Here is a 144,179-nt window from a genome sequence, read left to right as displayed (position 1 = left end):
GCCTTGAAACCAAATGCCTCTTAGGATTTTTCTTCCTTTCCCAGCTTGCTCCTTCACAATGCTTGCAAGTTCGTCATACCACAAGATCTTATTTACACAAAGGGCTTTTATCCAAGTTTTGGTGCTGGGAAGGCCCTTGGAATGTGAGAATGAGCTACACCCATGTGAGTGTCCTTCACATTGACAGTAGAGCCAGGTAACTACAGGGCAGAGTTTGGAAAAGCATGAGAAAGTAAGTGCTCTGGAGAATACTTCAAGTAGGGAAAAATTAGGCCTCTCAGCAGTGCTAGGCTTGTGGAAGAAGGTCACGATCCTCATCCCCTGCATTATGAGAAGAGAATCACAGAGTCATCGAATATCCTCAGTTGGAAGAAACCTGCAAGGGTCATTGAGTCCAAACACTGGCTCCACACAGTGCCACCCAAAATTCAAACCCTATGTGTGAGAGCAGTGTCCAAACACTCCTTGATCTCTAGCAGCCCAGGGCTGTGCCCACTGCCCTGGGGAGCCTGTACCATGCCCACCACTCTCTGGGAAAGAACCTTTTTCTAACCCCTCCAGCCCTCCCGTGACACAGCTTCATGCCCTTCCCCAGCCACGCATATGCCCATGCATCAGTGGGGATTGAGCTGCATGGAGAATGTGACAGTTTTATTTCTCTGTAGCTTTTTAGTGCTAAGGTATTAAACAGACCTGTCCTACATAACGTAAATGTATTCTGCAACATGGCACATTATTCCTGATGAAGTCATGTGGATGCTAGGCTGAAAATTTACCTCTAATTTACTCTGTGCATGCAGCCTGCATACATTCAGACATAAGGTGAATGACTTATTGTAACCCCAGATTGGTTTCAACACTAAGTGATTAAACCATGACATCTAGACAAAGTAAATTAAGGAAGTGGTTTCACAGAACAGGCTGACACAAGCCATGCACAGTACTAATTCTGTAGCAAAAACCGGATGAGTCATGCATCTGCCACATGTGCTTTGGATAAGCTCTTGCAGGTCTGCAGCTCCTGTACACGCAGCAAACATGAGGAAAGGGCTGTAATCTCTCACCATCCTCAGAAGTAACAACACAGCTATCGTAGCAAAAATCCTCCTCACGCTGTTGGATGAAGCTGAGCATGGCTCTTACCCTGGGGGAACCACATCCCTCTCTTCCATATCTGTGTTCTCACACAGTCCCTCTTTTATGTATGAAGCAGTATCTTTGTGTTGTGACAACACTGCAGCATGTTACCACTTTTAGTAATGGTTGTCTACCATTAAAGGAACTCATTGTCTTGTGTGATATCAAAATGGGTGAACCAGATTCCAGAACCACACCTGGGTCAGCTCAGCAGAGTGGAACCACCCTCATTAGTTTCCAAATTTAATATACATCCTTACAAACTGCTCATAAGATTGATTCTGGAGAGCTGTAAAATTTTCATCTCATTTTGCTATGAAAATTTGAGGCCTGACAGGTATGAGCCTGGAGAGAACCTGCACTGGGTTTTCTGCAGCCTACCCCGGTCCAGGATGCAGCGCTTGAGGAGACCATCAACCCATCTCAAGTGAGCACAGTATAGAAAGGGCTTACAATGACCATTGATTACAAGTTCTCCTGGAGGCATCTGCTGCTTCTTTTTTCTAGTCCTGCGTCTGCAGGGACATCTCCCTTAGCACTCAATAGGAGAAATCTGGAAGAGAACCAAATTGAAATGAATGGCAGAGGAGATGTAAAGGAACTAGTCATGTTGCTGTGACTTTGCTTGCCCCAGGTGCCCATTCACTTCAGCATTATCCGGGAAGCAAGAGAAGGAAGCAAGACTCTCTTTTGCCTCAAGTACCTTAACTACAGTTGCTCTGCCACATTATCTTCAGCTCTTACCAAAGGCCTTCAAGACAGTCACAAAATGTGTCACATTAAGGATCAGTGCACAATGGGAACTTGCTGGTTCCCTGACCTTTATGTGCCTGCTAATTTAGAGGCAGCCATGCTTCCATTTTCCTATTCATTCATGTAGCATGTAGATGTCTGCTCCTGAGCTACATCTCTGATCTCTTCAGACCTTCCCAGAGGACAGGGAGCTCTCATTTGCATGGACAGTACTTATTTTTATTGAACTGGCTTGGCCTTTCCTGATCCTTCTCAAGGCAGCCCCCTGGATGCCATCTGCTTGTGAATAAATTGACATAGCAATGCTATCAGTTCTGAGACTACCGCTGCTCCTGCTATCCTCCCATGCTTGGACTGTTTATCTATTTTATATACGTTATCTTCTGTTCTTGGGTACTCTCGTGTGCTCTGCTACAGAAGCACTTCCTCCATGTCAGGAGAGCAGCATCTGCACTGGAGATGGAGCAGCACTGCTTGGCGGGTGGCTCTGAACTGTAGTAACCCCAACAAAGAGCTCTTTCATTATGACATGTGCTGCAAGAGGCCGCACGGCAAAACCAGATCTTCCTGCCGTGACTCACAGAAATAGGGAAATGCAAAATTCCTCTTTCTGCAATATATATCAACTAAAGAAAGCATCTGGTTTGCAAGGCAATATATGCCAAAGTAGGCAAGAGACAGCTGGGTTCTGAAACGTGCTGGCTTTTCTTTGGAACCAGGACCTTGTAATGTGCAAACATAAGCAATCTGCCAAGTAAGGAAGGGACAAGTTATAAAGCTGTTTCAGTGTTACTGAAAATCTTACTCGGAGCTTATTGGCCTACTCAGTCACTGCAGCACTCTGTGCTGTTTCCCAGAGGTATGCATGGCTGCCTAGCCTGGGTATGGACGTGCTCTGTAATTCTCTTCAGTCTATATGCAGGACCACTTCACAGTGTCCACGCTAGAAGTGCTGTCAGCAGCTGGTGGGCCAAGATGTTACCAATGCTGGTAATTCTTTGTCTGCATCAAAGGCTCTGTTCTGTTGTGAAATCCATAACTAGTTCAGTATCCTAGAGCTTTTAAAGCACCTCCTTCGCAGTAGCAGCACATGAGGCAGTGTGAAAACAGAGTGGCTTTTAAATCACCATGTTTGCTACATCCAGATCTATGGCAAGATTTTGACCCTAATTTTCCTGGGGACATTTTCCAATAGCGTCTCTGATGCAGAGACTTACCAAACCAAGATAACAGCTGTAGTTTCTACAGCTTTTCCTCACCATGTGATCTTCCATGCCAACTGGAAGGATTGCCTTTTGAAACACAAACAAGACTGACAGATCAACTGAAAGAACTGTCTGGGGGAGGCTCAACTGCTTCGCCTGGCAGAGCAGTGCCAGATACTGAGGAAACCTCTCAGCAAGCCCTGCAGCCAGTGGCTGGGTCCCGCTCTGGGAACTGAGAGCTGCTTGCCTACTGCAGTGCCACAAGCACCACACTCCAACATTGTAAGCTTGAGGCTAAGCCTTAGTCCAAAGACTAAACTCAGAGGGGAAAGAAGAGCTGAATCCAAACAGGATGAGAGGTTGAGACTGGTTATACCCGCTTTATTCAGCCATGGCATCCCATGGTCCTGTGACCTAAATCCTAATCTTCACCTCAGCCAAACATTGAGCTCTGTGCCCTTGAGCTTGCTAGTGCATTTGCACTGAGGACTGCTGCTGATTTTTAAACTTAGATGAGCAGCCTGGTCACTTGTGGGGAATTAGGAACATGGAAAGTAGTGCAGACACCACTGCACTACCCTGATGCTGAGACTGGAAATTTTTACTGTAATTAATAATAATAATAATAAAGAACTACTACAAAAGATAATGGGGTTCAGATCTGACCTACCTGACCTTACTACGGCCTCTCTACACCTTTCTGTTTCACACACATTCATTCTGGGATTGCCTGTACAGTCCACAACTTTCTCTTTTCCAGCACAGCCTTTCACAGCTGCCAGGACAGAGGAATGCCAGAACAGGGCCAGTGCCTTTCTGTGCATTTCAAGGTGAGTGGAAGAAGAGGTGCTTTACCATGAACTCCAGAGTTCCTATGAGCAGCAAGCCTAAGTCCCTGTGCATTTGTTTATTTCTTTTCTGCCCCAGCATGTACTTGGACTATTTCACAAGACTCGGGCATGTGATTAGGTTTGCCCTACATGCAGGTAAGTCTCAAAACGCCTATGGATACTAAAATGAAATAGATTATTATCATTTTCTTCACCTGAATGAACGAGTCAATACCCTCAAGCAAATTCCTGTCACTCTCTATGTCCACTTGCATTTAGCTAAATGTAATCCTTTTTGCAGCACTCGCAGTAAACAAGGCATTATTCAGAGTTCGGTTAAAACAATCTCCATCTGCCGGTGTTAGCATCACCGACCTGATGTGTGTCTGCCATGGTTCATTAGTCCTACATGGAGGACATGTGTGGGTGTGGTTAAGTTTAGTTTTGCCACAGGTCCTGCTTAGGTAGGTTTGACTGTCACTTTCCATTGGGATCATCCAAGCAGCTTTTATTTCCTCAGGAAATAAAGCACCACGAGTTGTTCTCTAGTGCTCCCTCTGGCTGATACCAGGAACCATAGCTTTGGGGGAGACAGGTTTGTGATTCGAAGAGGATGAATGACTGATACTTTTAGGATATTATATTCTCTCTCACATTCTGCGCTGCACTTCGGCAAAGGTATGGCTGCTGGTATCAGCCAGAGGGAGCACTAGAGGACAACTCAGGATGCTTTTTTCAGTTTCATACTGTTGCTACTGGGGGGGGGGGAAAGAAGACTTGTGAGCTATTTCTGCCCATTTTCTGCCACTGGACCTCAGAAACTGCTTTCATATTTCAAGGTTTTATTCAGTCTCCTGAATATGTGGGGTGCAGGTGGCACCAGTGCCAAGGACTGACTGACAAACACTTTGTAGGGCTTTTTTTGTTTTGGTTTGGGTTGGTTTTCTTTGCTTTTGCTGGAGTTGCTTGTTTTGTTTGTAATGGAGAAGTTTTGTAGCTAAGCAACAAGAATTTATGTCTCAGATTTTGCATTTGAGTCTAAAACATGATCTGGCTAGCACAGATTTGTAGTTCATGATGTTGTAAGAGGGCTCTAGTTATGCATACATAATAGAGCACTGCAGTCTATCCACATCAGGAGTTAACACTCTGTGAGAGCTGCCTGGACTACTTGTACAACCAAGCTTTTAATTTCCTTCTGTGGGAAATAAGGGTTTTATAAGTATCTGTGCTACAAAATCCACGTGTGAGAGCATTTCTGGCAAGCATTACGTGGGTAATGTTGTATAAGTGCTTTCCTTATACTTTGAAGATAGATTCATGGAGATCTTTGCCACAGCTATCTATATCCAAGTGCAGAACTCCATGTCCCAGGAACCAGGAGACTGTGGATTTCACTTTGGAGCTCAATTTCCCTTACACATACATTTCCTACTCAATTCATCCCCTCTCATCCAGACCAGGACTGTCTTATTCCACACAGCAGCTGGCACTGCGAGGACTTATTTAATGGGTACTACATGAATACAAATAATTGTACAGGTGGTTATTTCTCAAGTACTGCAGAAATGCTTTTCTTGTTGCTGTTTTGTTGTTGTTTAATCTCATCAGACTGGAAGTAGCATTTAAACCCTTTTTATTATTATTATTATTATTATTATTATTATTATTTAATGGATATTCCACAGAAAAACCTACCACTGGAGACAGACCACAATTATTAAGCCTTTGTATGTTGGAAAATCCATAGAAGAAACAGTGCTACTCATTTCCTAGCTGTGTATAACCACATTTTACACAAATAATAAATAAAAAATAAATGGAATGTTCATGATGACGGATATCTTTTATTTCTTGACTAGTAGCCCAGTACAGCCTCTGGCCCACAGTTGGTCTGTTAAAGATAGGGCTGACCTCCCTGCCTACAGGTTAACTACGCATGTGGATTAGCTGCATGTTTTTCTCAAGATGTTCCTATCTTCAAAGACAAATTTAGTCATTGTATTGTGACAAGAGTTCCTCTACTTAATCACTTCAGCAGTTTTAAGGATGATCATCCCGACTTAGATAAAAGTGTATATTTGTTGTATCTAAGGGTACATGAGCAAAGATTTGTACAAAGGTTAGTTCTTACTGACAATTTCCCCTTTGCCACTTATCTAAGGCAGTTTAGATCACTCACACTTTCTCTGGAATTTTGTTTTAACACCAAGCAGTGCTTAGATATATACATTGTGACATAACACACAAGCAGACAAAAGCTGACATTACCTGAAATGCAGTTACTGTGATTTTCTTATTCCATAAGCTTAAATCAGGAAACCATGAAGCCAAGCGTCGTATTGTCCTTTTGAACCTCATACAATGTTTTTATTTGCCTTCATATTTCTTTCAAATCTGTAGACACTCTATCACTTTTGATCTATATACAACTAGTGCTGATTACTGTACAGACTCCACATTTTAATTCCAAACTCCCTGTTTGCATGTTCTTGAAGGTGAGCACAAACCCAGACATTGGCCATATTAGCAATCTGGACTGTCTTTTGGATTATTTTATGAAACAGATTCCAGTCCCTCAAGTTCCCTGGTTCCCATAAGCTTTCCTCATTTTTTGTAATCATCCAAAGGCAACGGAAGAGTGACACCCCCTTTCTTCATTATTTTTTTTTCTTTAAATACATGAATACATAAAATATAGAATGAATAAAATTGAAGTTACAAGCACAGTATTCCCTGAGTACAATCCAATCCTAAATAGGTATTCAAATTGCTCCAAGGGTAGCTCATGTATTTCTTTTGACTTTTAGCTTCTGAGAATGGATTTCATCAGCTCCATGCTTCTCCTGTGGATGCTCTTTCATTCCAGTGTAATGAATCCAGGAGTTAATTCCATTTACTTTTACTACAATATTTATTGTTAGGGGCACCAGCTAAGGACCTTTCAACTTCTCCAAGAAAGGTTTCTCATCCTAAGTGCAGACATACACGTGGTCTCTGGGTTTAAAGAAATGTACCAAAGCATCCAGGGGCACAGGAGTTCTTAAGTGCACATATCACACAGAATCACAGAATCACAGAATGACCCGGGTTGGAAGGGACCTCAAGGATCATGTAGTTCCAAACCCCTGCCTAGCAGGGCCACCAAACATAAGCCTTTACTAGATCAATATCTATAGTGAGACAAAAGAACTCTTGCCAAAGACAAGAGATATTAAGTAAATATTTGATAACTGGCTACATGCATCTGATCACCTGTCACAGTCAGATGTTTAGTATGTGGCTTTCCATACAAGATCTCAGAAGGACTAACTCCTTCTGTGACTCTGGGGGTTATTAAAATTCTCAGCAATGCCAACAGGAGAACTTCTACACATTTCAAATGTGTTTCTTGACATCGTTTTTCAGTCTGTCTTTTCAATATTTGATTCATTCTCTCTTCTGATCACTTGACTGTGCTCTCCATGGGGTACGTTAAGTCCCATTTCATTTGCAGGAACCTGGACAGTCCTTAGGTTACTTCTGCTACAAAATGAAGTCCTCTTTCTGATGAGAGTCCTCCTGGAAACACAGATCTTGGGGTTATTTCTTTTAGTATAAATTTGACTACTTCTCTTGCACTGTTGTTTTGACACTCTGAAGAGGCGTCAATACCAACAAATATTTACACCAATCACACTTTAGTAACTCAGAAAAGTAAATTTGCCAGTGTTTCCCAGCTACAGAACACCTTTTTATGTCTTTTGAGGAGGTGGTTCCTCTGAATTTCAGGATTATTTTTAAGACAAATCCTGTACACCCGGACAATACTTTTGGCAATAAATAACCTTTTAATTCCCACCGTATATCTTCTTACTGCTTCAAGTAGAGCTGCTGAGTACTCTTCTGCGTTCTAATTCTTTCACTGCTGGGGGAGTCACTATACATTGACCATGAGGTGTTACCCACCATCTTACTACAATTCAATAGCTCAGCTAACTTAACCTCTTTTCCTCATGTCAACAGGAGTCTTAATATTTAAGAAATTCTCAGGAGGTAAAGCTTCTACGGTTACTGGCAGTGCTGTTTTCTTGGCATCTTCATCTGCTCTTCTAATCTCCTTGATGTCAGAATGTGGGCTGTCTCAGTAACGATATAGTTAATATAATGATATTGTTACCCAAACAGGTTTTTGTTTCCACATCTTTTCCTGGCATTATGTCTGCTTCTGCTACTCCCCTGAGTATCAATTCTGAAAATTTCCACTCTGATGTAGGGGAAGGGGTAGAATAAATCAGTGGCATCCAGATTTCTTTGCCAGGAGGCATACAATGCTCATCTTTGTTTTTCACTCTTCTTTAATTTTTCACTTACGTGATATTTTCTATAGTGCTTTCCAACTTTGTTCTTTCTTCACTGGCCTGTAACATTACACCTGACATTACCATGTATGATAAGTTTTATATTTGCAAAAACTTTGCACTTTTTATCACTCCCACAAAGAGCTTTGCCCAGCTGCAAGTCTGCATTTCTCTAACTGATCACTGGTTATCTGGGATCAGAACCAGTCTTTACTGTTGTGCCAGGGCTGTTATTCCTGTTACACATTACCTCACTGTGTTAGGATCATATCTTGCTCTAGACAGAATAAGTACTTGTTACTTTAAAAAATAATTAGGAATAGCTGTCTGATTATTAGAATGCATTTACAGCTAAATAAAGTAAACACAATACCTGAAGTGAGTCCCAAGCTCCCAACTCAGCTCAGATGCAACAGTATCGTGTCAGACATGCAGTAGAGTAACATCCAGACCTCCAGAAACATGCAGAATTCTCCAGAGATGTGACATCTGCCTGTGGAAGTTAGAGACTTTTAAGAGATTTCAAATTGGTTGCCCAGAAACAGAAAAATTCTGAGTGATACACATAACGATTCAGTATTTTCAAATCGATTGGCTAGAAATCTGTATTGACATCATAAATGCAAAAGAAGGTTCAAAGTAGTTTTGATGCAAGCATCCATACTCATTGCTGAAGTGGGGCTGACACATGCTTAACCCCAACTATTAAACCTGTAAGGACACAATACATGGGCATTTTGATATTCTTCAGAGCAGCATGCCTCAAATAGTAATCAAGGTTCCTGCTATTTTATAGTTCCTTCAGGAAAAAGGGTAAACAAAAAAGTGTTACAATCATTACAAAATTCAGCACAGTCTGTGCATGGGGCTTAATATTACTGTGTGAATGATTATTCATCATGAACCGGAGGTGGTTTTTTTGATTCACAAAATGGAAAAATATATGAAGAAGATGCATTACAAATAGAGACAAAGCTTAGTTAGGATCCACTATTGCTTTTAGGCTTTGTTTTTGGCTGCTAGTCATTAATATTTCATTGCAATATGTCAACCATTAACTTACTGACTAAGGAGATTTTGGAGAATCTCTACAAAGCAAACTTACAATCTGACTGTATGCCTAACTTTAATAGGTGTCTTCTACTGGACGTGGGTCTGATTGTTATTTTGCATATAATTCTGCTTATCAACTATCCTACTTGTTCAGCTTTGGAAGTACTGAATATTCAAACTGCTTTAACACCTCTAAATTAAAAACTGATCATAAGAACTCCTACAGCAAACAGTAACCTGGGAGCTGTATAAAAGTAAAATTAGCTGAAGATAATGAATAATTTATTCACAAATAACTGGCATTTTGAAATAACTAAAAACATTATGAACCCTGACATATTCTGACAGGAATTCTAGGTTTTGATAAAGGTGTTTTTTTGTTTTGTTTTTTCACCATAGAGCTTACCACTACATTACTTGACCGACTCTTCAAGAGACAACACTGTAATGACAAAAACATGCAGTTATCTTTAATCACCTGACTTGCCCACTTTACTGAGATCATTGAGAGTGGCTCCATGTTCAGTTCTGGTCTACTTGTCAAAGATAAATGATTCAACAAGAAATTCATGAGATAATGGTGGTTACTACATTAAGGAAATTAAAAAGTTGTATCCTTCTTCTCTTTGGAATCATAATATGTTCACTCTTCTTACTGCAGGTTTCTAGCCTGTATGACCCAAAGGATGAGTATGTGTTGAAAGGACCACTTCTTTAAAGCCTGCACATTTTATCATTTCTATACATGCCATTTAAAAAAAATAAAAAATAATAAAAAAATAAATTAAATTAAATTTTACTTTAATTTCTTGATAAAAAGAAAGTGCAGTCCATCCTACCCACAAAGGCATTAAGTTGTGGGTGACCAATGTCCTTGAACAGACTGTGAATTCCAGGTGCTGTTCTTGTGCCAGGCAGTAATATTTTGTACAGGTGGAGACAGCTGGGTAATCCAGACCCTAAATGAAGATGAAATGAGCCAGTAAGTGTCTCAGGGTGTCTCGGGTTGCCCTGAGGTCAATAAGCTAACCGCTCCTAATGCTATGGTGCAATCAGACCATGGTGCTCAATATTACCTCCCATCTGCAAGCAGCACTGGGAATCCCAACCTCTTTGATCCTCCATATTGCGTGGGGTATTGCTTGTGGTTCTCTGCCACATGAGGACTTCGGTATGTGTCTCCTGTTGCCAGGAGGCCTGATTACCCTTTCTTTGAGCCCTACATTAATGTGAGTGATTGCAATGTTTTTCTCTCTAAATCATCGTCTGTTCATCCAGGAACTCTCCCCTTTTTTCCTCATTCTGTAAAAAGATCCGGAGTAACTGTCTGAAGGTACGTATCTACACTGAATTACTTAGCTCCCTTGTTCATTCCTTGTTATTCTTCCCTGATCAAGATCCATTACACAAATAAATGTTTGTTCATGTGATCCTCTGGGTTTTTTGCTTGTTGGTTTGTCAGATTGGTTAGGGGTTTGTTTGGTTTTCTCGATAGCAAGCTAATTCCCTCTCATATAAGGTCTAAATGTGATTTTGGAAGTGGCTCACTGCAGTCGTAAGAGTAGATAAGACAGTGTCTCAGGTCTGCCATATATAAACTGTTAGTCCTATCCCAGAAAGCATGCCCTCAGGCAAAGCCTTTTCAGTTTCTGGTTAAAAATATCATGCTGCCAAGCTGAGAAAAACCATAGGAAACAGTAATTGCATTATGTAAGTGTGGATGTGATTGCCTATGTCTAGAGTCACCAACAACCGCGGTTTGAGCTGAAGACAGGAGCTGAATGCAGTCAGCCATGATATACAGCCACGAACTCTTTCTGTAATCAGTTAACTTGTGACATCATTAAGTGCATTGGTTTTCTTCGCAGAACTTCAGCAGAAACTACAAATGTCTTTGTAACAGTTGATGAAAGGCTGAACTATGTACTATGCTGTAGCATCTCTATCCTGAATAAGACAATAATAGGTATAACTGCATTCTGCACAGGAAAAGAGAAAGGGAGATTGGTCATAATTTTCATGCTGGTGCTTCTTCACTCCAGCAAAGTGAAAGACTCAAAGGGTATTTCTTATTAGTAAATTTTCTCATGGTATGCTATTTCCATGCTTATGAGGGTGCTAAATGCTCAAATGCAGACCATAGCAACAACTGTAAAACACCATGTAGTTTCCTGGGAAAAGAAAAATGCATGGTGCTCTCTAGATCAAGCCAATTTGTATCAAAGCCCCATGAAAAATTAGAACTGCAATCTCTCTGTATTTTACTTCTACTTTTCTTAAGGATTGTTAATGAAGTAGTGAGTAACAATTCTAGCAGTAACACATCCAGAAACACTATAGTCACTTATGTGTTTTGATCACTGTCACTACCAGTGTTTTGATTTCTGGGGTTTTAATTGTATTTTGTTCATAGCTCCAAGAGCTTTTGCATCAGAAGAGTTGGAAATACTTCCAGAAAAAGGTGAGTGAAAACAGTGATTGCCACTCACATGAATCTCACGTGTCTCCTCTCGCACAATCGAGATCTCCTACAGTGATCTTCATCCATACAGTTCTAAACATTTTACAAAAGAGACTGTGAATATCATCTTCATTTTATAAAAGAACTCTTGAATATGGAAGAAAGTGTTCAAGGTCATATTGAGAAGCAATGGTAGATGTAGAAGCTGAATCTATCTCTTCTACGTCAGGATAAACAAATAATGAACTTTTTCTCCAATGATCCCACATAAAGTTGGAGAGATAATCATTCTGGTTCAATCCAAACCAAAACACATGTTGATAAGTCATCAAATTAAGAGTTGAAATGCAAAGTACAAATTACAACATATTTTTCTAGCCATTTTCTTCCCCCTGAACTCAATCTAGACTCAGAACAATTTTACTAGTAAGTGGATGTGATAATTTTTGCCAGTACTACGTGAGAGGTGCAATGATACTTGGCCACAAATATTCCCAGCATAGCACAAGAGTTATCCTAGATAAGAGGCCTGACTGTGCCTCTTTCAAGGAACAACCAGGAAAGAGATGCTTGATATTAAAATAATCTGATGATAAATGTTTAGATAAATAGAACATTATTTTCTTTTTCCTAGATAGTTACTGAGGTACAAAAAACAATATGGATTAAACCTTGCAGCTATCTAAGTTTTCTGGAAGGAGTGAAGGGCCAAAAGGTGACAAAAGAGTGCGATGCATTGAAAAGTGTTGCCTACAGAAATCAGAATGAAAACTAGACCACTGCAAGAGATAGGAACTGTCAACAACAATCCAACTCTGTCAAATATTAATTCGTAGTCTCAGCAACAAATCTGAGATGTATCAGAGAAGGTATCCATTGATCCACCAGCTTCCCTCAGAAAATGGACAAAGGCTTAGAGAAAAATGCTCCTCAAGATACTCTGCTATCTTTCAATTGTTTGAGTTTTAAGGACTTCCGGAGGCATAAACCAACTACTCACTCTGTACTTATTAGCTTTCCATTAATTAATCTAATTAAATTCATCCAAATTGACATCAGTACTTTCAGGTGATACAGCATGACTAAAGTGTGATAAAAGAACACACACTGCTCTGGCAGGCCTTCATATGGACAAGTGCAAACACTTTATAACATCCCATGTAAAACTGGACTGAAAAGTTGTGCTACACACAACTTTACAAATAAGGACATCAGCCATTTTCTGTAAATGTTCCCAAGCTGAGTTTTTGCTAGTTGTTATGGTCTTCAAAGCAACTATGTTTTGAGTAACACCTGAAGACTATTGAAAGAGTGTTGTCACTAAAGGCATTGGAAGCTGCAGCATCTTCCTGTGAACTCCCTCTTCCCTCTCCATCTCCCAGCCCCAACCATTCAGAATATGGAAGACTGAGTTATCACTGCAGCTTGATATAGTCATCCTTAGTCATCCTTGGTGTTTTTACACTGCCCACATACCCTTTGGTTTTGTGCATGTTCTTGGATGTCACTCACTGATACAATTATTGCTCCTATTTTGTTCACGGCAAGGCTGTAGACGATCTCTGCTCATAGAAGAATGCTGTTGAACAAATGGTGGTGGTGTGATTCGAGGCAATCAGGATTATCACAGTATTTACATCCCAGGGAGTTTCTGTCTGTCCAGCCTGGCAGACAATACCAGTTCTTTATTTTTGCATATCCTTCAGCTTTCAAATAATGCCTCTGTTTGTAACAAGGTCTCTAGTGGAGATACTTTGAAAATGTTAATAAACTGTCTGCAAAAAGGGGGGGGAGGGGGGGGGAGGGAAGGAGAATGAAAAGAGGAAAAATAAAAAGAAAGAAGAGAAAATAGGAAGGAAAAAAAAAAAAAAAAAGGAAAAGAAGAAAAAGAAGAAGTCTAGAGCAATCAAAATGGAACAAATACCATCTCAGTAATTCCCTTTCATTCTTTCAGCTATCTGTCCTTCAGTGGGGAACATTATCTACAATTAGGTGACACTCACCTGTCCTTGGGCTATGCAAATGTTGGAGGAAAGTCTTAATCCAATCTCATGTACACAAGACTCTTGTCTAATCCAGGATGTGGGTGATCTAATTCACTTGGAATTTACACAGTGCTGGTAACAAAAGGTGAGCAAACCTGGCTGCCATGCCTTCTTTGTCTTGTACATAAACAAACCATCACATGAGATGTGTGACTGATAGAATTTGTGAAATATTTGGAAGGCTTCAGTGCTTGATACTGTTATCATTAAAACTCTGAAGTATAAGCAATGTAAAACAGCAAACATTTTCACACACATTGCCAGTGTTTCTGACGCACCACCTGCAGACAGTATTTTCTTGGAGGTGGGGAAGAGGAGGATAAGGACTTCAGCCACTGACACCATTAAGTTCAGATGCTACTGAACAAATTACTGTGCTCAAAGACACTTAAGGTTGCATTAATAAATCTAATCTGCGTGTTTCAATAGAACAACATAAATACAGTGTGAGTATGAAGTAGTTTTTAAAAACTCTGAATGTAGGACAGGCTTCCAGAGTTGCTGATCACATGTAGCTGTCAGTACCCTCTCTGGTAACAGTATATATGTTCTTAGTGTCTGGAAATTAGACTAGCTTTGTGAATTCTTTCAGCTTCAGGTCCCAGACACTAGAGTTCTGACTACTGTTCTGTGAGTATGAGAAATACAGAATAGCAAATCCAAAGGAATAAAAAGGGGAGAGAGAGAAAGGACAAAAGACAAACCATTGCTATAGTTGCTTCTGTGTAAACTTGTACAGCTTTTGGTGAACCATGAAGTCTCTTTTCTTTTGTTCAACTCTTATCTGTCCAGGAAAATAAGGATTCTGTGCTCAGTTAAATATTACCCCAATAATTTTACTCCCTGTAGTTGGGGAGTACTTAATTAAAGTGAGAAAAAAGGTTTTAACAACACATTAGTTACAATGAAAGGGCTTGAGGTGGTGAAAGGGCACCACTGCACACCACAGGGAAGGCATCTCTTTGGACTGTCAATTATTTTGTTCTAAACAGGATGACTCGGGGCACAAGCCACAAGAAAAACTGATGAGGCAGATAATTGTGTTCTACCCTGTTGGCCAGCAGGCCAATCTTCCAGAGCCCAGGAAATGCTGGAGCTTTCATCCTGTGCCACTTGTTGTTTTTGTGGATGTTGTCTTTGGAGAATGACTTAGCGCTGTTACTGCTTAAGCGCCTGTAAAATTTCTCTTCCACGAATGAAAACACCAGCTTCAGTATTTGCTTCTTGTGTGCCTGCTGATAAGCAAGCAGGTTTAGGTCAGCATTACTTTGAACATAAACATCCATTTCTGATTCAATTATCTGTGCCAAAAATCAGTGTCATGGGTTCCGTGCAAACTTGCTGAAGCTCCTTTATGAAGTCTGTTTATTAGAATAAAAGTGTGCCTTTACCCAACAGCACATGAGGTTTTGGAGTTTCACTGTGTTAGCTCTGTACTACTGATGGTTCCTGCTTACCATGAATAGACAGGGCTAGTGTCTTGCTGGGGTAAAAAGTAATTCTGAAGCAATTTTCAACACAAACCAGAAGGGAAATCCTGGCTCTTCTGAAGCAAAGGAGAGGAAAGGAATTCCACTGACAGTGAAGACAGGATTCTGCCTCTGGTATTCATCCACAGCTGTGTGTTTGTACAAGTGGGCTGCATGACAGTAGACTCACAGAGATAGCTGGTGGAATAATTCATGCTTGCAGACCTGATTCTGAAGGAACAGTTCTCCACATCACTCTGCTCTCACTTTGCACCAGGGTAAGAGGTCCTCATAAGAGTTTCTTTTGAGGACTATCCAGGCAGCTGGAGCTAATAGGAAGGCTGTTCCAAAAGTAATGCCTCCTATGTTATGATGTTGGTCCATGACACCAGAGATGGATGTTGGCAGTAGGACAGTAGAGGCTGAACCTTCCCATCAACACCCCATTACATTTTGTTGCTGTATGACAGATGGCAGCAGAGGTGTGGTCTGTCAGAATGGCATCTAACATGGAAGAGCACATGAAGCAAAGGTGTGTCACTGAATTCCTCCATGCAGAAAAAATGGCACTCACTGACTTTCATCGATACTTGGTGAACATTCATGGAGACCAACCAGTGGATGTGAGCACAGTGAGGTGATGGGTAGTGAATTTCAGCAGTGGTGACAGCGACAGTGGGTTACCTCCACTGGTACAGATTTTATAAGCACAGCATGCAGGCATTTGTTCATCACTGCCAAAAATGCACAGCTAATGGTGGTGATTATGTTGGAAAACAGCATTTTGTGTTTGAGAATTTGCTCTATCAAATGGTCTTTGTGTCTCTTGTGGTTTCCATGGAAACAAATAGGAGGCATTACTTTTGGTGTGACCTACCTATAAAGATCCACTTTCCTTCTAACCTTATTTCCTTCCATTTATATTTGGGTTTTGCTGCTGGAACAGGTTTCTCTTTTTAAAATGTCAGATTCATGGAAGTCTGTGATTCTCAAGATGGGAGGCTTCAGGACTATGTCAGCAGGAGAATGGGGCAAAATGGAGAGGGAAGAAGTGTTACTGCTACATTATTACCTAGTCTTTCTAGAACTCTCCTCCCTTTAGTTGTCTTAAATGATAGTGTTCGCAGCATGTATTTCTGTTTTAATGGGAGAAAGGCTTTTATTTCCTAACTAGTAACCAATTGTTCACCTTTCTCAGAACTTTTTCAGCCTGAGGATTTCAGCCTCACTTAATAGTCTCTAACAAGGCACTTCGAAAAAGCCAATTAGAAATCTTCAGTTCCCTAACATGAATGGTTTGTTTCATCCTCCCTTAGTCTATGTATTTCAGCCATACAGCACAGAAGTTAGGGAGCTCTGCTGTTTTATATTGTTTGGGAACTTCGCAGGAAAAAAAAAAAATCTACTCCATTAGTCTTCCTGAGAAATTTGCTTCAGAAGTATAATTTACAAAGGCAGAACTATTTTATCTTCTCTTACAGTGTTCACATCACAATGCTAACTAATTCCATCTCTAATGATTTACTTTAGAATATTTTCTGCTAACAGCTTTCCCAGAAGAGGAGCATTGCATGGGCCACTCTCCAGCAAACAGCTGTTTTGAATGATAAAGAACATATTTTTTTATCACCAGCGTAGCTATTTTATTCTCTAGTTCCTTATGGGCTCCCATACAAATGTCATCTTGCCCTGGCAAATACTCACCAATTTCTCCAGCTTTGGTACCACATATATATTTAATTCCTCTGCCTGTGGCAATGCTTCATCAGCAGGTAAAATAAAAGTCAGTGTATTTCTTATCTTCTTGTGAGGGCCACAGAAAAGTGTTCATTTTGAAGCCCCCTTTCAAGGCTCTCCCATCACAGAAAATGCGTACTTTGTATGGATTACATTTCCTGTCTCCAGATGGTCTGCAAACAATGCTAAACATTCATATCTTTAAAGTTTTAATTGCTCTCCATAGGAAACCTAGTGAGATGTATGCTATGCTCATTACTCAGATTTATGAGGAGCAGGTGACAGGAATGATTATATATGTATATATGACACGAATGGTATAAAAACTATCAGAAAGAGGAAGTAAGCTCTGGGATAAATATGAGAGTGTTCTTGGCATCTACGAACCTGGTATCTACCTGTACTACATCATCTCTCATTAACATATGCCTTCCTGCATCACGTATTGCATCTGAACTAGGAAATGAATGGAGGATCTAATCACATTATGGAGTATAAATATTTATTTATATTCAGTCTAAAGAGATGCCTTTCACCTAAAAATTATCTAGAATTTCGTTACAACCAAACACTTTGAAGGTGCCCTTCCTTTTTCCTTATACTCTTGTTTCATATCTTTGACAGTGTGTTGGCTACACAGACATAATGACAACTTTGTAAGGAGGCTGCCTGCAGATGGATGTGACTGATCTGCTTCAGGATATCTGACTTATCTGCACATCCTGAGACTCCTAAGTATTTTCCTCCTAGTATCAGCAGAAAAATTGTGAACAAAGTGACTGCAGACAGACAAGGTGAGAAAAGTGTTGGTGAAAGAGGGCTACAATGTCAAAGAGGGCTCTGTTGTCACTGACATCACTGAGGCTTGGTGGGATGACTGGAACATAGGAATAGATGAATACAGCTCTTTAGAAGATGGGCAGGGGAGAAAGGGAGGGGTTCTTGCCATGTACATCAGTGACCACCTGGAGTCCATGGAGCTTCACCTGGGAAAAGACGAGAAGTTGACAGAGAGCTTATGGGTTGGGACTAAAGGGAAGGCAGGGAAAGGAGACATTGTAGTGGAGCTTGCCTTGCTCTGATTGTCAGAGTGAGAGGGGAGATTCTTTGATATAACTGTAGTATAAAAAGTACACAGGTGAGGTCAGATGTCATCTGACATTCTTATTATCAGCTGAAGTGATGGGAAGAGAAAGGCTGATGATTACTTAACTGATAGTGAGTCCAGGAGAAACAGACAAGTCTCAGGCAGTAGGCCCAAAAGAATCAGGCAGCAGGTAAGTATCACACCGTGAGACATCCAATATAGGGCACACCCCTCCTTGGTTGTAGCTGTCTTTTTTTTTTTTTTTTAATCCTTCTCCTCTGCCAGTGAGGCATTCATGGGCGCTTAGGTTAGAGTCACAAGCAGCACCTGTCGGCATGCAGGTTCTCTGGACGGTTATCTCCTTAAGATGTGCTCACAAAAGGCTGTTTATTGGCCATTTAGCAGCTGCTTTTCTCAGGATGCCCCTGGCCTGCAATTCTTCAGACAAAAGATTTCTTGGATTCTGCAAGTCGTCCAACAGCAAGCTTTGAGACAAAGGTGCAGAAATAGTCTCCTACAGGGTCTGCTACTGATTGCCTGATCAGGAAGATGGAGTGGATGAGGCTTCTGTAAACAGGTAGGAGCATTCACAAAGCATGGTTCTTGTGGGGGACTTTGACCACCCCAATATCTGTTGGAGGGATAACATAGTAGTGCACCAGAAAGCAAAAAAGATTCCCAGAATGTGCTGATGATAACTTCCTCCTACAAGTAGTACAGGAATGCACAAGGAAAGGTGCTACGGTGGACCTTGTCCTTCCTCACCAATGAGGAGGGGCTGGTGAGTAATCTGAAGCTCAAGGGCAGCCTTGGCTGTAGTGACCACAAAATTAGGTAGAGTAAAATCCTCAGGGTGTCAAAGAGGGTGTGATGCAAGCTTGCTACTCTGCATTTGAGGAGAGCAGACTTTGAACTCTTCAGGGAACTGCTTGGCAGGGTGACTTGGGAGGAAAGCCCTGGAGGAAAGAGATGACCAAGAAAGCTGGTTGCTTTATAAAGGCCGATTTCCTCCAAGCCCAGAAGCAGTGCATCCTGAGAAAAAAGGAAGGCAGGTAAGAATGCCAGGAGGCCTCTGTGAATCAGCAAGAAGCTCCTGGACTTAAGCTCAAAAAGAGAGTTTATAGGGAGTGAAATCAGGAACAGGTCACCTGGGAAGACCACACAGAGGTTGTCCAAGCAGCCAGGGGTCAGGTTAGGAAAGATAAAACCCAGACAGAATTAATTATAGACATGGACATAGAGGTGAACAAGAAGAAATTCTACAGGTATATTGCTATAAAAAGAAGGTCAGGGAGGATGTAGATCCTCTCCAAAAGGAAACTGAAGGTCTGGGCACAAGAGATACAGAGAAATCTGAGGTGCTTGGTGACTTTTCTCCCTCAGCTTTCACCAACAAGGGCTCTAGCCACACCGCCCAAACTGCAGAAAGCAATGGTGAGAACTTGGAGAAGGTAGATCTGCCTGTGGTAAGAGATAATCAGGTTCAAGACTATCTAAAGAACCTGAAGATGGACCCAATGAGATCCATCCATGGATTCTTAGGGAACTGTTAGATGGAGTTACCAAGCCACTATGTATCATATTTGAGAGATCATGGCAGTCTGGTGAAGTTCCCATGTCACCTGAAATTCAGGAAGAAAACTCTCTAATTCCAGTGAGGTGTTAGAAAGTGGCATTCCTTTATTCCTCATGATGAGCATCAGACAATGTGATAAGCAAGTGCATCCTCTCAAGAGTTCAGGTTCTACATTCATACAGTTAAGAAATACATAGGCAGTACATTGGCATACATATTCATTCTTTTTCAAGGTCACAGATATGTGCTTATGTCCCTTCGGGCATACTTAGTGGTATTTAGGGTAGTCAAGTGCCCACCTACTTCTTTCCCTTTTTTCACCATCAACTTCATCACCGAGACCTTTGACTCACTTTCATTCACTTTTCCCTGGTGTGGAAGATTTTCATAGGTTATTAGGCCATAGTGAGCCGCTTTTTAAAAACAATGTATGTGGAATTTGAGGAAAAGGTCCTTGCACATTTTGGGGCAAAAGATAAAAGTATTCTGTTGTGACTCCAATACTTCTCATGAGGCAAAATCATTGAGGCAGAAGATAAAAGTACTCTGTTATGTACCCAGTGCAAAATTATTGAGGAAAAAAAAGACTGTTACCCACTAAAGATGAAATGGATAGTTACACATTTACAGATTCCTTTTGCTAAATTAACATTGGTTCTTAAATTAATGTACTAATCCCTACTGCTAAGCAAACCAACCTATATCACACAGTGATTTGAACAGGGGAAACATAACCCCCATTTTCAAGAAGGGAAAAAAGAAGGGAACTACAGACCAGTCAGTCTCACCTCTGTGCCTGACAAGATCTTGGAGCATATCCTCCTGAAGGTGCCACTGAGGCAGGTAGAAAATAAAGATGAGGTGGTACCCAACATAGCATCACCCTTCACCAATGGCAAGTCATGCCTGACAAACTTGGTGGCCTTTATGACAGACTTACAGCATTGGTGGAAAAAGGAAGAGTAACTGATGTCATCTACCTGGACTTGCGCAAAGTGTTTGACACCATCCCACGTGACATCCTGGTCACCAAACTGGGGAAAATTGATTTGATGGATGGATCACTCTGTGTATAAGGAATTGGCTGAATGGTTGTACTCAGAGAGTTAAGGTCAACAGTTTATTGTCCAAGTGGAGACTGATGACAAGTGGTGTTCCTCAGGAATCAGTGCTGGGACCAGTGTTACTGAGTATCTTTGTAGGCGGCATGGACAGTGGGACTGAGTGACCTTTCATCAAGTCTGAAGAGAGCACCATGCCGGGTGGTGCAGTTGACGTGCTAGAGGGAAGGGATGCCATCCAGAGGGACCTGTAACTGCTTGAGTTTGGCCCATGCCAACCTCATGAAGTTCAGCAGGGCCAAGCGCAAGGGCCTGCACCTGAGTCAGGGCAATCCCATGCACAGATTCATGTTGGGTGAAGAATGGCTTGAGAGCAGCCCTGAGGAGAAGAATTTGGGAGTGTTGGTTGTTGAAAGACTCAGTATGAGCAGGCTATGTGTGCTTGCAGCCCAGAAGGCCAACTGTATCGTAGGTTGTATCAAGGGAAGTATGATCAGCAGGTCAAGGGTGTTGATTCTGCCCCTCTGCTCTCATGAGACCCCACCTGGAGTATTGAGTTCAGTTCTGAGGCCTCCTGCACAAGAAGGACATGGAATTGTTGGAGTGGGTCGAGAGGAGAGCCAAGAAGATGATCACAGGCCTGAAGCACCTCCTCTACAAGGACAGGCTGGGAAAGCTGGGGCTCTTCAGTCTGGAGAAGACTCCGAGGGGGCCTTATAGTAGTCTTCCAGTACCTGAAGGGAGCTTACAGGAAAGCTGGGGAGGGACTTTTTATAAGGGCAGGTAGCAACAGAACAAGGGGAAATGGTTTTAAACTGGAAGAGGGTAGATTTAGATTAGATAGTAGGAAGGAATTCTTTACTGTGAGGGTGGTGAGACACTGGAACAGGCTACCTAGTGAAGTCATTAATGCCCCCTCCCTGGGAGCATTCAAGGCCTGGCTGAGTGGGACTTTAAGCAACCTGATCTAGAGGGAGGTGTCCTTGCCTGCAGCAGGGGGGTTGGAAAGAGATGATCTTAATGCTCCCTTCCAACCCAAACCATTCTATGATTCTATGGTTCTTTGATTCTATGACTGTGAAAGGACAGGAAAGCTTTAACGGCACTCAGGTCTAGGGCACACTGCTGTGTATCAGGATAGATCAAGTTATAGATATAGTGCTATAGAAAGACAATGAAGCCTTGTGCTGGTGTTGGAAGCAGGACCAAATGCAACACATATTGCTTTAGAGCAGAAACCCGTTTGCTCAACATTTGGCTTTTGTATCCTGGTGGCATCTTACGTGAAACAGATTTTCATCAGTCACATGCTGCAGATATCTATGATTTCCCTTATAATCTCTGAAACCATGCAAAAATAACTCAAATTTTATAGAGACAGCAATTACAAAGTCAGAGAATTCCTTCAAGATTTGTAAAAATAGTTGTATGGGTGACAGGGTGACTGATTCAGGGAAAGGCTGCAGTGGGCACTAAACAGTGATAAGCTGTGAAGGTCACCCATGAGTCAGAAACACTACCAGTTCTGTTACTCAGACTTTTTTAAAGACCTAGGCATTTTAGGAGAAAATGTCCTGGATTTCAGCACTTTTCAAGCTTTTGTTTCTTGACAAAAAATGTTCTGCAGACATTTTTTTAAGCATTTGAGGTTTACATGAATACAACAAAGGCTGTGTTGTGCTTCTTGGATAGAATCTTGGAAATGAAAAGGTTAAGATAAAAGAAAAGTCATCCAAACAAGGTAATGCTGTATCACAGACCCAATGTCTCTAATGAACATTTTGCAAGATAGTTAACAAGACAGTGATGTCCAGCCTTGTAACTCACATTTACATCTAAGAATTTCTCAGGATAACACTGACCTTTATATTCATGCCAGAACTGTGCTGGCTGTTAATTGCTTCCAAGGGTTTTACAAAACTTCTAAATCTAGTCCTGATGTAGAGTGCAGTTTCTCCATCTAGATAGTTGACTCAGTATTTGCTGTGGGTTCTCTGATTTATTACCACTTTAATATCTAACATCTGAAAAACATTTAATATCTTTCACTCTCAATGTTATTATGGTCTGGATTTAATTCTGCCTTTGGCAAAGGTACTCAAGAGGTATCTGCTCTGTTTTTTATTTGCTTTTCCATACTTGAATCTCAAACTGGAGAAAGATACAGAGACAGCATCTCTGACTTCTCGGCTCAATAAGCCAGTGTTTAGTGAGTTATGTTAAAAATCTCTTTCCAGTGCAATACTGAAAATAAATAAATAAATAAATAACAAACCAAACCAAACAAACAAACAAAAAACCCCCACAGATTCAAATACATGCAATAAATATTTTTCAAACCTATGTCTCAAGAGAAACCCAAGCCCCATAGTCTACCATGGCAGATTTGTCCAAGAGAGTCTTATTTCTCTGTACAGTCCACAGCAGATTCCTTCAACTGGTCTTTTTCCAACACTACATTCCCTGTCTCAATGTAAACTGTCTGAGGCAGTCAAGGGAGATGGACTCTACTTGCCTGCATCTTCACAGTGGTATGCAGAAGTGACTATTTGCTGATTGAATGGCCATACCACCAGCTCATACTCCTTCTGAAGATGTTCTTCCTCTGAAGTGCTTCCTCCTGGCCCCAGTCCCTGCTAGTTCTTCTGATAAATGGTACAGCACAGATTTCTGATTGTTATAAATAATGAGAAAAAGTAGTTACTTGGGATTTGCAAGTCAACACATGCTCAACATTTTAACCAAGCTATTTTTGTGATGTTTTTGCCATCCTGCAGCTCTGCAACATGTGATGAGAGAAAAGTGCAAGATAATGCAGGAGTTTATTTTATATCCTGAACTGTGAGCTTGATTTCCTGAGAAAACCCAGCAAACACTAAAGCAGTGGCTACCCATCTCCTTTTCTGGTAGTCTCAATGTAATATCTTCTTAACCCACTGAATATCTTTTCGACTAAGCAGAAAAGTTACTTATATTGTAAATGTAAAGAGTAGAGACATGGCAGAGGAGACAGGCAGATTCTGGTGCTTCCCAACAGAAAACACAGACAGAACCCAACCCTTACATTTTTTGAGCAGTAGTCAGTGGGCTGCTTGGCACAGATCAGGCAATCACCATGCACAGAGCTCAGTGCAATGTACTGTTTGTTGCCAAGAGGTGTTTGAGACCTGAGTGGGAGTAAGGAGCAGCTGGGTTTGTATGATGAGGAGGGGAGGGTCAGGGAAGAGAAGGGCAATATTTTACTCACTATACTCATGTAGTGCTCATCATGGAGCAAGTAATTACCTCTAAATGTAATGAAGACGAGTATTTTAAATACCTTTCCTGTACTGGGATGAAATTCTGAAGATAATGAATATTCTTAGGCTTCTGGTCTAAACATAAATTCACCCGTTGAGCCTGACCCATCAGCAAATTTCTCACCCATTGCATTATTTTTTTTCTCTAGTTGTATGCTGGACATTTGTCCAGAAGGATAGTGGGAGAAGCAGTATTGAAAGGTTTTCTGAAAACCAAAATGTTTACATCTTTTTTTTTGTCTAGCTGGCAAGAAGAATAGTACTATCTATCCACCCATAAAATGTTCACACTGCTTTCCCAAAAAGCAGACTTATTTAGTATGTAAACAGTGACACTGAGAAGGGAGAGGAGGCTGTAGATTCATTCTTTCATAGTATCATATCATAGTATCATAGTATTGTGCGAGTTGGAAGGGACCTTAGAGATCATCGAGTTCAACTCCCGGGATTCGAGCCCTCTGTGTAGCAGAGCGGCACTTCTACCCCCTGCTCCACAGGGGGGGATTCGAACCCGGGCCTCCTGGTGTTGCAAACGGGAATTCTACCGCTGCGCCACCGGAGGCACACGTGTACATCTTTGTGTAGATGCTGACTCTGCCAAGTTAAAAACAGCATGTGATGGGCAAGCCCACTGCACTAGAGATCTGAAGCATCACTGAGGGCTATGTAGCAGGTACACAAGAAAGAGGCAGTGAAGATCACAGTAAGATTCAAAAGCAAGAGCTTGAATAGGTAGCATTTCCAGACCCTCAGACTGACTAACTCAGATAGAGGAAACTGCAACTTCAGTGAATATATTTGACTGCCTTCTGTTACATTTGAAGAAGGCAATCAGAGCTTATAGAATCCCAACTCCCTTGGGTTCAGAGCCCACTCCTCTGAGAGAATTTTACTGTTGGCCTGTAAGACATTTACAATGCTTTCGCATTTTGAAAATTGAGTGCCAAGTAGCTGAATTCTTTCAGCCTCTTACTTTTGCCAGGTTGTGGGTGAGCTTTCCACAAGTCAGTAACATGTCAAGCAGGATGCAGGTATGAGAAAGCTGGAGGAGGAGAGAGCTTCATCAGAAAGCAGACTTCTGTACTGTTTGTATTGCAGTTGAGCAGGGAGTTGCGGATTAATTCAGCACAGTAGTGGTGACACTGCCCAAATGAAAACACCTTGTGATCACTGCTGAGGAAGATTCTGAGCATGATTTCTTCTGAAGGAGGAGAGAAATTACCCTGAAAAATTAGGAGAAAGTTCTTCACCTTTGGTGGTCAGGCAATGGAACAGACTTTCCAGGGCAACAAGCCTTGAGGAGTTCAAGAAGCACTTGAAACTCTCAGACAGGTGGCTTGATTTTTTGGTGGTTCTGTGGGGACTTGGGACTCGATGGTCCTTGAACGTCCCTTCCGAGCATTCAGTGGTTCCACAATTCTTCCAAAACAACCGTAGTTTTTTCATTTCTCAGAGGAGGTGTAAAAGACATAAAAATATAACATGTCCTGTGGACACCTAAGTGCTATAGAAAATCCACAAGGAGATTTTCTGCAATAGCAACCTGAAGGTGAAAATGAGTTCAGCTATAAAATGCCAGCCAAAAGCTCCCTTTGATAGAGCTCCCATGAGACGACTAACTAGTAAGGGATATTCACTGTATGATACCAGACAGCTTACAAGGAGGCTTTCCATCTACCCATAACACTGCAGTGTAGATGCAAAATTTAGTTTTATTTCCTTATTTGACCCCTTAAACTGACTGTCTTTGATAATATCCTCTAGTCAGGATTTTAAAGTCATTGGACTCTTCTTCAGATTCCTTCCTGTGATTTGGACAGATCAGTATGCTGTGCTCACAGAATAGCTTAACTCAGGAGAATTTTTATTCCAAGCCAGAACTGAATTTGATTTGATAGTTGCATTACTTTAATCTTAAATGAAGTCACAGTTCAGCTTGGTTTGGCCTAGCTCCTGACAAGAGGGAAAAGGGACTCATGGACCATGGAAATGGGGAAGGGGGGAAGGGAAAATGTAGGGAGATAAGCCAAGACAAGGAAAACAGCAGCAAGGAGCTAGGGGGAAAAAAATTATTTGCTAAATATGATAGCAGAATGTGAGAGGATACAATATAATGCAGTATGATTGAAATTGAAACTAAGAAGTCAACTAAGATGAGAGAGAGTTTCCGAATCCAAGTCCTTACTCTAATGATGTAGGTGAGACAGCCAGGAGCACAGAGAGCAAGGAGACAGTCTCGTGACTCCCTGTCAGTTTTATCTTTCCCTCTGAATGGAACTACGAAGTCTTCTGGTAACTGTAGTTCATTCTTCAATTCTAAGACCAGGTAACTTGAACTACCAACAGTCTACGGAGCTTCAGTATTAAGTCTTTAAATCCTAGAATGCTACATGATGTTATGATGTGGAATACCAATCAAAAATCATAAAAACCATGACAAATCAGAATTAGCAAAAGCTGAATAACTTTAAGGAAATGTTTTCTTGATGTGGTTGTTAACCATTTGCATAAAATTGGTCCCAAGTTTCCTTTTGTCAGTAAGTAATGTAAGTAAAAGCCCTAAATTTACTTGTAGAGGACGTTAGTGGCTTCATATTAATGCCTCGCCAGTACACTTAATTAGTTGTAGGATCTTAGTCTTTTAAGAAAAGCTAACCATATAACTCATGTCAACAACTAAGGGGGAAATTAAATGCAAAGAAATACTTAGTGTCTAAACATAACAACTATACGATAATATGCATCTCAGCTAAAGGGTGGAGAAAAAGGATATTCTCCCTCAGCAAACACAAAACTTCAAGGGCAATCTAAGCCTGTCAACCTGCTAATCTCAACAGAGCTGTATCTGTCAGGAGGCACTAAGCATGTCCCCAAGAAACATTTTTCCACAGAAGACATAATATCACTGAAAGCAGAGAATATTACTGCACTTAAAACCACTAATGATGCAGAATTATTATTCAGTACTAAAATTCAAACTGAATTCCATGCTTTCAACTCTCTTCTACTTTAATTGGTGATTATATTCCACTGTATAGCAGCAGGATGAGTTTAAAAGGAAGGCTGTTGAAATACAAAGACATCTTTTAGTAAGCATAATTTAATCACAGAGTAACAGAATAATCCAGGTTGGGCATGACCTAACAGCCCTTGAGTCCCACCTCCTACATAAGTAGGGACATCCAAGACAGTAAAACAGTGTATGACAACAGCTGCAGAAGCTGGCCCAAGAATTGAAAAATCTGCCTCCTGAAGTCAATGGAGCAGTATAAATATTGTATCAGAGTAATAGGTAGTAAATAGGCAGAAGGCTCATCCTTAGCCGCAACAATGGCATGCAGCAAGGAAGAGCTGTACAAGTCCTATAGTAGGGGGATACATCAGGAAGGCGTTTGGAAGGGGAAGTGGAAGGAGAAGGAAGTATTCTCCTTCCCTTGATAACAAGAGGCAGTGTTTGCTGGGTTGCACCGTGCAGGCTGTGGAAAACCATGTGGCTTGATAAAACAGGAAGTAATGAAATCTGCTAAACTTTGACTACTGATGTAATCAGATTATTACAGAGAAGGGGCAAAGAAGTTCTGTGCCACTCCTGCCTCAGACCAAGTTAGTAAGAACAGCTCACTGAAGAAAGTCATGCTGCAGTTAGATATCCTAGATGAGAACCTAGCCTGTGAGATACATACTCTTCATTGAACTCAGAAGTTAGATTTAAGAAAATGCTGAATTCTTATTTCCTCATGTGCTCCTCCCAAGGAATGGCTTACAAAAAAGTAACAAGGTATTGACACAGCAAGGTGGAGGGAAAAAAATATAGAACAAGACAGGTATGTTCTAAAGCAGCAAAGTGATATAATAACTGATATACAGACAGGCTGGTGAGTCATATTGAGTCTTTTTGTAGACAACATAATTCATCCTTATCTTCTCTGCCAAATCTGTCATGCTCCACCTCCACAAAATTTAGTAACGAAACAATGGATGACCAGATCCCAGAGGAAATATCCAAGTAGACATTATCTGATCATCTCACAGAATCACAATCATAGAATCACAAAATTGTTAATGTAGAAGATATCTCTGGAAGCCATCTGCTCCAACCCCTGCTCAAGCAGGGCCACGGAAAGCCAGTTGCCCAGGTCTGCTTCCAGGCAGCTCTGTAAGACCTCCAGATGGGGAGACTCCACCACTTCTCTGGGCAGTCTGTGCCAGTACTCAGTCCCTCAGACAGTGGAAGTGCTACCTGATGTTCAGTGGGAACCTTCTGTGTTTCAGCTTGTGTCCACCTCTGAGCAAAAGGTCAAATGTTTGACATTAATTATGTTAAACTGATTCATCTTGTTGGATTGGATTGAGTACTGTTTATTCTCAAGAACACTGATCATAGGCTGTATTAGGGTATGCTCAAAAAGTGGAAAACCATGTCAGATTCTCAACCTCTGTGACTATTATCAACAAAAAATAAAAAAGTTTCAGAGTAGAGAAAGTAACAGGGTAGAGAATAAGAGTTTTGCAAAGTCAGTTTGGCTTGAATCAGAATTTCTTCAGTTTCTTCCAAACAACTTGTATCAGGGAAGATTCTGAGTAAGACCTCTGTGTTCTCCCATCTATAGAGCCAAAGAAATGGTATTTGTGACATTATGTAACCATCCTGTGGCCCCTGTATTGACAGGCCATGTTTTATAACAACCAGAGACTGCCTGTTTCACATGATAGGATGAGCAGCCAGATAATCCAGTAAGGCAGAACACCTTCCATCTCACTTGAAAGGCACCCTCAAAGTGCAGATAACAGTAATTTATCCTGGGGTGTTCTCCTGTTCATTGGCAGCAAGAGCTCCTTGAGAGTTGAGTAATCCATGCTTTCTATAGCCCTCTGGTGAACTCTAGTAACCCTACTGCCTGCTGCTAACTTACTTGGCATGAACTGTACAGGCAGGTTCAAAAAGTCCCTTGTGAGCTGGCACTTCTCAGAGATGCAATTCTGCAAATGGTTGTTAGTCTGGGTGTCTTCCACTGCACTAGAATAACCCCAGGACTGGGACAAAAACACTCATTGATAAACACCCTCCCACAGAGGCCATGCACATAACAATAGCTTATGTTCTGCACTTAATTATAATTTTGCAAGCATGCAAATGTTAACACATCAACTAAGTAATAACTAAGCAATAACTGTATATGCAAGAGCAATCGATACAAGAGTTCCATCAAAGAAAGAAAATCTGCTGAAAATTGTATTTGCTAACTTAGTTACTGCTTGTTTGTAGCTAAGTATCATAATTTCTAGGGTGTGTTGGGGCATCTTAAATCAGTGATTTTATTTTGTGTTTTTTAATTATAATTATTCAAATACAACATGAACTACTATCTATATCTTTTATTTGGTCAAATATGCCATCTGGCCACAGTAAGAAACAACAAGCATTAACAGAATAACTCAGATTTAACTGCAGTGCCCCTAGCAATTAGACAATATAGCATTGATACAATTACAGCAAGAAATGGTTCAGTCAGTACACCAAGTAGCCAAAATGCTTGCATGGCGCTTGCTAAAATATATGTATACGTATATACATATACATATGTGTGTGTGTGTGTGTGTGTGTGTGCATTTTTATCTGTGAGTTTTAACACAGAAACATGGCCAAAACTTTAAAGACAGCCTAGAAGGATTTCCTTATGTAAGTCTGTTCCATTGTCATTGTACATGACAGAAAAGCAGTTGTTTTTATCATGAAGTCACAAACCACACAATATTCCTTTGATTTTCTGATCTAGAAGTATATGTTTGCTCCTGGATTTGTATCAAATATCCTGGTGACCTAAAAATTTCCATTAAATTCTCAGAACACATTATAGACAGTACTGAATGACTCAGAAAGACTTCTCATTTGCAGTCCATGCACAAAGGTTACGTGATCTCTGCTTAATTTGGGTTGTTAAGGGAATATTGGAGGCCTCTAGTGCAACTTATGACCCAAAGCAGTGTCAGCTGTGAGACATCCTAAAAGCCTCCAAGGATGGAGATGGCACAGACTCTCTGATCAATCAGTTCTACTGATTGGCCGTCCTCATAGCAGTACTGTTTATCCTTACATAAATCTGGACCTCTCTTCCCCTGATTGCTGTTTCGTACCCTCCCACCATCCACTGCTGTCTCCTCAAATAAGTTTCAAGTCAAGCAATAAGTCTCTGACATTAAAGCTCCATCAATTTGGGGGAAATATGGAAGCCCATATGGTAAATTTAAGCCTTCTCAACAGGTAGTGGTTTTCTTTGGTTCCTTTACAAGATGTTGAGGACCATCAACAACAACAACAAAAAAAAGTGCTGTCAGGATACATTCACAAGCACAGGAAAGAATGGCATGTCAAGTTTCAGCACTGAAGAAAGAGGAAACAGAAGGGTAGAGCACCACTCTAAGCAGAAAGATGAGTCTCAGCAGCAGACAGCTAACAATGGAGAAACTCGACATAGCAGCCAGAGTAATTTTATTAAGCTGCAGAGGAAAAAGTTTTAATGTGGAGAGCATCATCTCAGGTCACTAATGAGGAAGAGCTGGCACCCAGACTGCTGTAAATCTGTTGAGCTCCATTTCACTCAGTGGAGATATATGCCTCTAACACTGCCTCAGGATCAATCTTGAAGTACCTTATTCCCTCAGGAGTTACTGTTTGTCTCATTCTGTGTATCATCTTTCATGCGTTACACCAGCAGGGAGTTGCTTGTTATGTCTGTGCAATACCACACTGCATAACAATTCATTCCTCACTGACATGTCAGAAATTTTTTTAATGAGGTGCTTCTGCTGCTCCAAAATAGGGTGAATGCTGAATATTAAGTTTTGCTATTTACGTTCAGCATTCATTTGGATCAAGTGGCAAATGATGGTTCTTTATAGCATAGTTTAAACTTCTTTCACTGCATTCCTGCTGTTTAAACAAATAATAATTACTCATTTTTCCTTCACTGTCATGAGGCAAAGGAGGAAAAGTCACTGCAAGGACAGAGAGTCCTTAGTTTGCAGGATGCTAGAAGGATGCTAGACAGTTTACTCACACAACTGTTTGGTGAGATTGAATGAGGTCTATGTAAAATAGAAGGAAAGAATAGAAGGATCTTGTTCAGGTTGAAAACAAAAGCTATCCCAGAGACAAGGTTCTGCATATTTTTCATTCTAAGTGAAGCTGAAACTGCAATCTGATGAAATTCTGATATCAATAATAGAATCACAGAATCATTTGAGTTGGTAGGGACCTTTAAAAGGCATCTAGTCCAGATCCCCTGCAACGACTAGGGATACCTACAGCTTGATCAGGTTCTCAGAGCCCCATCCAGTCTGACCTGTAGGTGTCTCTAGGGATGGGGCATCCGCCACCTCTGTGGGCAACATGTGCGATTGCCTCACCACCCTGATTGTAAAAAACTTCCTTATTCAGTCTAAATCTCCTATTCTTTAGTTTGAAACCATTTCACCTTGTCCTATCACCACAGATCCTGATAAAGAGTATGTCCCCTTCCATCTTCTGGTCCCTCTTTAGATACTGAAAGGCTGCTATCAGGTCACCTTGCAGCCTTCTCTTCTCCAGACTCAACAGCCCCAGCTCTCTCAGCCTGTCCTAACAAGAGAGGTGTTCCATCCCTTGGATCATTCTCATGCCCCTCCTCTGGATGTGCTTCAGTGGGTCCACATCTCTCCTGTGCACACCTGGATGCAGTACTCCAAGTGAGGCCTCACCAGCACAGAGCAGAGGGGCAGCATCACCTTCCTCACCCTTCTGACCACGCTGCTTGTGCTGCAGCTCAGGATATGGTTGGCTTTCTGGGCCAATTGAGGGCACACCTCTGGCTCATGTCCAGCTGCCATCCACCAGTACCCCAAATCCTTTTCCATTGGGGCTGTGCTCCATCATTGTAGTGATAGTGGGGTTTGCCACAGCCAGGCTGCAAGTCGCTGTGGAATTGTTGAATCTTGTGAGGTTCACCTGGGCCCATTGCTTGAGCCTGTCTGGGTATTTCCAGATGGCATCCCACTCCTCAAGCATGTCATCTGGGTGTAATATGCAGACTTGCTAAGGGTGCACTCAGTCCCATGGTTGTTGAGTTATAAGTCATTCTATGATATTGCTCTGGGTATTTAATTATGTCTCCTGTCAAGGAAGGCACTTACGTAAATGCTAAACTCTGACTTCAGTGGGATCATTCACAGGCTTCAAAGTTAAGACATACACTTGATGAAGTGTCTTGCTAAATCACGGGTGAGCTGGATTAATTTCAGAGCCAAACTAAGTAAGAATTGTCACAGACTAAAAGAAGTTAGGCTGGCTCCTAAAATGATATGTAGTATCACATGCCAGGGTAGATAGAACACAAAGGTTAGGAAGAATTGTGGTACAACATGATTCACGTTGTACTGATTTTCAGTGAGTCTGTGAAGTAGACCTTCTAATGATGTAAATCAGAATAACAACCTCACAATTGCCAAAGTTGTGTATTTGCTGAGACTTCCTGGCAAAACAATGGGATGGCAAAGAACTCAGAAGTTCAGCCTCCCAGGACTGTACACCAAGTCTTCGCTATGCCACCTCATGCCTGAGTGGTGCAACTGCAATACAGTCTTCAATCCTACAATACCTGTTCACACTTTGCATAGTTGATGAAGAATCTGAACTACATTTACAGAAGTGCTCCTAGTGTAGCCTTTCTTCATTCATTAGTTAAATACCCTATTCATCTTCAGGACGCCAAATCAGATCCAGGTTTTCCAGTGATGTCTCAGTTAAAAATTATATACAGAATCACAGAATCACAGAATTGTAGGGGTTGGAAGGGACCTCTAGAGATCATCGAGTCCAACCCCCCTGCCAAAGCAGGCTCCCTACAACACGTTGCACAGGTAGGCATCCAGGCGGGTCTTGAATATCTCCAGAGAAGGAGACCCCACCACCTCCCTGGGCAGCCTGTTCCAGTGCTCCGTCACCCTCACTGTAAAGAAGTTCTTGCGCACATTCGTGCAGAACTTCCTATGCTGAAGTTTCAGCCCATTACCCCTAGTCCTGTCCCCACGCACTACTGAAAAGAGACCAGCATCACCACTATGGCCCCCACACCTCAGGTATTTATAAACCGGGATCAAATCCCCTCTCAGCCTTCTTTTCTCAAGGCTAAACAGACCCAGTTCCCTAAGTCTCTCCTCATAGGGGAGATGCTCCAGGCCCTTCACCATCTTTGTGGCCCTCCGCTGGACTCTTTCCAAGAGATCCCTGTCTTTTTTGTACTGGGGAGCCCAGAACTGGACACAGTATTCCAGATGAGGCCTCACCAGGGCAGAGTAGAGGGGGAGGATCACTTCCCTCAACCTGCTGGACACGCTCTTTTTAATGCACCCCAGAATGCCATTGGCCTTTTTGGCTACAAGAAAACACTGCTGGCTCATGGCCAACCTGTCGTCCACCAGGACGCCCAGGTCCCTCTCAGCAGAGCTCCTCTCCAGCAGCAGCACCTATACTGGTGCATGCAATTATTTCTTCCTAGGTGCAAGACTCTACATTTGCTTTTGTTAAACCTCATCCGGTTTCTTACTGCCCAGCTCTCCAGCCTGTCCAGGTCTCTCTGAATGGCCGCACAGCCTTCAGGCGTGTCAGCCAATCCTCCCAACTTCATGTCATCAGCAAACTTGCTGAGGGTGGTCACTATCCCCTCATCAAGGTGATTGATGAAGATGCTGAACATAATAAGAAAGGTGCCAAGGCACACAATTTAAATCTGTTTGATCTGTCTGAACCAAATGAGCTTTATTCCAGATCACTGATCCTGGTGGATTGTCTTCAATCTAGATTTCAGCTTTCCATTTTCTCCTGTTGAGATGCTTTAGTCTACTCATGAAAAACAAACAAACAAAACAAAACACCTTTATTTGTAAGTGTAAAAGCTATAAAGTTGATTGATTGCATCAATTTGTTTCTGCTCAAGCTTCTGAAAATAATTGCCTCTCTTATCGGAGTCCAGATTCAGAAGACTTCAGTTCTAAAAGATAAAGATGAGGCAGTCATCATTTTATTATTATTATTACTTTTAAGAGCTTTAGACCAGAAACAATTAGCCTTAATTCTAACTAATTTTAGGTTTCAGCTGTGTCAACTTAACATACTGTACATCTTAAAGCACTTCAGAAGCATTACAAACCAGTTGATAAAGCGTTATCATTAACTGTTTTCCCATTATCTCATAACTAACCAGAAGAATGCATAATTATTTTACAATCAATAAAAGTAAATCATAAATTAATGCCATTATTAGAGTATTGGCTTTGTCTCAAGTAGTCCAATCCCAATATGGTTAGATTTGGTACGTGGACTAATTGTTTCTGAGGAACTCTGTATTGAACTGAAATTAAATTGTTAGAGAAAGCGCTTTAAGGAAAATATTAGCGTGTTGATATATTTGACAGATTTGTGTAATCTCTTATATACATTAGGACTCCTTAGGTCGCTGGCATGTCACATCCCGAATCCTCACTAACACCTACAACAGGACTCCAACATTAATAAAATTATAAACAAAATACACAGGAAGGAAGGAAGGAAGGAAGGAAGGAAGGAAGGAAGGAAGGAAGGAAGGAAGGAAGGAAGGAAGGAAGGAAGGAAGGAAGGAAGGAAGGAAGGAAGGGAGGAAGGGAGGAAGGGAGGAAGGGAGGAAGGGAGGAAGGGAGGAAGGGAGGAAGGGAGGAAGGGAGGAAGGGAGGAAGGGAGGAAGGGAGGAAGGGAGGAAGGGAGGAAGGGAGGAAGGGAGGAAGGGAGGAAGGAAGGAAGGAAGGAAGGAAGGAAGGAAGGAAGGAAGGAAGGAAGGAAGGAAGGAAGGAAGGAAGGAAGGAAGGAAGGAAGGAAGGAAGGAAGGAAGGAAGGAAGGAAGGAAGGAAGGAACAGGTGCTTGAGATATACTTGAAACTTACCTGTTGAGAGATACAAAAAATATGTTTAACTCAAGAATAAAAAGGAGAAGGCAAAGTTCATGCTGGAGCTATATGGAGTCATGGCACCAATGCAGATAACAAACTTTAACTACCCTGCTCATTTCTCAATTGCTGTTCACAGGAGTCATCGGTGACAGTAAGGGATATAAAGGCAGAAAATGATGAAAATAATACATTTTTAGTATAGCTCATGTTATGAGAATTTGTTTACATTCATGAAACAGTTGTGGTAACAAGAGCTTAACAAAATCTTCCCAAAAGACCATACATCAACAGGAATAACAAACCTGCACAGAGTTGCTAAAATTTCTGTTTAATAGCTGTCATCAACAGGATAGGCTCTGAAAAAGCGCTTAAGCTCCTGGTAGCTAATGGTTGTGATCTTGATATCCATTCTCAACACTAGTAATCAACAGGAGGAGCTGCCCAAAAGAAGTAGCTTCCCAAGAGACTCTGGAGCTCTTAAGCCACATTAAAGAGAGGACAGTCTTTTAACTTGCTCCCCCAGTCCTTCTGCATTTTCATGTTATTTATCTTCTTTCCATCTGTGCAAATTGACACAGAGTTTTAACACAGATTTGACACTAAACACAAAGCTAAACTGTAGTCAATGACTACTTTCAGGAAAGTATAAACACACAGACTTAACCACTAAATAAGAAAAGGACATGTTACTCATCTCCAACAAAGGTGAAAGCAGCCCCATTTTCTCCTTCCTTCCAAACCTTGTCAGAATTGTTGTGCAACAAACATGCAGTCTGTTTTGTGGATTCATCCCAGGTCAGAAGTAGTTTATTTCTGCAGCAACAGGAGAGAGCACAAAGCAGTGGAGGTTTAGCCCTCTATCAGTATGAACTTTGACTTACAGTAAGTTAGTGAGTCATGTGTATAATTACAGCAGATACGAACTGCTCTGTGAAAGTGCCTGATACAGCAGAGAAGCACAGGCATAAGAAAGGAGCTTTGTTCCAACAAATGTGCATGTGTGTTCATGCTGTATCCTTGACAAGCCTTCAGGCATAAGAAGGTCTGTTTCTAGACAATTTGTTACCTGAAACATAGCAATGGTTCATGTGTCAAAAATACTTTTTTTTGCTCCTCCTGTTGCTGACTGGTTTATTAACAGTAATTCAGTCAATTATCTTCTTAGTATGGGGGTATCCAAAGAAACAGAGGCTCTATAGCATTAGAATTTATTGATGGAGCAATGTAGGTTGTTCTTCACTAAGCTGTGCTTTATTCCACTGTCTTTGTGGTTATCCTAGCTATTATCCATCTGACAGGTAATACATATCTCTACAATTGTACAACTATCTGAAAGGAAGTTGCAGAGAGAAAGCTGTCTTTTCTCAAGTGACAAGTGATGGGACATGAAGAAGCAGTCTCAAGTTGCTCCAGAGGAGGTTTAGATTTGATGTTAGGACAAATTTCATCATGGAGATGGGTGAAGTATTGCAAAGAGCTGCCCAGCAAAGTAGAGTTTCCATCTCTGGAGATATTTAATAGGTAATTGGACATGGCACCAAGTGGCATGGTTTAGTGATAAGACCTGATAAGTCAGGTTAAAGATTTGACCTGGGGATATTGAAGGTCTTTTCCAACTTAGCATGCGATTCTATGATCTGCTCTAGAGACAGCTCTCCCCATTACCTGTGTGGCAATTAGGCAAACAGATATCCCAGGCTGATAGTACAATCCTCTTCCTATCTGACAGTAATTCCAGGCATTACCAAAATCTTATCTCTAAACTGTGTTTGTTAAATAACTTGCTACGTTAGTGAATTTAAATCAGAAACACATGATCCTCCAGCATGGCAGTCCAACCACGCTTGAGACCTGCAAACAAAACTCTGTTTTCTAAAAGCAGCTAACAGCTATTAATGTCTTCAGGGCATTAATGATAATTTTGTCTTCTTTTTGTTTAACCAACCATAACAGTACTTTGACCTGCATGTGGCCATTAAGGTACTTAGGGAAACTAGTTAAACTGTAATAACAAACAGCTCTCACACCACATTACATAACCCAAAACATGCAAACAGTACATTAAATGAAGAATTCTGGATTTACCACTTTTTTCCCTCTATTTATAAGGCATACACCAGCTTTTCAGCTTTTAGTTTACCTTTCACTTTACACGTGATAACTTAAACAACTTCAGTCACACTTTATGCCCTTGGGAAAGCTGAGCTCCTTTACAAAACAATGCAAAATAAGCCAGACTCTCCCTTACATGTTGTTTCCAATACAACATGCAAATAGTTAAAATCTTCTGAAATGTGGGTGTATGTATATATGACTTTCAGACCTTTTTTTTCCCTTAACCTTCATCCATGGCAGATCACTGTTGATATGTTTAAAACATTTCTACTGGTGTAGCAAACAGAAATATGGAGGGGAGAATGAATACTACAACTGGGGCTATGGAAGGGAGGAATCTGTGGTTAAATATTTCTGACTTTGTGGAGCCGGTTATCATCTCAGACAAAATTACCATGTTATATTCCCTACAGGACTTTTATTATGCACTATCTTCTGCTTTTCCTAAGAATTATTTAAGTATGTAAAGTTGTAACAGAAGTGTTTGATATACACTGAAACTGGAATGGAAGCATGTTATGCCATGCTCACCCAGGTGTGAATGACATCATAAGTCAAAAGGGACAACTAGCCAGCTGATCTTTCTTATTAGGCACCAGGAAGCAGTATGTTGTTCCAAAGTGCCAGCTATGGAGCAGCCATTAGTCTGTCAACAGTTGAAGTAACAAAGTGGTAGAAAAAAAACCAAAAACATGTTATTAGAATTTGACCCTTGCTTAGCAAGTCTGTTTTTATAGAAGTTCGATGTTTTTGTAATATCTATAGAGGTCCAATTAAGTTGTTAGGAAAGGTGTAGGACATTAGGCTATATTGCACCAATCCATTTTGGCTGACTTCTTAGCTACTATTGGTATTTTACAGCCTTTGACAGCTGAGGGCATATCTACCTCAGCTCTCCAAAAATCTTTGTCCACATGTGGGCTGGACTTATCAAAAGAAGGGAATTCACACTGTCATAGACAAAGCCTGCAATATTACAGAAGTCAAACTGCTTACACAGCAGTCTTGATCTGAGATATGTTATGTGCTTCTTTCATTACCACACTTTTCCAAAATGAATGAGTAATCCAACTTGTAGAACTGAAGTTCAGCTTTAATTGCTCTGTATCTTTTGCCTTACTAGAGACAAACATTGACTGTGTTTCAGCCCTGAATTATTTTAGGCTTCTTTTCATCTGTTGTTAATTCAGAGGCTTTGCTACAATAGTCACTTCCATTCTATTTCTCTTTCATCACCTGTCACATCCACTCTCTCCCAGTGTCAGTCTTTAGCCTATCCCCAACTGCAGGAAAAAAGAAAACCAGCTTCCAAAACAGGGAAGAACATGTTTTGAATGACCTACATATTTCCACCTTATCTTGCAATATCGGTTTCTGCAGTGACTGTAATGAATACATGCACAAATCAAGCAACCTCATTTTTTTTCCACCTTGCTTTTCTACTTTCTTGAGGTGATGAATTTTAATATCTATTGCTCCAGGATATCCTTAACAATGCTAGGTAACAGTATGGGATCAGGAGAGATGAACATCAGTTTACAGTGCATCCGATGCAATGCTCTTCAACAATCTTTGCATGAAGCAATTCCTATAGAGTAGAAATTAAAACAGGCAAGATTGGGACTGCTAATTTTACCGATTTTCTTTACTTATTTGTCCCAGATCCAAGACAGTCAGCATGGCTTCATCAAAGGTAGATCTTGCCTGACCAATCTGGCCTTCTATGATGGAGCAGCTTCGGGGGGTGGGGGAAGGGCGATAGATATCATCTACCTGGACTCCTGGAAAGCCTTTGACATGGTCCCTCACCACATCCTTCTCTCTAAATTGGAGAGGTGTGGATTTGAAGGATGGACTGTTCAGTGGATTAAGAATTGACTGGCTGGATGCAGCCATAGGGTTGTGATCAATGGTTCTGTGTCAGGGTGGAGGCCAGTCACAAGTGGTGTCTGTCAGGAGTCAGTCTTGGAACCGGTGCTTTTCAACACCTTCATCAGTGACACAGATGATGGCATCGAGAGAGACTTGGACAGGCCTCAGAAGTGGGCCCATGAGAACCTAATGAGGTTCAATAAGGCCAAGTGCAGGGTGCTGCACTTGGGTTAGGGCAATCCCAGGTGTTCATACAGACTGGGAGAATCATAGAATCACAGAATTACCCATGTTAGAAAAGACCTTGAAGATCATCAAGTCCAACCGCAGCCTAACCATAGTACTCTAACTTTAACAATCCTCTGCTAAATCATATCCCTGAGCACCACATCCAAATGGCTCTTAAACACATCCAGGGATGGCGATTCAATCACCTCCCTGGGGAGCCTATTCCAGTACTTAACTACCCTTTCTGTAAAGAAGTGTATCCTAAGACCTCCGTGACAGCAGCCCTGCAGAGAAGGACTCGGGGGTCCTGGTGGAAGAGAAGCTGGACATGAGCCAGCAGTGTGCACTTGCAGCCCAGAAGGCCAACTGTGTTCTGGGCTGCATTAAAAGAGGAGTGACCAGCAGGGAGAGGGAGGTGATTGTCCCCCTCTACTCAGCTCTTGTGAGGCCCCATCTGCAGTACTGCATCCACGCCTGGGGACCCCAGTAAGGAAGGATGTGGTGCTCTTGGAGTGGGTTCAGAGGAGGGCCACTAAGATGATCAGAGGGCTGGAGCACCTCTCCTATGAGGAAGGGCTGAATGAACTGGGCTTGTTTAGCTTGGAGAACAGAAGGCTCCGGGGAGACCTCATTGTGGCCTTCTCATACTCAAAGGGAGCATATAAACAGGAGGTTAACAAGGGTGGACAGTGACAGGACAAGGGGGAATGGTTTTAAACTGCCGCTCTGCTACACTAGAGGGCTCGAATCCCGGGAGTTGGACTCGATGATCTCTAAGGTCCCTTCCAACTCGCACGATACTATGATACTATGATACTATGATAAACTGAGACAGGGAAGGTTTTGGTTGGGTATTAGGAGGAAGTTTTTCACTTAGAGCGTGGTGATACACAGGAACAGGTTGCCCAAGGAGGCTGTGGATGCCCAATCCCTGGAGGCATTCAAGGCCAGGCTGGATGTGGCTCTGGGCAGCCTGGTCTGGTGGTTGGCACATAGCAGGGGGGTTGAAACTGGATGATCATTGTGGTGTTTTCCACCCAGGCCATTCCATGATTCTATGATGAATTAAACAGGCTAGGAGTTCTTATGAGAATGGCAGTGTAAATCAATTTAGCAGCTATTCAGCTGAGCATATTTCTCCACTGTAACCCACTGACCAGATGAGAATGTGAGTCTTTCTTAGCCCTGCATTGAGAAGGCAGGCTGTGTAGTGCAGGCTGTAGAGAAAATGAAAGAGCATGAAAGTTGTCTCATGTTTGGGAAAATAAAGGTATCCAGCATAAGGAAGTACTTCGAATTATTCACCACTTATCATTTATTCCCTAGGGGGAATTCATGGTATAACAGAATCCTAGAATGGCTTAGGTTGGAAGGAATCTTAAAGCTCACCCAGCCCCAGCCCCATGCCATGGCAGGGCTGCCCCCCATCAGCTCAGCTGCCCTGGGCCCCATCCAGCCTGGCCTTGAGCACCTCCAGGAATGGGGCACAACAGCTTCTCTGGGCAGCTGTGCCAGGGCCTCACTGCCCTCTGAGTAAAGAATTTCCTCCAAATATCAAAATCTCCCTTCTTTTTTTAAAAAACTATTGCCTGTTGTCCTATTACTAACAGTTTGTGTGAAAAGTTGTTTACCATTTTATTTATAAGTTTCTTTTAACACTGAAAAGCAACAGTAATGTTTTTCTGGAGCCTTCTCCAGGCTGAACAAACCCAGCTCCCTCAGCCTTTCTTTCTAAGAGAGGTGCTTCAGCCCTCTGATCATCCTCATGGTCCTCCTCTGGACTCACTCCAGCAGCTACACGTCTTTCTTGTGCAAGGGACCCAGGCCTAGACACAGTACTGAAGATGGGGCCTCACAAAGGTAAAGCAGAAGGGGAAAATCCCTTCCCTCTTGTAAGAATGGAATGTTGTTTCTGCATTAGAACTAACAAGATAACTGTTTAACTAATAGTTCTTTTCAAGGGGGTCTTTTTACTCTTCTTAAAAATGGGAGAGATGTCTGTGAGCTGCACTTAGTGATCTCTGAAGTTCCTTCCAATCCCTGCAATTCTGTGATTCCTTTTTTCCAGTCACCAAGGACTTCACCTGGCAGTTGTGACTTTTCAAGTATGACAGACAGTGTTTTGTCAGCTACATCAGGAAGTTCCTTCAGGGCCCTGGGATACATATAATCAGGCTCCACGGACTTGTATACATTCAGTCTCATCAGTTGGTCTCAAACTTGCTCTTTGCTTACAATGGGATGGATTTGGCCTCCCCAACCCCTGCCTAGAGGTTCAGGGACATGAGAAAAATGGGAAGCCTGATGGCAAGTGAAGACTAAGAGAAAGAAACTGTTGAGTACCTCAGCCTTCTCCCTGTCGGTTGCTGCCATTTCTCCCTTCTCATTTATCAGAAGTACTTTATCCTTTGCTTGTCTCTTTTGACCTATGTACCAATAGAATTCCTTCTTGTTATTTTTCAGATCTCTTTGCAAGGATGCCCTTGTCCAGCCATACTGGCCTCCTAACTCCTTTTCTTGATTTCATGTACATGAGATGGAGAGCTCTTGTACTCCAAGAAAAGAGCGGCTAGCTGTAGTCAGCTCCTCTGCTCACAAGGACAGTTTCCCAGGGGAATCTTATCTGCTAATTACGGCATGTTTTAGTCAAGCACCATGCACCCTGCCTGCTCTACCCCAGCGAAGCAGTGGTCTGCAGCTTTGCTCAGTTTATCTATCAGCAATCCTGAACATCACACAACATGATTTACCAAAATCACATAACAAAGCTGGTACTTTTCTACAGCTCAGTTGTTGCCAATCCTAACTATTGTAGTGTGTGCCTTTGAGAGCTCTCCCCTTTTGCTGAAAGGGTAAAAGTTGCACTGTTTTTCTTGTTTCTGTCATCCCCTGATGACTAGAAAGAAGCCACACTTATCCTGTGAAAGAAGACTAAGCTATGTTGATCCAGTGTTTTCGACTGCCAAGTCTGAATAGCATCAACTGTAAAGCATAAGTGCAGAGCAGCTGCCCCTTAAAAAAGTCACAGCTGGTTTACTATGCAACCAGCCATCTGCTCAGCTAACACAGATGTCTAAGAACAGATCAGATCTGGTGTTTGCTCTCTTCACTGGCTCCAGGTCAAAATAAGATGATGATTTTGATCTTCACATTATCAGAGAGATGACCTCTTTCTGACTGTTGGAAGGCAACAAGTAGGACAATGTCACGGTGAGTATGGAGAACAGGCAGAACAGTTGCAGGAGGCGGAATGTTCCCAGGGGCTGCAGCACCTACTTGGGACTCGCTTCCAGGGGAGATCGAGGTGTCCACACAGCACACCACACTCCTAAGCACATGCACAGACACAAAAGCAAAGAGCTTCAGAGACCTCTCATGAAAGGATCAAGAAGTCTTTTTATGATTTCTCTTTATGAAACTGTGAAATACTCAGATACCATAGCAGTGTGTAAGAAAGGAAAGAGAATTAAAAATGGAAGAAATGAAGCTGCAGAAAGAGTGGAAAAACAGGGCCTGAAGAAGAAGGTGGACTACCTCTAAGTCCCATGTCTGTGCTTTAACTCAGTATTTTGCTGATGGCGTTACAATGCTTTATTTTCTGAGGCTCCCATTCAGAACAGGCTCTGAGCAAGCTTGAAATCAAGTTCCAAGTGAATAATCCAGATGAAGCAGAAAAAAATTGCTTGTGTGCCTACAGTGCAGTATGTGTCTCTTGTTGAATAGAGATTAAAGTAATCACAGCAATTTCTACAGGTGAAATATTTGCCACTGATATATTCACACAGTGTATCACTGGAAACATCCTGCAATGTGTTAATTTTACTTCCAGCTTTACCAGAAGACAGAAACTGACAATGACACAGAAAATGGATATGTGCAAGTTAAGCTATTCAGTGTCAATAACTAACAGTGATATAAGAGGTGAATCTTCAGGGCTCTTACTCTAAAATAATCTTGGTTTTGCTGTGAGATAGTCACAGACTTCAAGCTGAACTTGCTCAGTTCGCCAAAGATCTCTTTAAAATATACAAGCCCTACTGAGTTCCAGTAAAGATCAAACATTCATGTAGGAAAAAATGAGCTTCTTTTAACAGTCTGGTAGTTAACAGAGCCCCCGTTCTTAAAGAGTTCACTGGAAATCTGGATGGACTGCGATAAAACATTTTGAATGAGAATTTGAAGGGAAAGGAAAGGGCAGGAAAACAGCAAAGAATCAAGCTTTCAATTTCTGCTGTAAATGTGAAGCGCTCTGAGGTTCTACACATCTTCTCATGAATCCCACTCCCTTGTGTTTCACTACCATTTCACTGAAATGGGCAAAGAAACGTAACTTACCAGGAATTAATGACTTTGTCTTATTCTTCAAAACTGGATCCACAAAGTGGAGCTGAATAAATTTGGGATGGAGTTTCTGATAATGGATTTCCTGAGCCTCAGCATAAAGGAGGGGTTTGAGCTGCACACAGAGAGTTTGTCAGTACTGTACAACAGAACATCCTCTCCCATTCTGTTCAGGTGAATTTGGGGGTCTATATTGTTTACTCTCAGCAGCCTCCTTGCTCTGTCCTTCTTACTCTCAATTAATTTTTATTATCTTCAGACCACTATGAGTTTCTGATCTTGGCTGTAGCAAACCAAACACGGTCTCAATTCAAAGCCAAAGCAAAACTAGGGGTAATTGAAATCAGTAGAAATAACTGCAGAACATACTCAGCAAAAGTGTCTTTCTTCCTGTGCACTCTAGAAAAGCCCATCTATAAAAGCCAAAGGTGGGATCTCCCATTGCATTTCACTCTTTCAGTCAGGATGAGAAGATCTTTGAGACATGTCTGACAGAATCTTCAGTATAATCTAGAAGACAACTGCTTCTTTTTAAATTATTTTTATTTTTTATTTTTTAGTGCAGAGTGTTAGCATTTCTTACACTCCAGCACGTGTCCATGCTACTCCCTAGGAGGTAAGCAGGGGGTTCTGGAAATCTAGTTTTGTTTTGTTGTTGTTTTTTTTTTTGTCAGGACACTTCAAAGCTCTCAGGAGATGTATGAAAGTACTTTAGCATTTTCTTTGGCCAAACTCATTTCACATTCCTTTCTCTGTTCCTGAGAAGTCAGCATAAGTTGTTCCACTATCAAGCTATGCTCACAGTATCAAAGCAGCTCATCACAACACAGTGCACTAAGACAGACCAGTAAGTGAACTTCTCTCATGGCCAGAAAAGATTTCATCACCCATTCTGTACTAATCACACACAGCATTCATACTGGTGTCACTTTATTCTGCATCCACATTTTCTAGGAAGAAGAACTGGAATCTGAAACAGGCAAAGACGGAAAAATCCAAATTACAGTTAGAAGTCAAAACAGAGGCAGAAGCCTAAAGATGCTTACTCTTTTGTCATGGAGTTTGTCTGGATTCGCACCTTGAGGCTTCAATGTCTAGACAAACAGGACAATGACTAGAAAAAAAAAATCAAAACCAAATCCTAGCACAAGGAGGTGAAAAAGAATATTACAGCCATGATTCTTAGCATAAGTTTCAAGTGACACAATATAGCTGCTGCCTGAAAACAGACGTAGTGCTACATCCAAATTTACATATTCTGTGAACGTATTCTATGAAAACCCTCTGTGAGATTCTCCAGCCGAACGAGGTTGTCATTGTAACACTGTCCTGGGATCAAGGAGGACAAATCATATTCACAGTTCCCTGGAGTGATATTTAATAACATGACAACAAGTTGATGAGACAGATGTTACTTGAGTAGTAGATCTCTGCCACATGACACTGATCATTCTTTGGGCTGCTAGATTCAGGACATTTCCACTCTGTATTTTGTTACAAAGCCTGCAGCTCAGAAGAACAAGCTCCACATACAAGTTACTGTGCTTTGGAGTATTAACTGTAGCCGTTCATATGTGGTTCTCGAAAGCAAGAACTGGTACAGATATGAATCATTGCTGCCTGTGCTGGTTGATTTTATACATAAGAATTTTGCTAGGCAAACCCTGTTCAGTACATGGAGACCCTGAAGTAGATAAACTGATGGCTTTCAGTAGCATTCCCCAGTTAGCTTAAGAAGAACAGACCATGTGGTATGAATTCTCAGCTTTAAGAATTCACTGTTCATTAAAATACAAATGCCAGGAGGTCTAGGATGATTTTTCATGAAAACCTTTGCTTTTTGTCTTTGAGATAATATAAATTGTTTTGCATAAAAAGTTGGAAAATGAATAGATAGGCTTAATATGGTGAGAAACATTATGAGCCTGTGAGAAATGCAGAGGCAATATCTTCTGACTCCAGACTGGAACTAACTTTGTTTTCAGATCAGTGACCTAAATAGAAAAGCACTGAGAAGTAATGTGTGGTGAGGAGTAATTCTATTTTTCAAAGAGGAACAGTCTGCATCCCTGCTTCTTACCTAGAAATATCTGAATGTTGCTAAGACTAGAGATAGTAGTCTTCACTTGCTGCTTTGCTCTTACATCTTCATTTCTGTAGTCCTAACACAGGGCAGCTCCTACACCGTGAGGGTGTTTTGGAAGGACTAAACCTCAAAGCACTTAAAAAAATTTGCTCCAGCCAAATGCCCCATGCCAATGCTGGATGGGACGTTGGGCAGCCTCATCTAGTGAGTGGCAGTCCTGCCCATGGCAGGGGGTTGGAAACAGTATATGGGCTTTAAGATCCTTTCCAATCTAAGTCATTCTATGATTTATGATTTAAATTTAATCTCAAAGATTTGGACATAAATAAAACTAGTTCACATCCATTTCTAATGTGGTGGGACAAGAAAAAAATACCGACAGATATGCACACAGTATAATTTGACCACTAAACAGCAGGTTTGGCAGAATCCTATAGATTAGGAGGGAGGACACAACTCAAGTACTCATGCTGCCTTCATCTGGAACGGGCAAAGAGCACTGGAGCAACTGTGAGGAATTCATCAGCAGACAGGTGCTTGTGTGATAAACTGGAAAATGCAACTTCAAAAAATGTATGTTATTTGTTTCATCTGAGCAATTTGAACAAAGCTGCCTGCTGAAAATGACCTTCTGCTTTTCCTGCTTTTCATTTTATAGTCAGAAAACAAGAGCTTCCTTTCTGAGCACTTCTACCTCTAAGTGGTGCAAAGAAAGTGGGATTCAGTGCAGCTGACACTTCAAAGGCTGCATTGTTCCTCCGAAGAGGGCAAAAGAGAAACTGTGTGTTATAAAAGCATGTTGACTCAGTGGGCAAGTAGACACACTTCACATTAGAAGGAGCATAAAAGTGCCTGTGAAGTCAATTCTGATTAAAGTCAGTCCTAAGTCTATAGCCAAGATAGGACATAAGTGAAAAGTTGTAGAAGTCAGCATTTTCAGGTTGTAGAGGAGGTTGTGAAGTGTGCTGCCATTAAGTAAAGATCCAGATGCTTGAACTTCATAAGGTAGGATGAGACTTTTCTACTGAATTTGTAATGACAATTTTTAGTATAGCTGAAGGCTGTGGTAGAAATGGGTGGAAACTTTTAGAAATAGCTGGGAAAGGAAAATGTGAAAGCAGCCTTCCCAGGCGTGGACATGTCCCATCTGAAAGAAATTTAAGAAATTGAGAAATTAACTATCCAACTGGAAAGTATCCCCATTAAGATCCTGGCCAATGACAAGCATATATCACTTTTCAAAAGACTGGGAAAGCAGCTGGACATGGATGTTTTATAAATGAAATCCCTAAACTGATGCTTTAATCCAGCATATCTCAATTTATAGCAGTGGCATTCAGTTCCAGATGACCACAGTCTAATGGAAACCTTACAAAAGAGTCATATGTATAATAGCTTCACTTCCATGAAGACACTGGGCAGGATTCAGGAGTTCAGATGTGTTATGCTACCTTGATCTATGCAGAAATTTATGAACAAGAAGAGCAAAGTATGCATGACTCAATGCAAAAAAAAATTAATAGATCTAATTGTTTTTCTTTTGGTGGTACATCATTTCTTCCTACTTTTAAATTAACAGAGCTGATCAACATCTCTGAATACACTCATGTTTTCTGTAGTCTGCTCATCTGATACTGATCAGTCAAACTTAGCTATTAGTTGAGTTCTATCCTTTGACTTCATGGAGCGTAAATAAATAATTTGCCAACATACTGTCATATATGAAAAGTCAAAATTAAACAGTAACAAGTCTGGCTTTAGTTTAGTCTGCAGTCTCTAGATGAGATCAACAAGTCCTCACTTTCTCCCTGGGAATGGCTCACAGTTCTTTGCAGTGTAATGACTAGCTCTTTTTATCTTTCTGTTTATTTCTTCTTTCGTATTTCCACCACCAAAGCACGTCAGACTTCACAGTGCAAGCTATTAAATGCTCTACTGGCCTTCTTGTCTCATTGTTTTTGCCACTGTGCAGCAAGAATGATACACTTCTGTTTCAATAAAGTGAGCGCTCACTCTTAGTCTTTATGACAACAAAGTCAACTAGGTTAAGAACAGTAAGCCAAAACACCCAGAGACAATAAAATTAGAGGTACCTGTATTGCTACATTCAGATCCTTCCATCAAGAACTTTGAATCTTAAGCAGGACTGGCATTATCTTTGTGGTACCGATGCATGAATTCATTCAGGAAGTGTGAGAGCAAACATTGTGATGTTTGGCACTGTATTCTCTTCATAGGTTTGATGTTCTTTGAAAGTTCATGCTGCTTTGAAGCAGGAATAGCTACTTGTACTGTTCAGATTACACAGACCTGCTAACATGGGTGCAGCTCACATAGTGGTCTACCTATGTCCAGAGCAGCACAAAATCTTGCAGCCAAGATTCTGCTTCACTTGTTCTCATGCTCACAGTAACAAGAAAAACTACTAGCATTTTTAAGGGTCTTGTTCACCCAGGAACTGCAAAAAGTTTGCAAAAGGCCAGTAAACATATTGAAATTATATTAATGAGTGATGAATTGATCCCCAGCTTAAAGGATTTTCTCAAAATAATTCAAGGTGTTTGTTGTATACAAAGAGGACTACCGAATCATCATCAGTCAACTCTTATGGTAAGGAAATCACTTTTCCATTGTTATATAAGCTGCATACCTGGAATACTATAAAAATGCCATCTTTCCCAGAAGTAAAGAACGTGTCAACGGAGATGTTGTTTCACTCTCAACAGAGCTCTCCTTCAAATATCATAAAACAACTTCTGCCTCTATTTTAGTATTTTGCAGTCTTCTTAGTTTTCTAGTGGGCAACAACAAAGCCTGTATATTAAGCCATCTATTTGAGTAGGCCTTGACTTGATCAAAGACATATTTACACAGATAAAAACATTGTTTTGGGTTGGACACATCTTTCTGGTCAGACACAGATAATCTACCTAATTTAGGTAGCTCTAAGCAAGTAGCATTCCAGAGAATGGTAAGCAAGCTGATAACATTTTTGTCTTTGATGTACAAATGAGTTTGCATGTTTGTAGGGAAAAGGAAACAAAACAAAACAAAACAAAACAACAACAACAACAAAAAAAGGCTACAAAAACAGGGGAAGTAAGGCCATATTCTGTAATAATAATGGTAACAACAATAACTGCAGGAAACCATGCTTATTCATCTGAAACAAATAGCACTAAACATTGAACACAGCTCTCAGGGACAGCTGTTTAGAGAAAGAGAAAACATTTTTACCATATATTTCATCAGTATGACAGCTATTAAATGTGAAGAACTTTCATAACACCACGCAGTCATTGCTTCAATGAGTTAAACTGATAGATGGCTTTTTGAAATCGGTGTAATAATAGCAAAGCCAAACATGACCCACTGGGCTTGACCTTAAAGAGTGGAAACATGAGAGTAAAGTATGCTAGAAATCTCAAGGTTGGAGTTGTTCAAATATATATCTTTCTGCTGCAAATCATCTGAAGACCTTGCTTGAGCCCCTGGGTACTAAGCAATCATGTAAAAACATTTCCTTTTCTGTACAGTTAATGGTTTTAACTGAGAAAGAAAAAAGACTGGGAAAGAAAAGAGGAGAAGCAAGCTTGAATTTCCAATCTTCTTTGTAGCCACTATGCAGTACTGACTTCCTGTGTCGTGTGATTAGAATAAGATTTATAGGAAGACAGAAAATCTGGTAGCAGATCACCTTCTTCTTGAAGAATACTGTATTAAAAGCCAGAGTACTCTTGAAGAAAGAGTCTTGAGCTCCCACTAAGTAAAAACATAATTAAATATATTACAATTGAGTCAGCTTAAACGATTTCAGTTTGATCACTCTATGTAAAAAACCCCTACATCCTGGTCCACAAAACAAACTCCCCAAATCAGAAGCTAAATGCACTGTTGTGCTAAATAAGTAGCTTACTGACAAGAAAGACCAGTCACAGGTTGATGGATGAAAAGTAGCAAGTAACTAGCACTCTGACAAGCTATACAACTCCTACATTTCCAACCAGCAGCTAAATAAAAGAATGGCAAACACCTTCCCTCTTCTGCAATCAGTTCAACATTACTTCATCTGGGGCTGTCACAGGTGCTCCCACTGCTACAGGAGCTATATCATCTGAAAACCCTACAAACAGTTCTGTGTAGGAATCATACAGAAAACACCACAGAGAAAGATCTAAGGGAGAAAAAATCCAGTGTGCACATGCAGTCTTCTCAGTAGAGTCTGGAAGAGAATATTACTGCATCTGTGCCCTGTTTTTAGACTTCTTGAACATGGTTTTGACTCACATTTGAGAACGAGGTAAGGCAGGCCAAATGTGACTCTTATAAAACAGAATGACGAGGAGAGAAATACTGTAATCTGTCTTTGTGGAAGGGAGAATAATCTCCAGTTTTAAACAGACACTTTTTGACCTGTGTGGTGTACAAATTAAAAGGTGCACATTTTGGTGTAGTCATAAGAGGGCATGCAGTGTGGTTTTCTTCCACCATGTTGGCTTGGAAAGATGGCAAATTGCAGTTTATTTATGTGCTTTGGTCAGTAATTTGCAGTGGCATCACTGCAGATGACAACCTGGAGAACATATGACTTTCTTCATCAGTCAGGTTTCACCAACATAGTGCCAGTCCAGCACTGCTCTGCTTAATTAAACATGTGCAAATAATTTCAATGTGCTAACTTGCAAAAGCATTGCAAAATTCAGGAAGGAGGAGAACGGAAATGATATTTTGCAGGCTGGGCAGAAAAGGAAGAACCATCAGTTCAGAAAATGAGAACTAAACCAACATGCCTGGCAACTAGAAGCTCACTGCAGTAGTGGTGCTGTTAGTGAACTGCACATCTTCACATCCTGTCGTGTGAAGTAGTGTGATTTTCAGATGAGCTAATAGCAGTCGGCAGGAAACTGGAGGCCTAGCAAAGACATAATTGGTTATCTGCAACTGGGTCCTACAGGAGACAAATTCTCTCCTCAGGGAAGGCAAGCTTGAGTTGTATCTTTGCTGGTATTACAGTGTTAATTCCATTTGCCCCACGTTGTTATCAACCGTACTCATGCATTCTAAGACTTTTTGAGTCAGAAACAAATCTTGGGCCCAGAAACATGAATGCCAGCAGCTGATAAGCAAAGTACCAAGTAGGCAGTTAACATTATAGATGCTTAAGAAGCTCAACACCCCTCAGCCAGTCATTTAGGTGTATGGTTGAAGTCAATGGTGTGTGTACAGTGCTTTGCTAGACTATATCCTTTTGTTGGCAAAGTTCTGATACTGAGTTCTGCTACAGTAACACCAGACAGTGGGAAGCTTTTCTGTTAAAGTCATTTAATTATGTTTTAAATAAAGTCACTGCCTGGGGAGAAAAATAAACACAGCAGCCAGTGGGGGCTGATTTTTGACAATAATAATCTCTGAGAAGTCATTCAAGTTTCTAAAGCATTCTACTGTCTGCAAAAAAAGCCAGGAATGAAACTAAAAACAAAGTCTCGTGTCACTGTATGCTAAACAGAAAAAGCTTCTATCTTGCAGGAATAGCCAAAATATTGGGATAAGAAAATGTTGTCACTGCAAGCTATTTTTAATACAGTAGTTAACAGCATTTCTGCTGATATCCAAATGCTGGGTGCTAAAAATATTTTCTGCCTTCATTCTAGTGCAGAATTCTAGCATGCACAAAGAAATAGCTGCTGTCTTCTTTGAACACAGAATAGATCTGTACTTCAGAGGCTAGATGCTTTTTTAAAAAAAAAAAAAAAAAAAAAAAAAAAAAAAAAAAAAGCAGAACCCCAGGGCTGTGAGCTCTTTTATTCTAATTTAGATATGCAGTTACTGCAGCTCTGTGGCAAATCACGTCTTTGAATATAGAAACAGCAAGATGGCTATCTTACTGCACTGTACAAAGAAGGGTAAGCATTGTTTTTACAGACTGTTCGAACACACTGACAAATACATTGCTGTAAGAGACTCTTCCACCTTCTTGAAAATAAAATATCATAACACCTGAATAGTGAAATGAGACTTACCTTTTTTTTTTTTTTTTTTTTTTAATCTTAGGTTAAGCAAAAGTACTTATAGAAGGGGGCAGTTATTTCCATAGAAACAGCAGAAGTTGAACTAGATCCTCTAGTATTTCAGTGAAACAACCTGCCTTCAGCAGCTACCATATATAGAGTGGAGCAAAAAAAGAATAAATAAATAAATAAATAAATAAATAGCTTCAATTTCAAATATACAGGAAGATCACAGAATCATAGAATAGCTTGTGTTGGAAGAGACACCATAGATCATTAAGTTCTAACCCCTTGCCACAGGCAGGGCCACCAACCTCCAGATCTGGTACTGGACAAGTCTGCCCAGAACCTCACCACTCTCTGTAAAGAACTTCCCCCTGACATCCAATGTAAACCTTCCCTCCTTGACCCTAAAATCATTCCCCCTTGTCCTACCACTTGTATATCCTTGTAAAATGTTGACTCCCTTCCTGTCTATAATCCCCTTTTAAATACTGGAAAGCCACGATGAAATCTCACAGCCTTCTCTTTTCCAGGCTTAAAAAGCCCAGCTCCCTCAACCTGTCTTCATGGATGTGAAGACAGTGCTCCAGACATCCGATCATCTTATTGGCACTCCTCCGGACCCTCTCCAACAGCTCCACATCCTTCGTGTACTGGGAGCCCCACGCCTGTACAAAGTACTCCAGACGGGGCCTCATGAGGCCAGAGTAGAGAGGGACAATTACCTCCCAGCTCCTACTGGCCACCCCTCTCCTGACGGAGCCCAGAATACCATTGGCCTTCTGAGATGCAAGAGTACACTTCTGCCTCATGTTCAGTTTTTTATCCACCAAGACCTCCAACTTCTCCATAGAGCTACCCTCAAGGAATTCTTCTCCCAGTCTGTACACCTGGGATTACTCTGACCAAATGCAAAACCTTGCACTTTGCTATGCTGAACCTCATGAGGTTCACAATGGCTCACCTTTTGTCACTGTTTTGTAATTTTGCTATTGGTATTCTACATCATAACATCATGCACAGCACAGGTAATTAAAGAGTTAATACTTCAGTTCCGCAGATTGACAAGAACTACTATATATCCCAGGGGACCTCACGGTCAGAGAAGGGAGATAGGTCACAGAATTCACAGGATCTCTCTCACGGGCTGGCAGTGGATGTAGGTGTGTTTCTAAGCTGTGACTTCATTCAAGTAGGCCTTTCAGTTTTGGAAACTCTCTTATTTTCTTTGATTTATTAGCCTCAATTCCAATTAGATTGTGTTGTGTTATCTTGCATTCCAATATAATAGTATATTATATTCCTTAGATCATTGCTGCAGCTCTGTTTTCCTTGAGTCCAGCTCCCATCTCCCTACTCCTTTCCCTTTTCCCTTCCCATTCTTTTCTGGGGCCAGGGGGTCCACGGGCCTACTGTCCACCTGTCATAGACATAGACTGATCTAGGCAACTCCATGACACCATTAAAATCAGTTGAGGTAGCTTTGGATGGCATCCCTTCCTTCTAATGTCTCAACCACATCACTCATATTGGTGTCATCCGCAAACTTGCTGAGGGCGCACTTGAGCTCATCATCGATGTCACTGATAAAGATGTATAAGAGTACTGGTCCTAAGACAGACTTCTGGGGGACAGTGCTCATCACCAGCCTCCATATAGACATTGTGCTATTCAGCACCACCCTCTGTCTATGGCCTTACAACCAATTCCTCATCCACCAAGTAATCCACCCATCAAATATATATCTCTCCAATGCAGAGATAAGGATGTGATGGATGACCATGTCAAAGGCCTTGCCAAGTTCAGGTACATGACATTGGTCACCTTTTCTTTGTCCATCAACGTCAACACTCCATCATAGAAAGTCACCAGATTGATCAGGTATGACCTTCCTGTGGTAAAGCCATTCTGGTCTCAGATCACCTGCTCATCCCTAATGTTCCTTCACATGTCTTCTAGGAGGATCTGTTCCATGATCTTCCCAGGCAGAGAGGTGAGGTGCACCAACCTGTAGTTCTATGAGTCGTCCTTTCTCCCTTTCTTGTAAACAGGAGTGACATTCCCATTTTTCCAATCCCTGGGGACTCTGCCTGACAGCCATGACTTCTCAAATGTGATGGAGAATGGCTCAGCAGCCACATCAGCCAACTCCTTCAGGAACCTGGGATGCATGTCATCCGGCCCCACAGGCTTGTATACATTTAGTCGCATGAGATAGTCTCATACCTGTGCTGCCCTTACAGTGGTGAGGGGCATTTACTCCCCAGTTTCCACCTAAATGCCTAGGGATGCTATGTGTGTTTTGAATTAGAGGAAGGAACAAATCCAAGCTTTTATTGTGGCTTTTCTTAATGTATACCAGATATTTCACTTTCCTATCAAAAATAATAATAAACAAACAAACAAACAAAAAACACTTTAATTTTTTTGCTAAGAAAAAAGAGGAAAAAAATCTCTCTAGAAAAGAGTGGTAACAACACATTTGTGTACAAAGACACAAGGGAGATGAGGAGAAAATATAAAATCACTTGGATCACCACAGCAAACAAATTTGCTTCATAGACTTCAAAACTCCTAGCCAAGGGGAATACAGCTGATGAAGGTTAAAAGCACTGAATTGTGCATGCAGAATAATTTTCAGAGGGCTCAAGCCACAGAGCAGGATTCAGGTTTCAAGTCTGAAGATGCTGAGATATGAGAGTATGGTAGCTGTGGTTTTAATCTCTCAGGCACCTCAGCACTAAGAAACGGTTCACTCACTCTCCCCACTTTGGGGTAGCGGAGAGAACTGGAAAAAAGTTAAAACTCATAGGCTGAGATAAAGACAGTTTAATACAACAGAAAAGGAAGGGAAAACAATATTAGTGGTAAAAGAACACACAAAATGAGTGATGTACAGTGAAGTTGCTCACCACACACTGATCCATACTAAATTCCCTAGTTTTGTTGTTAATTGTGATATCACAGGGTAAAGAATATCCCTTCAGATCCCTTTGGTCTGCCTGCGTCCCCTCCCAGCTCCTTGTGCACCCCCAGCTCCTCACTGGCAGGTCAGTATGAGAAGCTGAAAAGTCCTTCACTCTGTGTATAACTACAGCTATAATTACAGGATTATCAAAGATGGCAAAAGTGTTTTTCTCTATACTGCATGATTGCTCCAGCAAACAACAGTTGATAACCACGCCTTTCAGTCAGCAGTGCTCCCGGATGTACTGAGACAGAACACTGCAGACGTATCCCAGACTGGGAGATCTTGTTCTCCTCATTTGTTGCTAGGTTGACCCAGCCTTAAGATGGCCAAGCACAGAAGATATAGCAACTTCAAGATTAATGTAACAAAATAGAAGCTGATAGGATCTGGAGCTGCTTCATGCATCGTTTTGTTTACCTACTCTGCCCCATGCCTAGGCTTTGTAACTCTAAAATCTCTCTGTAACATCACATTCCTGTTAAACGCATTTCTTGGGCACTCGCTATTGTCAGAATGTGCTCAGAACAAAAGTCATTTAAATATTCTCCCTAGATTGTGTGGCTTGTGCAGTCAAACCAACATAAAAAGAAAGAACTTCTGCAGAAAGAGTTTAAAATAATTAAAAAACAAACAAACAAACAAAACCAACAACAACAACAACAAAAAAAAAACCTCCCTAAATCTGAATTTTCCAAGTGATTCAGCCTAGCTCAAAAATTTCCCCTGTGATCTAGCATCAGCTTAGATTTCCACTAGTGTTAGCCAAAACCAGTACAGGATTTGTCTTAGAGACAAATTCCTCCTGTTGCAAAGTACAAATACTGTCCACCAAATAGAAAAAAAAATCCCTGGAATCAGGGTTGAGCCGCTGTTGCTAGCAGACCAGCAAAACAAAGCCTGAAGGATTGTTCTACTAGGAGAACCTGTCAAATTTGCCTGTGTCTTGAATCCAACATAATGCAAGTGACTCACTGGCTGCAGGACAGACTGCATCCCTGAGAGGGAGTCCTGCTTTTTCCGTTCACGTGTCATCCTCTTGTCAGAACTTAACAACTCACCTACAGGGACAAAACTAAAATAGTTTGTAAGCTGAGGGAAAAGGAAAAAAAAAAAAAAAAAAGAAAGAAAGAAAAAAATCCACTTGTTTTAATAACGCAAGTTCTGCCACCTAGTGACCAAGAAAGATTAACCTACACTTAACGAACAGGCTGAGGGCAGATTAGCTCAAACAGCTACAACTGTACCATAACATCGTCACTACCCGCATTCTACTCAGGCAGCCTGCCTGCATGCTCAGAGCATGAAAGAATGTACGCTGCTTAGCAAAGCACAGAAAGGACAATCGTGGCAATATGTAGATGTGTAGTCCTAGTGTTCATTCAACTGCACACACTTCACTCTACACCTTCTTGACGGAGCTCAACAAGTGGGCTCAACTATTGCCTACGTAAAAGCACAACAATGGCAGAGTGCAAGAAAGCAGACACTGATTTTCTGTTCCAATCCTTTTGTTTACTGAGCCACGAGCATGGTTTGGAGCCAAAATCTTTTACACACAGCTGGTGATTCCTGTTCAGAATTCACATATGGAACCTTTACAAGCACCTAGTCAGAGTGATGCTTCACAGCACTGCTCTACAGATCAAGTGCCAGCAAGCACCACTGTCTGAAGCATGCTGGCCAGCGAGTGTTTCAATGCAATTTCCTGAACGCCAGGTGGAGTACTCTGAGCAGAGCTGCACATGAAAAGGACATCAATTGCACCCAGTGAAAATGTAGATGTTCGTCTCTGCCGAGGATCTTCTGACTATATTTGTATTGTCCTGTGCCAAAGGCTCTGGAAGGAGATAAGACATTAGGATGGGAGTTTAGCTGTGCTTACCGTTGTAAATGGAAATGGAAAAAGTCATGGTCCTTTGCAGAGAAAATCAGGTGGCTTCTACAGATCTGCCTTTAAAGAACTCCTAGGTCAGACATGTGCAAAATCAGTATTACCTGCTGCGCTTCTCAGTGTCTACGTACAGCAAACCATTCTGTAAGTTTATGTAAAGGGGATAGAAAACTACAATTGCAAAGACAAGCTCCATGGCCACATCTCTTTGAGAGCAGCCCTGTGGAGGACTTGGTGGTCTTGGGGGTCCTGGTGGGAGGGAAGCTGGACATGAGCCAGCAGTGTGCACTTGCAGCCCAGAAGGCCAACTGTGTTCTGGGCTGCATTAAAAGAGGAGTGACCAGCAGGGAGAGGGAGGTGATTGTTCCCCTCTACTCAGCTCTTGTGAGGCCCCATCTGCAGTACTGCATCCACGCCTGGGGACCCCAGTAAGGAAGGATGTGGTGCTCTTGGAGTGGGTTCAGAGGAGGGCCACTAAGATGATCAGAGGGCTGGAGCACCTCTCCTATGAGGAAGGGCTGAGGGAACTGGGCTTGTTTAGCTTGGAGAACAGAAGCCTCCGGGGAGACCTCATTGTGGCCTTCTCATACTCAAAGGGAGCATATAAACAGGAGGGGCACAGGCTGTTAACAAGGGTGGACAGTGACAGGACAAGGGGGAATAGTTTTAAACTGAGACAGGGAAGGTTTTGGTTGGGTATTAGGAGGAAGTTTTTCACTCAGAGGGTGGTGATACACAGGAAGAGGTTGCCCAAGGAGGCTGTGGATGCCCCATCCCTGGAGGCATTCAAGGCCAGGCTGGATGTGGCTCTGGGCAGCCTGGTCTGGTGGTTGGCAACTCTGCACATAGCAGGGGGGTTGAAACTGGATGATCATTGTGGTCCTTTTCCACCCAGGCTACTCCATGATTCTATGTTTCTATGATCTCGATAACTAAAGATGCAAATAGCTGAGCCACTTACGGGTTTTTATTACTTATTAATAAAGCTTGCAATTAATCATTAAAAAGATGCCAGAGCTGGAAACAGAATCCAGGCTTACTTTCTCCCCCTTGCTTGCTAAGACCACTAAAAAAATCCTTTGTCCCTGGGTTTTTGTACATCTGCTTTACATCCTTAGTAACACAGCAATAGATAAAGCTACTAGAAAAAAAACTACAAGGCTTTCATTCCAGTCATACATTTGTTACTCTGTGATTTCCATTAGAACCAATGGAACTAAAACAAAGTTAGAGGAGAGTCTAGTGCAATGTCTACAGAACCATCTGTGTTATACAGCCACTCAGTTTCATCTCAGTAGAAGGCTAATTATTAAGTAAAGCCTTTCCACTGTAGTATTTAAGTAGAGGGATTTTGTAGTGGTTTTGTTTTGTATTTGTTTGTTTTAACCTAAGAACAATATAAAAAGGAAATAACTCCCCCAAAATTTACTCTTTCTGATGAATGGCAGACTTCCTGTCACAAGGCTATTTCTAAAATCTTTGGAAGGCACTCCCTCCTTCTGTACAGTATGTACTTACCATTTGGAATCCAAGGCACTCAGGATTATCACAATATTGCTGTGAAGTACATGTAAATCAGCAGATCACTCAGCCACAAGTTAGACCTTGCACCAGAGCAGTAAAGCACACTGAAACAGACATGAAGGTATAGAGGTACGAATTTACCTCCTTCCAGAATTCCTTTTATTTTTCTGAAAAAAATACTTCATAGCAGATGTCACAATCAGCTCTCAGGAATGTAACATTACATTAATATATCAATACAAATCTACACCTATTCAAAACAATTGTTACAAACAAGTACTAATAACTCATACTTCAAGCCTAGATGTTGAACAGAGAAATGCTTTGCAGTAGGATGATACTCTTATAAAGCCCTTGAGGTTGTGTTGTTTGGCAAACATGCTGGAATGAAAGCTGAAATGGAAGGCAGGTCTTTTGATCATAACTAGACCTTTATTTTGCCATCACTTGCAATTGAATTACCTCCCTGTTTTAAGAAATTTTGACTTAATAGTTTCTCAGTGAAAATTACAAGCTTTTCAAATTGAAACAACTTCTTGCAATGCATGAATTCTGACATAAATCTGAGAAAAAAATTTTGATCGTACAATGTCTAATCTATAACAGAGTCTTCCCTTGGTGATCAGCCCTAACATAACCAATCATTCAATGTGTAAGGCATTCACATGAAAAAATGAGTGAACAGCAGAAGAGCAGTTTCATCAGCAGATGAGTACCTTATTAATTAGCTGATCAACTCATAAAGCAGCTTCTTCTTTTTTTTTTTTTTTTTTAATAAAAATGTGGAGTTAATTATTTTTTTCACACTGCAGAATAAATAGCTAATAAAAGCTGTAATTGTGGGATTTAACCACTGATAAGTAGGTTTCGTTGTGTTAAGTCCGATACCTAACATCAGACTGAGGAATCAGTGAACCAGTGTTTTCTCTGCAAATATACAATTCTTCCTTTTTCTGTTCTCATTTATTCATTGTTACTCTCTCTAAGCACAGCCTTACCATACCCTCAGCCAGCAGTCTGTACAAGCAGCTGCTCACAAGAGAAAGGAGACAGTAATTTTCCTATGGCTGGTGTGAGCAGGGACCTCACCAACAAGGTGTCAAGACACAGATTGCAGGCCCAGGTAATGATCAGGGACAGAGATGGTGGTGAGGCTCAGACACTATCCATTGATGAGGCATCCTGATGCAAAGCCAGGAATCCCAGCCAACAGGCCTGGGTCATGGTGAGGTCTGGCAGCTGACAGTTTTGCTTACACATCTGTGATGTGTAAGCCCTCAGTGCAGGAGGGGAAGGTCCTTGTTTCTGGCTTCCTTTACAGCAGTCCCTAACAGTGAGAGAGCTGACCTTGGGCTCAGACAGCTGTATTCAACTCAGCCAACTAAGCTCACTGCAGGAGGATGCACTCTACACAGTGAAGATCACCCTACACAATGAAGATCTAGAGCAAGCAGGGAGAATATTTGTCATCTACTTCTAAAATTTGGTAGAGGTTTTCTGGTACTTGAATATTACAAGCATCTATCTTGGATAGACTTGGTGGATAAGCTTCATTATTTTACAATAAACAATATTATTGCAGCATTGTTAAAATAATAGTAGAAGCAAGTAACAAAACAAAGAAAGAAGAAAAACAGATCTGCATTTAAATATTTTCTGCCTTTTGGATTGAAAACTGTCTCATGATAACTCTGTAATTTCAAAGTGGCACACTCTTCACTCTGCCCCAACCCTTCTACCAGTTACGTCTAACAAGAATTCCCCTACCAGTCACTTCATCCCACCCTATGGGTTTTCCAGTGTAATGTGAAAATCGGTAAAGCTTCAGTGTTAGTACTCAGCATGTGTTCACGTCTCCATGGACAGTGTCAAACTGGCTGCCTCTGTCAGGTTTCTGGAATCTAATCAGCAAGGGACAGCAACAGAAGGAATAACAAAAACCTCTTCAGAACATTATTAGCACTCCCCCCACCTTCTTCGTACGATCTTATGTCTGCAGCCTTGGTCTATTCACACCAATGTCTCAATTCTGTGTCATTAACTTCAGCAAAAGCTAAGCACTTTTGCTTGTGTCTGCCACAGCTGTTTTGATGTCACAGTAAAAGAACTTTCTCAGTGTCACCTGCTCATCAATAACATATCTTCAAGTAACTTCCACAGCATTTTGCATGTCAGTCCGTTATTTACATGCAAACCACTGCAAACCACTTCTGCTTTTATTTTGGAAGGGTACTCTTACCTGGAAGCTTAAAAAAATTAGGCAAACCTAATGCAGGTGACTAGAAGCCAGCATTTGAATGGTGTCACAAAAAAATCCAAGAGAAATGAGAGCTTTCTGGAGTACTGTTAACTATTTAGGAAGGGCAAAGTGAAAAAAACTTGCAAATAAATCCTGGCTTTCCATGCATTATAAAGCAATTTATTTTGTGGATGTTTTTCTTAAGATTTAATGGAATACTTTGCAAACTGAACCAGATGTAGCTACAACAAGATAAAAAAAAAATAGAAATAAGAAACAAAAACCCCAACCACTGACTGATCGTGTTCCTGTCAAATACTTCTGAGTTCAAATGAGCCATCAGAAGCAACTATATATTCTGCAGGCTGCCCACAGTTTTCAGGTCATCAAAGACCTGGTAATCAAAGATAAAAGTGCTGACATGAGGAAATGTTTGAAGAAATTAGTAGAAATTGCTCTTTTCAAGAACAATGCCAATTGTTATTCAGTGTTTTTTCTTTAGTGCTTATACAACAGTGAGTATTGCAGATGGGCAAGGGTTTTTTTTTCCTGCTCAAGGGTTTTTGTGGCCTTAGACACCACAACTGCTAACAGATGAGGCTGCATCAGCTACAGAAAAGCTGAGAAACACGCCTGCTGATAATATGGCTTATGGCAAGCTCTCTCTGTAGATGTAAAATCCTCTCCTGAGATCCCAAAGCACTCTCCTACAGTTAGTGACATTACTGCCCTACCCTGCTTCTGTTATAGGCACAACAGTAGCACGTTACAGAGGTATGAGCTTGCCAAGTAAGCCATTGGCCAGTTTAGGACTTGCTTGACAGTGATCACAATTATATTTTGTAGCACATTAATGGAGAATGACTACATTTCTGGGCTTGGTGTGGCCTGACTCTTTTTACCCATCTTCCTTTCATTCTTTCCATGACGTATTTTTGTGTAGCAAGGTGGATGTTTGGACAAGATGTTCACAGGGGTCTTTTTCAACCTTAGCAATTCTATAATCTTTTAAAGTGAAGGACAGCTTAGAAGCACATAACAAAACTAGGGTACCACCTTCAACTACTGTCCAGAGTTCTGATATGTGATGTGCAACTTGCAAGAGCCAAGCTTTGCCACACTGTACTGTAGAGAATAAAAGTTGTTGAAGTTATTATCCAGTTTAATAGACATCTGTGTCACAGCAGAGCACAGTAGATGTCAGGAGTTGAAGGTACTCCATTTGTGTTACTATAGCATATTGCCACCCTGACCATAGCTCTGTGAAGGCTAGAATCTGATACAGAAAACAACTTTAAAAGAAATGTAAAGATGCTGGAGTAAGGCAACACGGAATCAGAACTCCAGAAGAGCTTCATCCAAGCATTTGATTGAAGGGATGTGTTTAAGGTTTTCCAAATGTCCTTGACAGGAAGAAAAATTAACATAACATCAGATCAGATTTTTCATCATTCTTAGAAACACTAGCAGGCTTTCACTAAGTAAAGCACTTAGCAATGAGTTTAAAGGTAAACACTGAAATAGCACAGAGAATCTGTGTGGAAATATTATAGTTAAACACTTTTTTGCCAAACTGAGGCCTAGTTCCTAATAATCAGCAAATGACTTCTCAAATGTTAACAAGTATTGTTCTAGAAAAATAAGTGCTGTTTTGCCAGAATAATCACTGAAATGCCACTACCCATTGCTTGAGGAACTGCAGAAGAAACTAGACATGCTATTCCTTCGATATGCACTCTGTCATAACACATTAAATCCATTATTCCCATAGGTAACACAGAGGTGCAGCTAAATTCTTTCATGAAACAACAACAGCAAAATTATCATCCATCAAACTCACAGCAATGCAATTACTTTCTACAGAGATCAGCAGAAGTAATTTAAATTATGAAATACATATTTCACACCTGGTATCATAAAGTACAAGCCTGGTTCAAGGGACATGGGCAGTCCAATACCTAATGCTGCTGAACAAATGCAACAAAAGTCTGCTGGATGCATTTATATTGTCCACAGTATCATACAGCTCTCTAGAACCAGTAAGTATTGAACTCAAATACAAGCTCCATCACTTTCCAAAGTTAAATTATTTTCTAATATAAGCAATGTGATTATTGTTATTATTATTTTTCCCCAAAATGAAAATCAAGTTAAACAGGAGTTGATGTATGCACAGAACTTCTAAAAGTCTCCATATTTTCCATGAGACAGAAAAAATAACCTAACACTCAATATTTAAACATTCTTATAAGCACCTGTGGGCTTCTGCTAAGCAAAGCACTTAATTATAAGCTTAGAGATTAGTATTTCTATGTGTGTAGGAAACACATAAATTGAAAACTTCAATTTCAAATAAATTTTGATTCCTATTTATATATACTTGTACTTGTTTTTAATTGGAGTGTTGGACAGTGTATACAATTAACTTGCTTTTCAAATTTTTTATTTTATCATTTTAAAGATAGACTTGAATGTTACAGAACAACTGAGTTTCTTCAGACAATCAGTCACTACAGACAATGAGACCAGAGCCTTGAAAACCCATTCTACATAAGAAGAAAAAGAAATTCATGCAAAAATCAGTGAGAAGCCCTTTGTATTTTCTTTCAGTGTCACCACCAGCTTCAGTATGTACACTGACAACTGCACTATGGATCTGTATTAGTCTGAGTCCTGTGACAGTTCCATCCCTCTATTCACCTTACTGATGTAACTCATCCCTAAAGTTTCAAAATATCACTTTTAAGGACTCAAGTATAGGCTACCTGTCAGTATTATCATCTTCATCGGTGTCCGTTCACTTATAGTATATGAATAAGCATTTGTGTCAAAGGTGAGACTTAAGGTGAAAGTCTTAAGCTTTCACCTGAGCTGAACACAAATTCTGAACATGATGCAGACATCCTTCAGAGTCAATAATCCAAAACAGTGGCATAGACTCATAGAATGAAGGAATGGTTTGGATTGGAAGGAACCTTAAGGACCACCTAGTTTCAACCTCCTTGCCCACTAGATCAGATTGCCTGAAGCCCCCTCCAACCTGATATTGAACTCGTGCAGAGAGGAGGCATCCACAAACTAGGAACTTCTGTTTGGCCAATGATTTAGCTAACATAAGGGCCATCACAGCTTAAGACAGTCTCTGGACAGTGATTTCTCTGCTTCTCTCCTCTCACGGAAAATACCACTCAGTAATCCAACTGCATGTTAAATATTGTCACATCTCCTTTCTTGTCTTACTTTGAGAAAAAGGTGAATATTCCCTGATGAATGCTTCCTTGCATGGCATTAGTGATTGCAGAGTGGAGCAGTACCTTCCTGAACACCATCTTCTCTAAGAAAACAAAGACGAGTTCTTTTAGCATTGGTTTTGTTTTGTCTGTTTTGTTTGTTTTATGCAATGACTTTTCCCCAGATTTACAGCAGCAGCTTTACACGAGATTTGTAGCAGTCAGTGCTCCATCTGTAGCCTTGCATTCCCAGTGTGAAAGCCATAATTCACCCAGAATGAAATGACAGGAGCTCATAATGGCTAATCATGTATTGTGATTATACTGCCTCTACTGGAAGAATTGCTCTTGGCTTTCTATGTCTCCTTTGGGCAATGCAAAACTTTCTCAGAAAGCTGAGACAAATAATACTCTTCTGGTTGCTAATGTGACATCAGTTGAACACCTCTTCTCTCCCTCAGGCATCAGCACTATCTTGGAACATGAAAAGTGGGTTTCTCAGCGGTTTGGATGCTGGATACAGAACATTCAGTTGCAAATTGCCAGCATGATTCCAGCTCACATTGGTGATGATATAAATGTCTGACAGAAGTTTTGCTTGCATAAAATGATCTGCTCTTATAGTAGATTCTCATGCACAGGTATCCAACATCAGAAAAAAATAAAAGTTTTAAATGATGCAAAAACAATGCAGAATGACAGAACCATACAGAATGACAGAATTGTAGAGGTTAGAAGGGACCTCTGGATATCACCCTCTGATAAAGCAGGTTCCCTATGGTAGGCTGCACAGCAAAGTGTGCATACAGGTCTTGAATATCTCCAGAGAAGGAGACTCTACAGTCTCTCTGAGCAGCCTGTTCTAGTGTTCCATCACTCACACTAAAAGAAGATCCTGAATCCTAGGATACCACTGGCATTCTTGGCCACACTGCTGGCTCATAGCCAACCTGCTGCACATCTGGATCTTGAATCATGAGAACAGCTTTCCCATATTGTGAGAATAGCCTTTTCCTATAATGTGAATGGATACAAGCTAAAGGACAAGATGCCTGCGTATAGGTAAGCTCAAGAAGATAATGCAGAGTCCACAAAAAAATGATAGGAAAGAAAAACAGATACCTCATTGTTGAAGATAGGACAGTGAAATAGATGCCTCAGCTCAACACAGCACCAGTACAAGCTGGTCCGGGCTACCCCCTTCTTCCTGTTAAAAGGTTGAAAGTTCACAGCAAGGTAAACTACAAGTTATTCCAGCCCCTTTCCAGGTATAGAGGTGAGGCTGACTGGCCGGTAGTTGCCCAAATCCTCCTTCTCAACCTCCTTAAAAACACCGGCTATCCTCCAGTCTTCAGGCATCTCTTCCACTCTCCAAGACCTTCCAAAGATGACAGAAAGCAGCTAAGCAGTCACTTCTGCCAGCTCAGCACACGTGGGTATATCCAATCAGGGCCCATGGATTTGTACGTGTTGACTTTGGCTAGATATTGTCTGATCAGATCCTCCTCAACCAGGGGGAAGCCATCCTTCCTTCAGACTCTTTCACTCACCTCCAGGGTCTGGGCTTCCCAAGGAGAAGTCTCAGTAGTGGAGACTGAAGCAAAGAAAACATCTGGTAACTCCACCCTCTTAGCGCTTCCTGCTACCAACACATCTATCTCGTTAAGCAGCAGATCCAGATTTCCCCTAGTCTTCCTTTTGCTGTTGACTTACTTAAAGATGCCTTTCTTGTTATCCTTGACCTCCCCTGCCAGATTTAATTCCAAGCAGGCATATTTAATATATAATTCCTCACTGCATTCTTGTAGTTCCTGACATCATTCCGATATTGTTCTCAAGTAGACAGACATTTTTTCCCTACTTTTCATGGACATTCTTCTTCCTTTTATGTTTATCCACGAGCTCCCTGCTCATCCATGCGTGTGTCCTGCCTCTTTCACTATTTTTTTTACTCTTAGAGATGCACCAATCTTGAGCTTGGAAGAAGTGATGCTTAATTGTCAGTTTCTCATGGGCCCCTTTACTTTCCAAAACTGCAGCCCAAGGGGTACCTCTAAGTAAGTCCTTTGAAAGGTCACAGTTTTAATAAAGGATATATAATCTACTTTAATTACAGTATCAGTGGACTACTACAGACATAAAGCAAATGCTTAAAAGGTACTTTGCCAACACACTCCTTGAACTTTTTACAGGCATCAATGGCCAGGACCTTTGCTGTACACTTCTATCCTCACAAAGGTGTTACTAGACTAGGAAGTTTCAATTCAGAATGGGGGATGGAAGTTTCATCCGGATTCACACAGAAAGTTTTCTCCTTCTCTGTCCTTGGAGTCTCCAGCTCTCAAACAGAAACAAATCTAAGCTGATCAATTTATGGGGCTACAGAAAAAGTAGAATCACAGCAGGTTTTCTAAGTTTACCAGTAACTTCACTGCATAACCTGTTCCTCTGTGGTTAGGAAGTCACCAATAAGAAAATCTTAGCTTTAACTTGAGAACTGTTTCATTGCGCAGTACACAACTTCTCTTGGTAAGAGATGAAAAATTCTGCAAGAATCCTTCCATTCTAACTGCATAGCAGGAATACTCAAATGCTTTTGCCATGATTGAGTAAAACTCTTAACTAACAGTGCCTTCAGTGTAAATACTAGAATTTTTAAGATACAGTTTCAGTTTTGTGCTCTCTAACTGGTATCCCGTGTGACTGATGCAACAGATGCCATAATTCCCCAGCAGTAAGCAACTGTAAAAAAATGTTTAACATTTCAGGAAGACAATCAGGTTATATAAAATAATGCACCCTCAAGATACTGAGTAGATCAACGGGCTTTACCACCACATTGCTCAGAGCCATACCATTTGCAGTGTGTTTACTGGAACACCTTCTCACGTTGCTATCTCATTACTGTTCTGAAATAGCAGAATCAGTCTTACATCCTGCACTGACTGGCACACATGAAGAAATGTTTGTTCACAGAGCAAAATATGAAGGGAATATATAACTCTATATTTAAAAGGACTAAAAAAAGAAAAAGCAGAACAAGAACTACTGAAGCTAGGAGCACACAAGTCACACAGGATAGGATTGTTAAAAATACAGAGCGGTTGCCAAGCATTCATGGGTGCAAAGTTATTAGTGGGTGGAAAAGGTCAGCATAATGGTAACAAGTTGAACTTGTCTTTTAGAAGAGGGAGGGGAGCACAGACTCTAATAACACCCTGTATAGGAGAATTCAATTTTTAGTCTGCATGATGCAACTTTTTATTAACAGCAAGGCTTGATCTGGATTTCCTTTTGATTAAGCAGGCAGCCCAGTACTGGGGCTTGTCTGAAAATTCTGTCTCCACATTCTTATTTAGAGATATACACAAAAAATCTGAATTTTATCTACAGATATTTTAAAGGCATTTTTCCCATTAATTTGGAATAGAAGCTAGAGATGGTTCTTTACCTTTGGCAAGTCCTTAGGTCTTTAAATCTTGCCCAAGGTCAAGATCCTACACCTGGTGAGAAAAGATAAATATCGTCATGGAATATGTGCTTCCTGGAATGTTTCCTTATCTTCTATTTTGTCCCTCCTATATTTCCTAGAGCAGAAGCAGTCTGGATATAAGCTACAATTTACTTAGGTACCAAAGGCATTCTGTCATTTTAAGGCCTTCTTTGTGTTGCTGTCACTCTTTCTCTGTATCAGATGAGACTTCAGAATTTCTAACCTGCCATTCTGAGACAAGACATTAAATAAAAATTCATATGAAGTTCAGCCTTCCTGGCTGAAGGGAGGAGGGCAGATTCAAATCTGTTATATAAGCCTAAATTTTTATTAACTCTAAATCTGGGCAGTTAGATTTAGATTCTAACAGCTTGTGATATAAAGATGCCTTAAAGCAAATTATAATCAGCTTCAAAAATAAATCCATAAAGCATGATTCAAAGTATCTACTTAAGCATATGCTTAAGGTTCAACTTTTGCATTACTAAATTAAGATTCAGCTATTTTGCTTTCTGTCCCCTCAAGTTTGTCCCTGAAATACTAATATGAATGTACATAAAAACAAGTGCAAACAGGAATAAGAAAGAACTTTTAAACTCTTTATCTTCTTTCTGTGACTAGCCCAAAAAAGTGCTGCTCAACTAACAAAGAGCAGACATCTACTGCTGCCTCTATTACTGACTGTCAAAAATGCAACTAATTTCCTCAGGGCTGAGGCACAGATAAGGGCAATTACTCCGAGGATTGCTTTTAGAGCTTACTTTTGACCAATTGCTTTCTGCAGTTGTCACATTCTTATTCTAGATCCCAATTACCTATGAGACAGCTGGTATGTCTTTACAAGCTTTTCCAGAAGTTCTCCTCCACACTGAAGCTCCAGAATTATTTAATCACTTCAAAACTACCCCTCCCTCTACACAGCTGCACAGAGATTTTGACTGTTGGCAAGAAAGAGTCTATAAATGTGGAGATCATGTTTTAACCCACTGCTATCTTCTGATAATTATGCTGAATCTACGAAGTGTCTAATTAAAAAGCAGAGGCAGTATTAAATACTGATGACAACACTTTGATGAAACATGATGACTACTTTTAAAGTCTCCTAAACAAACTAACACCTATAACACAGGTATCACGTTGCTGTTTCTGAAGGAAGAGAGAAAGACAAAGGCTGAGACAAAGGTCAATTTTACAAACAGCAAAAGTGACTAATGTGTCCAAAGTCGTGCAGTCATTGACTAGGAGTTTATTACTGTCTATTCTGTGCTGATCATAAAGGAAACATGCCACCTAAAGCATGAGAGTTCAACCTTTTGGCTTGCATGGGCCACACTGAGTGGATGAAGAGGAACTGTCTTGGGCCACACACATGTAGGTTGCTCCAAAAGTAATGACTCTTGTTTATTTCTTAAGAAATGATAATGAAGAGCACAATAACTGATTGAGCAAATTCTTACCTACAAAACAGTTTCTCCACACAGTCACCACCATTAGCTATGCATTTTCACCAGCAATGAACAAGAGCCCGCATGCCATAGTCATAAACATTCACACCAACAGAAGTGACCCACTGTCACTTCTGCCACTGCTGAGATGCACCCACTGCCTTGTGCTTACATCCACTGTTTGATCTCCATAAATGTTCACCAAGAGTTGATGAATGTCAGCGGGTATGATTTTTTCTACATGGAGGAATTCAGTGACACACCTTTGCTTAATACATCTTAGTACATTCCAGTGTCAGATGCTGTTCTGTCAGACTACCCTTCTGTGCCATCTGTCACATGGAATGGAAGTTGGAGGGAAGGTTCAGCCTCTGCTGCCATAACACCAACATCTAGCTCTGATGTTGTGGGCCAAAGTCATAAAATAGGAGGCACTGATTTCGCAGAAGCCCTTGTTAAATATATAGTTAAAGTATATAAAGCAACAAAACTTTTTTTTTTTTTTGGTCTGTATTTTTTTAATTAAAGTATACGCAAATGATAGTAACAAAAACATAAAACTAGTGGGATACATTACCTTGTTTTTGTGAAACTAAGGCAGCAGGCTGGTTCAGTGGCAGTGGCTGAAGTTCTCAGTGAGCTCTCAGGCTGTACAGTTGAGATTTTTGATTAAATCTCACTTTTCCTGTACGTCATCCTTGACTATTCTTCACAAGTGTGCATGCTACCAAAAAGCAGTGATACAAATAAGGAGTGACTGTGAAGTGAGGGACATTTCTCTCTGTTAGGAGAGGTCTTAAAAAGCCTTGAGATGAAAAATATAAAATGTCCTTGCAAAATAAACTGAAATTTCGGAATTACAAAGGAAGGATAGGTGGTCCCTGCAAAATAAGATAAAGCTGAGAAGAAGAGATTTTGGTCACAAGGATCTGGTTAAACAAGCATATATTGTGAACTCTTACCGGCTTGACAAGATAAAGAGGACAGTTAATTGTGCACCAGTGTTTGATTGGTGCTGAGGGGCCAAGGTGGGCCACTCAGAAGGGAAGAGATGTCACCATGATGGTACAGGGGCAGGGGGCAGCTGCATTCTAAGCTGCGCTGGGCCTCATGAAGGCTGTGGTTAGACATGTCTGTAAGCACTCCTGCAAAATACCTCATTGAAGGTCACACTTTCAAATACTATAGAGATATCTGGATAGAATCAGGTGGAACAATAAAAAATGGTGGCAATGTGTACAAGTGGTAAAAAGACATTTTAACCCACGAGCAAGGAAATATGAAAATTGTGAAGGCAATGTTGTTTGCCATTAAAGTGAGAAGAGCTAAAAATGATGTATGATTCACAATTCACCCACACACCAGTTTTAGTTCTATTTTGGAAATCTGCTTAACTAGTCTCCTTTGCTAGTCACAGGCCCTCCTTTGCTTCATTCTGCCTGTCAAAGGATCACTTTAAACTTGAATCAATATGGCGTTATTTCTAATCGCGTGTATTTCATTATGTCGGTGGGATTGTACTGACCTTCAAATAAAACAGCTGGGCCACACAACCTTACCCCAAAAGGGGCTGTGAGCTTCCAAGAACTCTCCTTTGTTCTGAGAAGAGTTGTTGCCTTTGCTGCTATTAGTGGCTACGAGATGCAGCCTCACCATTAGTGAGCTCAGAGGCTCTGAGGCATCTGTTTCTGATGACTGCTATACCAATGTGGTCCTGCCTACACTTGGAGCCTGAACTTCTACGCTGTGCACACACCAGATACCACCCTGACGTAGCTGATGAGCAACACAAAGCAACTTCTGTGCAGCCACTGAGGCAGACACCTCAAAATAGCAATCCTTGAGTCTGTCTCTGGGAAGGTTGCAAAACTTGCCCAAGCCAGCCACAAAAATATACGGCAATCAACCCCTAATGCAGGGATACGGGCACCTCATCCACAATCACCCCAGGCCACCATGTCACGTGACTGGACACACAGCTGCGACTAAAATAAGAGCTGCCGAACGGGATAAACTGCACTGAAGGCATTTCAAGGCACAGGCCCGCGCGCTTCTCACAGTGCCTCCCAACAGGGAGCAGACACACCGCGGGGCCGCGCAGGGACCTCCCTCGGCTCTCAGAGAGCCTATCTGCAGCTCCCACGCCATCCGGCCTGCCGCGGGGCATCCCGCGCTGCCACCCCGCTTGGGAGCCAGTCAGAGAAGGGAGGGCGCCCTGGACCCGCTCCAACCCTGCCGCCGTCCCGCTGTCGCCTAGGCAACAAGGCGAACGGGCAAAAGAGATTGCGCCAACGGAAGCGACCCGCCGCGCGGGGCGGGGCGGAAGCGGAGGCGGTGCCGGCCGGTGTCGCAGGTACCCCCAGCGCTGCAGTGCCCTGGCCCCGCCCTCGCAGCTCGCCCCGCCCTCAAGCCCCGCCCCGCCGCCAGGCCCCGCCCCTCGACCGCGGCCGCCGCCGCCGGGGAGGCTGCGGGGGAGCCGTGGCGGAGCCGCTGACGGAGCTGAGCTCTCTTGACAGGGCCCGGCACTGCCCCGCGCCGCCTCGCCCGTCGCCGCCGCCACCGCCCCGGGGCGGGCCGTCGCGGCGGGTGGATGCCCAGCGCCTAGCGGGCACCGCCGGGGTGGGGACGCACGGACGCCATGGGCTGCTGCAGCTCCGCCGCGCAGGTGAGCGCCCCGCGCCCTGCTCTGCCCCTCCGCCGCTCCCCCGCGTCTCCGGCCCCGCAGCTCCGCCTTGGTGGCTCCCCGCCGCACGCCGTGTGCCCTTTTCCCCCGGGGCCCCTCCCGTCCTCGCCCAGCCCTTGCCCCCTGCCCTGCCCCGCTCTGGGCCCGGCTGCTCCCGCTGCCCTTCCCGGTGCCTGGGGCTGTCCTCGGCTCGCCTCCCCCACCCCCGAACCGCTCTCCCTCTCCTTTGCCCGGTCCCTCCACTCGTGTGGCCTTGCTCCCCCCGGAACTTCACGCTGTTTGCTCGGCCTCCTTCCCGAGGCTGTGGATCGTGACTAACGCCGCGACAGTGCCGCGCCTGCCCGCCCGTAAATGTTGGCTCCCTTGGGTTGCGGTGGCCGGATCCAGCTTCTAGCAGGCTGCTTCTGTAGGAAAGTCCATCTCTGCCGTCCCGGATGACTCATCACAGAGATGAGTTTTTTTAAGTCAGCCGTTCAGTTAGTGTTCTTTTTTATTACTATTTTTATTTTATTTTATTTTTTTAATAATAAGGATTCTGTCCTTCCCACGCAAAGCGCTGCAGAGAGCTGTCCAGTTGCAGTAGGGAGCAACATCCCTTCCATATGACAAATTTTGCTGCAAAGAGGAAGGCAGCGAGCTTTGTGTGGAACGTGGGGAAATGGTCTGGAGTTGTAGAGAACGTTGTTTTCCACGAATGCTAGAGGAGGTGTTCAGATCATGAGGCTACTGCAGCAGGCTGCTGCCAGGGAGTCTGTGGTTTGAAGTCTGCTGAAACTGTGCTGGATAAACATCTGCCAGGAGTGGCTTAGGCGAGGCTGATACGGACTTTGAGCACTGAGCAAGGCAGATGTTTTGAAGTGATGTTTTGAAGTCCTTTCCAACCTTATTTTCTGTGATCTGTATCAAAATCTGTTTTTATAAGTGTTTCATACCCCACTCCTAGGTGTTCCTTGAGAATTTGAATTGCTTGTTCCATTTATGTTCTCTTAAAAGAAAAAGCAGGCTTGTTTGTGGGTTGTGTTAGACCAACAGCAGGAAGAAACAGAAGATTGGATGTTTTAAGTTCACAGATTCCAAGTAACCAATTTTATTTATTTATTATGAAATTTGCCTTTCCGTGATAGATCTCATGATACAGATGATATGCTGCTGAAACTCTCATTTGCTTTCCTTGTGTGTGGCAAGATGTGGCACGGTAATTGAGCTTAGCATCCCATCTACGTAACTGAGCTACAGAGAATGGTTGATTATTTAATTCCCTAACCAAGAGCAATTGTGCATCTCCTCAGGAAACCCGAATCAAAGGCTAGTTGTTGAATATTTTATCAGCAACAGTTTTGTCTGGCATATTGTTTGCAAAAACCTTTCTACCAACAGTGCAGCTCTGCGTTTACAGCCTATCGTCTGTCATCTCTTTCATTAGCAGTAGATGTTGGCTTCCTCTACCCCTGCCTTTATGCCTTCCCCTCCCTTATTTCCTCCAAAGCTTTCCTTGAGCACGGTTCCATCAGATGTTCCTTCGTGTTGCCTCACATCTTGTTTCTCCCTGTTCAGCTTCATCTTAGGCTTTGACAGTCTTTCTTATCATGACTCCTCATCCTCATTCCTTATGACTTTATCAAGTTCATTTCTCCTTAAGTTTATTCTCTAGCTCCCCAGCTTGTTTGATCCTCATCTGCTAATCCTCATTCTTGCTTTTGAGAGAGGCGATTACTTGTATTTTGGCTTTGCCAGCCATTTTCTTGTCTAGTTCTGCATCTCCAAGTCCCTTCTCACGACTGCCACCTCCTCATCTCATTTATGTTACTGCATCTACCTGTGACTGGCTGTTGAACCAGACACATTTCTTTAGTGACTTTTCCCTACGTCTTATTTCATGTTCTATTGCTTTTTTTTTTTCCCTCCTCAGTGCATTTCCTGGTTCCTTTGCTTTGCAGGCTGTTAGGAGTGCTGCCCTAGGCTTTTTCCTGTTTCTCTTTCCCTACAGAATCTAAAGGTTCTGCCCTATCCCTGCAAAAAATCTGATTCAAATTGACATGTTTACCTTTTCTCTGCACTGAGCCTACTACTTTCAGTGATGGATCCCCATGTTTGTTGTCTGCTTTTCCTGCCTTTCTTTGCTTAGCCTAATCCTAAAGTCCCATACATTCTGTTTTATCTCCAAATGTCTGGGTTTGGTTTCTTTTTTTTTGTTTGTTTGTTTTTTACCTTTTTCTGGGCATCTTATTCCCTCCCAGATCTTACTGAGTTACTTTCCTCCATTTGTAGAACTGACTGTCAGTTTCAGTCTGCATTTCTTCTTTTCCAAACTCCTGGAACAGGAAATCAAAATCTAAATTGTGGGACATTCTCTCCTCTTCCTTCATACCAAGCTCTTCCAGTATTTTTTATGTACTTGGCTGAAATTTGCCTCATTAAGCTCTCTGCACGCTCCTGGCCAAGCGGCAAGGTTTCCCCTGCTTCCTTACCCTCCTGTTGTTACTCTTTTGCCCACTCTCTGGCTGTTATTTCCTTTTCCCTTCCACTGTCTACACTTTTACTTCCTTTTGATAGTTGTTTTTCCCCGTTTCATTAACTTTCTCCTATTTTAACCATTTTTTTTTTTCAAATTTGAACTGTGAAGAGTGACGTCAGCTTAAACTTGGCAGAACCATACCAGGCTTTCTTCCTGGTACAGTCACCGTTTGCTGTTGGTGCAGTGCCATCTTAACTGTTGAGGTGCTTCAATCTGGAAAACTTTGGGCTTTTTTTCCTCTTTAAATCAGTCTTCCGTGCATCAACAATGTTCTTTCACTTCTGATATACAGTCTTTTCTGATCTGCATTTGCTCTTTATTGCCACAGCTGAAGCTCTTGTTGTTCCTTCTCACTGTTATGGCTGTCGTGGTCTCTGGTTCTTTAGGTGCTCATGCTATTCTGTACTTGTGTGTACTTTGCTGTAAATTTTTGTGTTTACTTGGCTCTTTTCATTTTGAACTGTGAGCCTTTTGACCAAACCTTATGTAATGTCAGCTACACTTTCCAACTGTGTACTATTAATTGATTTGGATCCTCTTAATGCTTCAGTTTCTTTGAATTGTGGTTGTAAGGCAGAGGTGCAGTGACTTATTTGAGATAAAAATCGTGTAAAGGGTGGAAAAAAGTCCCACTTTTATGTATCTGTTGCCTTGCAGTGCTGTTGCATTGTCAGTACCTTCATGCTGTTTCAGCTAGGTCCTCCCTCACTGTGTTTTCATCACTAGTTTTCCAAGGTGCTTCTGTCTGAGTGCATCTCTTTCATCATAGATCTGCTGCGCAAGAAACTTTGACAATATTTTAATATTTTTTTTCCCTCATTACATTCTGTTGTTCGTATCCTTTGGAAGCGAGCTTTCTGAATTTTAGTAGTGCTGAAGCTCTGGGTAGATAGAATAGTCAAGTTCCTCATCAAACATTTGGTTTCATATATTTAAAAAAAAAAAAGACTTTGCGGTTGTGTAGCAACACTCTCTGTTCTTTCCATTATTCCTCAGTGATGTTTTCTTTCTCATTGTACTAGTCCATGATAAATTGAATTTGCAGGAGTTACTGTAAGAGTTCATCACTTCTGTCTTATCATAACTGACAGTCTCTGCTGTAGAGCTGTTTGACTGAAGTAATCCATACAGGTGGTGGCGGATTGTTTTGTTTGTTGTTGTTTTTGGTTTTGTGTGTTTTGTTTGTGTAGGCAAGCAAACTTTCATTACAGTTTAATTCTGATTGCTCCAGCAGTCTGGTTTATAGCAAAGTTTGCATTGCTGTATATGGGGATACAGAATTTTGGGGTTTGTGAAAGGGTACAAGCTGTGAGACAAAGTGTATTTTCTTAAACTGCTTTTTCTTGGATTAGCTCCAATATTCTTTCTCCTTTCCTGGTCATCTGCGGATATACTGAAGAGTCTGAGTGTAGTTAATGGGTACGTGGTTTGGCATTCTGTTGTAGGATCAGATCAACTTACTGGGGCCTCAGTGTTTGTGCTTGGCCAGGAAAATAACTCAGTGTGTGTGTATGTATGTATGTATGTATGTATGTGTTAATTCTCACAGACTTAACTTCAGACCTTGCTGGAAACTGTAGGGATGAGTGGGCTAAATAGAGCATGTGTTTTAGTAGTGGACTTGTTTTTTGCAAGACCAGGAGAACATTCCATTATAAAAGGAGAAGACACATCATCCATTAACCTTCACAAAGGTCAAAGCATCAAAGAATAAATTCGGAATTCATAGCTTTTAAAATATTTTCATAGTTCTGGTGAAACGTAAGTCTCTTGTGAGCTCTTATGGTCAACATATGTCATTCATCGCACATCAGCTTCAATTGCTAGAGGTTCTTGGCTGTCAGATTTCTAAATAAAAGGGGCATCAAACCATGCCTGCTTCATTGTGCTAATGAGGATGATTGTGGAAGAAAAAGAACTGGTTAACAGTGTTTATGGTTAAAACTAGAATGAGATGTGAATTCTTCCAGCTGTTACAGCATTTATTTTCTTTCTCAGCACCTTGGCTCTAGATGAAGCCTCTGGCAAGCAGATAAAGAATGAATGATGAAGCATACAAGTAGGATTCAGAAACAGTGCTTTTCAGTCAGGCATCTCATGGAGCTGTTTACTGTTTTGTTTTCTCCTGTATTTCTGGTCTGTGAACTCCATTCTCTCCCCGTGAAGCATTTGGGTATACATTCTACAAATGCTGTCACAAGCAGCTGCACAACCTGTGCAGATGATTCCTTTTGATCTTTTCATAGAAGGAAATACTTTAACTACAGAGCTACTTGTAAATACTCCTTTTCAAATCCATTGAGTTTTTTGCAGAGATCTAGCTGCTTCTGAAGTGTAGACTGTCTTTAAGTTATGTCAGATCTTAAAACTTGTAAGTAGTGCATTATTTCCTTTGTTAGATTGATAACTCTGACTGGCTTTAATTTTTTTAGCACTTTTGAAGCTGAACACTTGGATTAAGAGCAAGTGTAGAATGTTACAACATTACAAGATAATTTTTCCGTAAAGAGAGAACGATTTCAGGAAAGAGTAATTATCTGACTATGTTAATAGTGAATGCTAAGTTAAAAGCTTATGGTAGTTTAACTGGCATCTGGATTGCTGTCAGCTGTCAAACTTTCAGGTTGGTAGTCATAAGGGGTGTATTCAGGATCATGCCACTGAGTACTTGCTTTTCCTGATTGGCAGTGTTTGCGGTTATGTGGGTGAAGTTCTCAATGTCTTGATGCTCTTAGTTCTGAAGGGAGCTTTTCATTAACTTTGCGTGCATTTTTCTCCTTCAGGCTAATTATAATTATTGTTCATTTGAACTTCAGTTGTTTCGCTTGTGAAAATTGGAACTGATGAATCAACTTCACAGAAGCTGTTTAATTTTTGTGTTTGGATCTTTTTCACTTAAAGAATATGGGCAGTTGTGTAAATCCTACAGTTTGCTTCTAAAAGCCAGTGAAGCAAAGTGTTGTCAGATTACTTCTACCCACTGGCTGAACTGATTGCAAATTTGTACCTATATTTGATGAAACTATTTGGAGAGTTTGTTTATGCATAAATTGCAGGGAGCAAGTTTATGTTGGTGAATAGGCTTTCTAGTCACTTTAACAGGTTCAGGAAGTGAATGAATTTCATTGCATTTAATAGCCTCTTATCCTTGGGCCACATCTCTGTCCCTTTTTAAAAACTGGTTTACATAAGTATTTGTAATGGGGAATAAAACTGTACAGTTGTTTAAAAACAGATTGAAGAATGTTTGAAGAAGAAATAAGAGTTTATATTCAGAGTCTTCCACTTTCAAGTCCGTCTTCACCGTTCTTTAATTTATTTTCTCTTGTTTTACTAACACCCACCATGCAATGTTCTGCAAGAATAGGAGATGCCTGCACCAAGTATGAAAGTTGACGTTCTGACATATGTTTAAAATGATAGTTTCTAGCTGTAGCGGTTTGAGCCAGTAATACCACTGGAATGAAGTGGAGCATAATGACAAAGGGAATGTGGTGACTTATGCATGGCATCCTCTCTTAATAAATATGATGTAATTAAGCAGCTGTTTACAGCACATATGAACTCTGGCCTGGATTTTTATTTATTTATTTATTTATTTATTTATGAAGCCACTGTTGCTGCTCTCCGGATGAATTATTTGACTGAGAAAGAGAAGTCCAAATATTATTTTTAGATCTGTAGAAACTAAACAGGAAACTCATTAAAGTGTTTTGCACAAGGCTGGAATTGTTAGAACTTGGGAATTCCTTATCAGGCTCCCCCTAGTTTGCTATGAAAACTGCAAAATAATTGCTTACATACGAGGAAGTGTGTTTATGTGATGAAGAAAATACCTGACGCATTATTTGCCTTTTTATTCTCCTTCCACTCTTTTTTTCCATATATGAAGTAGAGCCTTCTTAATGTTGGTTCTTATTAGTCTAATGCGCTTTAGATGTCCTCAGTCACTGGGGGCAGTCCTCAGGCTGCCCTCTTATTGTAATCCTGTGGGTTTCAATCCTGTTCTGGAACCTGTAAGTCAGGGTTTTTTACTGAAGAATGTATGTAAGCTCAGTGTTTTTCTACAATCTGTGCTGATGATGACCTTTTAAGTATGGTTGAATATTTCTAATGGATTCACAGTTTCTGTTGTAGCTCTCTTTCTGCTTTCGTATGTCATGATACAGAATAATCTAGGTGACTAATGTGTATATGCAAGAGTTAGTTGCTTGTGTTTAGCGTAGAGTCACAATTTTTTGTTACAGGACTATTTGTGTTAGCACATGCCAGTATGACTCTCTAAGCTTGCAGACCTCTTTGTCAAGTAGGTCTTTGCATTCAAAAGGTATGAAGCTACAGGCTTGGGGTGGAGTGGCTGGAAGACTGTGGAGAGGAAATGGACCTGGGGGTATTGATTGGTGCTTGGCTGAACACCTGAACACCAGCCGACAGTGTGCTGGAGTGGCCGGGAAGGCCAACGGCATCCTGGCTTGCATCAGAAACAGTGTTGCCAGCGGGAGCTGAGAGGTGATTGTCCCCCTATACTCGGCACTGGTGAGGCTGCATCTTGAGTACTCTGTCCAGTTTTGGGCTCCTCACTGCAAGAAAGACATTGAGCCCCTGGAGTGTGTTCAAAGCAGGGTAACAAAGCTGGTGAGGGGTCACAGGCCATATGAGGAGAGGCTGAAGGAGCTGGGATTGTTCAGCCTGGAGAAAAGGAGGCTCAGGGGAGACCTCATTGCTCTCTCTATATATATATTCCTGAAGGGAGGTTGTAGTGAGCTGGGGGTCAGCCTCTTCCCTCGAGTCATTAGTGATAGGACCAGAGGGAATGGTTTCAAGCTGCGGCAGGGGAGATTCAGGCTGGTGTTAGGAAGTATTACTTCTGAGAAAGGGTGGTCAGTCACTGGAATGGACTGCCCAGGGAGGTGGTGCAGTCAACGACCCTGGGGGTGTTCATGGAACAACTGGATGTTGTGTTGAGGGACATGGTTTAGTGGGAGCTATTGGTAATAGGTGATCAGTTGGCTGGATGATCTTTTAGGTCTTTTCCAACTTTGGTGATTCTGTGATTCTATAAGCTCTTCTGCAGGGATTGTAAATACTGTAATAATAATTTAAACAACAACAACAAAAAACAGGTCATGAACTCTTAAAAGAGTTGTGTTGAATTTGGTCTTCAATTACAGCTTCAGATGCTTTAGAAAGGAGAAAAAGTTCTTTTAGAGCAAATTGCTTACAACAGAGAGTGAGTTCAGAGAAACAGGGGCAGCATTTTCTTTGGAATGTCCTTACTTTCCCATGGAGACCACACATTTGGAGGTTCTGCTGAGGGTTTCTTCTGCTGATGCCATGCTGTGACAAAGCTAACTTATTTGGAAGCTAAGCACATGCTGTAGTTGTACAATGTTTTACTATTCCAAAGTTTTAAAAAATAGATAACAGTTTGATACTTGCAGTCTCAAGAGTAAAATCTGAGAATCTATTCAATAGGTCAATGGACAAATAAAAAAAAAATGCATGTGGATGAACTAACGCGGTGTGAAATATCTTTAAAATGAACTTTCTCTTTTGGCGTAATTACTTTTTATTGATCATAAAGCCCCATGGAAATACCAAATATGCACTGAAGTGTGTATTTTAATTACCTGAAAAATATTACTGTGATATTTTTGAAATGTCCTGACTTACTGCTGCTTTCAAATATGTACTTCACTATTTTTCTTGAAGAGAAGAAACAAGAACAAAATGCTTTGGGATTTAAAAACTGAGTTTTTGTCTCTAGATGGCCATATTTCTGAAATCTAAAATATCAGCAGGTGTGCAGATTGTGTCAGCTCTTTTTGAAACAGCTGTGTTATATTGCAAGATAAATATTTAAGTTGTAGACTGTGATGGAAGTGATGTCACCAAGGGAGTTTTAGAAGCAGGTTTAAATATGAGTTGGCTGAAAACGAGTGTGATATGAAATACTGTGCAGTGTAAGTCAGATTCATAAATGAAGTCTCAAAGTATGAATTTTCAGTTTAAACATCTTTGTACTACACCATCAGTAATATTCTAAGCACTGTCTCATGTGCTTTTGTTTTCATTTGCATTATGTTGAAAACTTGTAAATATTGTGTGGCATGAGAATATTAATGAAATAGCAGGTGTGGAAGTGCTCAATCAAACAAGTACAGTGTAAGTTCATTACCTTTTAGTGCGTAACTTTGCAGTAGTATTAAACTACCAGAAACCTCTTCCTTTTTCTAGTCAGATCTCTGAACATCTTTTCTGGGGATAAGGCTTTGGATAATGTTTGCTGATCTGGTGCCATTAGGCAAATGTGGGTGCAGGTCCCAGAAGTTCAGCTAGCATTTGCTTCACACTGTCTTGAAAAATGAATAAAATTGTTGTAGACATACCACAGAAATGGACATCAAACACCACCATAACTGGCATATTTTGTAACACAGTTCCTTTTGGAGTAGCCCAGAGGTGTTTGGGTTGGCTTACTATGCAGAGAATGGTATCATTTCGGAGGGCACTGGCAGATAACGGTGCATTCTGTTTTCATTTCTTTTTAGATATGACTACCACTTGTGGTTATGTTTGTAAATATGGGCATTTCCAAGTCTCTGCCTGCCTGGAGAAGCTGTATTGGCAGGCTTTTTGTAATAGGAGCCCAACTGCTCTCCCTCAAGGATAGATCAGACCAAGTCTAGAACCAAAGAAAGATTTAGGCTGGAAGGAAGCACAAAGCTCATCCAGTTCCAACCCTGTGCTGTGGGAAGGGCTGCAACCCCCCAGCTGAGCCTGCTCAGGATCCCAGCCAACAGGGCCTACAGAGTCGCCAGGGATGGGACACACACAGCTTCTCTGGGCAGCTGTGCCAGGGCCTTGCTGCTTGGGTAGAGGATGTCCTCCTAATATCTAACCTATTTGATAACCCTAGCCAGGGGTGCGCCAGCCCTCTCATCAATTTGTGACTCTCTTCTGGACCTACTCCAACAGCTTTGCTTCTTCTTTGTGCTGGGGGCCCCATGCCTGGACACAGTACTCCATCTGAGGCCTTACAAGAAGAGAACAGAGCAGAGAGGGACAATCTCCTCCCTATCCATGGTGCCACCGCTCTATACCCATAGGCCCATACTGTTGGCCTTCCAGACTGCAGGAGCACATTGGTGGCTCATGTCCAGCTTTTTGTATGCCAGGACCACTAAGTCTTGTTCCTTGGGGAACACATCACTGGCTTCCAACTGGTTGTAGAGCCACTGACCACAGTCCACTGGCTGCAGCCATCGAACCAAGTATTTATCTGCTGAATAGTAAGACTGTCAAATCCCTGTCTTTCCAATTTTCAGGCAAGGTTGTGGTGTGAGACTGTATCAAGATTACTACTGAGAATTAATTTGTGTGAGAGTAGAGAAGAGTAGAGTATGGAGGTGTTTTTATTGCAACAGCATCGTTTAGGTGTACTGAGGGACACAGTTTAGTAGGAAATTGTGATGATAGATGGGTGGTTGAACTGGATGATCTTAGAGGTCTTTTCCTACCTTGGTGATTTCTGTGATTCTATGATTCCTCCTTTCAGGAGAACTCATACTGATCACTAGAGTCTGGGTTTTCTGTACCTACTCAAATAATGGAGGAGTAACAGTAAATTGCTGCATAATAAATCAGTTGTAACGTGAACCTGAGGGAATTGTCAGAATCCATGTTTGGCTGTTGCGTGGCCTGCACTTCTCTACTGTTGGGTATTTTATCTGAACAATTTTAAGTCATGCTCAGGAAATCAGCAGGTAATGTTGGACATTTGAACCATATTAATGTTTCTGCAGTTGATGAAGCCATGCGTTGCAGACAAATTTAACACTTCAGGACTTTACTTTGGCAACACTTTTTCATCTACATGAAAATTTTATGTAGAGAGCTAGTTCACTTGAGATAGTCCTTCCTCTCAGATGCTTTATGTGCAAAGAGCTGAGTGTTTTTATTTTTTAGGAACGGAATCATCCAATCTTCTGAGTAATAGAAGAGCCTAAAATAATCAGACTTAATTCTCCCTAGAGATAGCTTGCATCAGCCTTCATATTGTCAGAGGCTCTAGGCTCTGTTTGTAATGTGTGAAGGCTTTAGAAAATGGGCATATCTTTTTACTCCCTCTCAGTAGGAGTCCCTTTGTGCTCTATTTTAACAGGTTACAAGTTGAATAATGCTTTTCTTTGAAAATGTGAAGCAATTTGCTAGATCTTAATTTCATATTCTTATGTTTTACATACTTGCTCAAATCAGTTATTATCTATTAGATTGGCTGTATATGCAGACAAATCCTCTCCTTTTCATGAAGTAATGTCTGACTCATTGATATTTATAAGAGGGATGCACTTTGTCTGCACCTGTAATTGATATCATGTATGTTTTAACCACTTTGCGTTCAAAATGTAAGTCACAGAATCATGAAAGCTGGAAGAGACCTCAAAGATCGTCTAGTCCAACCATTCACCTACCAACAGTGTAGCCCACTAAACCGTCTTCTGTAGTACCACATCCCCATGTTTATTGAATACCTCCAGGGGCAGTGACTGGATGGCCTGCCCCAACCTGAACTTCCCCTGGAACAACTTGGTGCCATTCTTTTTCATGCTTTTGCTGGTTACCATGAGTAGAGTACAACCCCCACCTTGCCAAAGTAAGTGCCATTTGAAAGGCCAACACTCATGGAGTCAAAAGATAAAAGGGGCTGAGCCTCCAAGGTAGAGTAATCTAGAAATATCCTGAGCTATTAATGAGATCAGGACTCATCTCATCCACTTCATTTCAAGGATCAGGATCTGTACAGAGAAGTGAAAAAAATTTTGTCAGGACAATGTACAGTTATTGCTAGTTCTTTCTCTAAGAAGCTGAACAGTGTAGAAAGGTATGCTGTACTTCAGACAGAAAAGTGCTGTTCTGTCTGGTAAGCCAGAGAATTACATTCTTGCAGTAAAAAACATATTTTTTTTGTTTCCCCTTTTTTATAGGTTGCATTCAGAGGCACCAGTGCTTCTGCAAAAGGTTTGCCAGTCCCAAAGAAAGTACACAGAAGCAAGTCAATATTCATAAGTTGAATAGAGAGGTGCTAGAGTTACTGGGGGAAGCTGGTCAGTGGAGTGTCTTCCCTCAGGTTTCCCCTAGCAGTTACCTGTGGCAGCCAGCAAGACGACTACAGGACTCCTTGATAATGTGGCCAGATGTATATAACAGCAGAAGAGAGCAAAGTGTCTGTCATGTATCAGGATAAGCAAGGTAGTTCACAGAAAACAAGGATACTTACAGCTACAGAGCAGTTTCTCACAAACAAGTTCTTTGCATTAGTGTGAAGAAACCAGAGACAGTTTTCTAGTGTTTCCAAGCTGACAGCTGCCCTTTCTCATGGACTGGATGCCTGTTCAGGTTGTGATCTGTATTTTTCCACGCAGCTTGCTTCATGGTAAAGGCCAGCATATGAATAGGCCTGTTATTTAGCTCATAAATAAAATGATACAGATCCAAGAAATGCTCCTTGCCTGGTAGTTAGGAAACACTGACAAATGTTTCAAGAACTTTTATTTATTTATTTATTTATTTATTTCTGGCAGTATGGGCATGTTTGAAAAATAGCTTGCTGGGCAGCTTGTGTACATGATGTGTGTTTGGTAGCAAGCAGTTTGATGTGGTGTTCTGGAAGAGAACTCAGGAGTGGGCTCAGTTTCCTCAGGTGCCATTTTTTGCTGTGTGAGGTATTGCCTGACTCAGATATTCATGAGCACTAAACTTGTACTGTAGGTGTAGAATGACTGTACAAATGCCCATTGTGCAATTCAGATAAACTGAGAAATGGTTGAAATCTTCTTTCATGAGAGAGCTCTACAGGACACAATGGTTGTTTCCCACAAAAGGACCTGGTCAGGATGAGTGTCATTTTCGCCTCCATGTGCTACATATTACTGCTTTGTGCGTGCTGTGGCTGTTTGTGTTCTGTGTAAATAATCTGCTACATAACCATTTCTGAATTCCTTCATTTACAAATACAAGTGCAGCTTCCAGCAGCTCTTATTTCTACTTACTCTCCTGCAGTCTGCTGCAGTTGCGCATACTCTGAATCTAGATGTTAAAGCAAAGTGATAAAAAAAACAGAGAATTCAAAGGGGTTGTGGTTAGATCGATATCGCTCTTGGGTTAGGTTTTGTAACAAGTGATCTTAGACTGCCACATCACTAATAATGTCCCTGAGGATCCATAAATGTACAATGAAAGCTATCCTTTCATTTAGAGTGGAAGAAAAACAACCTGAAATACCTGCAGTCCAAAATTTCAATACCCTCTTAGTATGACTGAAACAAACTGTAAAGGACTGGAAAGTGAATATTCTGTTTTTTGCTACAGTGACTCTGCAATGCAATAAGGAGACTAAATTAATTATAGATATTTGAAAAGTTCATTTATATGATCCTTTTGCAGTGATCTAAACAGATGGTTATTTGTGTTTTAAAAGAAAAGGCTTTAGCACAAATTACCCACATTTAATTCCTTCAGAACAATACTTGTTCTCCCCCAAATAACTCTTGAAATTGTTGACCCAGCTTCAGCCAGCTTGGCACTGATAGCTAATTCAGCATTGCCAGTTAATTCAAAGCTGTTACATTCCTGTGAGTTAATGAAAGACTGAGGTCAAACTGTTTCTGCAGAAAAAAGGGCAGTAGCAAGAGCTGATTTATTCTTAGATACCAGAAAACTTAAGAAGGATAAAAAAAAAAAAAAAAAGTGGGGGACAGAACAAGGAAATGTTTGTACTGCTTGAAGCACAGTAGTTATAACTGCCGCTATTTTAGAGGCAGAAAGATCTGATTGTATCATGTGGGAAGTTGGAGGGAAATAAAAGTTGACCATGCCTTGAAGAGCTAATTATTTTATTTTCCTTATTTTTTTTTTTAATTCTCTTCTCAAAACTGAATAGAAGACTGTCCCTCTGAAATGAGTAGCGAGAGACACTGTTTTGAGTAACAGACTCAAATTCAGATATTTATGAGTGCCAGCATTTGCTTCATCAGCCTAACAACTGTTCTGTGGAAGTAAAATCTCAGATTGTATTAAATTTTCTGATTTGATGTCAACGTGCTCTTAGGGAGGAAATCTTTTTGAAGAGTGTGCTGTTGCTGTGGTAACTGAGATATTCAAAACTTGGAAGGTGGGTTGGATAGACAGGGCAACTAAACATTAGGGGATGAGGCCTAAGAAGTGCAGTGTGTTTGTTAAAGGAAAGTACCGGGATAGGTTTAGTTTGCGATCTTAGACTGACTTTAAGGAAAGGTCAGGTACTGAGTTTAATGGTGAAAGCAGCAGTGAAGCCTTTGTACACGAGTTGTGCATCAGTGTGGCTGGCTTTATGGTGGCTCAGCAAAACTTCCAGCAGAGCAGTGAAACCACTTGGTGGTCTGAAAAGTCATCTTATTAAAGCATAGAAGGAACTCCTAAAAAGTGGATTGGGCCAACTGCTCAAGTCCCCGAGAATGCACCTTTAAATCCTTTTTAAATGTAGACCTGATTGTTCAGAAATATCCCTCTAGAGCCAAAATGCCTTGTCTTTTATTCTGCATGGAATAGAAAAAGAAATGTCAATTTCTAGTCTAGAAAATGTGAAAGCTTATTCTCACTGACTGCAAATGGTTAACCAGGTATTTTGCGGCATGTTCGTGTCTTGTTAGAACTGGTTTGAAGGTAAGAAAAAAATAAAAGAAAATAATTGATTGCCTTCATAAAAGGAATGTCAAAAATTGTGTATCTTAAAAATTATTATATTATTATAAAATATATTATAAAAATATTATTATATTAAAAGTTATTTCAGATTTTTTGTCTAATTTTCCGGTATTTTGGCTTTGAGTAGAACAGAATAAAATGCTGAAGCACAAGGATTTCAGGTCACTGTTTTATCTATCATTATTTACAAATACAGGTAACAGACAGTTTGGCATGATATTGAACAGGAGCTCTGAGAAACCTCGTCTTGGAAGCCTTCTCTTGATTCAGATTGGCTTAGTTCACATAACTGATACCCCTCACTTTGCTGACTATGGGCATTGCTTTAAAATATTGTCTTTGCATGGCTTTCTGATCACTATGTTATTCCTGGAATTCTGGAATTTGGCTAGTAATTTGAAAGACTGCCCTACATCATGACTGCTGTATCTTCCTATGGGATTTTGATGGAGTACTCACTTCATCCTGGATCTTCTCTAAGCTTCGTTTTGGACTGAAATATGTGGTGTCTCTTTCCTTGTTTTGTCCTTACTGACCTGAACTAAGAACAGTGGATGTTTTTCAGAACAGTTAGTCACTGGATTACCTCAGTAATGGCTTCATCATCATCTTCCTGTGACTTGTGGTCTGATCACAACGATATTTTAGAATTTTTCTGCTGCCTTTCTCCCAGGTTGCAACATCCTCTGTTGATGGCAAATTCTGTGATTATCCTGATCTTATTCACATCTTTGCTGCTTAAGCACAGCTTGATTATATGTGCGTTTACATACACAAGCATACATGCATATATATATATATATATATATATGTTTGTTTTATATGTCTACATATGCGTGTAATACTGCGCGTATTCTTTACTTGGTGTCTTACTTCAGTCATATTTCTCCCACTTTTCACATTGCAGGAGATGCTGTGTGTTTAAAGAAAGTCCTTGATACCTGATTTCCATCATCCAGTTATCATTTGTGTTTGTTTGTTTGTTTTACTTCTTTTTTCTTCAGACTGTGTCAGGGCAGTCATTGTCCTGTGGCTTTTATGAGGTTGCTTTCACCGTTCTGTGTGTTCTCTGTAATTTCTTGTATCTTTAATACTTGTCTGACATGCCTCATTTTTTACTTCTTTTGTGCACTTACTTGAAAATATGCTCATAAGCACTCAGCTGCCCAACAAGAGTGATGCCCTGCAGTAAATACATCAGTTATAATGAAAGTAGTAACCACTGTTTTTGTGCTGTGCTGATAACTGTGAAGAATTATATTAACATATGCAGGAGGAATCTATATTCGGATTTCTCCCGCTGCTCAGTCCTGTAAAGGTATTCTTTGGAAATGTCAGGGAAAGAAGAAGCTGGGAGAGGAGTCTGAATATGTTTTGAAGTAATTGAATAGAAGGAATACCAAGAAAATGGTCTCTTTTATTTTGTATTTGCATATGAACACTTGCTTACTTGCAACGATGTAGCTCTGAATTGTAACTGAAAAACTTGAAATTCTTCCCATGCCTCTCCAGCATAAGCCCACCTTAAGGCACGCAGCTTTCTAGGTTTGGAAAAAAGATGTCTTTCTAAAATTGTCTTAAACCCAGCAGTTCTTGTGGGAGAGAATGTATTGTTTTAGTGTAAGTAATAGAATGTTATTCTGGAGGGACATGCCTCAGAACCTCTGATAAAAGACAGATTTTCATCTGCGGTTAAATAACAGAGTATGCGCGCTCTTGAGAGATAAGTGGAGAGTCTGGCTGGCCTGTTAATTTTTGTGTACTCACCTCCCTGGGGGGAAGGTGGGCTACCCAAAGTGAAGGCTAGGAGCCCTATGTCTATGCCCAGAACTGCACAAGAAGAAACCAAGTTATTGAGCATATCTGTGGAGGGGAGATACTAGCTTGGCAACTATCTTGTGGATTCTGTTTGCTTGGAGAAACAGAGAGGTGGACTTTGTCAACTACCCAGAGGATGTGCGTGTGAAGAATATGAACCTGGCAGCAGAGGTGGGACTCAGCATAAAGAACTAGGAGGCTCTTATAAGACCTGGTTTTTTCTTACATCAGGCACTCCTGCTTCCAGAACGCCTGCTGTTGCAATAGTGAAATATAACACTGTTCACTAAAATCCTTGCCTGGGCCTAAGTTGTTGGCTTGTGTTTCTCACATTCTCATTTGTCTTTGGGAACTGTTGAGTTTGATAGCCATTCTTCAGACTGTTTGTGCACTAACCTCTGAACACTTGTTTGGATTCTTAAGCAAATAACTCTTAAACTGTTAAAATCAGGACTGAAGAGCTGTTGAGGACAGGAAAACATTCCCAACCTGATGTTTTTACTTGCAGACCATTCTGTTGCCTGTGGTCCGTTTTGTCTGACAGCACTTCTGGTTCTGTAGTAGTGTGCAGGTAGTCCCGTGCCTTATTAGTCATAGAGGATCCACAGGTAGCATAGTATAAATTATTAAAGCTATATTTAAAGACTATATATATTGTTTTCCTCTCTTTTATTTGAATTTCCTGTCTTGTCAAATGTTGAGGAATTTTAATGTCTTGAGGAAAGGTGGAAATGAGTAGAACTGCTGACTTATGGAAACAAAGTGTGGTTTCCGGGCTGCAGAACAATCAACGCTTGTTAGAGCTTATGTTGAGCACAGGCTCACATAAGAAGAACGGAAGTTGGTATCTGAACAGAAGTTTAAGTGTGCAGTCTGCACAGGGAATAGTGAGTAGGGAGGTGTAGACGCAAAGACAATGATTAAGGGTTGTAAAGTCAAGGAAGATGTTTGAGTGGAAATCATGAGTACGTGGAAGCAGCTGAGAAGAAAACAGCAAACAGATACTGGCAGCCAGCTTGGATTGTAGCAAGCCCTGAATTAGAGAGACATTATCCTAAAGACACATAATTTCATACTGTATTAGTTTACTGAGTGGTTAAATTGCCAGTTGATAAGTAGTGTATTTTTAATTGTTTCCAGAGGCACTTTTTGTTTAAAATACCTTCCCTAACTTTTTTTTTTTTTTTTTTTTTTTTTACTTTTTTTTCCCTCCCTATAATAGCTGTATTTTTGAGCCTAGTTAAAACTATTGATGTAGACTGAATTCTTCTTTATAACTTTCTATATACCTGTTAAGCCATGGCTTTTCAACCTGTCTTTTTGAAACACGAATTGCAGTCCACTTTTGTAAGTGAAATGGGTTGCTTACTGTAACTGTGACTGGTCAGACAAGCTGAATATTTGCTGGAGCTATTTCAGAGGATGTCCCGTGGCTTTTAAAAATCCTATTAGAAGATTTTGTTTGCAGATGGTACAGAGGATAAAAAATAATAATAAAAAAAACCCACGCCACCCTATCCATCTAACTGCTGCCTCTTCTCAAGGGCAGATTACTCTTAAGGTGCAGCTGTAGCTGAAATTTTTCTTTGTTTCATGTAAATAGAAGTAAGACTTTCAAATATCAAGGGTTCTTGGAAGCAGACTTAGGAATGCTAAGCACAAAGCTTTACATATTTTGTGCAGTTCATTTATGTTAATTGAAACAATATAAATGTCACAATCTTACTGCAAATGTTAAGTTTGAATGGTGTGTTAGTTCAAAGTGTGAGCTTGCCAGGATCAGAAGGCAGTTTTGTTGAATGAGTGTAGTCGGATGAATGATGTGACCTTTTAGTGCCTCTCAGAAGTGGTTGTTGAGTAAAATAGCAAGATTTTTGACTGATGAGTGAATGCGTAGAGCACAAATTAAAAACATAAACACATGTATGCCACTGCAGTTTCCTTAATGTGAGGTGGCAAAAATAGGGTGGAATTTCCTGGTGAAAAGCTGAGCTATTCAGAAGGGATGCATTTTGATACATGGCGCGTGCAGGATTTCTTTTACGTTGTAAAGCAGTTTTTGTTTTCAGATGGCATTATCTGCTGTAGGGTGTCCATCCAGATACGTGAATAGCAAAACACATCTTACTAACATTGCAAAGGTTACTTCCTTCCTTCCTTCCTTCCTTCCTTCCTTCCTTCCTTCCTTCCTTCCTTCCTTCCTTCCTTCCTTCCTTCCTTCCTTCCTTCCTTCCTTCCTTCCTTCCTTCCTTCCTTCCTTCCTTCCTTCCTTCCTTCCTTCCTTCCTTCCTTCCTTCCTTCCTTCCTTCCTTCCTTCCTTCCTTCCTTCCTTCCTTCCTTCCTCCCTTCCTCCCTTCCTCCCTTCCTCCCTTCCTCCCTTCCTCCCTTCCTCCCTTCCTCCCTTCCTCCCTTCCTCCCTTCCTCCCTTCCTCCCTTCCTCCCTTCCTTCCTTCCTCCCTCCCTCCCTCCCTCCCTCCCTCCCTCCTCCTCCCTCCCTCTTCCTTCCCCCCTCTTCCTTCCCCCCTCTTCCTTCCCCCCTCTTCCTTCCCCCCTCTTCCTTCCCCCCTCTTCCTTCCCCCCTCTTCCTTCCCCCCTCTTCCTTCCCCCCTCTTCCTTCCCCCCTCTTCCTTCCCCCCTCTTCCTTCCCCCCTCTTCCTTCCCCCCTCTTCCTTCCCCCCTCTTCCTTCCCCCCTCTTCCTTCCCCCCTCTTCCTTCCCCCCTCTTCCTTCCCCCCTCTTCCTTCCCCCCTCTTCCTTCCCCCCTCTTCCTTCCTTCTTTTTTATATAAAACTCTGCAAAAGTAGATGCTGAAAATAGAATGGTTGGATGTAATGTCAACAGTGTTTATTTTAATTCAATACTGACATTTTCTACCCTGTCAAGTAAGTCTTGGAGATGCTTTGGAGTCTTGAGTGCAAAAAGTAATCTAAAACTTAGGCAGACTATCTGCTTTGATTCTGTTTCTGAAGAGAGCTGTTCTTTATGCTCATATCTCAATCTCCTTCCCCAGGTATGAAAACAGTGAGAGTGTTTTTTTAGATCTTCATAAAAATGTATGAACAGTACTTATTTTGGAATTAATTATAAGATTGCACACTATCTAAAACAGTCTGTTTTTAAAAGTAGCTGCTGTAATTAATATTGTCACTATAATAACGACATTCTAGTATGGTCTTTTTTTTTTTTTTTTTTTTTTTCCTGCAACAGCTAGTGTTCTTTACATGAAAAATTGTTCTTTTCTTGAATTTTTTGACTAGACAGCCAAAAGACTGTATTTTAGTGGTGTATTCACACCTGTGAAATTTTATCTCATGAGTAGCAAACAGTTGGAATTGCTTAGAAATACCTGTTTATGATTTGCAGCATAATAAATAGCATTCAGCATCATTGTTTTGACATTTCAGTACAAGACTTTCCTTTCTGGCACCTGAGCAATACTGACTAGAGATTTCTTTCCTTAAATGTTGTGTTTAGCTGCTTCTGTGCAAGTAGACAAGTGTTTCTTCAATACCAGTTTAATGCATCTGTTGTACATGTACTGTACTTGTTAAACCTTCCTGCAGTGTTTTTAAATGCATGAGTTTTTTAAAAGTTTAATCTTTAATGCAAAATAGTGCAAGGTAGATGTGGAAGTCTACAATAGAAGACATTCTGTGCCTTAGCTTCTTTCTAGTTAATAAAAAAAAAAAAAAAAAAAAGTAGAAAAAACCTGTTTATTGGACAAGTACCTGTGAATTCCTGCATAACTCATTTTTTTTCTGGGTGAATTATTCTTTGTTGATCTAGCTGCCAGCGAAGATTTATTTATTTATTTAAAGTGCCTTTCACAAGTCTTACTCTCCATTGTTCTGGCCATTGGTATTTAAGAGTTGAAAGATAACTCCTGCTGTATGTTCATACCCCATGCTATCATTTTCTGACTTGTTATCTATTAATGTTTAACATTATAAACAAACGTTAACCCCGTGTCTCTTTTCTCATGTAAGAGCTCCAAACGAGAATGGAAGCCTCTGGAGGACCACAGCTGTACAGATGTACCATGGCTGCTCTTGTTCATCCTCTTCTGCATAGGGATGGTGAGTAAAAATCAAAGGATTTTATGATTGTTATGCAGCCAAAGAGTTTTCATTATTTGAAGGAAGTTTTAAACTCTGCATCCAGTAACTTAACAAGTAAGGCCAGAATATACTGGCATTTGAATTATCAGCAGTATAACAGAAATGGGTGCTGTACACAGTTGGAAGGATTTGTTAGGATTCAGAATTCATTTTTTTGTTCCAGTTTCTGCTGCAGCTTACCTCCTGGAACTCCAGTTTTTATAGTGCTCTGATTTTTTTTTTGTATCTTGTGTTGTTTTATGGATCTATGTACTCTTCCTTCCTAAACACAGAATATCTGTCAACATTTTGAATAGCTGCACTGTGCGCCATAGCATTTAGGAGTGTGGAATTTCTGAAAGCTATCAGCTTTCCTTTCTGTAGTTCCTTAGTCTCAAGTCTTTGGAATTCTTAATCCACCAAAAGACTTCTTTTTATTTTCCCGAAGTGTTTGTTGTTGACTGCTTGAAATGCAAGGATGACTATGTTTTCATTAAACTATATACATTATGTTATCACTGTGAGATATTAATATCTTAAAAGCTTTAAAAGCATTCTATTTCATGAAATGAACAGCTTTAGTTGTGGTTGTTTTTCTCCTGCCTGTGGTGTTGATGATATCTGGTTACTCATTCTGTACCCACCTGCTCCACTGGTCTTAAATTAGTTTGCTGTGGGTTAGCGTCCCAGATTTTCTTGTCTAAGGAATACATTACAAAGAGCAATTACTCAGTTGTTCAAATCCTGCTAGTTGGTGTTCTGTCGGAGAGTTCAGTTGAACAGTCAAGTACCATGATAGGCTGGAAAATCATCCTTGCATTGTCTTAGTTTAGATCAGTTGAGAAGGAATTACATTATTTTTCTTACCTATGTCTGGGGAAAAGTTTTTGAACCATCCAAGAAGCTAAGTGCTTTGGAATGTAAAATGCATGATCGTAAGGCCATCATGTGGTATAAAGAGATCCTGTAAATTGAGATTCAGTGTTGGAAATCAGCTTTAATTATTACTTGCGATGATAGCCTTTTCCTGGCTTTGCCCTTGTTCTCACTTTTAAATCTGTAAGTGCATTAGTGCACTGGCAAGAGAAGGACAATGAACAGCTTGCTGTCTGAGGTTTCTCTACAGTGATAGCCTGTCCATCATAGAGGATCTCTGTCTTACATCTTCAGACCTTTGAACCCACCCATATTTTAAGTATTCAATGCTGACTTCATTACCTGTCATCAGCATGTCATGATCCTGTTGCTCCATGCATTTGTGTTAACTGGTTCCTCAAGTCATAGCTTGCCTCATCATTAGTGATAGTGGGACAAGCATATGGTTCACTTCTCCCTTCCAAGGGCATTGCTAGAAAACTGGTGATGTTTTTCAAAACAGTATCCTGTTCACAACATTGCTGCCTTGATGCTAGTTTTGCTAGTGTAAGAGTTCTGAAAATGCACAGCAAGGTCTGCCTGACATTGAATGCTTGACATTTTGCCCTGTGAGTCATTTTGCATTCTCTTGCACCATATCTTTTTTTTTTTTTTTTTTTTCCTGCATTTGAACCTAGTCTGTGGAGCAGTTGTGGCTTTCACCTGGCCACTTTTTTCTTTTGATTTAGAGCAAAAAGATTTTTTCAAAATGAATTTAGGTCAGATAGGCCTCTTCATTTTAGCTTATCATTGACAGTGCTTAATTTGAAGGAGAAACAAACCAGAATGCAAGAAAAGCAGGTCTGTCTGAGATCTTGTAAAACAGATACTAACCATTGATAATGGCAGCTCTTTGTTGTAGCTCTTTTTTGTAGCTCTTATTCAGTGTGTGCCTTTGTTCTCTCTTCTGCTTCATGCACTGCTTGATGAGGATATTATGAATCTCAAAAAAGAACACCTATGAGATTCTTAATTCTGCTTGGATAATGTGCTGTACTAGATATGAGCCCTCTTTTGGCCTTGCATTTTGTTTTATAATTGCACAGTAGTTCTCTGTGAATTGTCCTTGTCTTTTCTTCTTTGATCTCAAAGAATTTTTAAAGAAACTTTGCTTATAAACAAATGAATTAAACTACATTTTCCTAGCTGCCCAACAGAATATTACTATTGTGGATTTTTCTCCCCACAGGGATTTATCTGTGGCTTTACAATAGCTACAGGAGCAGCTGCAAGACTGCTTTCAGGATATGACAGTTATGGAAATATCTGTGGACAGAAAAATGTCAAGGTGGAGGGAGTAGTCAACAGTGGTCTGGACCTCACACAGAAGAAGTGAGTATGTGATTCAGTTGTTCTGTTCTGTAAACCAAGAAACCGAATATCCTCTGAAAACCAAATATCCTTTGAAAGTGATTTTCAATAGAACCGGAAAATGAATATTTTATTTATTTATTTTATTTATTTGTTCTGATCTTCACATCTGTGGAACAACCTTCCATAACAGCAGAAGTACTTCAGAAAGTGTACATTGACAGAAGTGTAACATGAGTGCAGTTAAGTCATTGAGGAATTTCTCATTCTTAGCATCCACGTGGGGTGTGAGGGTATCTATCAGATCACCAAAGGGTTGGCTTTGTTTTGGTTTTATGTATGACAAATGTTCAGAAATTTGAGATTAGGCCTTTGATATCTGTACAGAAATGATTTTGTTGTTCTGTGATAAGTTTCTGAAACTGAGTTGAGGGGGATCTGGAAAATATCCAACACATTAAAATAGAACTTTAAAACTTTAAGATTTAGATTGTAAGCAGTATATATAAAAGCAGCTTGTGGAGAAAATATGTAAGACTGTTAAGCAGTACGTAATTCTTTTTTGAGAAAAATGCACAGTTAGAGATCAGAATCAGTGAAGGAGTAGTACAGGAGCTTATTAATTAATTAATTAAGCTAATTAATTCTGGAATGAGGACTTGAAAACATCTTGAGTGAATGTCAGTTGAGATCTGCCCTCCTGTCAGTGTTCAGGACACATATGTACAGAGGATAATTTCAGAAAGTAAGCTTTTATTTAGCCTAGCCTTAGAACTGAGGTATTAATTGACAAAAAAAAAAAAAAAAAAAAGTCTCTTTCAAAATTTGGTTATGTTAGAAGAGTTAAAATCTTCAATTTCTGACAGTGTTGTTATTTTACTTCTCGCTTTTACTTTCAGACTAACAGAAAGTCATTAATTTGTGGGTGTTATTTTAGAAGAATGCTTTTCTGATGTATGCTGATTTTTAGTTATTGTAGTAATGATTTCTAAACACCTGATTTAAAATTTAATGTTGCCACGTGTCTGTTGTATTATTAGAAGAAATTAAATAATTAGTCTGAAAACTTCTACAGGTTTTTGTTTGTTTGTTTGTTGTTTGTTTGTTTGTTTGTTTCTGTCAAAAGATCATTTCTTAATCTAATTGAAACTTCTTGGAGAGTTGAGCAGCTTAAAACTTATCCAGGATAATTTTCCTATTTTACTATGTCAATATTCTAGTGCTTTTTAAGGTCAGATGTGTGTAGTACAGAAGTGTCATTCTTGTATTATTAGAGAAAATATAAATATTTAAATTAACATCTTAAACTTTCTTACCCTGAGAAAGAAATGATGTCTGACTTGATGTAAGAAGGTGGAGAAACTCAGGCATGTGACTGAAATATACAAAAAATAGTGTAATAGCTTCTTAAATTCCAGAATATCCATTTGACAAGAGATCATCATGAAGAGAAACATCTGCAACTGTGAAATGAATTCATCTTGTATAGACATTATGGAAAGATAACAAATAGAAATTGAGAGTATTTTAAATGCAGTTAACATACAGTGCTTTTTATTTGTCAAGCCAAAGTCCTTTGTACAGTTCAGAAGGATCAGATTTTTTTGAAAAAGGTATTGCAGCTTCAGAAATGACTGAAGTGAATGACTGTGTACACTTACGTGGGATGTCATCGTTTCTGTTTGGTAAGAGTGAGACAAGGCCTTTTAGTAGGACAAACTATTCTCCAGCTATTCTAGCGTCGTAAAGGGTACCCTAATTTGCTAGAAACCTGTTCTTTTGTAGGCACATGATACTTCTCACTCTCACTGTACATGACTTTTTAATTTTTTGGGACAGTTTGTCAGAAGAAGCAACCTACTTTTCATAGAATCATAGAATGGCTTATGTTGGAAGGGACCTCAAGGATCATCAGGCTCCACCCCTCACTGCCACAGACAAGGGTTGCCAACCTCCATATCTAATACTAGAGCAGGCTGCCCAGGGCCCTATCTGACCTGGCACTGGACACCTCCAAGGCAGGGTATCTGACAGATACTTTGCATCTGTGTCTAGCAGATGGAGCTCTTGCAGTGTCTGAGGTACAGGTCATGGGAATATTTCATGCTTTTTTTTTTTTTTAGGAGTACTTTTCAGACATATGTAAAAATCATGTTGTCTTATTCCTATTTAATATTTCAGTTTGTGTGGAGAAGGGAAGGGCTTTAAGCTCTGTGATTCTGAAAAAGTGAAATTATTCTGATTTCATTCTGCTCTCAGAGTAATTCTGTCTTCGTTTCCCAGTCTAAGTCAGAAGAGCTAAATCATCTCTAAAAACATTTTCTTTCTTGTAAATGACAGTAACATTAGAGATGATAAAGAGGAAGTGAAGGGCAATCCGCATGAGTATGAAAATCTGGTGGTAGGGGTAAGGAAAAGAGTTCTTGCTGTGGTGTGGTCAGATAGATACACAACAGTTACATTGAACTCAGCGAAGTGGAATGGGGGAAGAACATTTGTACATCTTGATCTTGTCAACAAAGAGTGAATCGGGCACCTTTGTCTTTTACAAAGGAAAAAACAGCTTTGATAGACTCTGATTCAGAGTAAGATGCAGAATTGTAGTCCAGCACTGGATTCTCAAATCTTCAAATCTCTCTGCTTTAAATTAGTTCAGTTAATTTTGGCAGTTATGATAGGGCTAAAAATGTCTTTTTATTCAGAAGCACTGTAGATTCCTGTTGTCATTGTTTAGGCTCCTGTAATGCTAGTTCAGTGGTATCAGCAATATTTTGGTGCTTACACAGAATTCAGTTATTGCTGTTCCTTCAAGAAACGAATGATATACATGTACTGGTATAGAGAAGAGCCAGGGTGGCATTTCACCTTAATAAATGCCTTTGACTCATGAAAAGTGTTGATGTTTAGCTCATATCAAAGACCAGGCAGAGTTTGTTGCATGCATGCAGAAAACTTTTAATTAGTAAAATTAGATGCCCTATACATCATTTGTTTTGATTATGATAGTTTAATTCAGTTCTCCATTATCGTGGTAAGATGCTTATAAATCACAGTAAATGGTTGCTCTGTGAGGTACTTATCTGCTTGTAAAGAGATGCCTTGAGGACATCAATGACACTGGTAAATACAAGAATGTATTAAGTACTTGAAGGTAATGTAAGCTCAGTCACATAATTTGCCACAGTGCTTAATATGTACTATCTGTCCTTCCAGAATCAAGATGTATTGTATAAAAGGATGATGCTTTGACTTCCTGTTTTTGCATGGGAAGAGGAGATTACTGCATTTCTCATGGTTATGAATAGGTCACTTGTCAGGAGTGAGAGCTATTGATGCTCTGTTTCTAATCTCAGATCATTTCTGAAATTGTATTACTTCCTTTTTCCTTTAGAAAAAAAGGAACATAGCAAAATAGAAACTCCAAACAATAAGGAAGATTATCCTATAGATCTTAGATTTTTGAATTTTTATTTTATGTATTCTTTCATTTTATATCTATATGTATATGTGTATTTGTATATATATGAGATGCATGTTTAAAACTTATACTGAAGTTCATTTTGAACCTTCTGCCTCAGGATGAACGACTTGATATTGACCTTATTTTCAGATACTGTGACTTCTGAAAATTACGTAGGCTCTCACCATCTTTCTTTATGTGTATATAAATCCATTTAAAATTACACAGTAACTCAACATTTTTAGGTCTTATTATACCTATGGAATGTAGGCATATTAAAAACTTAATGCAGTTATTAATGTTAACTTTAGTATTTGTATTTCCGGTCTGAGTTACACTGTTACCAACAAACTGGCCTATTTTTTATTCTGAAGAACTAGAAGTGCAGTACTTTCGCATGGGCAAAACCTGTTCAGTGGTGACGTGGCATGGAATTTTCCACAGTAAAATTAGTTGTTTTCAATAAATTGTAGCTCAAAAATCAAAACAAACAAACCACTTTCCTCTATGATGCTGTTATTTGATATTTCAACTCACATTTAAGCTGTTTGAAATAGGAAAATAAGATTACGTAGAGCATGGATTGAATTCACTTATTTCATAGAATAATAGAATCATAGAATCACTCAGGTTGGAAAAGACCTTAAAGTTCAACAAGTCCAACCATGACCTAACCATACTGCCTTTCATAGCTTGCAGTTTCATTTACAGTTTCCTTATTTATGTTAGAGCCACCTCTGAACTGTGCAGTGTAGTGTTTGTACTATATGTGTCCATTTAAACATACTTCTGTCCAAACTGTGTATGGCACTATATTTGCGCTGTATTTCTGAGCTGCCGGTCTTGACTTGAAGTTGTGTTATCTGTTTTCCAAAATACTCTTGACTTCTTCCAGAATTTAAGATTATAGCTTAGTCCTTGAGTCCATTTGAAGAATATCAGGCTGCCTTCCAGTCTGTGAGATAGTAGCAATGCTGAGGCGGTTTTCCTGTGCTTGTCCCAGCAGTACATGTTAAAGGATGCTGGGATTACCCTTCTCCACAGCCACTGGAGCCCAGCCTAGGGATTTGGGGTGTGCACCCAGGCTGAGGGACGCAGCTTTACAAACACTGCTGAACACTGACAGAGCACACAGCACACAGGCACAGCACCATCCCCTCCTGCCCTGGGGCTGGCAGAGCCAGCAGGCCCTGGTGCAGGCCCACACAAGAGATCTGCAGGCCATCATCATGGGTGTGCCTGTCACCTCAGTGCTGCTCACACCACATCTGTGTGTGCTGGTCCCCTGGTAACTGTTATTTGGCAGTGTGAAGTGCACGTTGCACGGAGCAACATAATGCAAGATGGTGAAGCAACGGTTCAGTAAGAAAATTGGACAGGCTGTGGTAGTTCAGTGCAGGATTCATTCTGACTGGCCTTAGCTTACACACAGCCTGTCCCCATTATGCCTCTTTATATCTTTCCCACTTTGTTCCCATTGCTTTATGTTGTCACCTCAGCTGGCATAGCTCCACTGACCTTCTCCAGTGTCCTGGACTCTTAGGTTAGTATCTGTATCAGCTGCAAAGTCTCTGACTGCTTCTACTTGATAGGCCATTTGTTGATGTGGTTCAGTAATGGCACACATTTTATGTCCAGGTGTTTGTCTCCCTCCCTTACCAGAATTTGACAATAAACAGGTTTGCTATCATCAATGCTTCCTTCATCATTTGTTGGTCAGATTTGAGTCATAGATGTTCTTGTTAATGGCTGCTTCAACTTGTTATCCTTAAAAGACACTGAAATTCTCCTCCTCATGGAAGGGAATAGCATCTCCAGGGACTTGCTCTCATGAAGAGGAAGTGGTAACAAAACTACCCAATTAATACACTATTGTCTATCTTAGTATCTATTCAAAGATGTTTATGGAATGTTTATGGTATATGGACAAAGAAAGGGAATGTTTTAAGAATGCGTATGGCGTATTGCTATATTGCACTTTATTTTGGTGACATGGATTTTTGAGTTTCAAGAAATGAGACAGGAAGTCTTGAAGCTAAGGGCTGAAATGCTGCAGAAAGTAGTACTAGTTCTCATACACTGGAATTGGATAATAGGTAAGTTTTTCTGGGGGGAAAGGATAGTTAGGAATTTGCGCACTGGAAGCGTTGAAATGGAATCTAAAGATTAGCCTTTATGAGCGTGGCCTACTGAGAGAATGTATTTGTTTTTTCTTTGTCTAGTATCTGTGCTGTGAAGTTTGTTCCAGTTGTATATGAGAGATGTATGGTTTGGAAAATTGTCATTGTCTGTGAGATCTGTTATAATTTATGTCACTTTCAAAGTATTATCTCCAAAGTATGTGGGATCAAACATGCTGGGGCATTATATTTTTGTTGTAACTCTTTCTGTCATAGCAGATTCCCATTCAAGTATCCAAATGATACAATGTATTTTTTTTTTCTGTTAGTGTGCTTCTAAAGAAGTCTTATGTGCGCTGTACATTTAAGATGTACTTATAAACAATATGTAACCATAAAGTAGCTTGGAAAAGTTCTCTGAGGTCAGAAGGAATTTTTATAGATTATGGGATTATAAATTTCTGACTGCAGAAAAAAGATAGTCATTTAATATGGCTGTTCTATTTTTGTTTGTTTTCTCATTATTACTTTAGATAATATGAAGAGAGTATTTTAATTCATGACATAACAATGGAGTTATTGGAGTTTGAAATGCTTGTTCAGTTTTTGGGAAAAAACAAACAAAAAGATAATCTGTCTTCATTATACCGTGAATTGGCAATACTGTAGGGTTAGTCATTGCAATGAAGCGTGCATAGCTAGGAGATAAGGTTGGCTGGAGAGCTATAGTATGTACTTCATAAGCAGCTTGTTTTTAGTGACAGCGGCCATCATGGAAAGTTGTGAATACTGCACTTGAGCTGTAGCCACTTGAATTACATGAACAATTTTAATTTAAAGTGAATACTAATCTGATGTGCTTGACTTTATGGGCTGGTGCTGTGGAAAATCAGTCTAAACCAAAAAGCTCTTCTGAATTTTTCATATTGTATGTACTCATAAAAATAACGTCAGATGGTCATTTTTTGTAGAATAAGCAAAACCTCATGGGATTTGTTGTGTATTTTTTGAAAACCTGGAAATACTGAGGTGGGGTTTATTTCTTTTTTGTTTGTTTTTTAGTTTTGTTTTGTTTTTTAAAGAAGTTTTATCTTTCAATTTTAAGACAGATATCTGTGAGAAGGTATGATAGAAGTGCTAGTCTGTATATTTGTAAACATACAATTTGAATAGATTTCCATCTGATAAAGTTTAATATCCTTGCTATGTGATCCAAGAGTCTGTATACATTAATGTGTTTGTGGTGCGTATGTTGAGTATATGAATTCTTTTTAATCATACCATTGTGTTAATGTGAAATGTTACACATTTCTTGGTAGGTTGAAAGTTAGTCTTGAATTACTCCTATAGTTTGAGATTAATTTTCTTCAATGTAGTTGTTGATTAAAGTAGAAGTAATTTGCATCTTTTTCCTCCCTAGGTATGTGTTCTTCTTGGATCCATGCAATATTGATCTGGTACATCAGAAGATCAAATCTCTTGCTTTGTGTGTATCAGCTTGCCCAAGGAAAGAACTAAAAACTCTGGCTGATGTTCAGAAATTTGCAGAAACTAATGGTATGAAAAATGCATGTCTATTCATGTACCAATTTAGTAGGATTGCTGAAAGATTTGTGCATTAGTTGAACTGAAAATGAAACCTCTATTAAGAAATACTGTTCAACCCTAACATTTCTCTTAGACCTCACTGTGTTAGTATGTTTGTGTTCATGTCTTGGACAGTTTTGCAGGCTCATTCTTAAAACAGGAGCAGGAAGTATAATGAGAATTTAAGAGGATGTCTAACACTGGTGAGTGTGTTCCAGCTCTTACAGAAATGTTCTGATATTGCCGTTCAGCAGTAACTGTTGAAATATGTTCAAGGGGCCCGTGACAGCATTTCAGCTGTCAAATTTCACTTGGAGCACGTCTGTGGTTGTGGGAAATCGTCCTGCTTTTTATTCAGTGCCACAGTGCAATACATTTTTGCTTTAGTGACTGTTTGTTTGTTTTTTGCTTTTTATAATACTTAAAGAAAATAATAGGGAGAACAACTGTATTATTGTACGAAACAGAGTACTCCACCCCCAAAAGTAGTACTTCTTCTCTGTAGGAATGATGCTGATATTATCACCTCGATCCATATTTTAGCATTATGCATAATAAAATGCATGAGAGACAATCAATTTGTGGACCATACAAAACAAAGTAAAAGTAAAAACTTGAAAATAATTTGAGAAAATTGTCAAGTTCTCCGACTGTTAAAGTGGGATAATTTTGTTCTGGACTTCACACCTGTTATTTTAAAATGCTATGGTGAGATTTCTTTGAGACTCAGCTAATAATGGGTCTGTCTGGTTGAAAGCAGTGAACTTGATTGCTTTTCGCAGACAGAAATGACATGTTGTTCTCTGTCCTAGTACAAGTGATATGAGCACTTGTTTTTTTTTTGAAAGCAGAATGAGTTCAAGTGGCCCTGGAACACTGTTTGCCCTCTCAGGTCTTCCCACTGAATTGTCTGCACATCTTGGTCTCTGACAGGTGAATCAGGGAGCTAAATGTAGTGTGGAATTAAAGCATGTTGCTTGTAAGTCTATGTAACTGTACAAACAGCCATCTCAGCACAATGCAGGGGACAGTTTGGGAGTGATAACGTCCTCATGTAACTTGTTTACTGTTGTCAGTTTAAGCCCACAGTGAAAGTTAGTATTGCTGTAGTGTGATTTTACTCTTCACTTCTACATCTAGCTGTTTTTCTTACCTAGGGAAGGCACAGTGTTTTTGTGTGGAGTTTAGATACATCTTGAAGTAATAAAAAGCAACCACACTGTGTAACCACAAATATTGTTGCTATGTTTCTATGTGAAGTCTTAAATTAACTGTGCCTGAAATACTTTCAGAGTAATCATTTTTTAAAGTACAGCAAAAATTGCTTTTCCTAAAAACTTACTGTGTCTTGTCTTCATGTTTCTTCCTTATAACTTATCTTACTATCTACTACCTTATCTAACTTATCTTAGGTTTTAAGCAAAACTCACAGATTTTCATTAATTAGTATCAGAGCCAATTGTTTCAGCTTAGAGAATCCTGGCCAAAAGCATAAAGTCTTTTGTTAAAGAAGAATGGAATCATTCATGAGTTCAAGCCCCAGTTTCCATTATATCAGTTTGGGCTTTTCAAAACAACTGAAAAAAGGGTACTAAACTAAATCAAGCTTTCTTTTTTTTTAAATGTATACTGTACAAAACTGGAATCACACAGTTCGCTGAAACTGATTTTCATGGCTCTAGTTAAATGTTCAGCAGCCAGGGCGTACATTTTGTATCAAATAAACAGCCTGCCTACTGAGCACCAGAAATGTTATGGCAACACAGTTTGCATATAGATAGTAAAAGTTAAAGCATTATTCAATCCTGCAATAGTGAAAGAACATTGGATTAGTATAAAAATTATAGTACTCATTAATCAGGATCTTTTCTCCGAGAGCCGCTTTATAGCTCTAAGAATAGGTTAAAACTGCATAAAACTAATAAACTGTTGCAGACTATTTCATGTGACAATAGACCCTATAAAAAGAATGATGAGAAAATATGATAATTTTGAACATGACCACACACAGTTTAGTTGCAATTTCTATTCTCGTGGTGTTATCAAGTTGGAAATTTAGAGTTCAGCTGACAAGTTTTGAAGAAGGAAGGCAAGAGATACATTTGGCTTATTGTGACAGTCACTGCTGAGTTTTCCATGCTAACAACTTCTAACACTCATAAAAAATAAATAAATAAATAAATAAAATCATGCCTTAGTATTTGTAAATGCATGGGTGTAGAATGCAGTAAAACCTTCATTTTGATCTTCTGAACTTTTCTAAAAGTTTTAATCCTTCTACAACCTGAAGATAATAATGATGCTGGAGATGGGCTTTGTGTAGGTTGCTGCGTGTAATTGGAAGAACTAGCCATTTTCACCTGGCTCAAATGCCCTCCCTGAAGTCACTTTGCCTGTCTCGACTCCTTGGAATTTCTTCTTAAATTACTGCTTAAGAATTGTTCTATTCTGAAGAAGTCTTCTGTGCCTCAGCCCATCAAGAGCTGATATAGTAAATTCAGATGAAGCATTTTACCTGAATGTCTTTATGAAAAGCTCTCATACAGCAAAACAATTGCAACATATTGAATTGATTCATGATTTCATTGATATTAAGATATGATCTTTCAAATAGCTTAGCATTTAATGGTTTATTTCCTAAAATAGGGCCGGCACTTAACTGCTTATACACAGTGTGATAAAACTGCTACCCTAGGACAAAAAGCTGTTAGTGAGGAATTATTTGTTATAGCACAGTATAATGTGTAACATGTGTTTGTCTGTAAGCAAAGTTATGAATAAGCATTTAAGGCAGAGAAAATTCTTGCTTGAGGCATGAAGAATATTTCATTATGAAGCAGCCCTTTGGCTTCCTGAATCAATAATGGTGCACTTGCTATTCTGCTGTAATTTGGGAAAAAGAGATGATTTGGTGAATAGCGCTGTGCAATTTCAGGTCCTGCTTTTGCGATGCCATTGCATCTAAGAAAAAGAGAACTCTGTTCTTCAGAAAGTCTGGCTGATGTTCAGGAAACAAGTGTTTGACTTCAGCCTGTTGAGGGTGACTGATGGACAGAATACTGGTAATTGGGTGGGACTTACAAGTGGAGAAACAAGAAGGAAAATGCTGGGCAGTTGGCTGAGATCTTCAGCCTGTACAAAGATGCAAGCTGAAAATGTTAAAAATGTTCTGAAGTGACTCCAGAAGCTGATGCAGCATTTACAGAGAATGTTTTCAATGCTGCTCTCACACAGACAACTAGTAGTTGACTTTGCAGAGCTAATGGATTTTGCACAACAAAGAAACTTTATAAAGTGAACCAATCGCTGACTGATCTCTCCAGGACTTTCTCAGCCAGCAGAACATTTCAAGCAGGGATTTGATATTTTTGTTTGGTCTTGGCACTTAAAAAACTGTGCATGTTGAGTATTGTTTGTTTGTTTGTTTGTTTTTGTTCTTATTTATTTATTTATTTATTTTACAGAAAGCTGATTGGTGCATAACATTCAGGAAACATTAAAATGGCCTTTTCAAGGCCTTGCCAAAGCATTTTTTTAACATCCTTACACTTAACAGTGAGAGGCTGCCCTGGAGTCTTTCAGTAATCTGCACTAATATAGTATTATTAGTTACATTAAAAAACAACTTGGGAAGGGGAGGAACAGTGAGGTAATGAATCTTGCTACTGCTAAATAATGATTTAGAATTATATGAAAAATTGTGATGTCAGTGACAGTGGAACAAAATATCAAATGGAATGGAATACCTGCAGAATGAAGGGGTAGGAAACAACCACTGGTATATGTTTTGTGTTTTACTACAAACTGGTTATTGCTGTTTGGGAAAGAGATTGTGAAGCTATGGAGTACAGTGAAATAATTAGGTGAAGACATAGAATTCTCCAAAAGTGTAAGATTTCTTAATTGTCAAGAGAGGAAAACAAGAACATATGACATGTGTGAATTCTTGCTCTGTTATCATCTTAAAAGTTGTGTAATGGACCTTGCTTTGTGAATGTCTTGTGATAGTACATCCCTCTGGAACACTCATAGTTTAGATAAATAGTCTCCTTGCTTTCCTTCCTTTAAAACACAGTGTACTTCTGAAAGGTACTGAAAGACAGATATAGAGAATGAAATTTGTTTTGTTCACTGAGAATGAATCTGTTGAATTTATCTAAGAAGTCCTGATCACAGAGTGCTTCATCCAATGCCATTTTGCTAATCTCAAGACACATCAGTACTTCTCTGGTTTTTAGTACAACCCATAAATTAGATTGATGTGTTAGGTTAAGTTATGTCTTTGTCTGTCCTTCTGCATGTACCCTGGAACCATTTACAGCAGAAGTGTCTACAATATCTGGGTATGTTTATGCAGTCTTCTGATGCTTACATCTTAACTTCTACTTCCAAACATATTTGTATCAATGGCTGAAATGTGGAGTTATTTTTTTCTCAGTCATTTCTAGTTCTGATGCCAGCTTGTGCATAACATAATGCTGCTTCATTCCTAAATGAAGCATCAAATGTGAACTATCTGCTTCTGAAGTGTCTTTGTTATTCTCTTGGCAGGTAGGAAACTGATCCAAGCCTAAACTTTATGTATTCTTAGTGCTTGTGTTCTAAGTGCAGTTTTTTCATACGGTTGTTGACAGGATATAATTACAATTGTCAAACATGGTGGGTAAGGAATGAAATAAGTCTGGTCAGCATTCACGATAGCTTGAGCCTTTTTTCAACTTTTTCAACTTTTCAACTTGGGAGAAATGAAGTGAGACTTTTATTAGCAGTGAACAGTAACTTACCTTTTTCTGTGGAAAAAACCTCTTGTCCTCTTACCTATTTTTGGTTTTTGGCTGTAGAATTTACAGCAGAATTCCTCACAGATGTATGATCCAGTGTCGTAAGCTTCCATCTTTTAAGGAAATGGGATGATTGCACTCATGGCTGTGTCAAGGTTGGAAGGAAAACTTATCTTTTGAGATACTTTGTCCCAGTCATGGCCTCAAAATATTCTAGTGCCTGGGGCAGCTCTATTTATGGAGAAGCTATGGGGCAGAAACTGTGTTTCATCTCCAGAATACCACCTAGTATATGAAAGCTCCAAATAAAAAAGCACTGTGAGATCAGGAGGCTCTATGTATTCATTGCTGTCTGGGCAACTTTTAGTCCACATGGTTCAGAAGTATTTTTTTTTAAGGTTACAACATGTTGTAATCTCAGATTCAATCCATGTAGGACAGCTAAATGTTATTTGCCTAATGATTTTTCCAGAAGTAGTATATGCACAAAGGTAGCAAAGAATTATTATTTAATGATTTTTCAGTTCATTCTCTGAATTCTACCTATAATGTTTATGAAGCAATTAAGAGTGTTAATAGTTTAGGAATAATAGTGATGTCTGTGGTAAACTAATTGTCTCAGCAAAGTAGATAATTGAAATTCATCTTCTAGCTTCTCCAGGCTTTATAAACTCTTAAGAGCACAGCTGAGACTGGCCATGCAAAGATTAGTTTCAATTACCCCAGATTAAAGGAGTCTAAAGAAGCATGTTCCATGGGATGTGCAGTTGAAGGCAAGAGTCCCAAAGGAGCCCCAGGGGCAGTTCATAGAATCATCATAGAATTCTAAAATAACTTGGATTGGAAAAAAACTTGAAGATGATCTAGTTCCTTCCCCTGTGCTGTGGTCATTGTTGCTATCCACTAGATCAAACTGCCCAGGGCTCCGTCCAACCTGGCCTTGAGCTTCTCCAGGGATGGTGCATCACAGCTTCTCTGGGCAGCTGTGCCAAGGCCTCAGGGATCTCTGAGAAAATAATTTCATAGAAACAGATAATGGCTTGGGTTGCAAGGCATGATCTGCCCTTGTCACATGTTGACTGTCCTGGATTACCTTCCTTTTGCGTTTGCCTTAATTTCTCTTCCAGGAGGATCTGCTCTGTGATTTTTCCAAGCATGGAAGTGAGACTCATCAGCCTCTAGTTCCACAGTCCTTTCTTTTCTTACAAATGGGAGCTATGTTTTCCTTTTTACATCCAGAGGGGACTTAACCTAACAGTCATGGTTTTACAGATACAAAGGAATGGCTTGTCAATCACATCAGCCAGTTCTTTTAGGACCCTACCCATAGGGAGGTGTGCTGCCTTCCTGCAGCCTGAGTCAGGGATATTTCTAGAAAACTCCCCAGCCTTATCCACCTCTCTGATTATTATCCTTCATTGATAGTTCAGGCTGGCAGTGATGGGATTACTGATAGAAGCCTGAGGATTATAAAAAATGATTTTAGGAGGCTGGGGAAGTTAGTTGATGGAGCGGGCATACAAGTAGTGTTTGCCAGTATTCCTTTGGTGGCAGGGGCAAACACTGAGATAAGAAGAAAAAGCCATTTTATAAATGCATGGCTGAGAGGCTGGTGCAAACGCAAAAATTTTGGATTCTTTGATCACAGGGCGGTCTACTCGGCACCTGGCCTGAGGTCAGCTGATGGGAATTGCCTGTCTCCGAAAGGGAAACGGATACTTGCCCAGGAGCTGGCAGGACTTGTAGAGAGGGCTTTAAACTAAATAGGAAGGGGGAAGGGGATAAAGCCAGGCCTGCTAGAGATCGGCCTGGGGAAGTGGTATTGGGATTAGGAGAGCGGTGAGGGGCTCAGCTGAGGTGTGTCTACACTAATGCACGCAGCATGGGCAACAAGCAAGAAGAGTTGGAAGCCGTTGTGCGGCAGGCAAACTATGACCTGGTTGCCATAACAGAAACATGGTGGGATTGCTCCCATGACTGGAGTGCTGCAATGGATGGCTACAAACTCTTCAGGAGGGACAGGCAAGGATGGAGGGGTGGTGGTGTGGCTCTATATGTTAGGGAATCCTTTTCTGCTACTGAGATTGTGACTGGGGATGATAACATTGAATCCCTATGGGTAAAGATCAGAGGAAGGGCTGACAAGGCAGACATCCTGGTGGGCGTCTGTTTAGACTGCCAAACCAGGATGAAGAGACAGATGAGGTGTTCTACAAGCAGCTGGCACGAGCTGCACGGTCATCAGCCCTTGTCCTCATGGGGGACTTCAACTTCCCTGACATATGCTGGGAGTACAGCACAGCACAGAAGAAACAGTCTAGGAGGTTTTTGGAGTGCATAGAGGATGCCTTCCTGATGCAGCTGGTCAGAGAGCCCATGAGAGGAACTGCCCCACTAGACCTGCTGTTCGCAAACAGGGAAGGTCTGGTAGGTGATGTGGAAGTAGGGGGCTGCCTTGGGCAGAGTGACCATGAAATGATACATTTCTCGATTCATGGTGGAGCTTGGAGGGGGAATAGTAAAGCTGCTACCTTGGACTTCCAGAAGGCGGACTTTGATTTGTTCAAGAGACTGGTAGGGGAAGTCCCCTGGCATTCAGTCTTAGTGAACAAAGGGGTCCAAGAGAGCTGGTTGCTCTTCAAGAAGGAAGTCTTAAGGGCGCAGGAGCAGGCAGTCCCCCTGAGCTACAAAATGAGCCGGCGGGGAAGAAGACCGGCATGGATGAATAGGGAGCTATTCTTGAGGCTCCAGGAGAAAAAGAATCTACTGCCTGTGGAAGGAGGGACGGGCAACTGAGAATGAATTCAAGGAAGTCGTTAGGATATGTAGAGTTGAAATCAGAAAACCAAAAGCCCAGCTTGAATTTAACCTGGCTGCTGGGGTGAAAAGGAATAACAAACTCTTTTATAAGTACATTAACAGTAAGAGGAGGACAAAGGAGAATATCCACTCTTTACTGGATGAGGCTGGGAATGTGACCACTGAGGATAAAGAAAAGGCGGAGGTTCTGAATGCCTTCTTTACGTCTGTCTTTAAAGGTCAGACCAGTTATCCTCAGGGTACTCCTCTCTGACCTGGTAGTCTCAGCTGGGGAGCATGCTATAACCCCCCTGTGATTCTGGAAGAAACGTTCAGAGACTTACTGCTCCAACTGGACTGCCACAAGTCCATGGGGCCGGATGAGTTCCACCCGAGAGTGCTGAGGGAACTGGCAGAGGTGGTAGCCGAAGCACTTTCCATCATCTACCAGCACTCCTTGTTGACTGGTGAGGTCCCAGAAGACTGGAGGCTTGCCAACGTGACTCCCATTTTCAAGAAAGGTTGTAAGGAGGATCCGGGGAACTACAGGCCTGTTAGCTTGACCTCAGTTCCAGGGAAGGTTATGGAACAGATAGTCTTGAGGGAGATCATGCAGCATGTGCGGGATGGCTGGGGGATCAGGCCCTGCCAGCATGGGTTCATGAAGGGCAGGTCCTGTTTGACCAACCTGATCTCCTTCTATGATCTAGTGACCCATCTGCTGGATGAGGGAAAGGCTGTTGATGTGGTCTACCTAGACTTCAGCAAAGCCTTTGACACTGTCTCCCATGCTATTCTCCTACAGAAGCTGGCAGCCCGTGGCTTGGATGGGTATACTCTCGGCTGGGTAAGGAGCTGGCTGGAGGTCCGGGCTCAGAGAGTGGTGGTAAATGGAGTTAAATCCAGCTGGTGATCGGTCGCAAGTGGTGTTCCCCAAGGGTCAGTGCTGGGGCCTGTTCTCTTCAGTATCTTTATTGATGACCTGGATGAGAGCATTGAGTGCACCCTCAGTAAGTTCGCAGATGACACCAAATTGGCTGGGAATGTGGATCTGCCTGGGGGTAGCGAGGCCCTACAGAGGGATCTGGACAGGCTGGAGAGCTGGGCTGAAGCCAGTGGGATGAGGTTCAACAAGATCAAATGCCGAGTCCTGCACTTCGGCCACAACAACCCCAGGCAGTGCTACAGGCTTGGGGTGGAGTGGCTGGAGGACTGTGTGGAGGAAAGAGACCTGGGGATACTGATTGATGCTCGACTGAACATGAGCCGACAGTGTGCCCAGGTGGCCAAGAAGGCCAACGGCATCCTGGCTTGCATCAAAAACTGTTACTAGCAGGAACAGGGAGGTAATTGTCCTGTACTTGGCATTGGTGCAGCTGCACCTCAAGTACTGTGTTCAGTTTTGGGCCCCTCACTGCAAGAGAGACATCGAGGCCCTGGAACGTGTTCAGAGGAGGGCTACAAAGCTGGTGAGGGGTCTGGAGCACAGGCCTTATGAGGAGTGGCTGAGGGAGCTGGGATTGTTCAGCCTGGAGAAGAGGAGGCTCAGGGGAGACCTTATAGCTCTCTATAACTTCCTGAAGGGAGGTTGTAGTGAGCTGGGGGTCGGCCTCTTCTCTCGTGTAGGCAGTAATAGAACTAGAGGCAATGGTTTCAAGCTGCGCCAGGGGAGATTCAGGCTGGACATTAGGAAGTATTACTTCTCGGAAAGGGTAGTCAGGCACTGGAATGCACTGCCCAGGGAGGTGGTGGAGTCACCGACCATGGGGGTGTTCAAGGAACAACTGGATGTTGTGTTGAGGGATATGATTTAGCTGGGAAGTATTGGTGATGGTTGGACTGGATGATCTTTTAGGTTTTTTCCAACCTTGATAATTCTGTGATTCTGATTCTGACCCTGGGATGCGTTTTGACCAGCTTCATAGATTCGTACACATTCAGTCTCATGAATTGGTTTCATGTTCATTCTTCTCTTACAGTGGGAGGTGTTTTGCTCACTTGACCCTGATGCACAAGTTCAGGGATCTAAAAGATGTGGGAAGCCTGACCCTCAGTGAAAGCTGAGGCAGAGAATTCAATGAGTACCTCTGCCTTCCCCATATGCACTGAAGCCAGTTCTCCCTTGTCATTTATCAAAGGGGATGTGCTCTCCTTTGAATGTCTCTTCTGACCAATGATGTACCTACAGAATCCCATGTTATTTTTTATATCCCTGTTCAAGTTCATTTTTATCTGCATGTTGGCTTTCCTGATCCCATTCCTGTAATGGAATTTTTCTCCCAGTCCATACGCATCTGGGATTGCCCCATCCAAGGTGCAGCATCTTGCATTTGGCTTTGTTGAAATTCATTAGGTTTCACACGGTCCTACTTACCATCTTGTCCAGGTTCCTTTGGTTGGAATCCCTTCCTTCTTCATATCAAGGGATGAGAGTTCCCAGTCAAGAGGTGGTAGCCAGAGGCATCCATTGCTCCTTTGAATGACAGGAGGGGGTGTGCTCAGGAGAGTTCTGGGGTGAACTGACAACATGCTTCCAGTCTCCTCCACAGCCAGGGATTTTCTGGCTCACCTTCATCTGCAATTTCTGCTTGAATGTCTGTGCAGACCATGATCTGGCATTCACTATTTCTTGCATTACATTCCTGGCGGGATACAAAGAGAAGGGCTCTGAGATGCACTTCTTCTGTCAAGTACTCTCATTCCAGGCCCAAAGTGAATCCTGCTTTTTCTTACATTAGCTGGGACTAGCAAAAGTTGCAAAGAACCATGGCCTTCCACAGATCACCTGTCCTTTTGGCTTCTGTGGTGTGGGAGCCCCTGTGTATGTTATGAAAGCTGCAGCTGAACACTGATAGCGTTGAACTCATGGAGAAGCTGGCTGCCCATGGTTTGGATGGGCGTACGCTTCACTGGGTGAAAGACTGGCTGGATGTCAAGGCCCAAAGAACTGTGGTCAGTGGAGTTAAATGCTGATGGTGGCCAATCATGAGCAGTGCCCCCCAGGGTTTGATACTGGGGCTGGTTCTATTTAACATCTTTAATAAAGATCTTGATGAGGGGATTGAATGCATCCTCAGTAAGTTTGCAGATGATACCACGTTGAGATGGAGTGTTGATCTGTCTGAGGGGAGAAATGCAGAGGGACCTGGATAGACTGGATCGATGGGCCAAGGTAAACTATGAGTTTCAACAGGGCCACGTATTGGGTCCTGCATTTTGGTCACAACAACCCCAGGCAACTCTACAGGCTGGAGTGGCTGGAAAGCTGCCTGATGGAAAGGGACCTTGGTTTACTGATGGACCGTTGGCTGAATATGAGCCAGCAGTGTGCCCAGGTGGCCAAGAAGGCCAATGGCATCCTGGCTTGTATCAGGAATGGTGTGGTGAGCAGGACTAGGGAAGTCATCCTGCCCCTGTACTTGGTATTGGTGAGTAATTTCTACTAGTTAGACTTCGGTCTGTATTCAATATTCAAAGTGGAACAGAGTTATATATCTCCTTGTTCCTTGTGTGTGTAAGAGATGGTACATATGTGACTGCTTCCTGAAGTTCACCCCACCCTCTCATAACTATAGTGACATGTCCAGATTAAAACCTTCTGCAATATTGTAGTGCCTTTTGTCCAAAAAGAACAATAATTACTTTTAAGTACTCCTTTTACAACTGTATTGTTTAGAAGGTAATTTTGTTTTGTGTCTTTGTACCTAATAAAGCATTTTCCACATAATCAGAAAGAAGCATCAGGATGCATACAAAGGGTAGAATTGAAAATAGAGTTCAAATGTTTTCCCTCTGCAAGAAATCTAACTTTCTTCAGTGGCGTATTTGGTGTTTTGTATCTTCTCCCCAGAAACTTAGTCCATAGAAGCAATACTTAACTAGAGTTCCAGAGACCTCATGGAATAGCCTCCTCAGCTATTCTGTCTTCTCTTCCAGCCCATATATTAAGGTGTTTTCATAGGGGTAGCAATATGCCAATGGTAAACAGGATTCCTACAAAAAACCTACAACTTCTACAAATGGTATGTTCAGTTTCTATGAACAGTACTTATGTTAGGTGTCACACAAGCCAAGAGAAGAGTGCTTCTTGAGACTCACAGTTTAACTTGTGAAAAAGCTTGTCTGCTATTTAGATCCAGTTTGTAGAACTCCCTACTACTAAGTATTTATGGAGAGGAGACTTTGAGAATACAAGGAATAAAATGTACCTGGGGATCAATGTCTTTAGTTAGTTATATAAAAAAGAATGGTAAAGGCTACATATACAGAACCCTTGCACTGGAGAATTGGAAAGCTTTTGGTGAAAAAGCTTGGGAAGAAGCTCTCTTTGGATAAGCGCCTCCTCCCATTATAGGCTTTCTTTTTTCCCTCCATTTCTGAGAAACCACTGCTCCAATCTGACTTGGCAGTTGCTGTATTCCTGGAAATACCGATGTTCATGTTGAGAATGTTGATCATAGACAAATGGGAAAAGATCTGCCTGGGTAGCACATATTCATTAGGCACATGTTAGATATTAAGTGAAGCTGAAATAATGTTTGAGTTTTGTTTTTGGCAGTTTGATATATACAATACTGTACTGACTTGTATGTGTAGAATATTCAGCTCTTTTAAGAGCTTTAGACATCTGTTATAGTCAGGCCTTGTGTTCCACCAACTACATTACCTTTGCTGTCTGGTTCATTTGTTCCTTTCTCTGAAGTCTATAGATCTGTTGTATTTTAATTTTAATTTTTTAATTTACATGAATATTTATTAATGTAACAAACGTCTTATGCAATATTCATACACTGAATGATCAAGAAAACATGGTGGAGTAACAGGGAAGAATGACTTGAAAGTGCTTTGTGTCTTCTTTTACATGGGATCATGAATTAGCCTTTTGCTCTTGGATACGCAAACTCTGGAAAACCCAAAACTAGATGGAAAGCATAATTCTGTTAACTGAAGTGTGTGCTGGTCTTGATTCAGTTCTTCATGACAGGAGGAGCTGTAGCATAACATTGCTGTAATGGCATGAGGCACTACGGAACAACAACCTGTATTAGTTTTGATGTTGTTTGCGAAGATTAGGAATATTTGATTTTTTTTCCATCAGTCGTTTTTCTTTTTTTTCCCCCTCAACAGGATCTAATCTGTGTAGCTACGAGCTACTGCCATCAGAATATACTACAGACCCAAGGGCTGCCAAGTTGTGTCCTAAACATCCTGTTCCAGAGAGGTAATGCTAACGTCTTGTCTGATTTGGGGTGAAGGGAACAGGGACTTATTTTGTTTATATGCTTGAGTGTTCTTTAGAAAATATGCTTATGAATTTCTTCTGTCTTACAGATGGATTTTTTTTTTAGATTAATGTTGCGTGTTTTTAAAACACGTTGGGAATGCAACTCATAAAGGAAAACCTGAACAATCCACACATCCATTAGTAAGATGACTGAGCTGGTATCTTTTAGTTCTCTTCTTATCTTTTAGTTTTCTTCTGTCTTGTGTAACTGATTTGGTGCTGAGTATCAGCTGTTTTTCTACCTCTTACTCACTGCCAACTGCCTTCCAGCACTGTAGTTCAGGGAGCCATGTTTATCTGTCATTTTCCCTCTCAAAAATCCAGCATGTCTCAGAAATTGCACGCAGAGTATTCACTTTTTGCACCTTACCTCAGCTAATCAGTTGCAGCAAGTTGCTTCGCTTTTGATTCTTTCAGTTCCCAAATGACCAACGTGGGAATGCTCAAGAAGCAAAAAGTGATTTTTATTTTATAAACAGTTAATTTGAGTTTTATTATTCAAAATACTATACTGGACTGCTTTTTGGGAAGTAGAGAGAAAGGACTCTTGCTCCAGAGTCTGTTACTGCTGGCTTTCTTGGCTCTACTGGAAGCATTTGTGTAAAAAGAAGTGATTTATTTGCTGTCTTGCACACCTTTTCATCAATAATTCTTCTCAAGAAGAATCCAGTTCTGTCATTTTAGCTTTTCAAACATATTCAGTAGAGACTGTAGTTTCTTACTCTTGCCCTGTGCATCATCTCTTGTTACAGCTTAATAAAATGTCAGTTCTTGAAACTTTAAGTATCTTTTGTCTTTATGGTAGGCTCTCTGGTGGATATATATTTTTTTAATATAAGTAGCAGCTGGGATTTTTTTTTTATTTTTTACCTTTCCCCACAGCAAGTCAGTGTGCTATGCAGCTATAGCCAGCAGTTACAGCTGTAATACAGAAACAAATGGAAGTTTCAGTGCTGGTTTGCATACTGAAAAGCCTTGTCAGTCTTAATTTTTGTCAGGTCTATATTGACTTTTTTCACTGTGTGTTCACGTGTCATTCAGTCTGAATGAATGTAACTTAATAAGAAAACAGATAAGTAGAACAGCAGGTCAGAACTCTGATGCTTTTGTGTACATTCTGTGCAAACTGTGCTGCCTCAAGTTATTTCCAAAAAGTTATCAAGTCAGAGGTGTATTTCCCCTTTGTTATTTGGCATGAATAAAATGTACAACATATCTGAATACTTTTTGGGATTAAGAAGTCTAAGCTTTATGCTCTCAGGCAGGAAAGGCCTATATTGTATATGTAATCCCCTCTGTTTTTAAGATTTTTATGGTTAAATTATTTGGGAAAACTGGTGTAATTTGAAGGGGAAATGGAATCCTGTGGAGGGAGACAAATGAAAAGCCTGCACACTGTAGACTGAGACATTCTGGCTGAACTTACCAGCCCTCCTTTTCTTTGATTCAGTCTGTCAGAGGTAGGAACCATCATCTCACTCCCATTAGGTCAATGGAATCGGAGGTAGCTCAAGCTGTGAGGTCTGTCCCTTGATGTTTGATGATTTCTTCACACCTTGCAGTTGAGAATCCAGTTCTCAAGGGACACTGCTCCTCTACCTTCAAGGCACTATGTACCTTTGACTTAGTGGTTCAGCCTAGCAGTGCAGCTAGTGATTCATGTTTCTGCTGTAACTGCCTAGAATCTCTGAGTCTCAGTGGATCGTAACCTTTCTTTTTAGTTTTGGAATAGAGAACACTAGAGGAAAACCTATGCAGCTTTATCCTCCAGTGTTTTTTCTCACAGACAGCTCTGTGGAGCTGTACAAAGGGTCTGTTTGATAAAGGTTATAGAAAACAAAAGGCTAGGTAACAGTGGCATTTCAACCAGTCTCCCTATACGTAGGTTTCTGTAGGTATAATTGTGGAAGGAAAAGTTATCTTCTGAAATTGAATACTTGGAACAGTTAGGTGGAGGTCTTAACTTCATCTGCTGGCTAGAACTGCATTTGCTTTATCCTTCATTAAGTAGCATATTATTATTCTGAGAAACATGCAGTTCAATATGCAATGCAATATACCGAGTAATGATCAAAAGGCCATACAAAATAGTAGAAGTCAGAGGGAATAGATCTATTACTGCATTTTTAATTAAACAGGACACCTTCCCTTCCCTACTCATTGAGTCAGAACCACTGAAATAGAAACAGATCTCAATAGATGAATTCTCAGGAGTGCAGTTTATTCAGGAAAGCTTGTAGGAACCTCATTTTTTATTAATTATGATCAAGTTAGAAATTAATTATTGCATAGGAAAATAGGTAACTTAAAATGTGTAGTGAGAGTACTGTAACATGAGGAGTGTTAGGTAGGTGATACGAAGTGAACTGCAAAAAACATTTTTTCCTGTTAGGGTGGATTTTGAAGTGACATCTCATTCCTGCTAGACTTTCCTTTCAAAACTGATATTTTCTTATTCATGTAATGAACTGTAGCATGTTGCATATTCCAGGTAGGTTGAGAGGATATGCAAGATGTATTTTAAATAGGTCTACCATCAATTTGGGTTTAGTTTGTTTTTTAACAACGCAGAATTGCTTTGCTGTGCTTAACTGCTGTCTTCATCGGTAACCAACAGTAGATTATGACATCAGCACCTGCAAATGTGTTTATCTACTCAGCACACTGAGATTAGAACTGTCTAATTTACAATTGTCAATCACTTTAAACATAAACCTAGAATCTATTAATTATCTAAGTCTGGAAGGTAATCGTAATTTCTCCCAAATTCTGTGTGGATAATTACACTCTCATGGTTTTAGGAATTTTATTTTATTTTTTAAATTTTTTTATTTTTTTCCTCCAAAATAAAAAAAATAAAAATCAGCAATGCACGGGGAGAATGTGCCTAATACAGCTGATTTGCTTATAGTGTGTTTGAGATAAAGGTTGGAATTTTGGAAAGGCTTGGGATTTATAAATAGTTATGGCAAATAGGAAATCATTGGTTTCTGAATCATTGCTGAAATAGGGATACGGCGAAATGCTGTGTGCATAGGTGCTACAATCCACTGAAATCTTGTAAGGAAGGAACATTACAGAGAATGAAGTAAATTTAATGTTAAAAGATTGACTTAGCACAAAATAAATTTCTTTTATTGGATCAATTTACAAAAAGGAGTGTATAATTAATGGAATATACATCTGAACTGCAATTGAGAAGATTGGCACAAAGATTTAGTAGGCCACTTTGAGATCCAACATCACTTATGATCCAGAAATGGGAAACATTTGGAAAACAAAATTATCCAATTTTCATGTGAAGATTTTTGCTCTTTTATATTCCTCTTATAGACTTGATAGCATGTTGTGCTGAGCATTTGAAGAAGGTTAATACTAGCACCAGTGCTTTGAGACAGAATGCTTCCAAAGCAGTTAAGGAGTAACAAAGTCACAAAGACACCTCTGCATGTTTTTGCAGAGAAAGTAGTTCATTATTTTAATTAGTAACTAAGCTAAAACTAAGCTAATCTCTGGTAGAAGAACAAGTGTAGTATGGGGGAATATGAAAAACGTATGTATTGGTTTTGCTTGACAACAGTTGTAAATGCTGATGTCTTTAAGCGCAAAGTGTGTCCTTTCAAGAGTCTTATTGTCATTCTGGGATTTCTTTGCTTCAAATGTGAGCCAGTACTCCATTTCAACATGGGTGAGAGGCATTGTTTCAGCTGCTGGTTCACCGCGTGACACTTGAATGAGATATGTTTCAGTGAAATAGGAACATACATTTTCTGAGCCTTGCTGTTTACGGGTGGGAGGGTAATATGTTATTGGAATATGCGTTCCGACTTCACAGGGTTACTTGTAAGAACGACATCATTTCCCATTATGATCATCCTCATTCCAGCAGCACTTGTGCATTCAACACATGGTTTCTGGTTATGATGTTATGAGGGTGGAGTGGTTGCATCTATTCACCTTTCATTTGTGTGTTGATGTGGCATTTATATTAAGTAGGAGTAATTTTTTTTCCTGATTTTTTTTTTCTTGTGTCACCAGTGCACCTATTCCATTCTTCCATCGCTGTGCTCCTGTGAACATTTCCTGCTATGCCAAGTTTGCAGAGGCCCTGATCACCCTTGTCAGTGACAGTAGTGTCTTACACAGGCTGATTAGTGGAGTTATGACCAGCAAAGAGATTATAATGGGACTTTGCTTGTTGTCACTAGGTAATTGTTTTTCTCATTACTAGCTATTTACTGCAGTAGGAGATTGTTAACACCCTCTAATCACAATATGAGAAATAAACAAACAAACATGTATTAAAGCATTAAGCCCTTAGAAAATGGTTCAGAATGATACGTATTTTTTGACAGCTAGATGGCTTCTTCAGAAGCAATGCATGTGCATTTTTTTTTTTTTCTCCTCTTCCACTGATGGGAGATAGAAGATGTGGAGCAGTTGATTAGTTAAAATTAGATTTGGTGTAGTTAACAGAGTATCTGCATTCTCCTCATTTTTATTAAAGTATTCACATTTTTTCTTTTATAATATTCATCTTCTGCCAACTGAAGTCCCTTTCCAAATAAAAAGGATAGAGAGGTACACAATAGTATTGTCCTTGTTTGGGTTTGTTTAATTTTAATTAATTGTGCAAGGAAACTCGAATGATTTATGTTACTCCATCCCCCAAAATTAAAACAAACAAACAAACAAATGAACATTCAACATCAGGCCTTTGAAAAACTCAGCCTGAAATCTATAAATTCCCAGCTGTATAGAGGCACTGATGGTTTTTTCAGTAAAAATATAGCTTTTTCTGGCCTGTAAAGTGACATATTGCGCAAGACTGAAAAGCTGTAGTAACAAAATATTGTAAATTAAAGTGGGATGCTAGTCACTTGCATAAATTACTTTCCTAATGAGTATACACCTACTAAGTATAAAGTCTTCACACTTAGTATAACAAGTATAGTAAGTATGAGATAGAAAGCACCAGACATTAGCCATGTATATGAGCAGTGTGAGGTTAAAATAAAAGACCGCAAAGCTGTAACTGAAAAACAAGCCTTTTTGTTTTAATCTGCCTTTGTGGTTACAACAATAAGTAAATAAAAAGAAGAGGCTAGATACCACATGTCAGAAACAGAAGACCATTGATTATCTTTTCTCTATTTCTCTATTAGAGAGCTCATTATTGTTTGACCTTGTAATGGTAAAATAGCTATCCAGAATATTCTGAAAATTAGTGGCTGAATTATTAGTGCTACTTTTGGGTTAGGAGTCAGATGTTAGGACAGTGTTTCACATACAGTTAATTTTAACTTAAAGGAGAAAACTGTATGATAATTTCCACTTGTTTATATTTTCATAATTAATTTACTTTTAAATAATTGGTTAGGTAGTGTGATTCTCTAAGCCTGTTTTTAGTAGCTTACTACTGTGTACAAGTAGGTATGTAGAAATGTACACTACTCCCTAAATTATAGTTGGCTGACACTGAAGATGTCTTTTTAATATGTACTTCCTGAATGACAGCGGAACTGTATGAACAGAGCTTGTTAAATAACTCATTTTGAATGTTGAAAATAAACACAAAGTTGTGTTCTAGAGGAGGTGTGCTCATGTTACTAGACTCAAGAGTACTAACATGTCTTGCTGTCTGTCATTGTCTAAATACATCTGTCTGTACGTACACATTATGTTTTGTATGTAGTATACCATGTACATGTACTTATACTGTCTTTTGTTGTGATCAGCAGCACCAAAGCAGGAGATGTAGAGGTGCCTGATTTCCTTAAGTGTCTGTGCAGTGAGTCTGTAAAACATAGAAAATAAATCTGCCTTATTTTGGAAGGCAGTCTGATCTTAGAGCAGTAGAAGAATTAGAAAGGCTATCCCTACTTGAAATTGAATTGCTCTGATTATCTCATTTGTCTTTTTTTCTTTATTTTTTTTCCAGTGTTGTCCATGATTTTGATGGTTATAATCAGGTACATTTCAAGAGTACTTGTCTGGATTTTAACAATTCTTGTCATTCTGGGATCACTTGGTAAGTTGTGTTCATCTCTCAGTTTTGGGTGCCCTGTTCTCATATTTGTTTCCCATGTTGACAGAATAGCAAAATGCTGCTTTATCTTGGGACTGTGCCTTTTTGTTCAGCTTTCATTTGAGCCCCTTGCAACATACATGTTTGTAATTGCAGTACTCTCTCAGATAGCATGTTGCTCCGTAGGGATTTTCATGCTCTTATTGCCTTGGCAAGCAAACCTCTTTTCAGCTTAACTCATGCAGTCCTAACCACTGCCTTTTCCTTAACTTTGCAACCATATCAGCAAGCTGATCTGGATGAGTTGATAGTTTACCAACCCACTGAGTGTACTCAGGCATTTGGGAATAAAAGGGCAGCTGCTTTTTATGTGGCCTCAGGCTATCTCAGGACATGAATTTGTCTGTATAACTGTGTCATGTTCATGTGCTCCTTCAGTCCTCCTAGGGGCTATTGTAGGCCTGTCTAAGATCTGCCCATGAGGAGAGGAAGCAAGGATGGTTTTCTGGAATTTCTAATCAAATTCTATTTCCATTGACCTAGGAGGTCCTGCATGACCTAAGTAATGCATAAAGTAGAACCAGCCGTGACATCTTGGGCATATATACAAAATGATTCTCACTCTGCATTAGCTTCTATGAAGGTTATCTTGTATACTTGTAAAACTGTTATTCAGTTTTCGATAGCAGCAGATGTGTGGTGTATGGGCAGAGGAATATCGGGAAGGAAAAAGAATAAAGCCACTGAATTAGAAAGTACTAGCAATGTAATTTTCAATTTGTGTTAGCAAGGGATTCAAAAAGGAAAAAAAAAAAAATGCAAGCCATCACTTTCTTTTTCTGCTTACTGATCCCAGGACCCGTGGCCACAGAAAAGAGAAAAAATATACCTATTTTCTTTGGAAGCTTTGTTCTTTACTTAAAAATTAATAAGAAACTCTGTATCTTTGAGGACAGAGGGAAAAAAAACACCTAGTAAACATAGAGTTTAAATACTGTCCTTAGGAGAGTGTAAGAATACCTGTGTAGTAATTAAAACTGACAGCAGTTTGCCCAGAAGGATGTGATCATTAAAGCCAAATGGTATAAGCTTTTTGGATTTCAGCAAAACTTTCAATACTGTTTCTAACAGAATTCATCTAGACAAAATATCCAGCTTGACAAAAAGATAATATGGTAAATGAACAATTGGCTGAAAGTATTGCAGTAAATGGATTATATCTGGTAGGGTTCCACAGAGCTCAAAGTTCCTGTAATGTTTCTTTAAATGTCCCAGATTCAGAACTGGAATGCATGCTAAGTGTACAGATGACACCAAATTGGGGGGGTGCTGTGGAATTTCTCAAAGGCCTTGCAGAGAGATCTTTGCAGGTTGGAGGGCTGGCCAGTCAGCAGCTGCATGAAGTTCAACTAGAGCAAGTCCTGGATTCTGCACTTGAGGTGGGACAGCCCTAGTTATATGTACAAACTTGAGAACAAGAAGTATAGAGCAGCTCTGTGGAAAGGGATCACAGGGTTCTGTCTGACAGCAGTCTGAACATGATACAGCAGTGTGCCCTGGAGCCCAAAGGATCAACCCATACCCTGTGGTGCGGCAGGCCCGGCACAGCCACTGGGCAAGGGGAGGTTCTGCCCTCTCTGCTCTGCACCTCCAGAACTGCATGCTGGCTGATGCATCAGTAGAGGAAGGGCATCAGGATATTAGAGATAATCCAGAGGAGGGCTCTGAAGAAGGGCTGTGTCTGGAGGGCAAGGTTTGTGAGGAGGATCTGTGATGTGCTCAGCACAGAGCAGAGGAGCTGAGGGGAGTCCTCATAGCAGCTGCAGCTCCTCACAGGGAGTGCATGGCGATGCTGAGCTCTGCTGTGTGTGACAGTGACAGGGCTCAAGGGAACGCATGGAGCAGTGCCTGGGGAGGGGCAGCTGGGGGTCAGGGAAAGGGTCTGTGCTAGATGGAAGTGGGCATGGAATGGGCTGCACAGGGCAGTGGGCACAACCCCAGTGCTGGAGTTCAGGGAGTGTTGGGACTCTGCTCTGAGGCATAGGGTTTGAGTTTTGGGTAGTGCTTTGTGGATGGGGGATTGAACTCAATCCTTGACTGTCCCTTCCAACTCAGAATATTCTATGGTTCTGTGGTACAAGAAGGGCGGTAAGGAGGCCGTATGTGATAGGCTGTAAGCAGTATGCAGATGTGGCCAGAACACAGACAGCATCTTCAGAAGTGGATTGTGGGAAAGCTCAGATGGTTCCCAGTGTGTTACCCATGCCCTCTTTATTGAAGAAGTGGCAGCAGCACATTTCTTTGCAGGGTGAGCATTTTGTGTTTGCATCTACCCGTTACAGCTTCCTTGGCAGATTCTTATGAGTCCCTTCCAACTCAGAATGATCCATGATTCTTGGGTAACCAGAGTGAATGAAAGAGCTGAATATCGTATCTTATTGTAAGTTACTGTTATAACATTCTAAAATATCGCATCTGTTACACAGACTGAAAAAGGACATGTCCTCTCTGAAATATATTTCTTATTCTTTATTTGATGTGTGGTCATTAGATGCCAAAAGAGCATCCTCCAGTTTAGACTTCGGTAGAGTACCTTCAGCAAAGACAGCGTGATCTCTAGATAAGCTTACGCAGATGATTCACAGAGAATAACAGAACAGAGAAGAATACTCTGAGGAGAAAATAAATAACAGCAGTAAAGGTTAGTTCATCAAGAGGCTGGAATCTTGTGTTTAAGAAAATTTCTTCCTTGGAAAGGCAGGTAAAATATGCAATTGGAGTACTGTTTTAAAGGCTAGGTTTTCATAACAGTGGTTAGAAGGAAGTATCATACTGTATTGGCCTCCTGGCTTTTTGTTCTGTTCAAACCACAATACCTTTCAGTGATGTTTTTCAGTGTCTGAAAGACATTGTCTGATGAACTTGTAGCTCTGTCATTAACCTGAAGTGCTGTTTTTAGGGTCAAGACTGTCGCTGTTTCTCTATAGATCTTCCCGGATATTATAGGCTCCTCTTTTTCCCTTTGATATTTTGCATCCTTACCCAGTGATCCCTCTTGGTTTCCCCTTTGTGCATACATCATGCCATGTAATGTAAACCTTTTTTCTATCTCTCTTTCTTTCCTTTCTTCACTTTTACTTCCTCTGTTTTCTGTCTAATGATTGCTGTTATTTAACTGCTAGAGTTTCCCATGAACTAGTCACCTCACACACTTTCACCCTAAAACACAAAGAGCAGCAAATTTTTATGTGGACATAGTGAGGTGAGATTCTGGAAGGAGTGAGAAGACAGGAGAATTGAGCACTTTTCCATCCTTCAAAGTGAAAGGTCTTGTACCTGGGTCGCGGCAGCCCTCCACTGTTACTACAAGCTGGGGGATGTAAAGACAGCACAGAGCCCTGCTGAAAAGGGCTTGGGTGTAGTGGTGAATGGCAGCTGGACATGAGCCAGCAGTGTGCCCTTGCAGCCCAGAAAGCTAGCTGTATTCAAGGCAGCAGTAGAAGAAGTGACTGGATATAAGGAAGAAGTTATTTATGATATGGGTGATGAGGCATAAGTTGCAAAGAGAGGTGGTGGATGCTCCGTCACTGAAGACATTCAAGGTTAGGCTGGATGGGGCTCTGAGCAACCTGATCTAGCTGTAGATGATCTTAAAGGATCTCTTCCGATTCGTAGGATTCTACAGGTTCCTGTTGAGTTATCCTTTTGTTTCACTGAGTCTTCTGTATCTGACCAGACTTGAAAAAATAAACTTCTTAGTTTCTTTGGTACTAGATATGACTATGTCACATAGTAAGAGCATCTTTAATATGACTTTTGCTTTTCTCTTCTAAAACATAGGTGGTACAGGAGTCCTGTGGTGGCTCTATGCTAAAGAACGAATGTCTGCCAGTGCTGTTGAGACTCAAATAGCCAAAGAAAATCTTCAGGCTCTCCTGATCTATGCCATTTCAGCTACTGTGTTCACGGTATGTTTTTCTAGTTACTATATGATTTTCCCAATCCAATCTCACCTGTGAGATTTCTGTTAGACTCCCAGTTCAGATGTAAATTCAGTTTATTTAAAAGTCTACTCATATTTCTGAAATACCTGTTCCCAAATTTCTTCTACTTACACAAGGATCATTATGAAGGTGCTGGTGCAAGCTGCCCAGAGAAGTTGTGGATGTTCCATCCCTTGAGGTGCTCAAGGCCACCAGGTTGGATGGGGCCCTGATCAACATTAGCTAGTGCCTGATTCAGTAGTTTGTAACCCTGCCTGTGGAAGAGGGGTTGGAACTAGATGATCTTTAAGGTCCCTTCAACCCAAGCCATTCTGTGATTCTGTGAACTGAAACACTAACACTAATGAATGCTGTATGTTCCCTCATTCTTGTTATTTCTTTCAGAGTCACTGACCTTGCAACTAAAAACTGTCAATGTTTGACTAACTTACATGACAAGTCTGTCATACAATGTCCAAAAATGAATTTTAAAATTGCTTTCTTTGTTAAATCTTCCAATCTTGCTTATTTCCTTGTCTGTAACAGCGTAACCGAGGGTAAAATCCGGTGTACTCTTGTAAGCCTGTAGCTGATGATGATTCCAAATAAATAATATGAGATTAGAATTACCTAGATGTGTAATTTTGAAAATAGTTTCTCACCAGAAGAAGCTGACCCAGGCTTTACATTTTGATCTTGCACTCTCAAAATAGAGCATATGTTAATTTTCTGTGTTAAAATAGCCAAACTGTTCAAAGAATTTGCTTGCTTATTTTTCAGTTCTCTAAAATCTGATTTCTAAAACTTCTCCATCTAGGTCATCTTGCTCTTGATAATGTTAGTTATGCGTAAACGAGTAGCTCTCACTATTGCCTTGTTCCATGTGGCCGGCAAGGTCTTCATTCACCTGCCACTGCTAGTCTTCCAGCCATTTTGGACATTCTTTGTGCTTATCCTCTTCTGGACATATTGGACAACAGTCCTACTTTTCCTTGGTACTACAGGTAAGCAGCTCCAAGGCCTATTTTGAAAAACAGACTACATTTAAACCTGTTTTCACACATTTGAAGAGATGGGTCATTGCTTGCATTTGCTGTCTCCAAAACATAAATAGACTGGAAGAGTCCAGTATTTTCCAGATTATTAGTGAAATATTGATTGATTTTTCTTCTGTTTGTACATGATATTCTGAGAGAAGTCATTGTACTCTGAATTTCTGCCTACTGTGAGATCATAGATGAGATCTTTGCTTGTGTTCTGGTCTTGTGAAGAGCTCCTAGAATTAGTCAGTCTTAGAGGTTCAAGTCTTAGTTACTTCAGTAGAGAAGCCTAGCAAATGCTTTTAAAATGAAAGGTACTGGTTTTAGTTTGCAGTGAATTGTGAGCAATAAAGGCCATAATCCATCACCAAAACCTTAGAATTCTGAAAATTACTGCTAATCCAAACGTATCGCAGAGCTATTTCTGTACAGTAGACCTAATGAGATACGAGTCTCACTGTGTAAATTCTATCAAAAATAAAGCAGACAAACCAGGAATGAAAACATAATAAAATTAATCTTATTATATGTAATTATATGAGTTCTTGGTACTCGGTAGGTAGATGTGGTTAGTCTTGGAAGTTTTGACCATATGTCTATAAACTAAAAATGTTGCAGGATTTTGAATATGCGCCAAAAATTTTTAGTGTATTTTTTAAATGCTGTTCCACTGATTGTCTCAAAAGATATGTCTTCCTGATGGAACGTTTTCCTAAATCTGAGGTCTAGTAGCATGAACAGAATCTGGAGTTGTTCCTCTCTGAATGGTTATGAACAGCTAATCACTGATTCTTTTTTGTCCTCATTAATTTCTAGGTAATCCTGTCCCAACTGAAGAAGGATTTGTTGAATTTCGTATGGCAGGCCCCCTGAAGTACATGTGGTGGTACCATGTGGTAGGACTGATCTGGATCAGTGAGTTTATCCTAGCCTGTCAGCAGATGACAGTAGCAGGAGCTGTTGTGACGTACTATTTCACAAGGTAAGGACAAACTTACCTTTATTGTAAACAGCCTAGAAATGCAGTTAGGAGAAATAATGAGGGATAGAGCTTTTGTGGAGAATACTTCCTTTCTGCCTGAAAACTGGAGAGTAGTTGAATTGTATTAACTTTCTTATATCATGCAAAGTCTTACGATAACATGTTTTGCTGGTTATGGGTGACATTCTGGGTGTTTAGGATTTGAGGTCTTGTTTACCTTGTAATGTGCACATTGTGAAAACATAGCTAATTGTCCAGTAGGAAAGAATGCAGCTAGAAGGCTATCTTTAATGCTAATAACTAGTGCTGATAAACTCAATAGAGACTGAAGAACTACTGACAGCAATTTGTTGTTATTATTCTAATTGTAAAACAATGGCCTTTAAATTAGTCATTCTTACTCCAGATTGCTCAGGGTCTTAATAGATTGATTATTTACATATAGATTCCCACAAAATAATGTACAAATATTAAAGTGATACAAAATATGTATGCATTGAAACTCCGTATTTCATTGCTGTATTTATGTCCCCAGTTGGGTATCAGAACATTAGGATGTTACCCTGGCTATTCTGCATGTATCTGTTGGCTGTTCAAGAAAGCAGTACTAATTCTTAAGCAGTGTTTTGTAACAGTCTTTGGGCATTAGAATTTGGTTTCACAGAGATCAAACTCATTTCAGAATCATGGGTTTGTCCAAACAAATTCATCCAAGCTTTAGAGTCTTGTCTCCAGTGTTTGAAGACTTTTCTGAAGATAAGGGTGCTCAAAATGTACACAAAATAAGTGAAAATTATCTTGTTTAAGCCATTTAGGACCCATGTTTTTCCCTAGAAAACCAAAACAAAACAGAAACCAAACCAACAACAACAGAAAACAAACAAAAAAAACCCCACCTGGTATCAGTTACATTATTAATATATCATGAGGAAAAAAAAATGGTATTTCAGTGATCTGAAATACAGTGTTTTGGTTTGTGGAGCAGAACTGTTGCAGTATTTTTTGGTTAGGAAAAGAACCAACAATGCCAATTGTCTGTTTATCACTTTTGTAAAATAGACAAAAATGCACATCATTATTCAGGCATAAATCTTCAGATTTTCTCAGTCTTTTCCAAGCAATATAGATACAAGTGCTTTGATTAAACAACAGCATGAGTAAAGGGTGTTGATGCAGTATTTCACAGTGTTGATTTAATTAAGGAAGGAAAACTTGCTTAATTCAGGTATGAATGGAGTGATGCTGTTCCTAGGAAAAAGACATATGTATATTAGTATCCTAAGTACAAATGTGGTTCAGAAAGTGTTTTGGTATAAAAAGCTGTTCGTGTGAAGGATATGATTAATTTCTAGGGATATCCATCAACCCTACTGTATTCTTGTGATATGCTATGAAGAATCTGATTTTTATTTTAATGGATTTTTAAATAATCATACAGATATTTTTTGAAGTGCTTAATCGCAAGTGTGTAGTTTGTCTTTTTTTAGTTGTGACTGTTACCTGAATTATATTTGATTTCTTATCTGCCCTAGTCTCTTCAAAATATATCAAAGGCAAGACAAATGAATTAATTTATTGTGATGACAGAGACTGTTTTAATAATTATGTCCTGCAGTATAGCAGTGAAATACATCTGAGAAGTTGTTATCAGATATTGCAGGGTTGTAAAAAGTGAGGAATTATGAATGAAAAGAGGAAGATTTTGTATTGCTGCAGGTTAACAATGCCCGTGTTTCATTTGCTTTATTGATTTATGTGTTTACCATCACCTGAAAGTGTATGGTTTTACTTCTAAATGAACCTGTCATTCCTGAATAGGAATTTTATTTTAAGATAGCAATTATCAATTGTTCCATACTGCTATACTTTCTTGAGTTTTGAAGTATAATTCTAAACTCTAAAGTGAGTTGGTAATAAGTAAAGGGCATGAAGATATTTCCACAGCAAATACCTATGGAAGAATGTTTTAGGTATGTTCACTGTTCATTCACCTTAGCAGGAAAGAGTTATTGCAACGTGGGCAATCAACATCATATGTGATAATCACTGAGTCTTCACTCATTTACATTTACTTCACAAGGAGATAGTGATCTGGGTGCATAGGTGTAGTGCTCTGGCCTTAACTTTTATGTGATTGTGTCCAAAGGAGAATTTGACTTCCCACACCTGAGCTCTAAAAGTTATTTGGAAGAAGATATAAGGAAAACCTGTTCAGTCATTAACGTTTCCCAGTGAAGTTGCACAGAAGTTATTTTTATGTGATGAAGATTATTTCTTGACCTTTTTTGAACAAAATTTGCATGAAAGTAGTTTTCTCTCAAGATGGGAACACTTGTTCTTTTAGTACGTGATTACTTGAAGATATAATAGCTAAATTAGACAAGCAAAACTAAGACAAAATTGTGACTTGTACAGACTATCAGTGTTTTATGTGGAGTGAACAATATACAGTTGCAACTACAAGAAGGATGAGAAATTCCTTTTACCTGCTAGCCTGTTGGGAATTTGTAGCAATTCTGTAGGATGACATTAAATGCGTGTTGATTTTTCTATATCATTCTTTTTCTCTTTTCAACAGGGAGAAAAGGAATCTGCCATTTACTCCTATTCTGGCATCTGTTAACCGCCTTGTCTGTTACCATCTAGGAACAGTAGCAAAGGGGTCTTTCATTATCACATTAGTGAAGATACCACGAATGATTCTTATGTATATCCATACACAACTCAAAGGAAAAGTAAGAGAAATAGTTTCCATATCCTTTCTGAAACTCAAGGCCAGATGTGCTTACAGATAATTTAGTTGAACTTATTGAGGAGGCTGAAAGGTGTCATTTTGAAATATTTGGTCTTACAAGGACCATAGGACTGAGAGTTACTGCTTGAGTTAACAAGTTGAGCATCAGTTACTGAAACATTAAGTAATATTATTTTCTTAAGATCTGTTCTTCTTACTGTGTGTCTTTTTACTTTGCTTCCATGAATTTTGTGCTTTCCTAGGAAAACGCTTGTGCTCGCTGTATGCTTAAAGCCTGCATCTGCTGCCTTTGGTGTCTAGAAAAGTGCCTGACCTACTTAAATCAGGTAAGATTTTCAGTAATCAAGTTCTATGTAAAGGAATGATGATATATGTGATTAGTAGAATGTAATATTAGGCTGACACATAATGTGTTGTACTTTATAACTGAACTGGATGATAGTACTTAAATCTTGTCTTCATAACGGAAATTAAAATACAAGGATTACGTTGGCCTTTGTTTACATTGCAAAGATGAAAGCCAGTACTGATCTTAGCAAAGTTTGTATCTCTACTTTAGATTATATTGATTTACTTATGGGTTGGAGATGATCCTCTATATGTCCTCTGTCAGGCTACATCTGATTTTAAAAATAGGTTTTTCATGACAAGGGACTGAACCTTTTCTGGGTTTAATATTTTGTGTTTACAGGATTGAAAAGCAATAAGTAACATCAAACAGTTCTTGTCATCTGTAAAATGAAAGAAGTTTCAAGTTGTGACACAGGCTGGTTAAACCGCCTTGGAAAAGACATTTAGTTGGCCAGTGATTTCACCACTGTTAAATACACCTCTAAATCTTCCTTATACAGTTGTGGTCTTTGTTTTGCTTTGTTTCTGGAAATGGGGAAAATATAATCAGAAGAAAACAGTAGTGTAAACTTAAAAACTACCCTGGTTAACTTTGAATGCAGTCTGTTGAAGAGTCTGGGAGTTATCTTGGAAGCACTTCTGTATTCTGGTTCTGTTTTCTAACTATCCCACTGCTGCAGCTATGCCTCTGCCCACCTCTTGCAGAGATACTTAAATTCTTTTTAATTAGTGTTTTTTTTTTTGTTGTTGTTGTTGTTTGTTTGTTTTTAATGAACTTGTTAATTCTTAAAGTATGAGCAAGGAAGGAAAAGAATGGTTATTCCCTACCTCAGACGTCTTCTGTCTGTGACAAGCGGGGACATAGACCTTGTTTCAATGACTCATAAGGGCATCTTTACCGTATGACATAGGACTTACTTAAAAGCTGTATCTTTTCTTGCTCAATTCCTTCACACACATTTTCCCCATTTTTCACTCCTTTTCCTATTCCCCTTTTGAAATATCTTTCATCAAGCAAATCTTCTTCTTTTTTCTTTTTTTTTTCCCAGAATGCATACACAGCCACAGCTATCAACAGCACCAACTTCTGCACCTCAGCAAAGGATGCCTTTGTTATTCTAGTGGAGAATGCTTTGCGAGTGGCTGCCATAAACACTGTTGGGGATTTTATGTTGTTCCTTGGAAAGGTATGCCTTGGCAAGCTTTCCTTAGCAATGTACCTCAGATACAAAGTTCCTTAAAATCCCTTTTTCTTAGCTCTCACTTTATTCTATCTAGCTACACCATGTACAGAAGGAGCTGTCCAAAATTAGGGTAGGTAAGCAGATGTTATGCTTAAGGTCAAGTAGAAATGGATGGATGATGACAGTTTTCGTATGAATACACTTTTAGGGCGTCAAGCGAAGTGGGGAGAGAAATTTTGAGGATATGTTTGTTTTTGTAGTTAGAAATGTAGAATCTTAAGGAAATGAGGCATTTCCTCTGAATTATGCACTCTGGGTTTTTGTTGAAAGTTGGCACTTTGCTGATGGCCACTTTTGACAAAACGGCACTGGAAGGCAGTATGAGGAGTCCACAATTAAGAACTGTTGGTTTAAGCAACAAAGTTACTTATACTCTGAGAAATGAAGTAGACTAGGATAGTTCCTGTGGTCTGTCAGCTTTTTTGTCTCTCTAAGAACTCTTCTGTGCTTGGTGCTGGTGAGGCCCTTCCTCAAGTAGTGTGTTTAGTTTTGGGTCCCTCTGTACAAGAAGGACATTGAGGTTCTGAAGCCTGTCCAGAGAAGTAAAATAAAGCGTCTGAAGGAAATGCCTTAGGAGGATTATCTGAGGGAAATGGGATTGTTGAGTCTGGAGAAGAGGAAGCTCTTGGGAGACATTAATGCTCTGTACAGTGATTTGAAAGAAGGTTGTAGAGAGATGGGGTCAGCCTCTTCTCCCAGATAACAGAGTCCAGATGAGAAGGAATGGTCTTAAAATTTGCCATGGGAGGTTCAGGTTGAGTATTAGGAAACACTTCCCAGAAACAATGGTGAGGTATTAGAACACACTGCCTAGGGAGGTGATGGAGTCACCGTCTCTTGAGATATTCAAGAACCATATTCAATATTCATTGTAGGTGTGGCACTAATTAACATGACTTAGCGTGTGAGGTGGTGATGGATTGATGGTTGGACTTGATGTGGGAAGTATTTTCCAACCCTGATGATTTTGTGGTAAAAATCTGTAATCCACTAAATTACTAGAATTTGATACTTGTCCACTTAACTCACCTGAGATTTGCCCTTTAGTTGAACTGAACTCCCTTACTACATTCTTCTTCTTCTGTTAAATCAGACTTCAGTGCACTGAGCTTTAATCCAGTAATTAAATCAATGAGATGTGTGGAGAAGTAAATATATAATGAAAATATAAATGCTCTAGGGATCATAAGATACATAATACAGTCTTATGGAGGAGTTTGAAATGTGTTAGGGAACATCTCCCATAAAGAATCTCTTTAAAACTGTTAGAGAAATACACCAGTAACAGAAATGTTGAAATGAACTGTGCAGTTTATAAAAAATAGTATCAATTAAACAGTGTTAGGTTGCCAGCCCATTTCCTCTACAGTCCAGCCCTATGTTTTTATGATACAGTTAAGCTGACCAGTAGTTCAAAGTTAAGCTATAGTTCATAATGGAAGGTTCATAAATGTTAGAAATGCTGAGTATCCACAACAGTTGTTATTCTGAAAGATGAAGCTGATACCTAGGGAACTACCTCTGTAGTTTTGCGAAAACATATGATGTGCCTTGTGTGTAGTAGAACCATTGTAATCTGACCGACAGTTGAATCTGAGCATTTCTAATTCTGATCTCCTTTCTCTGTATGGAGACAAGGTAGTAAGAAGACTAACTTGGAAGATGTTTTAGCCAGGTTATTTCCTACAGCAAAATAAAAGCCATACTATTGCCCCAAGCTTCACCCCCCAGACAAACAAACCAAAACCAAGTGCAGTTGCACCTAAGTTGTTTGATAACATCTGGTGCTTTTTTTTATTACCAGCTAGATGTAAATATAATTGGACCTGAAAAATACCTTTTGTAATGAAGGATGTGTTTGAAAATATTCTGATTTGCATTTGCTGTACCAACATAGAAAACATCATTTCTATTCAGAGAGGTGGGGAATCAAGGATGTCAAGGTGCTATTATTGCTAGTATCTGCAACCCCTGGTTATAGGATGGGCAGGGCAAGAAAAGCGTAACTTGAAATAAGACAGTTCTAATCATGCAAGCCTTTTGATTATTTATGTTTTCCTCTTTAGGTCCTGATTGTCTGCAGTACAGGTCTGGCTGGGATTATGTTGCTGAATTATCAACGGGATTACACTACCTGGGTGCTGCCTCTCATCATTGTCTGCCTCTTTGCATTCCTGGTTGCTCACTGCTTCCTTTCCATTTATGAAATGGTTGTTGATGTCCTTTTCTTATGTTTTGCCATCGATACAAAATACAATGATGGCAGCCCTGGAAGGGAATTCTACATGGATAAAGTTCTCATGGTAAGTTCCCATAACTCTCTAAGTCAAAAATGTAGTTCCATAAGGTGGATGTCTTGAGAGTGCAGTGAATCCACCAGCTGAGTATAAATTTAGTTTTTTTAAATTTAGATTACCTCACTGTCTTGTTCATGATTTGATCAGCCAAGAGAGATGTGATGAGCATTAGATAAGTAGTAAGGCCTCTCTGATTTAGCATTATCAATGCTGACTTATGCTTGCTGTCAGCTGGCAGTTCTCATATAGAATCATGCCTTTGGGTATCATTTCTTGTAAATGATGCAGTGCAGAGTAGAAGGCAGAAAAACAGTAAGGAAAGATTTGCTTCTTGTTCTTTCCTAGAAAGGACCTACCTTGTGATGTGGAAGAAAATAAACATCAGAATATTCCACCTCACCTGCAGCTAGTGACCACATCAAAGGTTTTCTTTTCAAATTGACAGCAACCGGAAATACCTTCTCTGTCTGGTTTTATGATCTGTGCTGGAGCCTAGATTATGTCAAGACACTTCGCACAGTTCAGTTTTGTTGTTATTCCCTGTTCAGTCTAGCTGGAGAGTAAGACACAAAAATTGTGCCCCTCAAATCATTCAGTTTGTTGATGAGTAGATGATTTCTTGATAACGTTTTGCCGCTTTAAGTGGCCCTTTGTGCCCCCAGGTGTAGGCTAGAGAAAGACACTCATGACTTCTTAGCAACATAATTTTTTTCTATGATTACTTGTTGGAAAATTGTGCCAAGAATTTAACATTAAATGCTGGTAAAACACTGCAGAATCTAGGGCATATGGTAAAAGAAAGTGCTATCTGATGACTTGGATTTTAGTACAGAGTAGTAGTAAAATGCAGCATGCTGTCAAAGAAGACAGCGTAGATCAATCACAAAAACATTGTACTTTTCTTTAGTCAACAGTAGGTATCACAAAATGCTAGTAGCTAAAGTTTACTGAAATTTGATACAGAGCACTTGCCCATAAGAGGACAAATAGATGAAAAACGCCTCTGTTAGTCTATTTATGGGTAGTTTTGGTTGGGGGAAATTTGAAGAATGTGCATTTAGGGAAGTCAGGGAAATAAACAAGACTTTGCAAGCAGTTATCTCCTTTTGTTTAATGGTGTTCTGCCATTACACTTAATTCGTAGGACAGGGTTTGGTTTTGTGACAGTTGCCCTCCTGCCTTCCTTCTCCAAAAAAAGGAGAACTTTGTGGACAGTACAATAGTTGTTATAACACCCCATGACAGATGGTTGTTTGACTTCCAATCCTTCAGAATTTGATAGTAGAGAACCTTGTGGTGGCTCTTTAGATATTTTATGGACAATTTTACCCACGAAAAGTGGAAGAAGGAAGTTGCATTGACTTTCTGAGCAGTTACATCTCTGAAGTTTTGTATTTAGATTAGATATTTGAAGTCTGATCTAAGAAAGCACTTTTCACATTACTGCTGTTTTTCAGGAATTTGTGGAGAATAGTAGGAAATCTATGAGAGAAGCTGGCCGGGGAGGTGGAGCTGAGGGCAGAGAGCTAAAACCAATGGTAGGTGCAGATGAGGAGGTGGCCATCCTCCAAGAGTTTCACTTTTACTTCCTCTCCCTCTTTGTCTTTACTGACTGCACTTCTTCAGGAGAAGTTTTTGTTCTCTGTATCACTCAAGACGTTCTGCTTTTTCTGTTTGTGAGCTTGCCTATCACCTGGATGGCAGAGTTTTTGTCACAGCTGAGACCATCTCCTGTAAAAGTAAGATGAAAGGAACTGTGTCATATGAAACAAATACAGTATCATTTCATCAGGCATACTAGTGAATGCTGTGAGGTATACAGATAGTCCTAACTGCCGAGAACTTTCAAAATGAGATGACTCTGGAATTCACTAGCCTATTCTGACTTCAATCCGCTTTTCAGTCTTGAAATAAGCTATTTTTGTTTATCTTACAAACACTGTAAAAGCCTGAGGAATACTACTGAGCACATCCATTGCTGCAAAGTAGAACCAGGCATTTAAAGCTGTCACCAAATTATTTTATACAGTGCCAAGGGATTGTGTACAGTGATTCCTTTCAACCTGCTCAAATGACATTTCTCCCAGTTGTTTGTTTTTATTGCCAACTACTTATGTTGCTTGTCTCTTTGTGTGCTCTTTCCATCTCACACTGTCAAATATGCAGACAGTGAACAATGCATCATCTATGCTTCCGCAGCCTGTCTTACTTATGATGTGCCTATTAGGAAGGCATTGCATGTCTGAGTAGCCTGGAATAAGGAACAGCCTTACATGATACAAGTAACAGATAGGTGGATCAGTTTGGAAGGTGGGGAACTGAGAGCATATGATGGAAAGCCAGGCTGGGCAAGGTATGACTTGTCATCGTGCAGTATGACTTTGTGAAACACAATCGTCTTCAGTCATTAATTTCTCAGAGTATCTGGGGCCTAACTCAGTTCTTCACCATGTGGACAGTCTGTTAATCTAATGGGATCCAAATAAGTGTATGCTAACAATTAGAATTTTTTTAGTTATATACCTGAAGCCATGTTGCATGAGCACTTTCTGGCCTAGCTGGAATGAGTTCCTGCTGTAGAACTGATAGATGTGTAGCTTTGCGTGTTTTGCTATTTCATTATAGCATACCAGTTTCTAGATTTGCTTACGCCTAAATGCTTCTGTGTCTGTACGTTTTAAAAACAAATTCTACTCTTCATTTACTGTTTCCTTCAAGAAGTAATTATACCTTTCACACATTAGGATTTTCAAAGTGGTCTAACAATGAAGCCTACCATTAAAATGATTGAAAATTGGGTTTGCAGACCCTGTAGTCACATTCAAAAGAACTGTCCTTCCAAAATTTTATATTAATGTGAATCAGTAGTTTGAATTAGAGATTAAGTGGTTTTCTGCATATGATTTCCTCACTGCTTGCAGAGACCAGTACTCAGACCTGTACTTGACTACCTAAAGCTTCATTATGAAGGCTTATATCCACTTCCCTTGTAAGAAGGCAAAGGAAGTACTGGCAAGTCAAGCGTATTTTTATTGTTGTAGAAACATGACTGTAAACACTTGAGCCTGGCAGTGATCAGAACTCCTTCTAGAACTGCTGGAGAAGATACTGAGCACTTGAGTGTAATGTGCTGAATTACTCCCAGTTCTGCTGCTCATTTGACAGTCTTGTTTGGAACTGATGGGGCCTTATTTTCTCGAGAGGTCTCCCATTTTGGGGTGTTAAACCCAGATGAATATGATAAATATTAGGTCCTCACTTTCTGACAGGGGCTGTACACAGCATAGATGGTGGCAGTTATTACTTCTGGGAAGTTTCTGATGCCTTGCACTACAGCAATGATAAGTTGTTTTCAGATACATCTGGATTAGGATCATTAATAGGTCTGTTCTGTAACTGTAGCACCTGTGGTCCCAAAATTGAATGATTCAAAATCAGATTAATTTTTCTTCAAAACAAACAAACAAACAAGCAAACAACAACAACAAAAACTACCCAAATAGTCATTACTGTTTTGCCTCAGCTTTCTTGAAATGGTTACTTTCTAGGCATGACAGTTCTAAAAATCAAGCTCCCTAAATGCATTTCTGTTTTAGATAGATGCTAATACCAGAGTGAGGAAACAGTTAGAATGTTTGGTCTCCAAAGCGACTGTCAAGAAAACGTTTTTGTACTTTCTTTATGGTTTCCAGTGACCCTTTTGACTCAGTTTCTTCTTGACGTATGGCATTTGTCTAAGACTATACTGTATGACTTTGTTTTCTAGGCCTCTGGAGCAAGTTCATCTTGAAACTAGCCAGCCATATTGGAACCCATTGACATTCCAAAACAATATATCTATACACACACACACACACACACACACATATATAAATAATCAGCCAAAATCAGAGAAAAGGAACAGGGATTTAATACTTTTTTTAACAATTATTTTTGTGAAACATGTACTCTTTTCATACGGGTGGCTTGTACAAGCAGCTTTATCATTGTTCCATTTCTAAAAATTTATTCATTATAGTCACAGAAATGTTGATTCTTATCTGCTTGACATTTCACAATCTGGAGGAGGTATCATTGTAAAGATAATTTTAGTGATGATTGGGTTTAGAGACAGATTTCCAATGATATGGCTAATCTGCTGAGAGTTTTTTGTTTAAATTTGCATTCAATTAGGACAGCTACACATAAGCAAAACCTTCAAATCAAGAAAAGTATTAAATTTAGCTTTTTAAAAGGTAGTTTTAGTTTTAGTGAGAGTTAGTTCAGTTCTAACTGGTTTATAAGCAGTCATTTTACTTTACAGCCCTGGCAGGGCCCAATTTTATTTAGCAGTATCAGATATCACAATAACCAACTCCTCAGGTATTCACATGTGTGGGAGCCCTTGCATCTCCTATTTAGCAGAAACTAGAAAATGGGGAATAATGATTTTTATATGCAATTTACTTAATGTTTTACCCTACTTACCCTCTTACCAATTCCTCCCCCCTCCCCGCCCCTGGCCCTGAATTCACTAGTCTCCTTCAAATGTCAGCAATGCTCCTTTAGGGACATAGATTCTGCATACGAGCGGTTCAAAGAACAGATTATTAAAGCTCAGTCTTAGTCATACTCATGATTAATTCATGACTTGATGTAAACATGCTGAGGATAGAAGGAGAAATGAACTGTAAGACTGTACAAACAAGTACACTGTAGTTCATTTCATTTAATGTCAGAGAGGTTTGGGATGTGTAAGGGACCATTCCTTGCCTATTGTTTCACCCATATTTCTATGTACTGTAGCAGGTGATTAAAACAGGAAAGGGCAGAGAAACATTTCTTTGGAAGTGTAACTGCCTGGGATAGTTTATTGAAGTCATCAAATAATGATAAGAGAACGTGTTTTGGTTTGGTTTTGTTTTGGGGAAAAAAAAAAAAAAAAAGAAAGGCAAAAAAAAAAAAAAAAAAAAAAAAAGCAGTAGTAGTATATTCTGAGATAACTGCATTTCTTTCAGTCTGGGAGTTCACCAGACATGAATGCTAATATTTTGTTCAGCCTAATATAATGGTAAATGGTTAAAAGCGTGTAAAGAATTCATGACCTGTCAATGCTATATAGTCCTTTTGTTACAATTTTTTTAAGAAAACTATTTTTGTTAATGTAAAGTTAATACTTCAGAGCAGAATTTTTAACCTTATTGCACTAAATATAAGCTCTGTACAAATAAAAAATGCCTCAGTGGTTTGATCACTCCATTCAAGAAAACCTTTTGAAAGAGAAAAGCCCTTCTGTGGAAGCTTTGCAATGGAGTGGAGAGGTTTGTCTAGTTAAAGAAACTCAGTTGTACTCATGGTTTAAAGAGGTTTAAAGGTAAGCAGTTCTCTGTGCTTCCTTTCAGAGGATCAGACGTTTAAAAAATAGAGTGTCACATAACTAATCAGTGCTCTTACCTTTTGGCAATAGTGAAACGTTTCACCTTTGCTTCTAGAAATCACTTGATATTACATTTGTTTAGTTTTCTTTCAGTAAGCCAGTTAAAATGACTTACTGTTTTCATTATCACAGCAACCAAACTGTATGAAAAGAAAATAAAAATCTGTTTAGAGGTGGTAACTGCCAGGGAGGTGGGAAAACAGAATTACCCAGTCTTGCAAGAACTAGGCACTTGTTTAACCAAACCACATCAGCTCCACTGACATCAGGAGGGCTCTCTTAAGTAGTGAAGTTGTAAGATACATTTGTGTGTGTGTGTTAACTGAACTAGAACTTCAACCTAGGATTCAGAATGGAGCACTGACTGGTGAGGCCTCTCAATGTGAGCTAGAAGTCAGGCTATCTAGAAGAAGCCCTGGAACAGCCTTAAGCTTGTGGAGAGAAAGCATTCCTGCTGTTAAAGCTGTTGCTAAAGCTGCAGTTGCACTGAACATTGTTGTCTGTGTAGATCAGTGGGGTTTAGCAACAGAAATTAAAAAACTGGCTCGTATGAATCCTAAAAACTGGACTCCAAGGCTAAGAGACTTTTCACATACCCAGTTGCTTCCAGAGAACTGTAATTTCCGTCTTGTTGGAAATTATTGGAGGTGCTTTGATCAGAGCCTTGGATTCTGCTCATTTTGACAACAAATATCTGCCGTGACAAGTTCTGCAAGTTTGTGCTCTCTGCTCACTGGAAGTGGGAGCTTTTCTCTGCAATCGCAACTAGAACTGCAATTGGGAACAAATTTTGTATTTTTGTATGACTTGACTGTGCACCATTTTTATAGCAGTTTATCCTGTTTTAAGAACAAATTTGATTTATTTACATGGTGTTTAAAAGATACAGGCAACACTTTTCTATGGGTAGCTGTAATGTTTAAGTGACAAACCTATATCATTATGGAGTTCTTAATAAAATCATATGCACCATTCTTATGTGTATCTGGCATGCTGAGCTTTTCAGTCATGCCAAAATGCATTCCATCAACACGCAGGCTTTCCAGTGGCCCTTCAGAGCTTTTGAATGTTCTTTGAAGTGAACTGCAACCAGACTACAAGCTGTCCTCTTCCAGTGTGGTCTTGTGCAAGGAGATAAGTAGAAGACTGGAGTTTAAAAAAAAACAAAACTTTTCAGGGCAAACCTGAACTCTGCTTTCCTCCCTTAGTGGAGGTAGTGGAGAACACTTGAAATGTAAATCCCTAGTTTGAGTAAAGGTGCTGGGGACTTCCAATTGTGAAGGATTAAATACTCTTTTTGCCATCAGTGTATGGACTGCTTTGCAGGAAGCAGTCTGCACCAGTTAGAGTGATGCTGCACTGGGAGTAACACTGCAAGAGGAGCAGATGCAGAAATAATCTTCTTGGAAAGTACACTGAACCAAGCAGTGCTTGAGGACTGGTGATTTGAGCCAGTGTAGTTACTGGTTCCCAGCATTTGGTTTCTGCAGACAGTCTGGGACATAGCCTCTAATCAGCTAGGCTTCAAAGGAAAATGCTTGTCATACTTTTAATTGTTTAATTCTTCTCATTTGGTTCTTCTGTCTTATTCGGAGGCTGAGCAACGTGTTGTTGTTGCTTTAGCAGAGGTTTGAACCAGATGAGGTCCTTTCCAGCCCCTGTGATTCTTTAAACCCTAAAGAATCTCAGTTGTTCTTTTAGCTCTTGTTTCTGTATTGCTCTTTCAGTGAAGGAGTACCAAGCGGCTGAGTGTCAGCTTCCCCTGTCCCACCGAACTTAGCCCATGCCTTCTCACCTTCCCAAGGCTATGATATCACCTGGACTGAATGGGAGGGGGAATAGGTGCAGAGCTGAAATTCTGAGATGTTTTTTTTTGTGTGTGTATGTGATCCCACTCCATCACTGTGCTTGCTGTGATTAGGAGTGAAGTGCATTACTTCTATAATTTCAGTGCTGCTCTTCAGCTAAACTCAGCACGTGGTATGGCCAATTTAGAACTGCATCTTCAGCCTTCCGTGAGCTTGTGTTCATACTCCCAGCTGCCAAAAACAAGATTGGGTTTTACGTGTGGCCTTAGCTTGGTGTGGTAACCCAAGGATGTTCTGTATAAGGAAGCATGTCCTAGAAAGGACAACATCAAATGGAAAACCAAGTACATACTGTCGTGGGGTTGGCCCTGCCTGGCAGGTAAGCCCCTACTCCTCTTGTGCCTTCCTTTCCAGGAGGGCTGGGGGAAGAATCAGAATGTGGGTTGTGGTAAAGACAGCTCATTAAATAATGGGAAAAAATCGAGGGGGAAAAAAAACATTGACCAAGTGTTTCAAAGGCAATCTCTCACCATGTCCCACCAGCAGTCTGATTGATGCCGAGTCAATCTCTGAGTAATGGCTACTGTGGAAGAGTCTCTCCTTCCCCCTGGTTTTATTTCTGACTGTGTTATTCCATGGCACAGAGTATTTTTTGTGTGGTTTGGGCCAGCTTTCCCAGCTGTGTCTCCCCTCAGCCCTTGCCCACCCCCAGACTCCTCTGCAGGCAGGGAGACACAGAGAAGGCCATGACCCTGTGGGAGCACCGCTCAGCAGTGGGTTTGTACACTGTGTGCTACCAACGCTGCTCTGATCACAGATCTAAAACACAGTACCGTAGGGGCTCCCGCAAAGAAAATTATCTCTGTTCCAGCCAAACCCAGCCCCCAGGTCCACTTACCTAACTGTAAACCCAAGACTCACTTCCCACATTTCTGTACAGCACCTTCTCAGGGTGGTTACTTCTTTCTGAAAGGGCTTTCTTCAGAGTAGGCGATGAGTCTGCTCCACAGTGCTCCCTTTAGGGTGGGAGCAGGGTATGCTGACTCTTACTCTTTCAGCACAAAATGGGGATGTAAAGCAGAAATGAGCCCTGTCTGTATCAGCATCTTGGCAACTGAGCAGCCAGTGCTGAAGACAACATATTTAATGTGCCCTCAGGGCCTGCACTTTAGTGGTTTGCTCTGAGTAGTTATGATGTATTCTATGAATGTATGTTACAGAGTCAGAATAAATGCATGTAGCAGACATATACTTGTCATCACCATCCAGTGGTCATTTGGTTCTGAATGCATATTACATGATGTATCGAACATGGCACAGTCATTTTAAGAAACATTAGAGATTAAAAGTAGATACCTAACGGTGCACATCCCAGTTTTGTAAATCATGGCTTTGCCTGTGCAGATACTGTTTACTAAATCTGAACATTTCAAGCCCATTGTTTCTTGAACAGCTTGTGTGTCATGTTATCACTACTGAAGTTCTGTTTCATCTTTGTGTAAAAATATAGCTCCTTCCCAAAGGAGGAAGCTCCTTCCCCTCCATGGAAAAAAATACTGTTTCACAGAACAAAACCCAACAAGCTTACCCGAAGCATTTCTTGCACTCAGCTTTTTGTTGGGTTGATGGAAGTTTATTCTAAATATTAAACTTTTTCAGTGCTCTTCCAACTGTTGCACCTCTGCTGTTATTTCCATCACGTTACAAGAGAGATAATGGAGATTAGTAACTTTATATTTCTTGTGCTCTGTAGCAAATACTGTTCTCAATATTTTATTTTTTTTTATTTTTTTTTTTTAATTTTATTTGTATTTAGAGAGATGAGAGAAGAGATGAGTTTTGGCTCTTGTAATGTGGGTCTCACACAGAATGCAGAATTTCTGGTCTGGGATGGAACTGTGAGGTATCTTGCAGCATCTGCAAGCTGATGCAACCAAGCCAAAGCTCTTTAGAGACATTAGGATTATGAGAATATTTCCAGAAATAATAGGTAGCATGAATCCATCTAAAATATCCATTGGGAGGCTAAAATACTTGGCATTCATTTGAGAGAAATCAGCTAAAACAGAACTACAGAAAACTAAAAGAAACTCTATTGTGTTCTACTCCCATGTCTCACTGAAGCCATCGTGTGTTGTGTGAACGTACTGAGCACAGTTTGGTATTTGTAGCGTTGGGTAACTGTATGCAAAATTGTAGGCTCCCTCCGGAATCAAAGTTACAAGAATTTTGAGCAGAAGTAGTAGGTCACTGCAGAATTATCCAAACATCTGAAGTTTCAGAGACAGCTCTGGCATCTCTGAAGTATTACGGCAGCAGTCGTGGCTACCACTCCTCAAGTGTGCCTGCCACCTCTCCCCTCTTGCTTGATTGAAATATGGGCAGGTAATGACCACTTCAGAAAGGCCTAGTGTGATTGTGAAGCTGAAGACTCCTGAAATCCAGAAAAAGCTGAGCGCTGACTGGAGTCCCTGTGAAACTCGTGATTTTTAACTTAAAAATAAACGCTCTGTGTGCTCCGGTGTTGGTACTGGATGGAACCATCCCTGCTCAAACTGAAGAGTATCTCCATAGAAAAACTGTGGGTTCATCTGTGTGGAGGGGGAGAAGGGGAAGAACACAACAAAAGTTTGCTTTGTTTCTAATATAGGCCAGGGAGCAAATGCCGGAGGCCAGTGGAGCTGTGGAGAGCAGAGTTTCACAGGTAGAAAATAGTTCACATAGTAAAGAAAATTCACATTCCATTTCACGGACATCTCACAGCAGTGTCCCCTGTGCCCTGCTTTTATTTTGTTCTTCAGAGCAAGAAAGGTGTTATCTTATAGAAAGGAATTATTTTTATAGTTTGGATTGTGTTGCTGGTTACAGTAAATCTGATAAGGAGAAAGGAAAATCTTCCAAACAAATGTTAAAGGCTTGACAGTACTCCAAACATTCTTGTGTTGTCGTAGCTCATCAAAGCCTCATGTAAAAAACATGAGTTTTTCATCCTCTTTCACTCACAGTTCTAACAGGGAAGTTAAACCCCTGGTCTGGTTGAGTAATGTACATTCAGCTAAGATAAAGTAACAACTGCTCCATTTTTCCAGTGGAATGCCACCTCCTTTTGGAATGGGAAAAGTAAGTGTGAGACTGTTTATTGTTGTTTGAGAACTAGAAATGTTTTATACTGCAAACTGTGAATGCAGGAAGAGACGGGAAATATAACAGTGCTGATCTAATCTTAGATTTTCTGTGTAAACTGACATTGTGCCAGGATACTGATGCAAAACTTGTATTTTAGTCTAAGAAATGTATAGATTTTTTAATGTATCAAAATAAAGTTTGTTTTTTGGTTAAATAAGAAAGTCTTTTTGTCTCTGTGAGGTGCTAAGAGCCACCTTTCCTCATAGAAATGCTGTCTGACAGCCCCAAAAGCAAGCAGAGTCCACCCAGGTCTGCTCTGTGCCAGCCTGCCCTCTGGATGGGAAGCTGCATCAGTGCTGTGTGTGGCTTTCTGTCTCTCACTTGTCCTGGTGCCAAGAAAAGCCATGCTATACAAGTGCTTTGCTGGGCTGGGTGGTTAAATGGGGTTTTGTAGAGCAAGTGTGCTTTTCTGTTGTCTTTCTTCTCACAAATCTTTTGCTCCTCAACTTTCTTGGGGGTATGGAAACACCTTGTTAACTTTATGCTGTGCTATGCAGATGAATTCTCCCCCATGGCCAGGTTCCTTGGCCTCTCCAGAATGCAGGCTCCTGGGTGGTCAGTCCCACACTGAGCAGGTTGATAAGCCTTCACTCTCTGTCATGCACTTGCAGAATCCTCTGCTCACGGCCAGGAGACAGCACTGTCAGGGCTGCTAAAGCTACCCACACCTGGCTTGCTAATGTGCTTTTCCCTACATAGACAATTTCTGGGAGAACACAAAGTAGGGAAAGGTGAAGGAAGTCCTTTTTTCCATATTGTGATAGCTATGCAATCTGTTCATCCCAGCACTGCCCCGACTTATGCAGGGCCAGCTGCTCTTTATGAAACGTTTTGTGCATGTTCCCCGCCCCCTAAGGAGGGTCTCCGTTCTGCAGAGGTGTTCTGAAGAGCTCAGAAAACTGCAAATGGGTGGTGAGCAGAAGCAATTCACAACACCTGTATAAACTTATTAGCAGGGGTATGTGCAAATGCGAGTTCATTCTCCTGTTCCTCCAATGGGCACACCTATTTTCTGCCTTCTGGCTGCCAGTTGTTTTTTTTGTTTGTTTGTTTGTTTTTTAATAAAGTAATATGCCAAGCTGAACAATGTTTTCTGCATGTATAATTACTTACTGCAAACCACACCAGCACCGCATTAGCGTAACATGGCTTAATTCACCCAGGAGCCACATCCAGCTCTGATGTTGAAGCCATTATGGCAAAGCAGTGAATGAACATAGTTGGGATGGAAAGGGCCAAACAGCCTCCTGAACACAAGCAGTTTCCCTGGAGGTGTGTCCCCTTGGCTGAGAACATCGTGTCTGTTTAAAGAATGAGGCTGCATGGCTTGGCTGGGTGGGTTTGGTTGCCTGGAGCAGGAGAGGCACAGTAGATGCTGTTCATCAGTGGAGGAGGTCTTGGCCTTCCATGGGGCTGGGACCTTCAGCTTGTCACAGGCTGAATTGTCCCAGCAGTTCCTCCCCTCAAGCCACAGCTCCTTCCTCCCACAGGGGGTACCACCAAGGAACTGACCCAGTTTT

The 144,179-nt window shown here is 40.4% G+C and overlaps 1 protein-coding gene across 3 annotated transcripts; it reads left to right on the top strand.

The window, feature by feature from the left end:
* The first annotated feature begins 70,863 nt into the window (after positions 1–70,863).
* On the top strand, positions 70,864–142,810 carry SLC44A1 (solute carrier family 44 member 1). 3 transcript variants are annotated; one of them, XM_072359112.1, is made up of 16 exons: positions 70,866–71,120; positions 91,202–91,291; positions 93,417–93,559; positions 100,539–100,675; positions 113,413–113,506; positions 117,608–117,777; positions 119,511–119,600; positions 123,438–123,565; positions 124,398–124,584; positions 125,437–125,602; positions 128,181–128,337; positions 128,600–128,683; positions 129,758–129,895; positions 132,019–132,255; positions 133,707–133,787; positions 139,393–142,810. In XM_072359112.1, exons 1-16 carry the CDS (start codon positions 71,094–71,096, stop codon positions 139,393–139,395), a joined length of 1,932 nt encoding a protein of 643 aa, XP_072215213.1. In that variant the 5' UTR covers positions 70,866–71,093; the 3' UTR covers positions 139,396–142,810. The 3 variants fall into 3 exon arrangements, with proteins under 3 accessions (XP_072215211.1, XP_072215213.1, XP_072215212.1); XM_072359111.1 differs by having other exon boundaries at positions 70,867–71,120; positions 136,016–142,810; XM_072359110.1 differs by lacking the exon at positions 139,393–142,810 and having other exon boundaries at positions 70,864–71,120; positions 133,707–135,982.
* The last annotated feature ends 1,369 nt before the right edge of the window (positions 142,811–144,179 follow it).

Source organism: Excalfactoria chinensis, chromosome Z (genome assembly GCF_039878825.1).
Source record: "Excalfactoria chinensis isolate bCotChi1 chromosome Z, bCotChi1.hap2, whole genome shotgun sequence".
In the NCBI taxonomy this organism is placed as follows: Eukaryota; Metazoa; Chordata; class Aves; order Galliformes; family Phasianidae; genus Excalfactoria; species Excalfactoria chinensis.
The sequence above is the reverse complement of the archived record's forward strand: the minus strand, read 5'-3'. Positions and strand labels throughout refer to the sequence as shown.

Excerpts from the sequence above, each read along its gene's own strand:
- SLC44A1 (XM_072359110.1), top strand. The coding sequence starts at position 71,094 with ATGGGCTGCTGCAGCTCCGCCGCGCAG. Across the intron at positions 123,566-124,397 it reads TTTCAGCTACTGTGTTCACG|GTCATCTTGCTCTTGATAAT; the intron begins GTATGTTTTTCT and ends TTCTCCATCTAG. Across the intron at positions 129,896-132,018 it reads TTATGTTGTTCCTTGGAAAG|GTCCTGATTGTCTGCAGTAC; the intron begins GTATGCCTTGGC and ends TTTCCTCTTTAG.